The sequence below is a fragment of the Eretmochelys imbricata genome, chromosome 4 (assembly GCF_965152235.1).
Source record: "Eretmochelys imbricata isolate rEreImb1 chromosome 4, rEreImb1.hap1, whole genome shotgun sequence".
NCBI classification, from domain to species: Eukaryota; Metazoa; Chordata; order Testudines; family Cheloniidae; genus Eretmochelys; species Eretmochelys imbricata.
Genome location: NC_135575.1, coordinates 32,929,171 through 33,073,349, shown reverse-complemented (window position 1 = coordinate 33,073,349; position 144,179 = coordinate 32,929,171).

Sequence of the window (144,179 nt, the reverse complement as noted above, 5' to 3'; positions counted from 1 at the left end):
TTGTAAACTTTTAAAGTGCTGTGTGGCATCTTCCTTCCCTCTTCCAGCACCCCTCCTGGGCTACCTTGGTAGTCATCCCCCTATTTGTGTGATGAATGAATAAAGAATGCATGAATGTGAAGCAACAATGACTTTATTGCCTCTGCAAGCGGTGATCGAAGGGGGGAGGGGAGGGTGGTTAGCTTACAGGGAAGTAGAGTGAACCAGGGGGCGGGGGGTTTCATCAAGGAGAAACAAAGCAAACTTTCACACCGTAGCCTGGCCAGTCATGAAACTGGTTTTCAAAGCTTCTCTGATGCATACCGCGCCCTCCTGTGCTCTTCTAACTGCCCTGGTGTCTGGCTGCGTGTAGCCAGCAGCCAGGCGATTTGCCTCAACCTCCCACCCCACCATAAATGTCTCCCCCTTACTCTCACAGATATTGTGGAGCGCACAGCAAGCAGTAATAACCGTGGGAATACTGGTTTCACTGAGGTCTAAGCGAGTCAGTAAACTGCGCCAGCGCGCCTTTAAACGTCCAAATGCACATTCTACCACCATTCTGCACTTGCTCAGCCTGTAGTTGAACAGCTCCTGACTACTGTCCAGGCTGCCTGTGTACAGCTTCATGAGCCATGGCATTAAGGGGTAGGCTGGGTCCCCAAGGATAACTATAGGCATTTCAACATCCCCAACAGTTATTTTCTGTCTGGGAATAAAGTCCCTTTCTGCAGCTTTTGAAACAGACCAGAGTTCCTGAAGATACGAGCATCCTGTACCTTTCCCGGCCATCCCACGTTGATGTTGGTGAAACGTCCCTTGTGATCCACCAGAGCTTGCAGCACTATGGAAAAGTACCCCTTGAGGTTTATGTACTCGCCGGCTTGGTGCTCCAGCGCCGAGATAGGGATATGGGTTCCGTCTATGGCCCCACCACAGTTAGGGAATCCCATTGCAGCAAAGCCATCCACTATGACCTGCACATTTCCCAGGGTCACTACCCTTGATATCAGCAGATCTTTGATTGTGTGGGCTACTTGCATCACAGCAGCCCCCACAGTAGATTTGCCCACTCCAAATTGATTCCCAACTGACCGGTAGCTGTCTGGCATTGCAAGCTTCCACAGGGCTATCGCCACTTGCTTCTCAACTGTGAGGGCTGCTCTCATCTTGGTATTCATGTGCTTCAGGGCAGGGGAAAGCAAGTCACAAAGTTCCATGAAAGTGCCCTTACACATGCGAAAGTTTTGCAGCCACTGGGAATCGTCCCAGACCTGCAACACTATGCAGTCCCACCAGTCTGTGCTTGTTTCCCGAGCCCAGAATCGGCGTTCCACAGCATGAACCTGCCCCATTAGCACCATGATGCATGCATTGGCAGGGCCCATGCTTTCAGAGAAATCTGTGTCCATGTCCTGATCACTCACGTGACCGCGCTGACGTCGCCTCCTCGCCCGGTATCGCTCTGCCAGGTTCTGGTGCTGCATATACTGCTGGATAATGCATGTGGTGTTTAATGTACTCCTAATTGCCAAAGTGAGCTGAGCAGCCTCCATGCTTGCCTTGGTATGGCGTCCGCACAGAAAAAAGGCGCGGAATGATTGTCTGCCGTTGCTCTGACGGAGGGACGGGCGACTGACGACATGGCTTACAGGGTTGGCTTACAGGGAATTAAAATCAACAAAGGGGGTGGCTTTACATCAAGGAGTATTTCAGGCAGGACTTCACGGAGGGTTCCAATAAGAAATGGTGCACCTAAGTAATTGTTCTTATTGGAACAAGCAGGTTGGTCTGACCTCTGATTGATACATGGCTCGATTTACCTCGCTGCACCTTCTCTGTGAGTGACTGCAGTGTGACCTAGAGGAAGGAGTCCCCTAGATGGGGGAGGGGGGGAAAGCAAATGAGTACAAAACAAAGCTGGTCTATTTCTTGTTTTGATCCACTCCATCTATCTTTTACATCTTTGGCTGGCAGCAGACGGTGCAGAAGGACTGCATGCCATCCACGTCTCATGGCTGCTTGGCAGAAGATGGTACAATAGGACTGCTAGCAATCCGTATCACCTGCCTGCTCACCATAAGATGGTTCAATAGGACTGACTGCAGGACTAAAGAGAATGACCTGGTCAAGTCACTTCTAATGTAGTCCCTGCACCCATGTCTGCCCAGGCGCTCCTGGCCGACGTGGCCAGGAGCACCTCGGACATGACGATGATGGCTACCAGTCCTATTGTACAATCTCTGCCACAAGGCAATGGGTTGCTGCTGCTGTGTAGCAATGCAGTACCACGTCTGCCAGCACCCAGGAGACATACGGTGACGGTTATCCGAGCGAGCTCCATGCTTGCCATGGTATGGCGTCTGCACAGGTAACTCAAGAAAAAAGGCGTGAAATGATTGTCTGCCCTTGCTTTCACGGAGGGAGGGAGGGAACGGGGGCCTGACGATATGTACCCAGAACCACCCGCGACAATGTTTTAGCCCCATCAGGCATTGGGATCTCAACCCAGAATTCCAATGGGCAGCGGAGACTGCGAGAACTCTGGGATAGCTACCCACAGTGCAACACTCCGGAAGTCGACTCTAGCCTCGGTACTGTGGAAGCACTCCGTCGAGTTAATGCACTTAATGCACTTAGAGCATTTTCTGTGGGGACACACACTCGAATATATAAAACCGATTTCTAAAAAACCGACTTCTATAAATTCGACCTAATTTCGTAGTGTAGACATACCCTGTGTCTTTCCTGCCTGGGGATTGTGGTTGTAGCAAAACATTCCATAGAGGCTTCCTCATACCCTCCCCTTGCTCACCTGCACAGGGGCTGTCCCCTGTCTAGGCCTATCTGCATCAAATACCTCAAATGACCCTAAAGCCCATTCAAAAGGCCAGACTGTCCTAGGGGAAGTGAACAAGGAACCATTCGTCTTTCCACTCTGCACCTCCAGCACTGCAGGGACTGTTCCCTCCAGGGATGCCTGGAGGTGCTGGTCAGCCTAAAGGGAACAGGGTGGGAAAGTGACAGGGCCATGGCCTCACCCCCTGAACACTAGCCCACAGATAGGTTAAAGACTGGTGTATCCCCCTCCCTGCCAGAGAGCTGTGGGAAGCACAACACTTCTGGGCTCACCCTGGCATGGAGCAGCTCCACACCATCCCGTCTCTTAGCCTGGGGATCTGTGTGGGCCGTGTCTCAGAGGGACAATCTGCCATTAAAGGAGAATATGAAAACATAAGGCCATGTGTAGCCGACAGAAGAAAACTAATATTCAGGGAACATCCCATAGGCACTTTGAATGAAGCCATTGTAGTTTTTGAGTGCTCATACAGAGAACTGTTCAGACAATTTGATCACTAAGCAGGAACTATAACGTGGTCGATTTCCACATTTCTCTGGAGCGAGCTAATTATCTCTATAGCATATTTGTTCTCAGAAGTAAGTGTGTGTGTGTGTGTGTGAAATGTCTTGATTTCAAAGACAAGCACAAGCTTCAGAATTTAGATCTGAAGTTGGGCTTCCAAACAGCCCAGGTTTTGAGGGCATTCAGCTCTGATGTTTTCAGTCATCCCATTGGAGCGACAAGAGGCTGTTTGCAAAGTCAAGCTCTGGATGTGGATTTCACCCATCTCACAAAGTTCTTGGGCATTCAGATCCAGGATTTTGTCCCAGTCCTATCTCTAGCTGATTTTATTCCAGCTTTGCTACTGGCTCGCTTTGTGAGCTTGGCCAAATCACTTCACGCCTCCATTCCTCAGTTTGTGTAAGTGAAATGAAAATAATGATTCTTATCTTCCATTGCAAAGGGCTCTTTTTGTAAATGCTAGATTTGTAAATGTTAGACTAGAGACTAATATGCCCTTTTTTGTGACTGATCAGAGAAGAGATGTTGATTTCTGATCATGTTTCCTACCTGGGGCATTTCTTGTCTTAAATATTGCTATGGAAGAGGTTTGGTGAAACGTATCTAAGGATTATTAGCATTAGTATTTTATACGAAACTGTCAACAAAGGGTTAAACTTAGACGGGGCACCATTCAGGCTGGCTGCAGCAAATGCACCCAGATGGGTGCTGGGGGGATTGTGTCTGGATAGGGACAATGATTTTTAAAGCACTTCCTTCTCCCACTTAGGTGACTAAATAATTGACTTTCCCATGGTCACATAGGAAGTCTGTGCCATAGCTAGGAATGGAACCAGGTCTCCTAAGTCCCAATGCAGTGCCTTAACCATAACCCCACCCTTCCTCGTCTATCACTCACTTTGAGAAATCTTCAACCTTATTTGTTTAAATGGTAGTTCTTCTATTGTGAGGCTACATAAGAAGGCTCTTGGTGCCTTCTGGCTACCCCTGTATGTTGTCAGAAATGCAGTCTAATGAATGGTTTCAGAGTAGCAGCCGTGTTAGTCAGCATTCACAAAAAAAAGGAGTACTTGTGGCACCTTAGAGACTAAGAAAGTTGTAACTCTTCAAGATTTAGTCAATGACCCTCCACCCCCTTTCTCAGTGCATTTTCAGATAAAATTCCAGACTTTGTTTGATGAGGAAACCAGGCAATGGAATTCACCTTGCATATCCTGCCCTGAACTACGGTGCACCACAGTGAACAGTGATTCTACTTCTGTATTTGCTGGGTGTTCTGTGGTATTTCTGATAAATGTCTCTTCCTTCTGCTACCTTTGATCACCAAGACGTTGCACCCACCCCAATTTTCTTTTATGTTGTGGGATCCATATGCATTCTGAGAAAGGGGTGTTTGTGCACAGATAGGACATGTAAGGCAAGGAAAGGAATAAGGATAGGCAAAAACAAAATCTTGCAGAATGATTGGAGATGGGGGGGAGGGGATTCTTCTGTCATTAGCTGTAGGCGAGGAAGGAATAATGAAGGGGATGCCAGAAAGAAAAATGGGAATTGGGGTGAGATTGAAGAGGAAAGGAATTACAATTGAGAGGGGAGGAGTAATAAGTGGCAAGATGGCTGATAAGCACGGATTGCCGGGGTGGCAACATGGAGACAACTGGCATAGAAACAGGCAATAGAGAAAGGTGCTCATGTGCTGGGTAACAAGCCATCAAGGGCAGGTGTTTAGGAGATTTCAGAAGAGGAGGATATAAGGAGAAGGGAGAAAACACGGTCCCCAAGACAAGAAGTTTTGGTGTGAGCTAGTGGAAGGAGTGGGGTTGTCTGAAGTTAGGGAGAAAAAAAAACAATGGTTAGGAACAGATGTAGAGATTTCTAATGCTAACATCAGTCATTTTTCTTCCTTGCCCATTGATCTGTTCAGGCCACCACCCTTTTGGAATCCCCATACTTGCTCTGCTTCTTCCACTGCTTCAGGTGCAAGCTTCTTGTCTTTGCATCCCAGTTCTTGCTTAGTTCTGCCTCTCATTACTTAATTATCTGCCCTTGTCTCCTTTTGGATTTTCCCTCATCCCCTCCAGCCAGGCCCCTTCTCCTCTTGGCCATAGATTGCAGAGCAGAAGCCCCTGAGCTGCATGAGGCAGAGGAGCCTCCCGGGCCCCAATTTGGCCCACCCCAGGGGAGGGGCAGATCCGGGGCTGTGATTCCTGGAGCTTGGCAGCTCGAGCCCTGGCTGCCTAGATGTGGGTTGGTGGGCCCCACAGTGGCTGAAGCCAGGCTCGAGGGAGACCCTTTGCTCCACACCCCAGTGATTAGGCCACTCGCTAAGCTACACTGGGCTTGGACATGCCAAAGGGTCACTGCTTTCAGGGGTGGTGGAACTAGGGTTGGGGGGGCTACTGCCCCCACAATGGAAATATTGTGGGTTGCGAGCTTTGTTTCCACACCTGTTTGTCATTCCCTATGAACTGTACACATTCACAGGGGGCAGAAGCAAGAGTGGGACCCGGAGGGGCGGGGGAAGCCACTGTGTTGTCCAGCAGCCCATAGGAACATTCAGCCTTGGCCCACTCCTTAGCAAAATTCTGACTGAGCCCTACCCCCAGCAGAGTAGTGTGCATCGCCCCTATGGTGTGGGCTTTACAGGCTGCTAGTGCAGATGCAGGAGTGGAGCCCTGACCCTACCCTCTGTTCCCTTTTCCCTTTGACAGTAGTGATAGCCTGACAGTTCTTGCAACCCGTGGTGCAGCTCCTAGCTGAGCTTTCTACCCAAGGAAACATATCAAAGCAGGCCAGCTGCTCCTCTCCTGCTTCTCAGGAACTGCAGCCACACTACAGGGAAAACGACAACTTTTCTTTGAAGCCCTATTGCAATGGGACATCAAGGGAAATCTCTACTATGCCCAGTAGCCCAGTCCTGTGGCCAGCAGTACTAGAGAACCAGTTAACCTACTCTGAAGCTGAACTAGCATGGTAGGAGCACCACAAGGAATCTATTCCAGGTTCTTGATTTCAGCACCCAAGTTAAGGTAGGGCAGAGGAAGACTGGAAGTGAGACAAGATGGGGAGGCCAACAGAATGGGGGAAGAGAGATAGTGGGGGCTGGAATCTGACAGGTGTGGCACAGCTGCAGGCTTTGGCTATTCTGCATAGCTAACACTTCTGCCTAATTTTCCCCTCTCTGTAAAATAGAAATAACATCTTCATGCATCCAACGAAGTGGATATTCACCCACGAAAGCATACGCTCCAGTACGTCTGTTAGTCTATGAGGTGCCCCAGGACTCTTTGCCACTTTCACAGATCCAGACTAACACGATACTTGATCTTCATATAGTACCTTTATATTCACCGAGGAAATACATGAAGTACAAAGCAGAGCTGTGCAAAATTTTTCAACCAAAACTTTTTTTGTCAAAAATTGCAGATTTAGTGACACTGAAACATTTCATGAATTTGTGTCATTTTTATCAAATTGTTCTGGCGGAAAAAAACAAGGCAAAAAACTCACTTAAAAATCGGAAAAAAATTTAACTGTTTTGTTCTGACATTTTCAAAATGAAACATTTTGAGGTTTTCTTTTAAATGATTTTGTTTTAAATTTTCTTTTACTTATTAAGATACCAGTGAAAACATTTTCGATGCTCAAAACTGAAAGCCATTTTGTCTGATGCACAGTTTTTCTGACTTTTTGATTTGCCAATAATTTTTCTGAAAAAAATTCAGTTCAACCCAAAACAATTGTTTTTCAAAATTGTCAGCAAACCAAAAAATCTGCTGTTGCCCAGCTCTGGTATACAGGAGTGTATCAGGACAACATTTGGGTCATATCTACTATAATAGCAGAGTAAGTTGTTTCTTTGATTGTACAAGAGGCTGAGAGATTTTGTATTGCCAGGAGAGGGGGAGACTTGTTACATCTATACAGGTACAAAAGACTTTTGTATTTAGGAAATAGATACAGTGTCAGTAGATGATGCTCAAGAATATGTAGCACAGCTTCTGGCCCCAAGTCATTTTGTGTGCATTTAAAAAAATTTCTTGTTGCTAACAGCATATGGGCTTCCTCAGTCCAACTATTTCCATCAGCTCTTAACAATGCCAAAAAATGCAATGGGAAGGAAGCAAAATCAAAATGAAGGAAAAAATTAACAGAAGTAATTAATAGGCAACTCCGTGGTGTGGTAGTTTGTAAGACCAACATCATTTGTAATGGTGACATCAGGCACTGGTGAAACTAAATGCGAGAATGGGAGTGCAACATCGTAAATTTTTAATTTAACAACTGGGTTTTGCAATAGACTTTGAAAACCTTCAAGTAGAAAACACCGTATTGCTGACCTTCATCTCTAGAAATGTTAGGTCATGTCTTCAACAGCTGTCCATCTCTCTTGATATACACAAAAATATACTAATTGCAAAAGTAGTGAAATAGTTAAATACTTTCAGTGTTAAGAACAAAATCCCTTGTTCAGGGAATCATAAAAAGCCATAGGTTCCTGGTCTGCAAAGCTAAGTATTGGGTAGGAATGATCACTGCTGCAGAAATGCTAATGGAAGTACTAATGTTGGCTTCTGAATCCTATTATACTCGTTGCACAGACTATACTGGAAGTGCTATAAAAATCCAGGCATTTTGTCTGGGAGGCACTCATCAATATTTTATTTTTGTTCATGGCCCCCCTTATGAAGTAGCACTTTTGAAGTACATGCCAGAATAACATTTTTCAGAGTGGCCTGTGCAGAATAAGTGCTATTTCCATAAGGGGAAAAAAATTGGTCTGAACATTGTTGAATAAACACATTATTTTGAGTCTAGTAAATCAGACCCTTCCTTATTATTTAGGTCAGGAAGTTGTGAGATTGAGTCATATCCATGTCATATGGCAAGTCAGGTCAGATTTGGCCTCTTGTATTTTTCTATTTGCCAAGAACTGTATATAGTTTAAAAATGGCAAATTGTAGCTGACTGAACATTATGCATAATTATTGTGAATGTAATTTTGTGACACTCTACTGTAACTCTGACTGTTCTTCACTGCTGGAACCTAGCTAGAAATGAGGCACTTACATTCAGTGCATAGCTTATAATGATGTGACAGAACATATTTATTTTCATGAATAAACCCTTAAAGTAAGTTTGTTGTGTTTCTAATTATAGGGCTAGCCTATGCTTAAAAGTTAGCTTGACATAGCTACAGCACTCAGAAATGTGAAAAATTCAACATCCCTGAACTCCACTTAGCTACTCCAACCTAATCCCCAGTGTAGACATGGCTACGATGATAGAATAATGCTTCCATTGACCTAGCTACCACCACTCAGAGAGGTGGATTACTTACAACCATGGAAAAACCCCTTCTGTCACTGTAAGACGTGTCTGCACTGAGATACTACCGTGGCACAGAGATGCAGCACTGTAGCTGTGCTGCTGTAGTCCCTGTAGTGTGGACAGGGCCTGAGCCTGTAAGCCAGCAGAAGAAATGAGTGGGCCTTCGCTGAACTTGGAAATGTGTATCAGTGATCCATAGTTGGAAAAGTAGGTGAAGAGAGCGGGGGTAAAAAGAGACATTTGCTAATATAAAGCAGAGTAAACGAACTGTAAAATTTAAAAGGATTAAGCAAAAGGCCTCCACTTCTGCAGCAGGAGGTGGGGTGGGGGGTATAAGGATTAAGCAAAAGGCCTCCACTTCTGCAGCAGGAGGTGGGGTGGGGGGTATAATAATCTCCGTGGAACTTAGAGGCCGGAGGTTGCAGGAGGAAAGAGTTTGGAAGAAGCACAAGGAAGTCAGCATGCACATGGCTAGAATGCTATCTGCAGCTCTCAGCATCTCTGTAAATAGTTCTCTTAATAAAAACCCAGTTTAGTTTTACAAGCATGGAATCCGTTCAAGTTATTATCCCATGTGATACTAAGCAGCCCTGCACTCATGTCCTACACGCTATTGTAATAATCTTTGTACAAATATTCCTTGTGAAGTATCATTTGAAAACTAATAACTCACTGGTCATCAATATTCTTGTGTGATGTAGGTACAATGTGGGTATTAAGAGTTATGAATGTATGCTGAATGCATGCGATGAAGTGAGCTGTAGCTCATGAAAGCTTATGCTCAAATAAATTGGTTAGTCTCTAAGGTGCCACAAGTACTCCTTTTCTTTTTGCGAATACAGACTAACACGGCTGCTACTCTGAAACCTATGCTGGAATTGTGACTAAAGAGTGTGTAAACCAGTTATATCAGGAGAAATTGTTAAACTCGTCTATCCTAAACAAAGGAATATGTGTTTACCACAATTTACACGTAGCATAAACAGAATCATCTAGACAACAGGGGGAGGAGGTGGCAGGAAACAGAACAATTTGCATTTCAGCAAACACAAGTGGGGGAAGAAAAAGCTTCCTTCATCACCTGACTCCAAGTTTACTTCATCACAGCTTGAATAAACTTTATTTTGAGGGGTAACCCTCAGAAGTGTAACCCTTCTGCCAGGTGGAGTCAGCAGCAACCAGAGCCTCATTCAATATCTTGGGGTTCCTTTCCATCAATACAACACATAATCAGCTCGAGCCCCCACCCAGTAACCTGGGAAAATTACACACCGCCCCTGGGTGCCTCTGAGAGGCAACACTTTCCCACTTGCAAGCACAGAGTCTGAGTGTAGAAAAGAAGCTTTTAATGAAAGGAGAGACATCAACCAACATTAATTAGGGAAAGTGCCACAAGCAGGGTTCATAATCATAAAACTGTGAAGAGAACACCCACCCTAGAGTGTGTGGGGTGATGCCCTCTGCCTCATGTTCTTGAGTTCCACAACCAAAATTTCCTTTATTGTTGTCAAGGTTCCTTCCCCACTCCGAACTCTAGGGTACAGATGTGGGGACCTGCATGAAACCCCCCCTAAGCTTATTTTTACCAGCTTAGGTTAAAACTTCTCCAAGGTACAAACTATCTTACCTTTTGCCCTTGGACTTTATTGCTGCCACCACCAAGCATCTAACAAATATATAACAGGGAAGGAGCCCGCTTGGAAACGTCTTTCCCCCCAAAATCCTCCCAAACCTTACACCCCCTTTCCTGGGGAAGGCTTGATAAAAATCCACACCAATTTGCATAGGTGGACACAGACCCAAACCCTTGGATCTTAAGAACAATGAAAAAGCAATCAGGTTCTTAGAAGAAGAATTTTAATTGAAGAAAAAAGTAAAAGAATCACCTCTGTAAAATCAGGATGGTAAATACCTTACAGGGTAGTCAGATTCAAAACATAAAGAATCCCTCTAGGCAAAACCTTAAGTTACAAAAAGACACAAAAACAGGAATATCCATTCCATTCAGCACAGCTTATTTTATCAGCCATTTAAACAAAACAGAATCTAACACATATCTAGCTAGATTACTTACTAAGTTCTAAGACTCCATTCCTTTTCTGTTCCTGGCAAAAACAACACATAGACAGAGAGAACCTTTGTTTCTCCCCTCCTCCAGCTTTGAAAGTATCTTGTCTCCTCATTGGTCATTTTGGTCAGGTGCCAGCGAGGTTATCCTAGCTTTTTAACCATTTACAGGTGAAAGGGTTTTTCCTCTGGCCAGGACAGATTTTATATTTATATTTCCCTTTATATTTATGACAATTGTGCCCCCCTCTGCTCCCTCACCATACCCCACTCACAGTGGCTGTCCTTGTTCAGTGAGGGAACCTAAGGTTCAGAGGCACATCTGTGTGAGCTCACCTCCCACCCAGGGAAGATGGCACCTTGCTTGCTCCACCCTCTGAGCACTTGCTTTGGCTGGCTGGCCCACCAGTCGCTCATTCCACTGGCCGCCTCACCAGCTTCTCCAGCTAGCTGTCCATCAGTCATCTTCTGCTGATCAGTCTCTTAATGATATTTATCTCTTAGCAGGTTGGGCAGAAACACAGTCGCACCACAAGTAATTTCAGCTCTGATTGAGCATTTGAAATAACAAAGATGCTCCTAATGAAGCCTATTTAGCTCTTTCTTTGAACAGTGGGGAGAAACAGGTTAAACCAGTTCAGGGAGAGTCCACACCTCCTGGCTAGGACAACCGTCCCCACCCCTCTTACTTTCACAGGGCTCTGGCATTCAAGCTCCTGGCTTAACAAGGTCCTTTCAGCTGAGGGTGACCCGTCATTTAGGACAGGTTAAGCACAGTTCTGCTCCCCTTCATTCATACAATAATTACAACACATTGATAACAGCATTTCACTATCCCTGCATTCAGTACTAAAGTGATTTGTAACCCAATACCAGCCAAAGTTAATTACTTTGAGTAACACCACTCTATCTGCTGGATATCTGAGCAGAATAGGTGTGTTAATGTAAATACAGTTTGCTCCTGAAGTCTCTCCCCCTCCCAGCTAGCTCTCATAGGAGAATTCATTGTGTTAATTCAGACCCTGCTTACAGAAGAATCCATTTCAAGAGTTTACTGGTCTATAAAAACATGGGCCTGAAATTCAAGGGATAAGCAATTGAATCATTTGATTGTATACTGTATTATAAGAGTGCATAGAGTGAGGTCTTTTCTGAAAGCTAATGACACAGTGATGATTAATATAACTGTTAAATATATGTTTTAACACTATATAAGGAATTTTGGATACTTATGGATATTAGTACACTGTACACTCTGCCCAGACAGGAGGGAATGTCATGGCTATCTACCCGTCTCTTATGTAAATTAAGCATGGTGTGACCAGAAACAATGGAAGTTCCATTTACATACAAATCAGCAGGGGGACGGGAAGCACAGGAAGGGAAAAGCACCTTGAGGTCATCCAGCCTCTTGAAACAAGTTAATTGAACTTTGGAAGATATAAACAAGGAGAAAACACCTTCGGCATCCATCACTAGGCAAACATAAGGAAGCAAAGCTCTTGAAAGCTGAGAAGGATGGGTCCTTCAACTAAAGGGCTGGGGTGGTGTGGTTTGAAGTCTCTGGTGCTGAATATAGATGAGAAACCTGCTCAGGCAAAGATCTCTCACCTCATACAACAAGGGAAGCCAACATCTTGTACTTTTGTGGGAGATCCTGACAGGGAAAGTCAGCTATGACTGGAAGAAGAGTGACTGGTGAGAGTAATTATCTTGAGCATTATCTTTTAGCATAAACCAACTCAGTGCAGTGTTTAAAGGGAAGGGTGCATTTACCGCTACTTAAGTAAATAAGCTGTGTTGTAGTTTTAGCTCTTCACAGAAGCAACATTTTTAAAAAAAATTTTTTGGAGCTGTCAAGGAGAGGGCCAGGCACTTCAGAGCACTGCTTTGGGAAAACTTTGGGACTGGGAGTGTGTTGGGGTCTTATTGCTGGTTGTAACCAAGGCTAGTGGAAGCCAGAGTTCAATTGGTGTGTAGCTGGCAGTCTGCTGAGGTCAGACCTGCTGGCCTAGGGTTGCAGCTACATGTAGACACTCCATGTGTGATCTCCATGCTAGTAGCCTGGTTGTGAGCAGCTCAGGTTGGGATCTACAACAGGGAAGCATTGTGAACAGCCTAGATTTGCAGGGCAAGTGGTGACATAACCCTTCATTGGTCTGCATTGCACCACCAAACCCTGACTAAACTGTGACACGCAGCTAGTGGTACATTGAACAGGGGGAACCTAAAAATACACACCCCTGCACCCTGCCCTACACACATGCACACACTACACTTCTAACATAAAATGAGTCAGCTAAATTTGGAGAACATGCCAAAGAAGCATCCCACTAATGCTCCCCAAAACGGTTTCAGCCATGCCTGTGCCTAATGGTGTGAGAACAGTGCACAGAAATTGGTTATGGGTATATCTACACTGAACCTGGAAGGAGTAAATTCCAGCTTGAGTAGACATACCTGTGCTAGCTCTGAGCAAGCTAATGTGCTAAAAAAAGAAAAGTGTAGCTGCAGCAACGAGTGATGGGAGATGCTGGCCATCCCAAATATATACCTATGGTCTTGGACAGGATCGTGTTTGAGGCAGCTAGCCCCTGGCACAGCACATGTAGCCATTGCTACACTTCCAATTTTAGCATACTCGCTTGAACAGAACTAGCACTGGTATGTCTTTGCAAGATGGAATTTACACCTTGCAGCTCTAGTGTAGATATACACTTCATTTACAGAGGAAAGGTGGCAAAAATTGTTCATGGGTCGGCCCCAAACTACCAAAGGTTGATTCTGTATTTGGGAATAATTAAGCACTAATGTGGCTGCAATCACTGTCTTGTGTTTGCCCTATCTCTTTCTGTCAAAGGTCATGTCAGAAGGCAAAACAAGATTTGGAGGCTTGGAGGAAGGTGCTAATGCTAGCTCAGAGGAGTCTAGCCATGTAAAGAGGATAAAGACACATTATCTAAGGCTGTTTTAGATCAATTGAATCTTTGTTTCTGGCTGCCCTCTAGGGGCTTTGGAACTGTGTATGCAAATAGGAGCTAGCAATGAATTTACCAAAAACTTTTTAAATGGATTGTGGACCTGATAAAAATGAACTTGTGTTCATAAGAGGCTTCTCAGGTGGCTTTTTAGCTCTTGGTTTGTGACGAATTTTGAAAACATCATATTGATTACTTACGCTACAGAAAATAATACAAATTAATGTACGTGCCATACACTTTATATATAAAATATCATAATTAAGATAAACTATTTTTTCAACAGTGACTAATTAAAACTGATTGAATTAGTAGAAAAAACTAACCTATTTCTGACTAAAACAGTTATTGCACTGTAATTTATGGAATTGTTATTTGCTCTTTGTGAACATCTTGATGATTACACAAATGTTTATTCATCCAAAAACTCACACTAGAGATTAATATATTATAATTCTGGTTTAAAAGTTTATCCAGATATTGAGCAGAAACAATACCATGTGATATAGGTGACCAAATGACATGAATAAGGAAAACCAATGAGTCAAAGTCATGAACAACACCTAAAGAACAGAAATATTAACTGGTAAATAGCAGTAACACAATTGGGCAGAAATTGGGATTGCGTTGTGAACAATTTACTAACCACAAAAGGAACTAACTTCTAAATATTATTCTAAACTAATAGGTTGGCAAGATCTACTAGTATAACAATTCTAATTATTGAAGCTGAAATTTAAAATGCGATTTTCACATTTCATAATCTTTGTTTACATTAACTTTACTCAGCTCAGACAGTGAAACTAGATTGGTCTTTTTGTAGTCAGTTTTATAGAAATCACTGAACTGAGCACTGATTGGAAAAGACTTATGGGGACAATTCATCTTAGTCACTGTCAGTTTTCCTTGATAGTCAGCTTAGATTTTTAATATATTTTAACCTCCTTAACTTTATTCCTTGTTATAACTTCACACCTTTTTGATTTTCAGAAGGCCTGAGAACATGGATCCATAAATCCAGCTGATATCAGAATTTGTCAGCATCTCTGAAAATCAGTTCCTAAAAATGCTTGTTCAGGCAGATTTCTATATTTCATCTCCCTTCCCCCCATGCGTGTAACTAGATATCTCTTCTTTTCTTGTCCCTTTTGCCACCACAAAGAGTATGTGGTGATGATTGAAGGGCAAATGAGTAGCAACAACCACTTCGTTGTTGTTGTTGTTTTTTAATGTTGGTGTCTTTGCACTTATGAAACAATTTAGGGTGATGGCTATTAAAAATGAATTAGTATGCAAGAAGGTTCATCTTTTTTATTAATTAAATCTAAATTATTAGCTCATATCCAAAGTTATTTAGCAGATACTTAAAATTCCAGCACTGAATATTTCCTGTAGCTAATTTAATAGTTTGAAATGTATTACTAATTATGAAGTAATGGACAATAAACAGAGAGAAAGGCACTTAAAAATCCCCATAGAAACATAAGCTAGAGATTTTTTCTTCTGAAGTAGTTCAGATCAGTTGTTACTGATACAAAACTGTACCAAATATTTTCATCCAATGTCTATAATACTTATAAATGCATTAAAAACCTTCCTTTGGAAAGCAAAGCTTTATAATGAAAGAATGGGAAGATGATTGAAAGGTGGAGTTTTTACAGAGAATATAAACAATTATAATTTGTGTTTAATATTTTCAAGAAACAGCTAACTGAAGCATAGTTGTGGCACCTTAGAGACTAACCAATTTATTTGAGCATGAGCTTTCGTGAGCTACAGCTCACTTCATCAGATGCATACCGTGGAAACTGCAGCAGACTTTATATATACACAGAGAATATGAAACAATACCTCCTCCCACCCCACTGTCCTGCTGGTAATAGCTTATCTAAAGTAATCGTCAGGTTAGGCCATTTCCAGCACAAATCCAGGTTTTCTCACCCTCCACCCCCCCACACAAATTCACTCTCCTGCTGGTGATAGCCCATCCAAAGTGACAACTCTTTACACAATGTGCATGATAATGAAGTTAGGCCATTTCCTGCACAAATCCAGGTTCTCTCACTCCCTCACCCCCCTCCAAAAACCCACCCCCATACACACACAGACTCACTCTCCTGCTGGTAATAGCTCATCCAAACTGACCACTCTCCAAGTTTAAATCCAAGTTAAACCAGAACATCTGGGGGGGGGGGGGGGGGGGGGGGGGGGAGGAAAAAACAAGAGGAAATAGGCTACCTTGCATAATGACTTAGCCACTCCCAGTCTCTATTTAAGCCTAAATTAATAGTATCCAATTTGCAAATTGTCAGACAGAGACAAACACCTACAAGATCTCTGTCAAGCTTTCTTACAACTACAATACCCACCTGCGGAAGTAAAGAAACAGATTGATAGAGCCAGAAGAGTTCCCAGAAGTTACCTACTACAGGACAGGCCTAACAAAGAAAATAACAGAACGCCACTAGCTGTCACCTTCAGCCCCCAACTAAAACCCCTCCAACGCATTATTAAGGATCTACAACCTATCCTAAAGGATGACCCAACACTCTCACAAATCTTGGGAGACAGGCCAGTCCTTGCCTACAGACAGCCCCGCAACCTGAAGCAAATACTCACCAACAACCACATACCACACAACAGAACCACAAACCCAGGAACTTATCCTTGCAACAAAGCCCGTTGCTAATTGTGCCCACATATCTATTCAGGGGACACCATCACAGGGCCTAATAACATCAGCCACACTATCAGAGGCTCGTTCACCTGCACATCCACCAATGTGATTTATGCCATCATGTGCCAGCAATGCCCCTCTGCCATGTACATTGGTCAAACTGGACAGTCTCTACGTAAAAGAATAAATGGACACAAATCAGATGTCAAGAATTATAACATTCATAAACCAGTCGGAGAACACTTCAATCTCTCTGATCACGCAATCACAGACATGAAGGTCGCTATCTTAAAACAAAAAAACTTCAAATCCAGACTCCAGCGAGAAACTGCTGAATTGGAATTCATTTGCAAATTGGATACTATTAATTTAGGCTTAAATAGAGACTGGGAGTGGCTAAGTCATTATGCAAGGTAGCCTATTTCCTCTTGTTTTTTCCTACCCCCCCCCCCAGATGTTCTGGTTTAACTTGGATTTAAACTTGGAGAGTGGTCAGTTTGGATGAGCTATTACCAGCAGGAGAGTGAGTCTGTGTGTGTATGGGGGTGGGTTTTTGGAGGGGGGTGAGGGAGTGAGAGAACCTGGATTTGTGCAGGAAATGGCCTAACTTCATTATCATGCACATTGTGTAAAGAGTTGTCACTTTGGATGGGCTATCACCAGCAGGAGAGTGAATTTGTGTGCGGGGGGTGGAGGGTGAGAAAACCTGGATTTGTGCTGGAAATGGCCTAACCTGACGATTACTTTAGATAAGCTATTACCAGCAGGACAGTGGGGTGGGAGGAGGTATTGTTTCATATTCTCTGTGTATATATAAAGTCTGCTGCAGTTTCCACGGTATGCATCTGATGAAGTGAGCTGTAGCTCACGAAAGCTCATGCTCAAATAAATTGGTTAGTCTCTAAGGTGCCACAAGTACTCCTTTTCTTTTTGCGAATACAGACTAACACGGCTGTTACTCTGAAACCTGAAGCATAGTTTTAGCCCTAAATTAGCTGGGATAAGGCAATGTGTAGGCTGTGGAAATAGTATATAAATAGTGGAACTTTTGAGTTTCACAAGTATTTATTAAAGCTGCAGTAAACTGTGAATCAAAATCTTACTAAATCCAAGTAGCAATGGTGTGGAAATAATTAAATTACTTGTATCTTTATCAACTGTTTCAATACATTGTACTGTTAGAATATTTAGACTAATAGACAAAACTCAAAAGATTTTTTTCAATAAGTCCTGAAAAATAGAGGCTGATCTGAACTCATCTGTCCCCACAATTCAATCATATCCATTTATAGATGAGGAAACTGAGACACCGCTTGAAGTGACTCTCCACATAGGAAGATAACTGGCGTAAGGCCCTATGTTGCAGATCTGACATTAGAAGCCAGGTATTTTGACCTCCAGTTCCTTTGCCTTAAGTAGAGCAGATTACATTTCCTAAACATCAAGAAAAAAGAACAACAACAAAAATTGAAAAAGGCCTGTTTTTCCAAAATGAAAAAAAAAAGTAAAAAAGTGGCTTTCTTGACATTTTTGTGTGAAATTTTTTAATCAAAACCATACATCACGGAATGAACTTTTATGGTCATAAAGGAGTGTGGTATGCTGACCAAGCTTCTTGAAAGCAGGATTCTCATGGTAAAAACACTTTTGCTGCATATGGGGTACAAAAGCTCTTCCAAAACAGGGCACTGCCTCCGTAGTACTGCGCCTGATTTATTGTTACCTTTCAATGGTACAGCTTGCCATTTGTCTGTTTTATTAAAGAGAAATATTAACAAGATGATTCATCAGCTATTCCAGTAGGAGAAACATTACTCATTGTGATAACACTGACAATAGTTAAGGAGTAAGCTTTGAATAGTAGGTGCTGGTCAAAAGAAACCATACTACATATCACACAGGTCAACATATCACTAGAGCTGGTCAAGACATTTTCGTCATAATTTTCTGTGGTTTTTGGCTTTTCCATTGGGAAAATGGAGACAGAGAGAGTTGGGGTGCTCCATCTGTGGGACTCTAGAGCTGGAGTGGGGGAGGCAGGGTGCTCAGCCTGGGTAGCCAAACAGGTGGGCAGGTGGGGGGCATCATTTCAATTTTCCCAATGGAAAAGCCAAACACCACAGAAAATTTCAGTTTTGCAAAAAGGATGGGTTTTTTGGTCAGAAAATCATTATTTCTGCCAGTGAAATTGAAAAAAGCTTTCCTGGTTGGCTGCCTAGGCTGAGCATCCCAACTGTCTCTGTCTCCAGCAGCGGGGCTGGAAGGCTCTTGCCAATTTCACAAGTGAAGACTCAGTGGGTGGTTAGCGACAGACAGTGCACACGAAAAAAGAGAGAGCTGCTCTCTGGAAATATTTCAGGGCAATAAAAAAAAGAAAGAAAAGAAAAGCTGAAATGCACTAAGCATCCCGAGCTGTGGGTGTGGAAATTGGCTTTCCACAAAACACTTACATGTTAATTCATTTTTAATATGAAGAATGCTTTCCCTATTTAGAGTTGATCGCTAATCTTCCAGAGGGGATAGAGAGCATGCACAAGGAGCTTTTATTTGGGCATCATGTCAGGCAGCACAGTAGTAAAATAATGAGGTTTTTCTGTTTGATTGTTTTTGTTATTTTTATTTTTTTTAAATAGTGAAAAATTTCCCCTTCCTACCAGTCTAGGCATCCTGCCACCATATTTCTTGCTGCATTAGGAACATAAAGAATGTGCCAATTAATAATTATTAATCACTGTGGGTGTATAAACGCTTCACTGCTTTTCCTCCTGCTACAGTTATATGACTTTGCTGAAATACTACTGAGTTTGGTAGCTCCCAAGGTGTAGTAACACCGTACAAACACACAACTTCTATCCTGAAGAGTTTACAACCCTAAAAAAAAGGCTAAACAGACTGACAAGGAGGTGCACCACATAAAAAGTGGTCACAAGGTGATTGGCTACATAAATATTATACTTTAATTTAATGTAAAGATAAATAAATTACCCCCAAGCACCTTTACTACAAGTAGCCAGTTGGTTTTCTTGCAGGCATCATTGTAAAACATTAAGTAGGTACTTGAATGCGAGGAAATGAGCGGTCTTGCAATAGAGCTGCTTGAAAAGTGGTAATTGTTTTTCACAGAGAATTTTTAAAAAATCAGGTTTGTTTGGAAGAAACGAAAGCTTTTGTTTTCGAGTTTTCAATTTTTCTCCCCTTCTCGTATTTCCTTTTTCGTCTCTTTTCCAGTGTTGAAAAGGGGGACAAAATAAAATAAAAAAAAAACCAGAATATTTTCAATATTCCCAAAGCAGAACATTTCAAAGGAAATAAACTCTCCGTGAACATCTTTGTTTAAGCGAAGGCCCTACATCATCCATCAATGTTTCTGAATGAAAATGTTGACCAGTTCTATTTGCCAGCCAGCTCAGGAGGGGCGTGCCATGTGTACGGGTGATGATTGGAAAAGTACCACAGAAATGCTTGTGGGAGATGCAGCGGGCAAACTGCAAGTCAGAGTTGGCATCGCTCGTCAAGGATAGCAGGAGGCTGCACTCCCTCGGAGTTGTGGGAGATGCTGTGCCTGTCAGCGACACGCAGTCTCCAGGAATTGCTGCTGACATAACTGCCAACAGTCTGCAGTTTGACCAGGATAGTCCAAAGGTTTCTAAACCCATCCCAGGTGAGAGGAGTCCTGATCACTATTCCAAGGCCATGTAGCAGCAGGAGGTGGCTTTTCTAACAAGAGCTGCTCATCTCCCAGTGGCCCCTTTCTTTCCCTGGACCTCCGGGCTGCCACTTCTATCTCTCAGCAGCAACATTCCCAGTCCCTTCCACCTGCAGCTACTTTTCAGCTGTCAAGGCTGGAAGACAGAACTGGAGACAGTTATTGCTAAGATGGAGGGGCAGCTACCAGAAAGTGTGACAGAAGATGGCTGAGATGCTGGAAAAAGGAGTCTGCAGGGGACACAGACACCAGTTCCTGAAAAGCAGAAGGGCCAGGGTGAGGAGGGAAGGGCAGAGAGGAAAGTCCAGGTGGACAACAAAAGTCTTTGAGGACAGGTCAGATCAGAAAGGAACTATAGTGGGAGGAATGGAAAGGCACAGGGAACATAGTGAAAGCCATATGAGCATTAGGGTCCATGGAACATAAGCAGAGCAAGGGGACAAAGCCAAGCAAAACTTTTTCTGAAGAGACCATCTTTCAAATGGTCCAAAGGCCTGGGGGCTGCATTCTGTGAATCTTAGGTTATTTTACTCTTCTTTATTCTTTCACCCTGCTAAAAAACTAATAAATTAAGGTTCTCTGGATTATGAAAAATGACCCTCCAGTGGGATGCAGGACTACAGCTTATTTGGAGAACTGTCCATGAAAAATTTCTTCATGTACAGACAACAATGCACTGGGAAGTGCAACAGAGCTCATGGCAAGCCTTGGAGGCTCACACTGGAAAACTTTGTTCTCATGAAATTCTAGTCCCAGTTTTGAACAGTTGTGAGGTTTGGAGTTTCAGAAAAACAATAAATACACAGCTGTAATTGTCAGGCATTGCTCCTTAGGAAAGAAGCATGTCAGGAAAAGATAGGAGATTTAACAGGACTGTTTGCCTGTCATCACCTGGGAGAGCTGCTGTCTAGACAGATACTCAGGAAGAGGAAGAGGAGGATGAAGAATGAAAGAGTTCACCTGACAACCTGATAGCTATTCTAATTGGTTCTGTTTTATTTATTGCTTCCTTTTCTTTTCTCTTTTAAATTGGCCTGTCTTTACAGGAAGCAATTTTCCTCCTATTCAGAGCTGGTCAAACTAGTCATTTTGAATAGTATTCATGACTCATATAGCCCTCTTTCGATTAGCAAATCATTCACAGACTGATTTGGATTTCTGCACGTGTGTTTGTTATTCAGAAGTGTTTGCTGACATAGTTCCAAACAATAAGTGCTAATATACTTCTTCCTTTCACCTTTGCTACTGACACCACCACCATCTTCCCCATCTCTGATGCTTGTAACCTGGCTGCAACCTTTGCCTTTTCCCTCCTCTCCTGACAAATCCAGGTGGTTATCATATCTTGTGCCCTTTTCTGGTCCTTTCATTCTATCCCAGCAGCCAAAACACTTGCCATCTATGTCCTTTCACAACCTAATTTTTTCAGGCCTTTTTGATTCCTGTATCACTCCATGCACTCTGTCAAACTGCAGCTGCTGAAACAAACATCTTCCTCACTTGTTGATTAGACCATCTGATCTCACATGTGGTTTTATGGTCAGTGCTCAATGGTTAATGAGCTAAGAAGTAATATTCAATGGACAAAACTGTAAAGCAGCACTGGCAGTAAAGTTTATTAAGAATATTAAGGATGTTGGCTTGTATTTTTTAATATTTATTCAGGTTCCTGGATAGGGATTTAAAATATTTGTGACGTTCCCCTCTGGTGTTATCCAGACTGGTGATCTGTTAGGTCCTCCAATCCAATCCAATCCTGCTCTGCTGTGAGAACCCCCCACTCCTGGGCTGTTCATGCATGTAAGCTGATCCTTGAATTGTGCAACCAAATGACACTAGCCAATATCTCCAGTCCCAGACACAACCCTAGGAACCTCTGTCTTGCAGTATCCAGTTATGCCTGCTGGATGCTGCAAGCTTATATGAGTTCGTCAATTTAACAAAGAAATTGATATGTACCAGGCTTGTTACTCCAAGGGGAGTTTCTGACATGCTTCAAACCAAACTCACTGCTTCAGGTAGAATAAACAAACAGGTTTATTAACTATAAAGATAGATTGTAGGTGATTATAAGCAAAACATAACAAGTCAGATTTGGTCAAATGAAATAAAAGCAAAATGCATTCTAAGCTGATCTTAACACGTTCAGTGGCCTTACAAACTTAGATGCTTCTCACCACAGGCCGGCTGGTTGCTCTTCAGCCAGGCTCTCCCCTTTGATCAGCACTTCAGTCGCTCGGTGTGGTGTCTGTAGATGTAGGTGGAAGAGAGAGGAAGAGCATGGCAAACGTCTCTCCCTTTTATCATGTTCTTTCTTCCCTCTTGGCTTCGCACTCCCCACCCCCACCCTTCAGAGTCAGGGGAGCATCACCTCATCGCAGTTCCAAACTGACTAAAGGAAGCGGGGGCTGACTTACTCAAGAGTTCAACAGATCCTTTTGTTGCTGCCTAGGCCAGTGTCCTTTGTTCCTGTGAGGCGGGGCTGGGTTTGTTCCATACATGCCCTGATGAGGTGTGAACTGTCTCTCTGCTCTTAGAGAGTTTTTGCCTGGGCCTATTTTAAGCCATGAAGACACATTTTTCAGTCTCATAACTATACACATGAAATTATAACCTATAACATTGCTATAACATTGTTGTAACAACAATTCCTATAACATCACTACAACAACAATGTTCGGTGCATCATGAGCCTTCCAAAGACACCCAACATGACAAACTTTGCATTGGATACCACACAATCATTTTATAAAGATGAACATAGGGATGTTCCCATGAGGTACAGAACGTCACAGTATTACATATAAAATACATAAATATCTCTTTCTAAGGACATGATGGCAATTATTTGTAATGAAATCTACCTTCCTATTCTCATGGAGGAAGGTCTAAAGAGCTGAGAGGTTGTGATTTATAGTAGGTGGGATTGTCAAAGTTACTTTGGTGCCTTAATCCCATCTGCAGGTGCCCCTGTGGTTCACAAAATTCCTGCTGAGCTGCTGCCTAGCCCCGTAGATGCCTAAATTCATACAGTTCCTAAGTTTTTGTAGTAAAAATTCCCCTCAGCACCTATATTTCTGCGTCTGAGCATGCGCACTGCTTTCCTTCTAGGCCTCTGGTGCCCATCTCCCACCTAATCCCCAGAGTGATCGTGAACCAGGGAATGTAGGAGTGTGGCTACCTAAATCACCTGCAAGGCTTGATCTGCTAGGCATGCTCAGAGACTGTCTACCAGATTGGGCCTGTTAGGCAAGTTCACATGAAATAGCCCAGTGGGAGAGGGAGCAGAAAAGTCTTTATTTCATAACCTTTAGCCTAGTGGTTAGAGTACTGACCTGGGATGTGGGAGACCAGCACCTGGTGAGGGGGGATTGGAACAGGGCTCTTATACCTCACAGGTGAGTGCTCTAACCAGTAGGCTATACAGTCACTCTGACTTTACCTCTGGCTCAATTAATATTTAATGATTGAAAGTGGACCAATTGCAGCCGAACAGACTGAGGGAGACTCACATCATATATTCCCTAGCCCAGTGGTTAGGGTACTCACCTGCGTGGTGGTAGATCCCTGTTGCTAGCTAATATCATATATTTCTAAAAGGCTTTTGTGCTTATGCTAACAATGAGGCAGGCTCCCAGCATTGTTCTCACATATGCCAAGCATATATCCAATCCAAGGGGAACATACAGCGAGGTAGCTGGTGGAGTCAGGTGAGGCGGCAAGACAGGATTAGATGAGGGAGTAAGGCAAGGTCCAATTAGCGATGGCCTGTTTCTCAGACAAGGACAGAAAGATGCAGCAAGTTTTTACATGGTCCACAACAAATCAAGGTCAAAATCATGTGACCAGTCAGGAACCAGGCCTGCCCAAATCTGTAAATTCCCTGGTAAATAGATGAGCTGGCATGGTACGACAGTCAAGGCTACTTCCCAAGCATCCAGTAGATAGGGTTGCCAATTTTGGTTGGATGTATTCCTGGAGGTTTCATCACATGACATAATCTTTAATTAAAGATTAATCTTTAATTCCCTGAGACTTCAGGAGAATCCTGGAGGGTTGGCAACCCTACCAATGGGCCTGGGTCCAAGACCAGGTCTTGACAATAGGCGCCTGTGTGCCTAAATCCAGTTTTCTGGATTATAGTGTTGTTCTTGTGATTTTTCTAGCTGTCAAGTTCCTTCTGTGGATCTGGACCATTATGAGTAACACATAGAACATGTCTTTGGGGGGTGACGGGGATTAATTGGCTAAAATTGACTATTCTATATTATTCTGTAATGAAAGGCAACATCAGTTGATTCATTTATATGACGTGAAACAGTGAGTTGAACTTTAGCAGAATGAATTTAACTCATCTTCTATTCCAAACACTTTCCTTTTGTTAAAAAAGAATTCTCTGGGAAATGGATCATCTCACTGTTCATTCCTGCACATAAGGTACAGGAGTAACTAGTGGTGTGTGTGTGCTTGTGGGGTAGAAGTGGAGATCATGCTGTTATTCGCTGTCAGGCCCAGCCCATAGAGGTAAATCTGGAAAGTTTAAATTAGCTGCACAAACTATGTGGTGTAAGGGAGAAAGGAGAGGAGGAGAGTGTCCTCTCCATTCTCTTTGATTGCCTGACATCTTTATGTGTTGCATTTTATAAAATTAGAGGATAATCTCTTTTTAATCTGTATTTGTGCACCACACAGCACAATGTGACCCCGATCCTGCTTGGGGACTTTGGGAAAAAATGTTGTATATGTTTATTGATAATATTTACTAATGTGTGTTATACGAAGTATGCAGAACAATGACCAGAGAAAGGGAAACCAGCGATTGGTGAAAAATATAAAAACCATAAAGAAAAGTAAGTGTTTTAAGCAGCAAATCTGCAGAACCAAAATAGCCCCCCCGACCAAACAACAACAACACCACCACAGGGGTTATAGAACCAAGGTTTTGATCTGGCCAATTATAAATATACCATTAGGCCTAGGTAGGCAGTTTGTATCGAGGTCAAAATTCCTTCCACAGGTATTTAGCTTCTAGTGCAGTGGTTCCCAAACTTGTTCCCTTGGCCCACATTGCTTCCAGCAGCTCCCATTGGCCTGGAGTAGCGAACTGCGGCCACTGGGACCCGCAATCGGCCGAACCTGCGGACGCAGCAGGTAAGCAAACCAGCCTGGCCCGCCAGGGGCTTTCTCTGCACAAGTGGAGGAACAAGTTTGGGAACCACTGATCTAGTGGGTTGGGATGGAACATGTCTAGAAGAACCCAAACTTCTTTAAATAGGAAGGAAAGGAAAACAAAACATTTTATACCAACTAACAGCAACAGGCCAGAAAAAGAGATACTGGACACACATTTTTCACTTCTAATACCTGGAGCAGTCACTTTAGACAGTTCATCACTTAGCCATTACTGAGATTTGTAATGATTTTCCCTTCTTAGACTACGTGAATTCCATAGCCTAATGATTTCCATATCCTATCTAAAATCTTTACCGCTTTGAGTCATTGAGGAATACACCATTAAGATCCCCAACTTCTCAAAATGGTTTTTCAGCTTGTTTGAATTATTTTTAGGGCCTAATAAGAATGACCTGGCTCCGACTGGTGTCGTCAGAATATGTATCACAGGTGGCTGTCATCAAGGGAGTGAGAACAAGACAGATATGTATCATTAGCGATCAGCTGTGGAAATAATGTTTAATTTACGGGGAATTTCTAGAAGAGTAATACCCTGTGTGTTCCTTACTCAAGTTTTGGGGGGCATTCTATTCATCTTATACATTTTCCACAGGTTTTAGGTTTATTTGAATGTATAATATATATTTTTGCATTTGTACTTTGATTTCTTAAAAAACTTTAAGATCTGGAGTTGCAGTTGCTTATTGCAGTGGTGAACATAGCTCTTTACATTTAAATGATTAGAAGTAGAGATAAGTCCAAAATGGAATGGTAGAGGTATAGTTCAGAATTTCCGTCTCTTTCTTCAGGCACCATAGGATTAGGGTATAGTGTTCAGAGATGTATCCTGATACACCCGAGGAATGCTCTGTCACCCAAACATTACTGAAAAAAAAATCAAACTTAGCAGTGATCCGTGAAAATCTGAGCCATCAATGCTGGATGTAAAGAAAATGATAGTGGCAGTTACTTGATTACTCACCCACAAGCTATCTCCTGTCAGACAACTACTCATTTAATAACTCTTTAGCATTTGATACCTCAACTCTCCATGCACATGGCAACTGTTAGGGTATTTGGCTAACACATAAATAGCTAGCATCACAAATCATGTGGTACGTGATACAATGAAAATATTTCTCATTGCAATACTTAAGTTCATCTTCAAAAGGATGCAATTAGGGTGTGTGTGCAATCAATACAGTCTATTAAATTTGCAGACCTGCCACTAACATAAATGCTGCCTCCACTGATTATAAATCCTGATCTCTCAATAGAAATTTTCTAAACCTATCAGTGTGATGCATCATTGCCACCAGAAAATCCTCATGAAACCAGGAGACAGAGGATGGAGACATGTTAGTCAGGGCTCCTGTAGCATATCAGATCATACAGTCCCTTGTACTTCCAGGGTTACTAACACATAGTACAGAACTAGCAATGTGTGTCATTGTTATTGCCCTGTCAACCCTCCTTCAGCAGAATAAACAGGTCCATCAAACGGCTCTATCAAAATGGTAAATGGTTATGCATTCTGGATCTGTCCTAACATGGTCATGCTTCATACGTGGGGCTACTTTCCTGCTCTGCAGCAACCAAAATAATTAATTTATACAAACTATTTTTCCGAAATCGTTACTCCATTTTTGTTACATATGTATATGAACAAGTAGAAAAGCTCTTATCACTTAAATACACAACCAAAAGTATCAGATCAGGTAAAGAGAACTGTAAATAGTTAGCTCTTAGATTGTAAGCTCTCTGGAGCAGATGCAGGCTTTTCATTATGTGCATGTAAAGTACCTTGCATAACAAGGCCCTAATCAAGGACCTGACTACAAATAAAGTTTAATACTTGCCTGATAAAGCTCTCTTCATTTAAATAGAAACCTGGTAGGATTTTCTCTTAAAAAAGCACCTCTGAACCTGGCAATCTGAACCTCTTCTAACTGAGTAATACTCAAGAAAAAATGAAGTTTTAGAGTGGTAGCCATGTTAGTCTGTATCAGCAAAAACAACGAGGAGTCCTTGTGGCACTTTAGAGACTAACAAATGTATTTGGGCATAAGCTTTCATGGGCTAACACTCACTTCATCAGATGCATAGAGTTGAACATACGGTAGGGAGGTAAAAATACACAGCATATGAAAAGATGGGAGTTGCCTTACCAAGGGCGGAGGGAGCGGGGGGTTGTCAGTGCCAACGAGCCAATTCAATTTAAGTTGGAAGTCGGCAATTCTCGACAGTTGACAAGAAGGAGTGGAAATCACTTTTGTAGTGTTAATGAAGCCAATGTAAACAAGGTGGCCCATTTCAAACAGTTGACAAGAAGGTGTGAGTATTTAGCAAGGGGAAATTAGTTTTTGTAAAAACAACGAGGAGTACTTGTGGCACCTTAGACACTAGCAAATTGATTTAGTTTCTGTAGTGACCCATCCACTCCCAGTCTCTATTCAGGCCTAATTTGATGGTGTCCAGTTTGCAAATTAATTCCAGTTCTGCAGTTTCTCGTTGGAGTCTGTTTTTGAAGTCTTTTTGTTGTAATATTGCGACCTTTAGGTCTGTAATCAAGTGACCAGAGAGATTGAAGTGTTCTCCGACTGGTTTATAAAGACATGTTGCATATTCATTAAGCAGACTGCATACTCAGGAAGCTAGAGGGGCCACCTAACCCAACCCCAACAGCTTGGAGCCAATGAAAGGGTGACAACAACTAAGTTTGAAACTAAACAAGCTTGAAAGAGTGTGTTTTCCTACAATTTCATGGACATAGGAAGAAGAGTCTGAAACTGAAGTGAGTACTCCTCACACACTCACAACCTCTGTGCTATCCCACTTACAACAGCAAACACTCATCAATTTATTCTGTCCACCTCTACAAGCAAGCTGCCACAGACAGCTAAGAAAAACAGAGAAGACTTAAAAAGAAATGGACCCAAGGAAACCTCCCCAAAACATCAACATGGATTGGTGAGAGAAAGTTAACTAAGATGCTGCCAAGGGATTACATTTAAACTTGTGTAATAATGATTTTAGTGGGATATTGAAATGCTGTTGTAACTTAAAATATGACAGTTTCTTCTGTTAATCACCAGATGGTTAAACCATGTTTTCCTGGAGAGGAGACAGGGGTGAAACTTTGGTAAACAGAAACAGTGGGATTTAATTTGATTTAAGATTCTCAATATGTGTAATTAGCCTGTTGTAAGACAATTCATTAAATGGTTTCTTGTAAGTGACTGATTTAAATATACTCTTCAGTTTCAGAGGATTAAAAGTTTCTTACTTTGCCCAGTTATAAATTATCAGATTATTTATTAATAATCAACTGGATCCACAATAAATATTTTAAAGTATTCAATAAGATATTAACCCTGGATTCAGAATAAATTTGAGAAACAATATAATTTGGTTTTAATTCACCAAATGAAGAACATCCCGAAAGTGGTTTGCTCCGAGTGATATAACCTCTGCTGAAAGTTCTCCACAGAAAAATATACAGAAGAGATTGTAATGGAAGTAAACCGTTTATCACTTGTATTCTGTCATTTGTGTTGTTTTGTCTAATGTTTTCTTTTTCTGTTTTAAACGTGGAAATAGCCATAGTTAATAATTGTGATTATTTTACCTGGTCTTGATGATGGTGTCCCCTAAGGTATGTAAAAGAACCCCTGTGACAGAAGAAGTGGAAGTCACAATTCCTGAGGTGGTCTCATGCATCGCCAATATCAATAACCACTTACTCCACCAGAATTTGAGAGTGTAATCACAATAGAATGCTATCTCCTCTTTTATATCACTGTAGAATGGTCTTCACGCTGAGTGCCAAACTTTCTGAATGGCCTTAGAGCCAGTAACTGACAGTTCAAACCTAGTGACAGGTTTCAGAGTAGCAGCCGTGTTAGTCTGTATCCGCAAAAAACCAGGAGTACTTGTGGCACCTTAGAGACTAACAAATTTATTAGAGCATAAGCTTTCGTGGGCTACAGCCCACTTCATTGGATGCATTGAATGGAACAGAGTAAGAATAGATAGATAGATAGAAGGTGGAATTTGCCATACAAACTGTAAGAGGCTAATTAATTAAGATGAGGTATTATCAGCAGGAGAAAAAAAACTTTTGTAACGATAATTAAGATGGCCCATTTAGACAGTTGACAAGAAGGTGTGAGGATACTTAACATGTGGAAATAGATTCAATATATGTAATGACCCAGCCACTCCCAGTCTCTATTCAAACCCAAGTTAATGGTATCTAGTTTGCATATTAATTCAAGCTCAGCAGTTTCTCGTTGGAGTTTGTTTTTGAAGCTTTTCTGTTGCAGAATTGCCACCCTTAAGTCTTTTACTGAGTGGCCAGAGAGGTTGAAGTGTTCTCCTACTGGTTTTTGAATGTTATGATTCCTGATGTCAGATTTGTGTCCATTTATTCTTTTGCATAGAGACTGTCCGGTTTGGCCAATGTACATGGCAGAGGGGCACTGCTGGCACATGATGGCATATATCACATTGGTAGATGTGCAGGTGAACAAACCCCTGATGGTGTGGCTAATGTGATTAAGTCCTATGATGGTGTCACTTGAATAAATATGTGGAGAGAGTTGGCATCGGGCTTTGTTGCAAGGATAGGTTCCTGGGTTAGTGTTTTTGTTGTGTGGTGTGTGGTTGCTGAAGAATATTTGCTTCAGGTTGGGGGGCTGTCTGTAAGCGAGGACTGGCCTGTCTCCCAAGATCTGTGAGAGTGGGATCATTTTTCAGGATAGGTTGTAGATCTTTGATGATGCGCTGGAGAGGTTTTAATTGGGGGCTGTAGGTGACAGCTAGTGGCCTTCTGTTATTTTCTTTGTTGGGCCTGTCTTGTAGTAGGTGACTTCTGGGTACTCTCCTGGCTCTGTCAATCTGTTTTTTCCACTTCAGCAGGTGGGTATTGTAGTTGTAAGAAAACCTGACAGAGATCTTGTAGGTGTTTGTCTCTGTCAGAGGGATTGGAGCAAATGCAGTTGTATCTTAGAGCTTGGCTGTAGACAATGGATTGTGTGGTGTGTCCTGGATGGAAGCTGGAGGCATGTAGGTAAGTATAGAGGTCAGTAGGTTTCCGGTATAGGGTGGTGTTTATGTTAAGTATCCTCACACCTTCTTGTCAACTGTCTAAATGGGCCATCTTGATTATCACTACAAAAGTTTTTTATTCTCCTGCTGATAATAGTTCATCTTAATTAATTAGCCTCTTACAGTTTGTATGGCAAATTCCACCTTCTCTGTATGTATATATATATCTTCTTACTATATGTTCCATTCAATGCATCCGATGAAGTGGGCTGTAAATTTGTTAGTCTCTAAGGTGCCACAAGTACTCCTGTTCTTTTTTCAAACCTCGTGAAACCTGCATTGTCAAGGAAAGTTAATCAACTATTGTCTTCTTAGACTGTAAGCTGTTTGGGGCAGGGATGTGCCTTTATATGTTTATACAGCACCGAGCACAATGGAACCCTTTTTCTAATAGGACCTCTGAGTTCTACAGCAGTACTATTGTTATTAAATTATAATAACTGAATTATGAGTATTGTTGATGCAAGTTCATGCATTGTCCTTATAGACTTCAGAGTATGTGGGTGGATTGGTGGAGAAGGTCTTGAGAGCACCTGGGAACCACTTATTAAAATACCATCACCAAACGGAAGTGAGGATTGGCGAGACTTCCATGCAGTTAATCCCCTTGAGTAGCATGCTCTGCAAGTGAGAGATGTATACAATGAGTGCTGCAGTAGCTCCCACAAAGTCTTGGCATCACGCTGAACACCTGTGCAAACTCCTTCACATCTCCCAAACAGTGCTGAACCAAGCTCCTAGTGTATGTCATCTGACTGGGGATACAAGCACCGAGCTAAACCAGTTGTAATACTTGAAAGGTTCATGTTCTCTCTAAGAGGGAGGCTAAAATAGAAATACAAATATTTATTTGTTATTACTCAGGGAAGGCTTTGGTACAAAGCAGCACTATAGCTAATGGAACTGAGCTCGCACCTCAGAGAAAAAATCTGCAAATATTTGCTCAATTACTAAATGAAATTCACTTTGACTGTGTTCACCGCCCCCGCCCCTCCCCCCAAATGGTAGAATCTGAATATACTAGCAAGTGACTTTACTGGCAGGAATATTTATGGGAAATGGAGAGTTACCATGCCTCTCTCATTGGAGGGAATCAGAGTATCTAGAGTGCCATAGTGACTCAGCACTTTATATAGCAGTCTGCATAAAGAGCATCTGAAGAGACTATTAAAATGCTTCTTCTTTGGTTCTCTGATCTCTGGTCTTATTTGCATTTTGAAAGGGTAAAGATTTGACCGAGACTCTTACAATGATGTGGTCCTAACGTGTAGACATCACCACAGACTGCTCCTCTGATAATTGCCTCCACCCTACCAAATACAAAATAGAAGCCTTCCATTTCTGAAAGAAAATTGCTGTATAAATGTATACTTTTATAATTCAAGAGGGCTGTTTGTTTAAGAGTACACTGTTGTGATATTGTTGGTGAACATATTCATCTCAGATTCAGGCCTTTAATGTGTCTTTGCATTTTGGTGCCCTGGAAGTGTATTCTTTAAGAAATTGACCAGAGTTAAGCATAGGGTTCAAGGTGAGGGTGTACTATTGATTTTTACACAGGCACTGTCCTGTTTTCAGTATTATTTTTTATCTCAGTACAGCCTAACATCTTAGGTTGTTTTTTACTACCACTGTGCATTGAGCAGTTGTTTTCATTGATCTGTTAACAGTAATGCCTAGATATTTATTCTCTGTGGTTACAGGTAATTCAGAACCCACCATTGTGTCAGTAGTTCAAATTGTCCTTTCCTTTCCATTTATTTACAATGAAGCTTATCTACTATACTGTTGCCAGTTGCCTACCTATGCCTTCCTGTAGTTCCCTTCAGTCTTCTCTAACCTGAAAAATATCTGGTACTTAGTGAAAGGCAAAAGCAGTCTAGTGGATAGGACAATGGATTGAGAGAGTGTCAGGAAGCCTGGGGTCCATGTCTGGTTTTGTCACCGACCTGCTATGTATGTTGAGTAAGTCACATTACCTCTGTGTTTCGGTTTCCTCTCCCACCTTTTGGGTCTGTGCTGCCTATTGTAATTATCATCTCATCAGGGAATGGACTCTGCCTATGCATTTGTAGCAATATCTACTCCTTTAGATGTGTACATGTCTCCAGTCATCAGCAAGCCCCCTCCCCACAAACACACTTCATCTCTCTCCCCTTTTTGGCTTCTCTTCCTCAGATCCATGGTAATGTCTTGTTGCACATATGTGCTAACAGTGATCTAGCATATTTTCCACTTCAGTACCATGGCTCCACCAGTTTAGTGCACGCAATGGAGGTATATCTTAAGACGACCAAAATGTTCTTTTGCCTATGCACCTGGGTGCATGTTTGTGTGCCTCATTACATAACACTTCTCGAGGTCCTTGTGAGTTTTGAGAAGGTATTAGAAGGGACAGGAGGAATGAGCAGCAGCTGTCACCTATTTAAAGACAAACAGGTTTGCATATTATGAGGTATTTATTCACAGTGCCCAAAGTGTACAAATTAGTTCTTTAAAAAACCCCTGCTTACTGCTTGTTCTGTGCTGCCCCAGACAAAGGAAAAACCTGTATGGTAGATGTAAACGAACAGGCCAATATTTTGTGTCACAGAGTGTTCAACAGTTACTGCAACAGAAGAATATCTAAGTACACATTTGGTATGAATTTCTAACCATGCAGCCCCCTGTTCCATGCTGTGCCACAGGCCATCTCCAATGTATTCTGTTTACAGTGGAAAACACAAAAAATTGAGGCTCAGATCATCATGATTCCACAAGACCGTCTGTCTTTTAGATTGCAAGCTCTTTGGACTGTCATTTACTTTGTACAGCACCGAACATAAAGAGCTGTAGTAGCTAAATCAGAATGATGTTCACTTGAGCCACAAAAGAGGGGAACTGTTCTGAAGGGTGGTGAGATTAACAGCCAGGATCAGTGGTGCTGCCATACCCACTGGCTTGAAGTAGTAATAACAAACCCCAAATACATGGTTTCCATCATCAGCATCCCCACTATAAAGATCGTTCCAGTACCCCGGCCAGGATTTAAGAGCGCCGCTGTAGGTGTGGAGTTAAAGTGGCATACAACTGGAATAAGAGAGTGGCGAATCAGATCCTTAATTTACAATTAGCATGCTGTCAGTGAACTCAAAATACATGCTGCAGGCACAATATGCAGACCAACACCAACAATCCTATGCCTATATCGCCAAAATCTTTCAAGTTGCCTATTTGATACCAATCTGCAAGCAAACATCTATAACAGGTCTATGGAGGTGCCAGCCATGCACTATTCTCACTGGAGTCAGTGGGAATTCATGAAACTGATCACCTCTTGGAATCAGACTGCAGGAGTACATGGGCAGGGTCTAGACCCTATAATGGGTAACACCTTCCCTGGGTAGCAATTGGTAGTTTCTCTTATTTCTACCCTGTTCTCATCAGTGACTGGCTGGCAGTTAGATGTTACAGTCTTGTCATGTTCTCTGTCTGCTTCTGTGCTGTCTTACTGATTATGAACGCTGCACTCCATCAAACAAATGTACTTCTGGATGAAAACATATTTGGGGAAGGTAAATCTCCAAAGGTAGATCTCCATAGTTGTGCCTGCCCTCCAGCTGTTGCTGTTTGCTGTCTGTGGCAGCGAGGAAAACAAGTACGGTCTGCTATTGGGGTGCCAGTGACACTGGAGAAGTGTTTTCTTAAGTGAATCAGTGGCTCTGCATGGTGCAAGCCACTTACAATTACAGAACACCATAGCCTGGCTGGATGCTGACAGTTGAGTCAGAGCTGAGAAGGCCTGCTAAGATAGTATACTGATGGTGCTTGTGCTGCTGTTGGGGGAAACTATTATAAACTGCTCAAGTCACCTGGGAAGTGCTATCGGCTATGCTCAGTTTATGTAGACGTGCGTAATTACAGTTTCCAGAGCACACTCCTGGCCATATCCACACCCTGATTTATGCACACTTCACCTCATTTGCATTCCTATTGATCTCATTCTACTCTAAATGCACAAGGGAGCTTAATACATGCCTCGCCATATAGTTAGTTAACTTAGGGAGCATTTTTTGTATTCGTGAACTATTGCTTGCACAAACAATACACAACAGAGCACTTCATGTGTGCAGGAGGAGGAGGAATGATCTTATGGTTAAGGCATAGATCTGACAGTCCCAGATCCTACTCCCAGTGCTGTCGCAGTTTTCTTTTGTGCCCTCGGGAAGTCACTTAGACTAAGTATGTCTACGCTGTGTTTTAAAGCCCATGGTAATGAATCTCTGAGCATAGGTCTACAGACTCAGGTGCTAAAAACAGCAGTGTAGACATTTGGGCTCGGGCTCTAGGGAGTGGGCACAATAGCAACACCCAATCTGTAAACTTGTTGCTGCAGATTTTAAAATGCAGTGTGGATGTGCCATTAACCTCTGGATGCTTCATTATCCTTAATATACTGATAGGGACAATACTTGTTTTGAGGCTTGATATATTAATTGTTATGAAACAGGTTGAGATCCTTAGATGGAAGGCTTTATGTAAATACAAAATATTATTATTTGCATTTGCAGTAGCTTGTCCCGTGCACTCAGTCTCCATACAGAAAACACAGGAATTTTCTTAAAAAGGAATCATTTCCAAAACCCAGGCCATAATAATTCAGAAGTACAGTGAAAACCTGACATAAATAATATTCAGGGACTAGCAAAGAGGGGTGGTCAAGTACTAATGATCTTTTAAAGGTCAAACCAAACTACTGGAAACCCCCAAAGAGAGAGCTTACTGAAGGTTAAGTGTATAAAGGAACATTTACTTGATTCTGCTACATTTTATTATTAAAAACCTCAGGATATCCAATATACACATGGGTTTTTTTTAAAACCCATTTTTTTTTACTTGGATTTAAATTTAAATCCATTTGCTACATTTTTCTCCCATGTAAATGTATGTGGTATCTAGCAAATGGTGCGGTGTTACACATAAGACTAATAATATAACATTTTTTTCAAATAATAAAGCTACTAGACCTTAACCTTTTCTTCCATGTCACACTTGGCACTGCTCTGAGCCCTGTTGTGATAATTGGGCCTACAAATTTATCCCAATTTTGAGTTTTACTGTAAAAAGTGAGTGTAGATTCATAAGAAGAGGTGCAATCTAAACCAAAATGGCCATATTGATATAATCCAAGGACTACTGGATTTATGCTTGTTAAAAACAGATGATGTGGAGCCAGAAGTTAATGAATCAAAACTGATTTGTTGGTATTAGACCTAATCAGTGGACAAAATAATGAGGGGATGGGCTAGTCCATCCACCACTCATAATTCATCCTCAACTGAACATGTGAATGGGCCTATGTTCCTGATCAGCGATGAACATGAATGTGCTCTATGTCCATTAGCAAACAGTGGTATTACATAAAAACATAACAATGGCCACACTGGGTCAGACCAAAGGTCCATCCAGCCCAGTATCCTGTCTACCGACAGTGGCCAATGAACCTAACAGGTAATGATCAAGTGATCTCTCTCCTGCCATCCATCTCCACCCTCTGACAAACAGAGGCTAGGAACACCATTCCTTACCCATCCTGGCTAATAGCCATTAATGGACTTAACCTCCATGAATTTATCCAGTTCTCTTTTAAACCCTGTTGTAGTCCTAGCCTTCACAATCTCCACAGGTTGACTGTGCGCTGTGTGAAGAAGAACTTCCTTTTATTTGTTTTAAACCTGCTGCCCATTAATTTCATTTGGTGGCCCCTAGTTCTTATATTATGGGAACAAGTAAATAACTTTTCCTTATTCACTTTCTCCACACCACTCATGATTTTATGTACCTCTATCATATCCCCCCTTAGTCTCCTCTTTTCCAAGTTGAAAAGTTCTAGCCTCTTTAATCTCTCCTCATATGGGATCCGTTCCAAACCCCTAATCATTTTAGTTGCCCTTTTCTGAACCTTTTCTAATGCCAGTATATCTTTTTTGAGATGAGGGGACCACATCTGTATGCAGTATTCAAGATGTGGGCGTACCATGGATTTATATAAAGGCAATAAGATATTCTCCATCTTATTCTCTATCCCTTTTTTAATGATTCCTAATATCCCGTTTGCTTTTTGGACTACTGTTGCACACTGCGTGGACGTCTTCAGAGAACTATCCACAATGACTCCAAGATCTTTCTCCTGATTAGTTGTAGCTAAATTAGCCTCCATCATATTGTTGATGCCAAAAGAGAGCTTGGATGTTAGAGAATGTTACTGTACACTGAAAACTGAAAAACCATACAGAGGAAGGAAGGGAAATTTCTCAGCAATGGAATGAGTGCATCTCAGATGTTGCTGGAGAGGCCCATTGCTATGCTAGGATCTGTGCACTCATCTCCTGCATTTGGACAGCCTGTGGGACTCATGTTCAGCTTCTTTCTCAGTCCGCAGTGCTCTTTCAATGCACCTCAAAAGGAGAGGAGGAAAGTCCCATTCAAGCTTTAAGGGCTTTAAAGTCTTAAACACTCTGATTTCAGTTTTGCTCCACTGTCCAAGGGGTGTGTATGTGTGTGTGGGGTGAACGGGAGACGAGAAGAACTTGGGTAGCTGATACGAAACAGCAGTTGGCTAACAGCCACATAAAAGCAGTGGGTGAGGAGGAACTTTTTACTTTTCAGGCCTTCCAGCAGCACCAGTTTCAGTTGTGGTATCAAATTTTCCCTTTGCAGTGTATGTAACTTGTATCTATGATGACATTTTTTCTACATACTGCCCCTTTAAATAGAATAATGAATTTCTTCCTGCTGCAGAGATAGCTGCTATTAATATGTTCAGTTGCAGCGTATGTCATGTGAGCAGGTTACAGTCTCTCCAGGACTTACCCTTGTTCTTTGGTTTGGTTAATCTCTTAAAATGCAAGCCATTTGGGCAAAGATTATAGGGTGCTGCTTCTCTATGGGATAAATGTAAAATCACTTCAAACACTCTCTGCCATCTTCTGTTTTAACATCCCTGGAGCGTCAAAAGATCACCAAAAAGATTACAAAAGATCACTAGCACAGGTTCTGCTTTCCTAAATTACACATGGTTCTATGATAGGAGTGTTTGACAGATAGATTGGAATTTTAACTGCAGTGGGTTTAAAACAATAGGAAAGAGAGATGTATTTTAAAATATGCTGCTATCTGTTTAGTATACTATGGCAGGAGAAGAGTCCAGTGTGTATGTTCTTAGCATTCCTAGTTATACACTCGGAAATCCAGGGAGTGTTTCACTGCTTTAAATATAGTGCACACGACCAGATTTCTAGATGCTAACTCCTGATCCTCAGTGCTTTGTACCCTGAGGCCAGAACTGAGAAAGTTTTTGTTCTATTTAGGGGTTTTCTTTTTTCCTGTTTTTTTTTCCTTTTTAATTCAAGGTCATATAATCACACCTCGGTACCTATGTGCCTTGGTCGGAAAAAGTACATAGAAACTAAAGTTTGGTAGGGGAGAGTGAGTTGGATTGAGAGTTCTTCAGATCAGGAATGTTGTTTTTCACTGAATATAGTTTAAAGTGTTATAAATCTCTGTATAGTTTTGTAGTTTTGCCCTACAAAAATGACAGGACAATAATTTCTCAGGCATGCTAACCCTAAAGTATTGAACATTGCACCAAAATAAGCTAAAGTTCCAAATGGCAACAAGGCCCCAACCCCAAATGAAGTCCACCAAACCCCACCAAAGATTTTGTCTGTGGTGTCAAGTTCTGAGCTAACATCTGTTATGAACTTGAAACCACAGACAAACTTCTTGGTGAGGTCTGAAGGACTGCCAGAGCCTTTGCTGGAATTGGGGGATGATCTCTGGTAAGTTGATTAGCATATGTGAAGGTTCTTTTATTGTTTTTAATATACAGTAACACCTCACTTAACGTTGTAGTTATGTTCCTGAAAAATGCGACTTTAAGCGAAACGATGTTAAGCAAATCCAATTTCCCATTAAGAATTAATGGAAATAGGTGGGGTTAGGTTCCAGGGATTTTTTTTTTTTTTTTTGCCAGACAAAAGACTCTCTATACACACACACACACAGGGCCAGCTCTAGGATTTTTGCCGCCCCAAGCAAAAAAAATTTTGGCTGCCCCCGCTTTTTTTCATGCCCCCCCCCCCCGGCTCCACCGCAACTCCGCCCCTTCCCAACCCCTTCCTCAAATCCCCGGCCCTGCCTCCTCCCCTGAGTATGCCGCATTTCTCCCCCCCACCATTGCTTCCTGCGGCTCCCCCCCCGGCAACCTCCCGCCCTAGCTCACCTCGGCTCCACCTGCTCCCCTGAGTGCGCCACCACTCGGCTTCTCCTCCCTCCCTCCCAGGCTTGCCGAGCCAAACAGCTGTTTCATGCGCGGCAAGCCGAGGTGGGGAAGAGAAGTGGAGTGACAGTGGCGCACTCAGAGCAGCAGGCGGTGGGTGGAGTGGAGGCGAGCTGGGGTGCCGGGGGCACATTTCTCAGGGCGGTATGGCTGGCGCCGGAATGCTGCCCCTAGAAATGTGATGCCCCAAGCACCTGCTTGTTTTGCTGGTGCCTAGAGTTGGCCTTGCGCACACACACACAGACACAGACACACAGAGTACAAGTTTTAAACAAACAATTTAATACTGTACACAGCGATGATGATTGTGAAGCTTGGTTGAGGTGGTGAAGTCAGAGAGTGGGGTATTTCCCAAGGAGTGCCTTACTGCTAGCTGATGAACTAGCAACTGGCTGAGCCCTCAAGGGTTAACTCATTGTTGTTAATGTGGCCTCACACTCTACAAGGCAGCACGAATGGAGGGAGGGGAGACAGCATGGCAGAGAGAAACAGAGACACACCCCCTGTGTGTGTGAGAGAGAGAGATGCACATTTCCCCTTTAAGGACGCTGACCCCACTCTTAAGTACACCGCCTTGTTAAGTTAATCAGAAAGCTGAGACTGCAGCAGCTGCTGCCAGGAAGCTCCCTCCGTCCTGAGCCCTGTCGTATGTCCCCCCTGCTCTATGGAGATGGGGTAAGCAGGGTGCAGGAGCGGGGGGAGGGGGACACCCTGACATTAGCCCCCCTCTCTTCCCCCCCACCCCAGCAAGCAGGAGGCTCGGGGAGCAGTTCCAAGGCAGAGGGCAGGAGCAGCACACGGCAGTGGGGGGAGGGACAGCTGAAGTGCCGGCAATTGATAGCCTGCTGGGCAGCTGCTGCACAGGGAACGTAGGGGAGCAGGGAGCTAATAGGGGGGCTGCTGGTCCACTCTGGTTCCAAGCCCCCACCAGCTAGCTCCAACGGGCTGCTCTTCCTGCAAGTAGTGGACAAAGCAGGCGGCTGCCAAACAACGTTATGAGGGAGCATTGCGCAACTTTAAAAGAGCATGTTCCCTAATTGGTCAGCAATGTAACCACGAAACAACGTTAACCGGGACGACTTTAAGTGAGGAGTTACTGTATTTTCATTGTAATGCTTTCACCTTAAGAATAATTGTGCTTGCTTGGAAAGAGCTATGTGGTAACTTTTACCTGTGGGCAATTATACTGTTTATAGCCTCTAAGGAGAAAGCCAAGATGGCCTGTTTAGCCAGTCTGATTTGCTGGAGAAGACCCCAAATCAGATTCACAGTTGGGAGAGTCAGATCGGGGCGGGGGGGTGGGGTGGGGTGGGGAGGGGAGTGTCAGACTGTCTTTGACAGCAGTAGAGCAACTGCAAGCTCTCTATTGGCTGGCTTCGGGGTCCTCATCGAAGCATCCAGGATGACCTTTGGCCACAAGGAGAGGCATCTTAATAGCATGACAGGCAGCATTGTCTTATGGACTGAACACGAGCAAGAGATTAATCCTGACTCCAGCACTGATTCTCTCAGTGGCCTTTGTCAAGGCACACAGAACAAAATGTTCATACTCATGTGCCTAAAGTTAGGAACTTAAAACCAAAGGTGCAGGTTTAGAAGGTGTTTAACTTTTGGAGCCCCCATTTTTAAATGTTTGGCTTTATTTTTCTATACCACAAGTCTTGACTTCTGTGAAATGTGAATTACCCTTATCTACCATACAGAGAGGTTGTGACTATAAGGAGGTGGTGGCTTATAAAGAGGTGGTGGCTTTTACAAGCAATAAATTCTAAAACTCATCAGAATCTCCCCAAAACCCTCCAAGAGTCTGGTATTTTAGGGGTCGCCGAACCCCCAGTTTATTTGGACAGTTCTTCCTTTGCAAAAAAGCAACCCATGTCTCCCAGAAACAACCCACCCCACCAGTTTCAGTGTTGGAAAAGATGCATAAAACCTAACAACAAGCCCCAACAATCAGTGAGGCACCACTTCTCCCACAGCAGGAAGCTGGGGGGGGGGGTGTGTGTGGTGATGGGACCTAACGGTCACCAAACTCATTTTACATACATTATTATTTGTTCAATAGTCGTATCCTAGACGGTATGCTAGACACTGTCCAGACACAGGATAGTCCTAAAGACAACTCACAGTCTAAGACAACAAGCAACAACTAGATAAAGGTTGGCAAGAAGGGTTAAAACCTGCAGGCAACATTCTCCCACACCTCTAAATCAATTTATCTACCATCTATTGCTAACTTGACTTATTTCTTGTAGGTATTACAGTAGAAATGGGTCTTGGGGGAAGATATGAAGAGGAGAGCAGCTTTACAGACCTGTTCAGAGAGGTTGTTCCATGTGGACCTCATGACATGAAAAAAGCAGAAAGACATGTGGGATACAGGTATAAAGGCAGCATTGGTTGAATAGAGGAAAGAGGACTGGGGAACCAATAAGAGACCAGAGAGGAAAAGTGCAGAGAGGCAGAGTTCTGAAGGGCCAGTTAAGTTCAAGAAGGATTTCAGTGTGCTTCCCCCACCACACCGCATAGCACCTCTACTTTTAGAACTGAGCATGCCCACATATTATGAGAACAATTATTCTATGTTAGACTCTGAAAAGGCCAAAATGGGTTGAAATCAAGGGGCCTTATTCTCCCCTTCCTTCCATAGGATACCAGTTATTTCCAGTGAGTTAAACAAGACGGGCTGAGGGGGAAATAGTGTCCTAGGAGACTCTGAGCTTCAATTTCTTTGCTTATCTAGGAAAGGAGAGGGAAAGTTTCTCTGTGGGCAGCTTTTCCCTCATGTTAATTTGCTATTTGGATACTTTGGTGGCAACAGCAACTTGATCGTTACTCTTGTTGTGATTATACTATCAAATTCTGACATTCTGAGTCCCTTTTCTGGACCTGAAGAAGAGCTCTGTGTAGCTCAAAGACTTATTTCTTTCACCTGCAGAAGTTGGTCCAGTAAAAGCAACTTCCATATGAGGAGTGATTGAAAGGATTGGGACTTAATTCTGAAATTAAGATATTACTATTGTGGTTATAGATAGATAGATTGAGTGGGGTAGTGAGCTCAGGCAACTTGCTTCTCTTGTTGCATGTGGTTTTCAATGGTTATAGAGTAGGTGTATTAACACCAGGACACCAGCATTGCTGTGGCTTTAAAGTAGTTCAGTAAAATGAAACCCTCAATGATATTTATACTCCTACTGTGTTAATGTCCTCTGCACACCATTCCTTCTGTTCCTTGGACCTACAGACTTTAATGAGATCATTTACAACAACAAAGTGTGGTTTGAAATTCTCCCTTAACAGGCAAGTGAGATATGGAGTAGGAGGTTACAGAAACTCATTTTCATGACACTAATTCCCTAAAAGTATTAATGGAGTCAAGGCTCTCAGCAACCCTCCTCCCAACTATTTGCACTCTGTTAGTGGTAACTTATGGAAATATGGGGGAAACAGACAAATTTTGACAACACACAAAAGTCAAGTTTGCAGGCACAGAGCAGGGGTCCAGCTGATGACAGTCATGTCTGAGATCTTTCACACAGGTCATGGAGAGATGGTAGGTTGAGTATATGGTGTGATCTCATCTAAGGCTGGAAAGTTCACAGAGGTCTGCTAGGTTTTCAGCCCTCCATTGTATTCTAATTCTGCTCTGATTTCAATGAGTTGGCATAAAGGTGCAAATCAAGGTAGAATTAGGGCCAGATTGCCACAAAGACTATGCCTAGGACAGTTGCATACATAGCCAACCTCCAAGTGCTGCTGTAACACCACCCTCATGCAACCAGTTTTTCACCCCACACTCCATCTAGTCACAGATCAATCCACCAATAAGGAAGGCTGCTGGCAGGCTACATGTCCAGAAACTGTCAGCTACTTCATCACTGTTGCCTGAAGGTTGACCATGATTTATGTCTTTGTAGAGACCAGCGTACACTGATGGTTTCTGCATAATTATCCTACCATTGCATATTCGGCTGGAGGTTTAGTGTACTACTTGAGGGATGATGCAGGGTTAGTGGATTTATGGAGAACAATCATAACAGGCTCTGTAGACCACAGTTCAAAAACTCTCTGTTGTAAAGAATATTACAATCTCTTCCTTTAAAGGGAAGCTGTAGCAAAAAGAAAAACGAAATAGCAATTTATATTTCCCTTTAACAGAAGTTTTATGAATCTGTATCTTAAACATGGTTGGCCGATACCTTTACTGATATTATTTTGTATTATCACAACTATATAAAGTTTTGTGTAACAGAACTCAGTCCCGTCTAGGTCAGGAGAGCGTGCTGGAATAGAAAAGGAAACTTTGTCCTCTGGATATACGACAGCTCATTTTTCAGGTGCATCTACTACATTTTTCATTTTACTTAGAAATTGTCACTTTTTTCCTCACAGGATCTGTTTAAGTACTATCAAGAATTCAATTACACATCATTTTTTTAATCACTGCCTAGCCATGATATAGACCAATGATAAATCCATTAATTTAAGAAAGGAGTTTTGAAGTGCCTTCGGAGTCTGAATTTGGTCCATAAGAACCTATTTTGATCAATGCCTTTCTTGTCACATTTCCCATATTTTACTAAAATCAGTCTCCTTGAATGTCTGTCGCCACTTTTACTTGGAAAATGATGTATCCATAAATGCTGCCCACGGTTGGAAATATAATGTCCTTGATATTAGCTCATGTTTTGGGAGTACCCCTGAATCAAGAATTTCTGGTATGAGGTGAGTCAATGGTCCAATTTGATATTAGATGCTAAAGTTGGATCCCTCTCCCTTAAGTTTTATTCTTGGATATATTCCTGATACCTAGAGCTTACCTGGTAATAAGGAAGCGTGGTTTCAATGCACAGCTTTGGTAGCTAAAAAATTAATCCTGTAAAAATGGAAAAGTCAATCTCCGCCAAATGTTGCTGCCTGGCTTAGTGATACGGCTGACCTCACAGCTAACAACCTACCGGCATTTTGCAGCAGGAGAACGCTGGTACAATTCAAGGCAATTTGTTCTGACTTTTTAGAGGTCTATGATTAATGTAGATCCTAAAAATCAATCTGTCATTTCCCCTTCCCACATCCTAACCCTCTTTACTTACTTAGCGTATTGTGATGAATCTGGTATTTTGGTATATTTGTTGTGTTTGGAAAAAATGTTTAAAAATGTTAATGATGCTGGGGGGGGGGAACAGTTAATCTCAGTGTCTTCAAGTTCAAAGCTGCCAAATCATTTCCTCTGAATCTTTTCCTTATTAAAATGGCTATTCCTCCTGGATTTATAGTATAAAATGTTATTGGTATACAATAGTAAAGCAGCAACTCTTCAAAAGTACAGTCAGCAGGAAATGCATCCTAGGAGGAGATTGTTCTATTTTTCTGCCAATGACAATCTATACAGTTCCCATTTTTGTTTTGGAACAAGGCAGGGAACAAATATTTGCTTCTGTATTAATAAATGTTGTGTACAATATAAACTGTAATATATGTTCCATCTATGTCCTTGTCTCATTTCTTAGGTTTAATAGCTGTGGTAGAGCCCATCCAATTTATTTTAAGAAAGTCACAACAAAAGTCATGATACAGTATTTTTATTCTTTACAGCAACTCTACGGATTCCTTATAAAACCCATTTCTTGAATTCAATAAAAAAGTCTTTCCCATTATAAATCAATTGTCAATTCTGTTCAAAGTTACACGTAGTTAATCCTAAAAAATGCTGACTAGCTGAACTATGCAAGCAACATCACTGATGCAAAATATGGTATGTCTCAGTACAGTCCCTTCTGTCTCAGGTATCTAGGCAAAGACAACCCCATTTTTTCAGTAAATTTCAGAAGTATCAAAAGAGTTTCAATTATATTTTCATCCTCATTTTATTTTGATCCAGGTCATACTCCTCTTTGCAGACTGTCATGGAGAAAGCATAGAGTCCCCCCCACAGATTACAGACTAGACACACCTATACTGATGATGGTGTGATGATTTGGGAATCTGTTCCTGCCTGTGCTGTGGCTGGAGGCAGCTGGGTTACGTTGGTGGCCAGCAGCAGCAGCCTGAAGGTGTTAGGAGCCGTTCAACACTGTGCAGGCAGGAAGGGACAAGCTGCTTCCAGCCACACGGCAGGTGGGCAGGCAGGGGAAGAAGAGATGAGCTCTGCAAAGAAGTGGGCCAGGTCATCTCTTCCCCTCTCCTCCTCCCCTGCAGCTGGAAGCAGCTCCCATCCCTTCCCTCCCGCACAGTGCCGAAAGGCGGCTGCTGCTGGCCAGATTCTGGTGTGAACCCTGGCAGAAATCTGGGGAGGGGGAGGGAAAGGGAATATGACCCTGCGTGCTCCCCACACGTATTGCCTCAAGAAGACGTGGCACCAGGTACCAGGAGAGGCGGGTCAGTCCTGGGTGCCCAGCCAATCATGGAGGGTGGAGAGCACTGGGCAGAGAGAGTCAGGTAGGTCGGTCACCTCCCCCACCACCCCCAGAGAGGTGTACTGGAGAGAGAGAGAGTGTGTGTGTGTGTGTGTGTGTGTGTGTGTGTGTGTGTGTGTGTGTATAGAGGGGGTAGGGGCGTGTGTGTCATCCCTCCCTCTGTGAACCCTAAAGCCTTAAAGATAAGAAGGTAAATGAAAAGTATCCAACTACATAGTATTTCTTTTTAATAGAGGCTCAGCCAACTTGATGTTAATTTGAATGTATTGGTTGATCATAGGATGACTATGAGCTGCCAATGTGATATGGCCATGAAAAAAGCTAATGTGGTCTTGGGATGCATCAGGAGAGGTATTTCCAGTAGGGATAAGGAGGTTTTAGTACCGTTATACAAGGCACTGGTGAGACCTCACCTGGAATACTGTGTGCAGTTCTGGTCTCCCATGTTTAAGAAGGATGAATTCAGACTGGAACAGGTACTGAGAAGGGCTATTAGGATGATCCGAGGAATGGAAAACGTGTCTTATGAAAGGAGACTCAAGGAGCCTGGCTTGTTTAGCCTAACTAAAAGAAGGTTGAGGGGAGATATGATTGCTCTCTATAAATATATCAGAGGGATACATACTGGAGAGGGAGAGGAATTATTTAAGCTCAGTACCAATGCGGACACAAGAACACATGGATATAAACTGGCCACCAGGAAATTTAGACTAGAAATTAGACAAAGGTTTCTAACCATCAGAGGAGTGAAGTTTTGGAATAGCCTTCCAAGGGAAGCAGTGGGTGCAAAAGATCTATCTGGCTTTAAGATTAAACTCGATAAGTTTATGAAGGAGATGGTATGATGGGATAACATGGTTTTGGTAATTAAATATTCATGGTAAATAGGCCCAATGGCCTGTGATGGGATATTAGATGGGGTGGAATCCGAGTTACCCAGGAAAGAATTTCTGTAGTATCTGGCTGATGAATCTTGCCCATATGCTCAGGGTTTAGCTGATCGCCATATTTGGGGTCGGGAAGGAATTTTCCTCCAGGGCAGATTAGAAGAGGCCCTGGAGGTTTTTCACCTTCCTCTGTAGCATGGGGCACGGGTCACTTGCTCGAGGATTCTCTGCTCCTTGAAGTCTTCAAACTACGATTTGAGGGACTTCAATAGCACAGATATAGGTGTGAGGTTTTTTGCAGGAGTGGTGGGTGAAATTCTGTGGCCTGCTTGTGCAGGAGGTCAGACTAGAGGATCATAATGGTCCCTTCTGACCTAAATATCTATGAATCTATGAATGTTTGCACTGCATAGTTCTGATGGATTGCCATTGAACTCACTTGAATACGAGTAATTTTACCAGATGTCCTGTATTCAGCATAGGGAAATATGGTCACCCTATGTATACACCATGAACTAGCAAGGTTGTGTAACATCCTCCAAGAACTTATATAATGATAAGGATCTTAACTTTAACAACTGTGCTGTGATCAACAATACTTATGCTAAAGAGTAGCTGCATACTTGGAAAACTAGTTTTAGCTTACCCTTTGGGGAAGGAGGGAATGTAGCAGGAGAGGAAATGTACCAGGAGAGGAACAAAAGATACCAAGTGACCAGGCAGGCGTTTAACTAGTCACACAGAGGAAGGGGTCGGGGGAAGAGCCAGACAGGAAGAGGGTGCTTTGGGCAGCGCAGAGCAAGGTCACAGATGAGCACAGTTGGTATAAGAATCTAGACAAGGGAGAGTAAAAGTGATTGATGTTCTCCACCCTCCACTCTGAAGGATGATTGCAGATGTACACTGGTTGTCATGAAAATCTTTATAGTTTTGACTGTTTGCCCTTGATTTACTGACACACAGTGAGTTGGAGAAGTATGTGGGAAAAACAGCCTGCTTCACAAACATTTTAAGTAGCACTCCACACTTGCTTTTTCTCCACATTCTCCCCTTCATAGCCAGGAACAGTATTTGGCATCCCCTATATGTGTCAAAATTGCAGGTAGGAACTAGAGCCGGCCTGACAAAATAATCCACCCTGAGAGCTGGGGGTGTTAAAAACATTGTAAAAGGAGAGAAATGGTTAATGCAGGTATTTACAATAAAGTCTGTGGCTTAAGGTTTCAGTGAATACAGAAATAAACTAAAGCTTTGTCTACACTAGCACTTTTGTCAGCAAAAGTTTGTGGATCAGGGGTGTGGAGAAAAAAAACAACACACCCTGACCAACAAAGGTTTCACTGATGAAAGCGCCAGTGTGGACAGCGCTATGTCGGTAGGAGATGGTCTCCCGCCAATGTAGCTACCACCGCTCGTTGCGGGTTGTTTAATTATGCTGGCAGGAGAGATCCCTCCTGCTGGTGTAGAGCGACTACAGGAGACCTTACAGTGGCACAACTGCAGCAGTACAGATGTGCCATTGTAAGGCGCATAGTCTACACATAGCCTACATCAATATTTGAAAATCGGAGGAGTTCATGCTCTCAAGTTCATTATAGATACGTTTCTGGCTGGGGCGGCCTGATGAGATGCACAACATTTTAGCCAGGGCCCTGTGGGAGAGTCACCCATACTGCCTTACTGGACATTCTTGTACAATGTAAATAATAGTGAAGAAAACAAAGAGAAGGAATCTCAAATCATTTTCTTTAAACGCTCAGAGCAGTGATACCCAACAATACTATTTTATATCCAGGAGAAGGTTAAGAACAATTCGGCTTTTCTGCCTGTTTGAGCTGAGAACAAAACAACAACAAATCCTGAAATTTTTGAAACAAAAGAAAGAAATTGAAGTCCCCAAAACAAAACCCTTCAGTTTTCTGAGAGGCAGCACAGAATGAGCTGTTAGAGCACACAATATCTCATAACCACCACATACTGGATATATCATTTCTTGACTGAGGGTGAACAGTCCCAAAAGAAAACTTTGTATTTTTAATTATTGTCTCCATTAATTTTAATCGGACTTGCTTTACGCTGATGAGAAAATGGTTTTAAAAAACAAACCGCAAATTATATACTTGACAACATGACTGCCTGCTCCAGTTTCTCTAATTCTCAATGTATTTTCAGTACAAACTACTGTGCACTGTTTTGGAGGGCCCAATCCAACTCGCCCTGAAATCAGTGGAAGCAGGAGCATAGGAGAATGGTCATTCACAGAAACACTGTTGTACAGATAAACCACAAAATGTCTTAGGCCAATTTGTAAGCATTTCTGACTCTTTGAAGCTATTCCTGTTAACACTACAGAACAAATGAAATTAAAGAGACTCTACCACTTTTGTGAGACAATGGTAAATGTAGGGCTAATATAGCAGATAATGAAAGGTATGAAAGTATTAGCTGGAGATCAGGATTGAGGTCAGTTAGCAGAGTGACATGAAGAAAACTTACATAACATTTTCCTACATTTTGCCTTACTCAAATGCAGAAGAATCTGCCTTTTAAAAGAAAGACACAGGTTTTGGAATTTTTACATGGGATAAGTTTGGTTTTTGTTGGCAGTGAAATTAAAAAGGGATGAGTGAGATTCACACCCACTCCTGGACCGTTTCCAGCTTCTGAATCTATTTGAAATGTAACTCCAACAGATCACATTGCAATAACCTAATCCTGAAGTGACAAGTTCATGAAGACCACCCCAGCTGCCATCCATCAAAGCTAAAGCCACCCTTGTCTGGCCAGGCATAGACATTATACGTTTGGTGACACACTGCCCTTGCCCTTAATCTCTGCCATCTCTTCCTGTTGTATCTCCCAATATCATCTCTGTCTTCTCCAGAATGAGCCTCAGCCAGTTTACTCTCATCCATGGCCCAACCTCCCTCTCTCAGCTACTAAGTCACCAGAAGTGGAAACACGAAGCTGAGGGTTATCTGCATACTGAAAACAATGCAGCCCAAACCTCTTCACTAGCTTCCTTAATCGTCCCCTATACACATGGGAAATAAGAATGCTCTTTGACTTGACAAGCAATTGTCCTGTGCAAGTTTTGGGATCTCACAATGAAAAGTGTTTCTATGGGGAGGAGGGGATTTAGTTGAGCAACAACTTCAACTGACGTAATACTCTCCGACTTGTACATCTGATTGCAGAGCAAGACTGGAAATTTAACCTGGAAAAGACATGGCAAAATTCAGAATCCCAGATTCCTCAAATTTGTGTACATTAGCATACATTAGATTTAAAATGTCTTGTGTGCCGCTCTCTCATTAGCCTAGCACCAGGCTATGTCTAATCACTAGCACAGTCACTAACTACGGATGCCATTGTCTTATAATTTCCCAGGTGATGGAACTGAACTGATGGATAACTCAGAAAGATTAACTTGTAGTCTTAGTAGACAATTGAGAAAAACACTTGACTCACAATACATAGGAAATCAGACGTTGTTTAATTTAAAGCTAAGCTCGAGAAGCGGCAGTGATTCATATGAGTTTTGATTGTATCTCCTGAATTTCCATCAAAGCTATCCGTGTACTCCCTTGCTGTGTCTGGATATCTGCAACTGTTAGGAAGCTACTATGCTCTGTGCATTTTGTGTGTTTGAACCACATTCTGCAAGATAGATCCCCTCTATAGCTGGTCAGAAAGGTTTTTTTTTTTTTTTTTTTTTTTTAATTCAAATAAATCTAAAATCCGGTTTTTAAGCCAGTCTATTAGCTGGTTGGGGGAAAAAAAGTCATTTTTTAAAAATGTTCAGCCATATCTGATCACATGGTAAAAATCAGTACTTGCTCTAATACCAGGTCCAGCAAACCTGTTGAACCCAAACCTGTTCTACAAGTTCCCAGTAAGGATGAACCATGAGAAAATAAGATTAATTTGAGCCTGCACCTTTTTGGATGTCAGAGGCTATGAAATGGTTTGATTAAAAAAAAAAAATTGCAGACCCATTTCATTTAGAAGGGTTTGCTTATTTATCAGAGGTCCAGAGCTGTACAATCGGTTATGCTTGTATTAACTGCACAAAGGGAAGAAATAGGTGAAAGCATACGCTGTTTCAGAGGCATTGTATTTGAAACATTCATTATGTGGGTACTCCCTCGGCATCTAACAAGACTTGGAAAATGCTTCTTCAATGATTTCCCTAAGTAGTGCTGTTTACTGGTTGGTGCTTGATTCAGAGATTCTTGCAGGAAAGCAATATTTTTCTAATAAAACTGCAGTCATCTAATTTCACTGCTGCTTATACAAACCCCAGACAAAGTATCTCTTTCAGGTTTCTCTACTTTCTTTCTCTTTCACCACACTGGCTACATCAAAGTTCCTTGTACTACTCCGGCTATGCTTAGCACATGTCTGTTAAAACTGTGAGTGCCTCTCCCCTCCTCCGCCTGGTTGACATGCACTCTTGAATACCATACTGGTAGCTCACAAAAGGACCAGTGAAGGATTTCCAGCCTACCTCCCTAGCTGGGAAGGACTTCATACTTTGGCAGTACGTACTGATGCACAGCACCTTATTAGACACAGTTTTGTCTCCTTGCTACATAAAAAGTGAAAAGTCCGCCTAAAGGAATGACTGTGATGCTCACTTTGGGGGCGGAGGGAAGGGGAATGAGAGACAACTGCTCCACCTTGTCCTTTGATTCCTGCTTTCTTCAAATTTTTAAACTGTAACCAATTAGCCAACTTCCTCACAATTTTTTTATCTACATATTTCCTTGAATTATCTGCTGAGCACATTTAGTAGCTAGACTAAACATTTAGATTCAATACAGCAAGAATAGAACCTAGTGTCATTCACTGTCCCCTCTGTCCTTTTCTTTTTGTGAATACAGACTAACACGGCTGTTACTCTGAAAACTGTCCCCTCTGTCACTCTTTTCTCAGACTTCTCTTTAGGATGCCCCTCTCTTTCTTCAGAGAGACTTTTCTTCTTCCTAAATATTGGTGAGCTTTAACCTCAGCCCTGAGAATAGTCCCTAGTTACAAATTCCTACTTTTAAAACACTCTCTTATATTACTCTATACAGAATAAATGAATAAAATCACACTGTTTTGAACATGTTAGTTTAAAACCTCCAAATATTGTTTTCTTTTTTCCTCCCACCTTTGCCTTTTCCTCCTCCCATCCAGCTCCATTCCTCCACTCAGCCCAAGCTAACCTTTTCCCAGCAGTGTGGTGCAATTTACCTTTTTAAAGGGAGAACAATTTTTTTCATCAGTTTCACATGGGAAAATCCCTACACACATGATCAGGTTTTACTAGTAATTAAGCAAATTGACAGCAGGTTTAACACATCTTTCAGTCCTGACTGAAGAAAACATTTGGTTATTGCAGACAAACCCTAAATCCTTTTGAATCAAAGCTCCTCTGAATAAAATCTTCTTTAAAAGTAGATGAAGTTAAAATGCTGTAAAGAGAATGTGAAAAAAATCCAGTGAGAGGAGGTAACTCAGGCACATTTGCTGTAATTTCTTACCCTGCTGTTAATGCAGCCATCAAAAGATTAACCAAGCTGAAATCATTTGAATTGTAAAAAGAAAAGGAGTACTTGTGGCACCTTAGAGAGTAACCAATTTAAGCATAAGCTTTCGTGAGCTACAGCTGAAGTGAGCTGTAGCTCACGAAAGCTTATGCTCAAATAAATTGGTTAGTCTCTAAGGTGCTACAAGTACTCCTTTTCTTTTTGCGAATACAGACTAACACGGCTGCTACTCTGAAACCTGTCATTTGAATTGTGAGTATTTAGCTATTACGTTTCTTTAAAGCTGCAAAAAGGCTCAAAATGTGCCAAATTCCAACTTAACAGCTCAAAGTTTTGAGGACAGATCTGAGTATTTGACCAATACTGTAAGTGTTTGCAGGATCAAGTCCTAAATTATCCTAATCTGAAATAGACCCAGTTTGTGGATGGTTGTGTAAAATGATGTCAGATAGTGACTGTGTGAGCCAGGGAAACCTATTGTTGGAGTGGACACAAATAGTGAATCTCAAATTATTTTTACAGGTCAAACTAAAATAGGACATCTTTTGTGGAGGGATAGTTTCCTCTTGTTTTCTGGTATTTGACTTCCTCTGCAGCTTTAAAAATAGAATATTTCCTTTTGATGAATGAGTTTGTGTTGTAACATGTTTTTAAATTTGAACTCCGATATGGCTCTGCTGACTGACTTCTTAATAGCAGGTATCCCTACAACCAGAGAAGTAATGTAGCCAGGGTGTTTCACACATAATACATGTAAAAACACAAGCAAAAAGTCCCTCAGCTCTTGCCACTCAGACTCCAGTTTCCCTTATATTTCATACTGAAAACCACTAACTGTTATGGGTAGATCTGCAAAGAAGTCTGAATACACACACCCACATATATATATGGATGCTGAAAGATACACACATAAAGAAGGATATTACCGACAATCACCTCAGGTTTGGAGGTCCAGATCCACTAAGGGCCCTAGGTGTTGCAATGCTGAGCATAGCGGCGCCTAACTTTTAAGCACCTTGAAAATCAGAGGAACAACACTGCAATCCATAAAGCCTGAGTTAATTGTGCCTACACAATGAAGGGGGGGAGGGGCTCAGAATGTGATAAAATAAAGCCAGCACACTAGGAGATAAGGGCTACCAAGGCTAGCCAATAGGAGATGTTAACGAAAGGGGTTTGTGCTAAACTCTGTCCTTGTGGTGTTAAGCGCCTAAATTGAGGCTACAAGGAAGTGTCTATCTCTGCTGAGTGATCCATGGGAGGGAACCCCTCTTTTGGAGGTCAGGCAGCTTAGATGCCGGATGAGTTTCTTTCAGGAATGCTTTAGGCACCTGCTTGGGGCAGCTCTACCAATTTTGCCGCTCCAAGCAGTTACCGCCGAATTGCTGCCGCGCCCGGAAGAGCGGCGGAGCTGCCGCCCAAAGCTCCCGTGGCGGGAAGAGCAGTGGAGCTGTTGCTGAATTGCTGCCATGGGACACAGACTGCTGCCCCATTCTGAATGCCGCCCCAAGCACCTGCTTGCAAAGCTGGTGCCTGGAGCTGGCCCTGGGCACCTGCCTCACTCCACAAAAAAACAGCTGGCAAAGGAGGAGAAGCCCACTGATTAAAGCAATGACCTGGGATGTGGGAGACCCAGGTTCAAGTCCCTCCTCCACCTGATGGGGAGAGAGGATTTGAACAGGGATCTCCCACTGTCCCATTGCAGATAAAGAGGCATTTGGCCAAAGAGAGGTTTCAGAGTAACAGCCGTGTTAGTCTGTATTCGCAAAAAGAAAAGGAGTACTTGTGGCACCTTAGAGACTAACCAATTTATTTGAGCATGAGCTTTCGTGAGCTACAGCTCACTTCATCGGATGCATCCGATGAAGTGAGCTGTAGCTCACGAAAGCTCATGCTCAAATAAATTGGTTAGTCTCTAAGGTGCCACAAGTACTCCTTTTCTTTTTGGCCAAAGAGAGAGTGGGAATAAAGATATAACCTGGGGGTTAAGGCATCCATGTGGAAGACCTAGGGTCCAGTCTCCCTGTTCCAATAACTTTAATTATTTAGCCACAGTTGAACAGCATCAACAGGAGAGACTGAGATACGACCCACCACATAAGATTATCCCATAGCTCAGTGGTTTGAGCTCTTGCCTGAGTGGTAGGAGATGTCTATTCTAATCCTTTCTCTCCTCAGGCAGAGGAAGTATTTGAACCTGGGTCTTCCTTATCCCAGGTGAGTGTTCTAACCACTGGGCTAAAAGTTATAAGGTGGGCACCATAACTACCACCTATCATCAGATTTTGGATAGGACCCTATCCAATAGGCAGCATCTGAGCATGCCTACTGGATCTAGAGAAAACCTGGATTTGTGCTGGAAATGGCCCAACTTGATTATCATACACATTGTAAGGAGAGTGGTCACTTTAGATAAGCTATTACCAGCAGGAGAGTGGGGGGGGGGGGAGGTATTTTTTCATGCTTTGTTTGTATAAAAAGATCTTCTACACTTTCCACAGTATGCATCCGATGAAGTGAGATGTAGCTCACGAAAGCTTATGCTCAAATAAATTGGTTAATCTCTAAGGTGCCACAAATACTCCTTTTCTTTTTGCGAATACAGACTAACATGGCTGTTATTCTGAAACCTATCATGTGAGATAGGCATTTGTCCTCTTATTTTCCCCTAGCTTGTGAATTGCTCTGGGGATTAGAGGGGAGATAGGCATCCAGACGCCTGGAGGGAGGCAGCAGTGTGCATGCCCAGAGGCAGGAACATAGATGCCTAGGGAACTTTTACCCTTAAAACTTAGGTGGCAAGTGAATTTAGGTGCCTACAGGGTTCGGCAAGAGTTTTGTGGATCACAGTGGTGCCTAAAACTGGGATTTAGGTGCCTAAACCCAAGATTTAGCTGCCTAAATGTGGAGATTAGGCACCTAAATATCTTTACGGATCAAGGCCGGGAAGACCAATGGGAACATGATCTCAATGGCAGAAGAAATGCAATTGCAATGGCTGGAGCAGAAGCTTGAGTGTCAACAACAGAAGTTGGTGGCTGTAGGGATTGAGGAATTCCATTGAGTGTTCCCTATAGTTTGAGTATAAACAACCCATTGTTTTCTTGTTATAACCTCTTTCTCAATTTGCTCCTGTACAACATTTGTGAAGCTGTACTCTTCCATGTGTGCTTTATATTTGTTCTGAATAAGATAAACACAGGAAATCATTAAGCTTGGTACTTGTAGGGATGTGTAAAACCAGATGCTGAGCCTTCTGTGGATTTTTATGGTATACTAACTGAATTTTACTAGTGCTAATGATGTAAACTTCTTCAGTCCTCCAGCAGATAGAACAATGATCAGATCAGTTGGTTGCAGTAGCATGATTCTCAACCATGTAAACAGGAACAAACATAAGAACTGTACAAGCTCCTAAAGCATATGTGTATATATATTTTAAACATGCATATTAAAGTCACTTCACCAGCAAGAGTATGAAAAACAGCCTAATATATACCCCCTCATAAACAATCAGTTAATTTAGTAACACAGGCATAAGTGTGCATGATGGATAAACATGATTTTTTTCAACAATTGATCTGCAGAGGAAAAGACATAACAGCACCCACTATATAACAGATGTTGCCTCTTAGCTACGGTATATGCTTGGCACAGCACAATATTTATGTTTTATTTCTGCATGTATACAGTTTAGCTGTAGATCTAAGTTAAAGCACCAATATAGTGTGGGATTTTGTTTCTACTTATAAGTGATCTTACGTTAGCAATCCAATTTCTCCAGTATTGTAGCACTTGAATACTAGTTTCTTATAAACAGGAATATTGACATGGACAACAAAATCCTTACATTCAGGAAGAGCTCTTAAGTTATAATACCTCAAGAAGATAAATTAACCAGTTTTGTCACCATTGAAAAGGAACCACCTGAAGGGATGCCTAATACTTGCTGAACTCATTTGACAAATTCAACAGAATATGGTGTGAGAGAGAGAGAGTGAGTGAAGGCCAAAGATCACTGCTCTTTGTGACCACTCTTTTAAAAAAAAAAAGGGGGGGGGGGAAGGTAGCCCTTTTGCAAAGCAATAAACTGAAACAGAAAAGATTTTTGATGCAACCTTCATATATAGCCTCCTTTTGTATTAGATGCTTCTACTGTCATTGCAACATTGCTGCATTGAGAAGTCAACCTCAAACAACAGTTATGCCAAAAAGGCTGATTATAGTTATTTATGAGACAAAGCTGATAACTGCTTGAGTAAAATGCATTATAATTATATTTCCCTTTTATTGGGAAAGTTTCTCTTCAAATCATCTCTGTAAAAGCTTCAGATTTTGTTAAATTTTTTACTTTATTTTTTTTTTTGTCTGTTGAGGAACTTAGGTAACTTTTTGCATTGACATTTTGATGGGAAGAGATGCAGTCAAATGTCAGGTTAAGTAATGAGCTGTACTGTATCGAGACTGGTATGCTTCCACCTAGTCTAAAAATATTTATACCTCTGGGAAAAGTGCCACATTATTTTTACTACTGGGTATCACAGTCACTTTAAATCCCGGTGTCAAGTGAGGGATCTAAGATCCTTCTGCCAAAACCACATCCCCTCCTGTCCAATACCCTTTCCCTATTTCTGTATTTCTTTCCATTTGCCTATCTCATATCCCCAAATCACCTAGTTTTTGCGTGTTGCTTACTCCATACCTCCAAACATACTCCCCGCCCTGCTACTCATTCAGCCTATCCACACATTCAATCTCTCCTCCAGTTGCTCTTGTGTCCCAAATTCCCTAATTTTTCTCACAAGCCTCAGTTGCTCCTGGTTTCCCTCCCCTCCCCAATGTCTAATTTCTTTCCTGTCTCAGATTCTCCTGGTTTCTCCCCTTCACCTTTCAACTGTTGCCTCATCCCTTGGCTCTTGGTTTCTTCTGCTCCTTGTTTCCACTAGTTGTTTCTCATTTCTGTTCCCAAATAACCATCTTTCCAGCCCCATTTGCTCCAGGTTTGTCTCTCCCCTTCCCAGATATCCCATTTGAATCTCTAAATTTCTTCTGGTTCATTCTCCAACCTTTCCCTACCTATGCTCCCCTGTGCTCACAGTCTAAAAGGGGACTGGCACAAGGAATTTAGAAGTCAAGGTTGTTCAGATAAATGATTCTGATTTTGGTATAGCTCTCATATTTGACATCAAATTGTGTCATCTTTCTGGTATTTGTACAGCGGATTCTCTAGCTGTTTATATTTTGCTTGTATCTATGATGCTAATTGCTAAGGTCACTTAACTAGTCATTTTTGGGCTATCCCATTTGTAATGTTTGGATGATATGAAACTAGTACCAATGAGATAATTTTTAAGCAAGCAAAGAGCTAATGGCAGAGATAAGAGGAGACAGAATCAAAAGACTTTAATGTTGCTGCAGGAACAGCTGATTATAATAATTACTGCTATGCCCCACAGGTGGCAGTTCACGTGCAGGTGGACAAGCGGCAAAGTGAAAGAACAATTCATTTGGAACCTGATCCTGCTTCTACTGAAGTGAAGGGAAGGCTTCTGTTGATTTCAGTGGGAGGTGGATCTTTCTCTTAACTATGAAAACTATGAAAACTGAGAAGTAGCAAAGTTTCATCCTTCTTCCTTCACAAATTCAGGCTATGTAACTTGGAGCATATATATCATGGGAACATACATTACACACACACACACATATATATATGTATAAACTTTGCATATATATACACACATGCACACATACGCCAAATTATATAGCCTGTTTTTGTACATTAATGTGTATATATAAAACACCAAATTATTTTCAGATTTCTCCCCAATAATACTGACATCATGTTGATATACAAATGATTAATGACGAGAGAATTTGAGAGTGTACCAAACACCAGCATGATGGTTTGTATGATATCAGTTATTATATGATAGCCTCAAACAAGGTCAAAACTGACACAGATACAGAGATGATACAGTTTACCCACATAGTTACCATTAGCACAGTTATTTCATGATAACTGAACAATAGCACAATGAAAAACAATGGTAATTATAAGATTGGTTTGAAACAGAATATTGGCAATCTGCAAAATGTTTATTGAGGAAACAGAGTTTTGCAGCCTGTGAAATCCAATCCAATGCAAAATTAATTCTCATAAATGCTATAAAATTCAAATTGATTTTGCAGATGATATTAAATACAAATTTATTAGAGTCATTAAGCTTAGAAAAATAAATGTTTTACTCTGGCAGTAATGTAAGTGGACAGTCAACATAATAGACTAGAAACAGGCTCAGATAGAATGTAAAAATTCTAAGTGAACTGGGCAAACATTTTCACCCAGAAATGCTGGTTCTGCAAACTAATAGAATATTTTATACACCTTGAGTAATTACATGAGAACTCATATCTCTGTTATCTTTTGGTCCCCTTTGTGCATAGAGAGACATGATTTAGTGGTCTGAGCACAGGAATGAGATCCAAGACCTATGTAATAATCTTGGCTTTACATTGACTCTCTCATCCCCTCTTCATTGATTGTATCTGTAATGCAACTTCAACTACCTTGCATTTAGCGGTGACATTCTGAGTACCTTTCTCGGACCTGAAGAAGAGTTCTGTGTATGCTCAAAAGTTTGTTTCTCTCACCAACAGAAGTGGGTCCAATAAAAGATATTACCTCACCCACATTCTCTCTCGAAGAATGTCAGTTTGTCAGCAGCTGCCGGACTGGTGAGCTAGCTGACTCCCACAGTTTGCCCATTATGGAGTCAAGCTATCCTGGGACCCAGCTGGCCTGGGACCCTGGAAGTCCTGGAGTCCCTGCCCACGGGCTGCCTGGACCCATGGACCTTGGAAGCTCAGGCTCCCCAGAAGCCTGCTGGCAGGTTTCTGTTAGAACACCAGTGATGAATTGACAAAAGTGTCTCAAACCCTAACTGTTTTTGCAAGACAATTTGGGTTTGATGAACCAGCATTTTCTGACAAATCTGTTTTGGCAGAAAATTTCCAATTGGTCCTAATGATGGGTGCTGATATATGTGCCAATTTTCTCCCTTCGGTGAGATTAATTTTCTGTATCATTAATTGATCTCCACCTCAGTAGTATTTAATGATTCAGGAGTTTTAACTTAACATGCACTTTCTGACAGAGATTTCACTTCTGTATATAGTCTATCAGCAGAACACTGATTATCTTTGTTAAAGTGGCATGACTCATTTTTCAAGTAATTTCTCTGTGGTGTTCTTCTTTGCTCTTTCTTTGATGATAAAGTACACTCTCTGCCTGAGAAAGTCTGATATGACTGGGATCTTTGGACACAAATTTTCACAGTATCACTGATGCACTTGAGTGTACCAGGCCAATTTGGCACTGCTGAACGGAATGCAAGATAAGCACTCTATCTTCAGTCCAGCTTCAGGCGAAAAAGAAGAATGAGCAAAACTTCAGATAAACTCGGCCTTAGATATATGAAGAATTACTTTTCAGCATGTCACACAGAGGAAATGATATTCTATAGAAACAAAAAATCCTAATCTCAATTGTTTGAATCAGCCTGTTAAATAGTATTAATTGTCACTTGTTGTTTATTTTTAAAAAATTAACTAGAAAAGTATTGAAAACTTCCCTGCTCTGATTATCTTACCTATCTCTGAGTCAAATCCCATCCAATTATGAAAGGCAGTTAGAAATCAACAAAAGAAATTGAGATGGTCAAATGATATTTGCAAATTGTTTATTTTAAATGTTTTGCTTTTGCATATGGATTATTCGTAAAACATGCTTTTCATTATTTCCTCTGCTTTAGCAAGGAAGACAGAGTAACTCCAGAGAGTGATGGTATACAGCTCTGTAAGGACTTGTGTACACTACAGATTTTCTCAGTTTCTCCCACTGTTATTCTTACATTAGCTCGACAAACAATGAGACAAGTATATAACAAAGGAGCTCACATGCATATGTTTAAATCCAGGGATTGTGTACTCCTTTTATCTCCCCTGTTCAAATTCAGTTAAATGAAGTGGCCATATGAAATAATACAGCAGGTGGGACCAGTGAACTGGAATGTTAGGCAATTGGATAAGCAGAATTGGATGCAAGTGTGCCATCTAAACTTCTTGAAACCTAGGAAGGCCCAGGAGGGATTTTTTCATAGATTCTTATCTGCCTGAGCCAGATTTAGGACCTCAGGTTCCCTCCACAGAGGCAGCGGAACCCAGACATGTAGGGGAGAACCTTAAGCCAGCACAAAAAGTTCAAGTGCAGAAACTTCATAGTATTTTTACCTCTAGTGGGGCTAACCCACTTACCCTACCACCATATCCAAACCATGCTACAGCAGCAGATCAGCTTGGCCCCTTTCCAGGAAGATGTGCAAAGTTGTGAAATGTGAACTCCAAGCCACACTGGAACTGGGCATTATCAAGAAGTCCCACAGCGCCTGGAGAAGTCCTTTCATGTTGGTACCCAAACTAGATGGCACTGGTTGGTCTGTACTGATTTCTGAAATGTTAACACAATTTTGAAATTTGATGTGTACCCATGCCCAGAGTGGATGAGCTGCTATATCATTTAGGTAAGCCAAAATACATCATCAAAATACAATCTTACAAAAAGGTACTGGCAGATCCATCTTATGCCTGAATCCCACAAGGAGAATGCTTTCTCCACTCCGTAGGGGCTCTATCAGTTCCAAGCTATGCCTTTATTTTTTTCCTGGACCTCCCCTCCTTTCCCCCCGCCCCCGACCCAATCTTTCAGTGGTTGATGGACTGCATACTCCCACCACCTGTCCAAATTGCCACAACTTACTTGGATGACATGGTCATTTGATAGCTGCGACTGGGAGACCCACCTAAATCTAGTGGTGGTGGTCTTCCAGACCAGTGGCTCTCAGCCTTTCCAGACTACTGTACCCCTTTCAGGAGTCTGATTTGTCTTGCATACCCTCAAGTTTCATTCAATTAAAAACTACTTGCTTACAAAATCGAACATAAAAATACAAGTGTCCCAGCACACTATTACTGAAACATTGCTCACTTTCTCATTTTACCATATAATTATAAAATAAATCAATTGGAATATAAATATTGTACTTACATTTCAGTGTATAGTAAATAGAGCAGCATAAACAAATCATTGTCTGCATGAAATTTTAGTTTATACTGACTTCGCTAGTGCTTTTTATGTAGCCTGTTGTAAAACTAGGCAGATATCTAGATGAGTTGATGTACCCCCGGAAGACCTCTGTGTACCCCCAGGGCTATGTGTACCCCTGAGAGCCACTATTGCAGACCATAGAATATGCTGGGTTGATGGCAAACTCAGGCAACAGCAAAATAGGGAAGGATGAAGCCACATACCTGGAGTACACCCTGAGGAACGGCCAGATCCATCTTTTGGTCGATATGTCCAGGCTTTGAAACCATAGTAGCTCAGAACTAATAAAATATATATATTTCCCCTCCAGAACATACAGTACACAGAATGTTTGTTTCTGTCTCTTACCTCTCAGAATCACAACAATAGCCTAGGCTGAAGTGGTTTCATTCAGTAAATTACTAAACTGACAGGGAATGAACTACCCCAGCATTTCAATTATTGTACAAACTAAAGAATGTCTCCTACTCCCATTACATAACTTCCATTCATTTCAACAGAAGCAGGATCTGACCTATTTACATCAAGATAACTAAGCAGAAGATATATTAGAAGCATAGCTGTTCGGGAATCCTTTGACAAGGGTTTTCTGTCAGAAAATATGAATTCATTGAAACTAAAGCTTTTCATGGAAACGTGTATATTTTGACAAAATTTTCATTGGGGAGGTTTCTCAGATCCAGGCTGGAATTGACAGGCAGACAGAGAAAGAAACACAGAGAGAGAGAGAGAGAGAGAGACACACACACACACACACACAAACAAACAAACACCAATCCAGCCCCACCGCAGCCCACTGCTGAAGGCACTCCCCTGGGATGGAGGACAACAACCTTCAAGTCCCTGCTAGAGCAAGGAATTGAACCTGGGTTTCCCACATCCAAGGTGAATGCCCTAACAACATGGACATAGCCTCTCTGTTTTTTCATTAAAAATGTGAAAGAACTCTGTTTCTTCCCAATGTGGAATGAAACCTCACTGTTTTTTGCAAAACAGAAATCTTATTTTCTGCCAGCCCTACTTAGAAGGCACCTATACATTCTAAAGTCAGTCATTAAAGAAACAGACCTACATGCATAACAGCAAACCACTCATACTTTTTCAGAGTAGCAGCCGTGTTAGTCTGTATTCGCAAAAAGAAAAGGAGGACTTGTGGCACCTTAGAGACTAACCAATTTATTTGAGCATAAGCTTTCGTGAGCTACAGCTCACTTCATCGGATGCATTCAGTAAGAAAATACAGTGAGGAGATTTATATACACACAGAACATGAAAAAATGGGTGTTATCATACACACTGTAAGGAGAGTGATCACTTAAGATGAGCTAATACCAGCAGGAGAGCGGGGAGTGGGGGGGAGAAAACCTTTTGTAGTGATAATCAAGGTGGGCCATTTGACTGTCTGACACCATCTGAATAGCAACACAGCTCCCTCTTCAGTAATGTAGGCACAGAAAGTCTCAGCCCTGAAAGTGGCTCTTCTGGGAGTGGCCACAATTATTGGCTCCTAGGAGTAAGTAAGTAGAGTGTGTGCAAGGTTTGTTTAGCTGGCCTTTGCGGTTTTCTACAAGCTGGAAACTCTGTCCTGTTTCTTTGTTAAGGTTCAGCAAGAGTTTTGGGGCAAATCTTTCAAGAAGGGTACTTCCTTTAAGGTCACCAGAGAGGATACTGGACTTGGTAATTGAATTAACTGATAATAAATTGAGTGGGTGATTATGGGCTCTAAGTCTAGCTTGCCATAACAGGTGGTACTCTGCTACTCATCCAGTTCTAGAAAACAACCCTCATAAACCACGCTGCAAATATGTCCTGTTAATTATCTATATTTAGTCCATCGAATGTTTAGTAAACAAGCATATTGCATGAAAAAGGATCTTTGTGTCTTTTGCCCAAAAGTTAATCTATTTCTTTTGCTTATTCCCCATGTGAAGTAAATTAATCCTGCAAACTGTGACATGACATTTGGTTACCATGGAAACTATTGATACTACAAATACATTGAAGAGAGTAGGACTAATTTTCTGCTGTCACCCCAGTGCAACCCATTTAAATGAATCTGGTTTGCCATCAAGAATGTAGCCTCATGATAGTTAGAGACTAAGCTGCAGAAGCAGATGAAATCTGAAGAAACAAAACTGTCTTCACCCAAATATCTTGAGCAATACAAACAAGAAAAGGAGGACTTGTGGCACCTTAGAGACTAACCAATTATAAATAAATTGGTTAGTCTCTAAGGTGCCACAAGTACTCCTTTTCTTTTTGCGAATACAGACTAACACGGCTGTTACTCTGAAACAATGAAAACAAGGGAGAACTGCAAAAAATTTTGGATATTGAAATAAAATATTTGTCTAAGTAGAATGTCTTTCAAAGTTTTCCAAGTGTATCAGCTGCTGATCAATGTTTTTATGCTAGGAAAGATAATGAAAGTACAATAAAGGTGCATCGCAACTGCATCTAAAGTAGATTTTTAATTAAATTTCAGCCCTGTTGTATGAAACAAGCTGTAAATTTTGACCAGTTTGGGGAAACAAATAAACAAACAAACAAGCTCTCCCTCCCTCACCAAAAAATGCAGAGGTTTCCATGTGCAATAACCAAAAATTCTTCCTAAATATAAGAAAGTGCATGTTCTCCATAGTTCCAGTTCACAGTACTGGTAATTAAAATACCTGGGACCAGATTCACTTCTTAGACATGGTGATAAAAATCTGGAGTAACCCCATTCCCTTAAGGGACTACCATTATTAATTTCAGTCGATTGACACCAAAGTAACTAGGAGCAGACTCTGTTGCATTGTTCATGAAATTACAAAAAAGAGACTTGGACTCGTTTGGCAAAGGCCGAATGAAAGTGTTGTATGATCCTGTACCTCCCCCACTGATCCATACACAGAGCATGGGACTCATGCAAAGCCAAGGAACGAGTAGGCAAGAAGAATACTCCTTTCAGAGATGCCTCCAGATTAGGGTAGAAGCACTTTGGCATAGCAGGAGGGTAACCCTGCTAAATTCTGTTGACAGATTTTTATTTAAACAAAATAGTTTATAAACAACTCACTTCAGTCACAAAAATGATTGTCAACCTGACACCTCTCACCTGCACTAAATTTACATACACGATGCTGGGCTGGGTATGGGGGCAATAGTTCACTATCTTGTGAGAATTCCTTTAAAGAATTACTTCTGAAATGAAATCACTGAGGGTTTTTGGAGAGTTTTCTTCATTGGTATATGCACTGCTTATCTCAACAACAGATAGCAATCAGAAGGATTTTAAATGTAGCTTTCCCCCTGCTGTGCTGGTATCTAGTAGGCAGTCGATACTCAAGTGATGTTTGTTTCAGAATGTCACATTCAAACCAGATAAGGGAAAATAGATCTTTTCAGTGTTTGGGATGTGTGGAAGCAGAATCTGCAATACAGATCTCTCTCTCTCTCTCTCTCTCTCACACACACACACACACACACACACACACACACGTTGAAATAGCATCACAAACTTGCTGTGTCCTATTTCTTATCTTCTTGCAGATGTCATTCCTAAAAATCAATTTTTCTTTCTTTGTTTTGCCTGATTACGAGATATCATGACACATTCTTCTTACTATATTTTATTCTTTTTCCAGCTAGAAATTTTTTTAGATAGTAAGTTTTTAGTCAGAAGATAATGTAATTAACCCCTTAACTGCTGTGTTCCATTGCAGTAGAACATAATTACATTCCAATGTTACTGTTTCATAGGTAGATTGGCATTCACCTAAGCTTGTACTGAGTGCATGGTGCAGAGACAAGATTTATCCCCTGTACATACTATGTTGGATAGCACTTACCTGGTTATAGACTGGCTCTAAGGATTAATTCTAACATCTACTAGTTCTTGATTATACCTCTGATGCCCACGCTAGACTCTGGAAGGAAATGAGAGTGTCACTATCAATTATAATTCTGAAATCATCTTTGGAAGTTTTACAAAGAGCAGTGGCTATTTAAGTTACTGAAATGTATTGTTTTATTCAGCTGCAGTAATGTCAATTGGAAATGACACAATATCAAGAGTGCAATAATGATCAAAGTGTTGCACATCAAATGTGGACAAAAACTTTGCCCAGCAAAAGTGCTAAGAGACACTTCTAAGTCAAAGCACTGCCATCAATGAGGATAAAACAAAGAGTACAATACTACACATGAAATGTTGAGAATACAACACACCGTCCACAGTTCTGTTATCATTAACTCCAATTTACCCAATAATAGGGATACGGATTTTATATTCCTTTACTTTCTCTCTTCTTGTCAGGATACCATGGATATCTGTTCAACTCTAAATCTCACTCACTTGCTGTCATGCAATGAAAATACCATGCTCGTATAATGGGCTTCACTAATTTGATAGCAGGTTTTGAATCTGGCACATTCAGCTCTAAAAGCTTTTAGCACTTGAGCTAATGGAGTGTCTCTGTTTAGTAGAGCAGTAAGAGCAGACTCCTGAACCTCTTATGTGGACCAGCAAAGACAAAGACACATTCTCCTAGTATGGGTGACATATGTCACTTGCCTGGTGAAGCTTGTCTGAAGTGTCTGAGGTTTGTCTGCTATGATGTTACATTTTCATGTGGGAGACTTGGGAGTTAACTCTTGGACACAACACAGGGTTCTGTGGTTTGGCTTTGAGCTGGTAATGACATCAGCATAGTCATTAAGCTCTAACGGCAACTACCTTGAGCAACGTTAATGACAGGTTCTTTGAAATCAAGTCTCTCTCTTATTTTCCTGGAGATGAGCCGCAACAATGGTGAACATACATCAGGTACATTGTAGGTGGCAAATACTAGCTTTTGCATAAATACTAAGAATGACATTTGGACTGATAATTCAATCTTATCCCATATCTAGTATTTATACAGCACCTACTATCACAGACAATGTTCCAAAAGTGCAATTTCAATATAAAATTTCAGTTTAAAATATCATATTTTAAGACATTTCCCCACTAATCAGTAAATATCTCCTTCCTTTTGTCATCATTTTCATCATGCTTGATACAGTAGTAGTAACAACTCCATATACCTTTACCACTCATGTATTTTTGACAGGTTTCCATGCATTTCTGATGCATTTATCCCACACTCTTCCACCCTTTCCTGGCATTTTTTGGTACTGCTGGCCATTTTGAAAAGATTTGTTTAATTATTTAGTTTATCCTTACTGGAAGCATTAAAAATAAATGAGTAAATATAGATTCCATGGCTCTTCTTCATTTTAAGAGGGATTTATGCTGTTAGTACAATTCTAAATAGAGACTATAAAACAATTGTACAAAATCTTAATGAAAGAGGAATAAAGAAGTGTAACATTTATCTATTCATGCATTTTCCTCATTTTTGGAAGAAAAGATGCTTTTATGCAGCAAGTACATTTCTAAATAAAAACCATTAAATAACTGAACAAAGTCTTCATGACAGAAATAAAGGGAAAGTGTTAATACACACAATATATATATGTATATTTCTTCATTGGTATATGCACTGCTTATCTCAACAACAGATAGCAATCAGAAGGATTTTAAATGTAGCTTTCCCCCTGCTGGTGCTGGTATCTAGTAGGCAGTCGATACTCAAGTGATACTTGTTTCAGAATGTCACATTCAAACCAGATAAGGGAAAACATATATATTTATATATATACACAAGATGCTTCCCCCTGCCCCCCTGCATATATGCATATATATAAACATGCATTTTCTTCATTTTTAGAGAAAATATTTGTATGCATTTTATACAATAGATTGTATTTAGAAATGCACTAAGACCACAAATTATTCGTAATCTATACAGAAAAAAAAATATAACCTTAGAGTTAGTTACATTGTACAGGGTTCAGTTGTACACAGACATCTTTCAGAGATGTCCAAGAAAATTTTAAAACAGCACAGAAAGGGGAAAAAAAGATCAGGTGGGGGGGGGGAAGGGAGGGGAAAGCATCTTGTCCCAAAGAAAGAACAGAAATTCTGTAAAATTCTGTAAAGAACAGAATTATCAGAGACATAGATGAACACAATTTGTTGGGGAAGAGTCAACATGGTTTTTGTAAAAGGAAATCATGCCTCACAAATTTATCAGAATTCTTTGAGGGGTCAACAAGCATGTGGACAAGAGTGATCCAGTGAATATAGTATACATGGACTTTCAGAAAGCCTTTGACAAGATCCCTCACCAAAGGTTCTTAAACAAAGTAAGCAGTCATGTGATAAGAGGAAAGGACTTCTCATGGATCAGTAACTGGTTAAAAGACAGGAAACAAAGGGTGAGAATAAATGGCAGTTTTCAGAATGGAGACAGGGAGATAGTGGTGTCCCCCAGGCATCTGTACTGGGACCAGTAATGTTTAATATATTCACAAATGATCTGGGAAAGGGGGTAAACTATGAGATGGCAAAATTTGCAGATAATACAAAATTACTTAAGATAGTTAAGTCCAAAGCTGACTGCGACGAGTTGTAAGGGGATCTCACAAAACTGCGTGACTAGGGAACAAAATGGCAGATGAAATTCAATGTTGATAAGTGCAAAGTAATGCACATTGGAAAATATAATCCCAACTATACATACAAAATGATGGCCTGTAAATTAGCTGTTACCACTCAAGAAAGAGATTGTGGAGTCATTGCGGCTACTTCTCTGAAAATATCTGCTCAATGTGCAGTGACAATCAAGAAAGCTAACAGAATGTTAGGAACCATTAGGAAAGGGATAGATAATAAGACAGAAAATATCATAGTACCACAATAGAAATCCATGGTATGCGCACACCTTGAATCCTGTGCACAGTTCTGAATTGGAAAAGGTACAGAAAAGGGCAGCAAAAATGATTCAGGGTATGGAACAGCTTCCATATGAGGAGAGATTAAAAAGACTGGGACTTTTCAGCTTGGAAAAGAGATGACTAAGTGGGAATATGACAGAGGTCTATAAAATCATAAATGATGTAGAGAAAGTAAATAAGGAAGTGTTATTTACTCTTTTACAAAACACACGAACCAGGGGTCATGCAATTAATGGGCAGCAGGTTTCAAACAAAGAAAAGGAAGTACTTCTTCATATAATGCACAGTCAACCTGTTGAACTCATTGCCAGGGAATACTGTGAAGGCCAAAACTATAATGGGATTCAAAAAAGAATTAAAAGAGTTCATGGAGGACAGGTTAATCAATGGTTATTAGCCAAGATGGTCAGGGATGCAACCCCATGTTTTGAGTGTCCCTAGCCTCTGGCTGCCAGAAGATGGGAGTGGAGGACAGGGGACGGATCACTCAAAAACTGCCTGTGCTGTTCATTCCCTTGGAAGCACCTGACAGACCAGCTAAAGAGTTAGATGGACTATTGATCTGACCTAGTAATGCCAGTCTTATGTTATGTACAGACTGTTGCCAGCCAAATGATAGTTCTGGAAGCTTGGGACAAACCGTGCCTCATTGACTTGGCAGAGCAAATCAGAAGCAATTTTTTAGCTACATATCCTTTTGCAGAATCATATATAATAGATTATTAAATTGCGTCACGTGTTTCTGAGCCAATCTGAAGCTTTTAGTAATCCCCATGGCCTTTTATGGAATTATTAATTGTAACACATTAAAATGTAAAGTAAAGCTAAAATAGCAAATCTAAAAGAGCATATATGTAGATTTCTTTAACAAACTCTTTACAGAATTGATGTAAATTTAGCAATTAGGGTTATTTATTTATTCTAGACCAGGAACACAACTCATTTAACATTTGTCTTTAAAAACTGGTAAAGACCCTAATGGAATTACTTGCCTAAACTTCAATCCAATTTCCCATGTTCCATTTACTCAGGGTAATATATTTCTTTATGTTTTATATTTATTCAAAATAAGCACTTACTGGCTGACGCATAGTAGAGGACTCTTAATTCTTATAAATTTTTGAAGAACTGTAGCCAGACAGCCAGCCCGCCCCCCTTCCCCCAGACCAGCATTGCTGGAAACACAGGAGGAAGCCGGGCACTTAACATATATTCCAGCACAGCCTTTGAAGCTGTGAAAAGCACAGGTGTGCTGCTACAATGTGCCTCTGGGAACAGATACAACGATTAAGCTCACAGCAGGCAGAGGCCCTATGACAGACATGGCTCTTAGCCCCTACTAAATAGCGTGATGCACACACACCAACATCCTAGGTGGGAAAATATTTACTCTGATAAAAGAAATGTCCAGTAGTCGACACTTATTGTTTCTCTCCCTTGCAAGTGTAAACTACTCTTGCGAAAGCTGGTGTCACCCAGACAGACCAGCCTCAATTTGGCATAAGAAAGGAGAAAGAGAATAAAGGAGTACAGAGGTATAAGTAGGGGACCTACAGCACCATGATTTTTGAGTGCTTTTCACTATCTATCTGCTGGTCAGATAAGTGACAGCCTCCCAAGGCTTCTGCAGCTAAGAGGGTCCCTAAGCCTTGTCCCTTATTCGTCTTTCCGCGGAATTGAGTGACCGATCCTGGCTTGGCACCGCTGGAATCGAGAGATGCAAGGAGGGTAAGAAGCACCCACACCTGATCTCCTATCTTTAGTGTACACATATTTCGAAATAGAGCTCTATATTTTGTTTTCTTTCTTTGGTATTGTGGCTTCAGTTTTGTAACTTGTTTGTGTGTGTAACATCTCTACATTTAAATAAGTAGGCACTAGCAATTTTGTAACCACATGATTAGAATCTAGCTTAATAAATTTTGGTAACCATTTGTGCATAAGCCTGACTTGTTTTCTCTGGTTTACTGTAAAGCAGCCAACACAATTAAAGAACCTCAGCCGTTTTGGCTCTAAAGCCTGGCCATTAGGTGAGAGTACTAAGAGCCTAGCGTTGAGTTGTGCCGCCTCCACGGGGCAAACTCTTGGGGCACCTGTCAGTCAATCCTGGCTGCCCGCTGCGAAGGAGCTCTGAGCTCTAGCAGTTAAAGTCACGGGTGTGGAGAGGCTCTTAGTGTTGCCATTGGGGCACCTGTCAGTCAGTATTGACTGCCCGCTGCGAAGGAGCTCTGAGCTCTAGCAGTTAAAGTCACGGGTGGTTAGGACCTTGGGGCATCCGTCAGCCTAGCCCGGGCTGCCCGCCGCGAAGGGACAGTGCGTCCTAGCGGTTAAAGTCACGGATGGTATAAACGGGCATAGCTGGCACCTCACCAAACATCCTTGGCCGTCGGCTAACAAGAACGTATAAATTAAATATTTTAGCAAAATGTACAACACACCAATACCCAACCCCTCCTTCCCAAAAGAACTAAGCACTCATTCAAGCCAACTTGTATGCTAAGACACCTTAAGCATACATTCAAACTAGTTATATATTTTGTAGAGTGCATGTCCATTCAGCTTGGCCTCTAGGGAGATGGGGATAAAAATCCCTGACCAGAAGGAATTAGGGTTTTTTTTATGTGGGTTGGACACTAAGGGGAAAAGATTCCTAAACATAAGCAAGAGATCCCCAGGCTTAACCTGGGTTAGACAAAAGGGATTTATAGAGCTGGCATATTTCAGTGGCTCTATCACCATCTGAAACCGAAGACTGCAACTCATGTGTGGGTATATGTTTACCTGTTTTAACCTTATAAATAACTCTTATTTCTTTTTCTCATTTAACAAACCCTTAGTTAGTTTCCTATAGGGCTGACTGCAAGTGTGGTCTTTGGTGTGAGATTTAAAGTGCAAACTGACATGGATTTAGTGACTGGTTCTTTGGTACTGGAAGTAACCTGAATATTTTGTGATCTTTGATATAACGTGACCATCTATCACAGAGTCAAGCTTGCCGATGGCAAGCTAGATCAGAAAGCCCCAGGGGACTGTCTGTGATGCCATGTTAAGGCTGTATAGTTTACACATGTTACTTCATTGGGGAAATCTAAGTATAACACTCACAAACAGTTTGGGATTTCTGCCCTGCTCCTTAACAATGTGTTTTGAGGTTGGTATTGTCACTCATGAGCCACTCCAGACAGCCTGACATCACTATTGGATGAATTCTTTTTTTTTATTTGCACTTTATTAAATATTAACTATTTATAAAATTACCAATCATGCAACCCATCATACAGCCAAATATTTCCATAAACCAATTGATATGTCTCAGCTATTTAACAAAACAAATTGTAACAATATGATCAAATTACCAAACAAATATCTCGATCACCCTCTAGTTTTTCCAGCAAAAGCACCTCCTGCTTAAGAAGCATCCATTACAGCATATAAATTATGCAGGAGAATAAAAATAAGTGGGAACTATAGAGCCTTCTGAAAGGTGACAGCTCTTAGCACTATCATTATAGAAATCTTTCCATTAACTTCATTAATCTTCAATTAGGTGGCCATTGTTTAAAACACAGAGCGTATTTACTAGAGAAAAACAGCACCTAAATATGTAACTTGTCATTGACCGGGGAAGCACATTCCTGCTCTCAAAAGGAACTCAGTGACCACTGTGGCTGGAAAACTCCGTGCTGAGTTTGCACATTTGAGCCTTTGAAGAAAAGTCATTCCAATAGTTTACTATATGTAAAGGAATAATTAAAATGCTACTTAGCAACAAGAACAATGAATCTCCTCGAACAAAACCACTACCCAAATGCAAAAAAAATTAAAGCATCCTCATTCAGCCATCCACTTTGACACAGGCCTGAACATACAAGAGATCTGAGTCCTGCAGCATGTCCTGAGGACCAATTAACTCAGGTTGTTGGACTCAGGGAAGAAGTGAATTCCAGAGAGGGATCCTCCACTGAGTGACAAATATCAGGGATCATTAACATGAGTAACCAGTTAATCGCAGCTGTGAAGAGAAAACATGGAAAGAGAGGTGGTGTTTTTACATACCTGGAACTCAAACCATAAGGAACTTAATATGGCCACGCACCAGGAGCTATCTCAGACCACTGGTGACGAGGATATCTCCATTGCTTCTTAGAAGGCCAAACCTCTACAGGAGTTGGCTCTATGCTGCTATGTAAAATCTAGTGATTGGTTCTCAGAACTTGGGTTTTTCTGGTCTAGTTTTACAGTTACAGCTGGTTAGAAGTTTTCTAACAAAACAGAGTTTTGTCAGAAAATGCCAATTCATCAAATCCAGATTGTTTCATGAAAACATGTCAGGTTTGATGTATTTTCACTGAATCCTAGGCAGGGTGCACAGCTCCAAAGTAGCCCCACTTCCTGGACTGCCCTGGGGCCGGGGACCCAGGCTACATAAAGTAAAGTCCTGAGAGTCTTGGCTATAACCAGGCCTCAGCTCCCAGCTCCACATTGGGCAGCCTGGAAACCCTGAGAATTCCAGCTCCCCCTGGGCTCATAGAGCTTCCAGGCTCCAGAGCTGCAGTAGGGAGCCTGGAAGCCCTGAAAGCTCTGACTTTAATCAGGACTCCCAGGACTTCCAGGCTCCCTGCCTGAGCTGAACTCCCAGGCTGGTGGGCTCCTCAGGCTGACTGACTCTCAGAGTAGCTGGCTCCTCAGGCGGCAGGAATCAGGCAGCCTGGGGAGCAAGCTGGCCCAGAAGTTTGGAAGCCCTGGGGTGTTTGGCCCTGGGGCAGTCCACATTGCTGAGCTCCTGGGACCTTGTATACCCTGGAATCTCCAGCAGCTGCTGACATGATTCATGTAAGGTTCACTGGTGCCCACCACCTAATAGCAATGGTGAAACTGACCAGTGTATCTTCACTGAGCAGCTGCCAGAGATCATGGGAACCTAATGCATTTTGGAAACACTGTGTTTCATTGTTCCCAAAACATTTTTTTTTTCAAATCTCATGTTGAAATTTCCCACAAACCCAGAAATTCCACATATTGGCCAGCTCTAGTTAAAATTTCATTATGTTTAAACCATGATTCAAACATTAATGCTTCATGTTACAGACTGGGTTTGGGTGCAATTCATTTTGTGGCTCTATCCAAAAACAGAACAAGTTCATCTACATCATTTCATCATCATTTGAAACAAGGTTATCTACTAAACAGAGCAGAAACAAATTAATATGAGCATTGCAGGAATAAAATACATCAAACAAAAATACTTCCATGCCAAACTGCAGTGGCTGTTTCCACTAACACCAGAGGTGTTAGTCAAATACAGTCACCAATGATAAAGAGAACATCGTCCAACAAAAATAATAGTGGGGTATTAGAAACAGAAGGTAAGAAGATAGCTCATTTGCCAAGCAGTTATTATGCTTCTTTCTTTATATAGAATGCAGAGAATAGAGGGCTGATAGGGATCATATTCCCTAGTGTAGTTGGAAAGAAGCTAAATAGTTTGCAGATAAACTGAAATGATTCTGAAAGATAAATACACTCCTGGAGTCAAGATAACAGAGTTATGAGATTAGAACCCCGCTGGCTAATATTTTTAGAAGATTTTGAATACAAATATTTTTTTAAAAGACTCCTGAATGGCAGACCAGTTTACTGAGGATTGAAAGTAGCAAATACCATTATTTAAAATAGGGACACAATAGCAGAAGCAGTTACAAACCACTGCGCCTTAAATCGGTGGTGTGAAAAATATCAGCAATAATGCTGAGAACTTTAGTAAAGAAATAAATACTAGAATTTGACTAGAAATATATTAATTAGAGAGTGGTATTGTATAATAAACTTCATGACATTTCTGGAGCTATTACTGCTATCACAGAAAAGGGAAATGTACAGAATGTGAATCCCTTGTTGCCAAGAAGGCCAATGGCATTTTGGGATGTATAAGTAGGGGCACAGCGAGCAGATCGATGGACGTGATCGTCCCCCTCTATTTGACATTGGTGAGGCCTCATCCGGAGTACTGTGTCGTTTTGGGCCCCACACTACAAGACGGATGTGGATAAATTGGAAAGAGTCCAGCGAAGGGCAACAAAAATGATTAGGGGTCTGGAACACATGATTTATGAGGAGAGGCTGAGGGAACTGGGATTGTTTAGTCTGCGGAAGAGAAGAATGAGGGGGGATTTGATAGCTGCTTTCAATTACCTGAGAGGTGGTTCCAGAGAGGATGGTTCTAGACTATTCTCAGTGTTGGAAGAGGACAAGACAAGGAGTAATGGTCTCAAGTTGCAGTGGGGGAGGTTTAGGTTGGATATTAGGAAAAAAATTTTCACTAGGAGGGTGGTGAAACACTGGAATGCGTTGCCTAGGGAGGTGGTAGAATCTCCTTCCTTAGAAGTTTTTATGGTCAGGCTTGACAAAGCCCTGGCTGGGATGATTTAATTGGGGATGGGTCCTGCTTTTGAGCAGGGGGTTGGACTAGATGACCTCCTGAGGTCCCTTCCAACCCTGATATTCTATGATTCTATGATTCTATGATCCTTACATTTTCAATAGGCATTTGATGAAGTCCTACACAGAATAAAATTGGTTAAGGTAAGTCACTACAGAGAAAGTAAAATAGTTAGTTAGAAAAGAGGATTTAAGAACAAGAAAAAGTGAATGGGTATCACTGGTAATTGTTCTAGGAAGAAAGAGGTTAGAGGAAGGAGGTTAACAACAGGATATCCAAAGTTTTGAAAATTAATAATTTAATACTGTAATTATTACTAATACTATTACTTTTCAACTCCATAGTTTCTGTGGACATTAAGCTGTGCAGGAGGTGATTATAATTCCCATTTTATACCATAGATAAACTGAAGCATGGGAAGATTGGATGTATGATGCAGCTCCCATTCAAGTCAATGTAAAGGCTTTAGTTGATTTCCATTGAAGTTAGAGCGAGCCTGGAATTATCTGCCCATTGTCACACAAGTCTGCAGCAAAACCAGGAATAAATCCCAGCACTTTCTCTCTTTCGGACTATATATTAATTATTCAGACAGCTATGGGACAAAATCTGCTCCCTTTGAAGTCAATTGGAAACTCTCGTTGATTTCAGTGAGAGCCAAATGTGGTCCAACAGCTGTTCTGTAAGATATTAAAAAAATATGACTTTTCCTGAAGGGTTCATGTAGCATTCATGCACCTGGAAACAGTCAGGGCACACCCTGACTGTTGTGTAGGAGCAATGCACACATTGCTCTGTCCAAGGACATGGACCATGGGAACATGGACCATTGGAAAGTCAATTAAAGGACATCAACCATGGGAAGCTTCCTTGGCCTGGGCTCAAGGTCTGAGAATAAGGATTGTAGTAGATAGAGGCTGGTAAATAAGAATATTAATCAAAGTCATATTATTTCCTTTGTTGATGCCTTTTGCGATCGGAGTATGTAATGCGCAGGGGGGAGAGAAATAAAAGAGAGGTGGAAAAGCTGACAGAAAAAAATCCAGTCAGCAAACCAGCCTGCTTGCTTGCCTAAAGCCGTGTCCTGTCTTGTACTGAACCGCCACAACTGGCGCCCAAATGTGGGGCCCTCAGCACTCACCTCGCCCGGCAAGGGTTTCAGACGCGTCACTCATCCGCTTCGCGGATCCCGGTGAGTATTTTTCATTGTGGTAAGTATGGGAAGCTCCCTCTCTGCTTTGCAAGTGCAACACCACTGTGAGCTACAGTATTTGCTGCGTAAGGCTCAGCATGACTGCCCCACTCGAGAACTCACTCTCCTGCTACAGGAGGTGAGTGCCCAATGCCCGTGGTACCCTGAAGCTGGAACCCTTAAGCTAGCAGACTGGGCCAGACATTGCACAAGGAGCATCGGGCGCCCGTGCAGGCTTTAGATGCCTGGCACCTCTGCCGCGACGCGATACAGCGTGTCGCTTCGGACAGGCCCTCCCTCGCGGGGCTGATGCTCTCGCCACTCCCGTCCGCTCCTGCAGCCATCCCCCCTCTTAGCGATGCGACACAGTGTGTCGCCTCGGAAAGGCCCTCTCCCGCACCAACAGAGGGGCTGCCGATCTCGCCACCCCCGTCCGCTCCTGCAACCATCCCTCCCCCTGCTTCGCCCCCAGTGCCTCTATTACCACCGCCTCCCTTGCCTTCCCCACTGGAGCCAGTGTGTGATTACCGTCCTCTCGTGGGGACCCCCGGAGGGTTGTCCGTGTCTGCTCAGGGGCTCTCGCCGGTGCAACAAATGGTTCACGCAGTGAAGACTCGCTCAGATCTTACAGCAGAGGAGCTGGCTGAGCTGATCTCAGTCTGTCCGGTGACCTGGCAGGATGATGGCCAGGGCAACCAGGTTGCAAACTGGGTCAGTTTGCCGTACTCGGTGATCAGAGAGGTAAAGAAAGCGATTCGCGAGTTCGGTCTGACTAGCACGTATGTGCGTGGTCTCATTGAAGGGCTAGGTTCTGGGTACTCCCTGGTCCCTGAAGACTGGAAGGCGCTGTTGCGCATGATGCTGACGCCCAGTCAGTATGTTATTTGGCTTAGTGAATTTCGGCAGATGGCGGAACGCCAAGCCCAGGTGTATAGAGAGCAAGGTATCATTTATGAGCACTTGGCAGGGGAGGGCCAGTTTGCTACTGTCCAGCTGCAGTCTCAACTCCCTCCGGCCATCTTCCCTATTATTTCCACCTGCGCCCAGCATGCTTTCCGGAAGGTCCTGGATTCGGGCAAGCCTACCAAAAGCTTTGCCAGTATCTGTCAGGGTGCGTCAGAGTCCTTTATGGATTTTACCACCAGATTGCAGGAGGCTATCCTCCGACAGATGGATAGCCCTGCAGCAGCTCAGGAGATCCTGTTAAAAATGGCAGTTGAAAATGCGAACGAGGATTGCCGCCGTGCTCTCCAGGCGGCACAAGCCTCTGGGAATCTAGAGCTGTCAGACATGCTGCGGGTGTGCCAAAACATCGGCACCCAAGCCCATAAGGCTGGAGTTCTGGCTGCCGCCCTGCGGAAAAGCGGGAAAGAGGGGAAGCGTTGTTACCGCTGTGGTAAGGAGGGTCACTTTCAGCGGGAGTGCCGCTCATCGAAGGCGCCCGCTCGCCCCTCAAAGAAGTGCCCCAAGTGTCGGAAGGGCTATCACTGGGCTAATCAGTGCCGTAGCGGGTCGGAAAACCGCATGGCAGGTCCCCCCCGAACCCAGGGCAAAACGGGGGTGTTTCCCACTCAGACAACTGTTCCTCTGCTTTAAAACCCATAGACTCCATGAAGGCGGCGACTGCCGGAAGTGCAGGGCTTGATTTGATTATGCAGGAGGACGCTGACTTTCGGTTGCCGGGGGAGGTTTGCGCCATACCTACCCAGGTGACGGAACCTCTCCCTGCCGGATTTGTGGGTCTGGTTCTCCCTCGCTCACACGCTGGGAAACAGGGTTTTTTTTGTCATCCCAGGGGTCATTGACGCCGACTACACCGGCGTTATTAAGGTTCAGGTATGGACCCATCTTCCACAGTCGCTCCCGCGTGGACGGTCAATTGCGCAATTGATTTTAGTCCCCTATCAGGTGCCAGCTGCAGAGGCTCGAGCCCGGGGCAGAGGCGGCTCAGTCGCCATCTCACAACACGTCCTCTCCACTTGTTGCTCTAACAATGTCGGTCCGCCCCTTGAAGCCTCAGTTAACACTTCTCTTAAATAATGTTCCTTTTACAGGGCTGGTGGACACTGGAGCTGACGTTACGGTGATTCGTGATCCGGAGTGGCCGGTCAGTTGGCCAACAGTTCCTTCTAAAGAGTTGTGGGGGATCGGGGGTAGTAAACGCGGGCGCCAAAGTTTGTCTTGGGTCACGGTCTCTAAACCAGGAGGCCGTGCCCTTGCTACAATCCACCCTTTTGTGCTCCCTGTTCACCTCAATATTTGGGGTCGTGACTTACTTACAAAGCTGGACACCACCCTCGATATTAATATATAATGGCCCAAAGCCCTCCCTCACCCACCTTGCCCTCCGCATTACCATTGGTACGGCAATCCTTAGAGGCAGTATGGATTGACCAGTGGCCCCTCCCTTCAGAGAGGCTGAAAGCGCTTCATTCGCTTGTGCAACAACATTTGCATGCACAGCGCTTGGAACGCTCCACTAGTCCCTGGAACACCCCGGTGTTCGTTATTAAGAAAAAATCTGGTGCATGGCGGCTGTTACATGATTTAAGGGAAATAAATAAATGCATACAACCCATGGGCCCCTTACAATTTGGCTTGCCGAACCCAAATTTAATCCCTCAAACCGATCAGCTTTGTGTGTTAGATTTAAAAGATTGTTTCTTCACCATCCCCCTTTGCCCACAAGATTGTGAAAAATTCGCGTTTACAGTGCCACAATATAATAATCAGCAACCCTCTCATAGGTATCAGTGGAAGGTCTTGCCCCAGGGAATGCAAAATAGTCCGACCTTGTGTCAGCGCTTTGTGGATCGGGCCCTCGCCCCTTTTCGTGCCCGATACCCCACACTAAAGGTCTACCATTATATGGATGACATTTTGCTTAGTGGTCCCCAGGTCACGGCAGAACAGCTTCAATCTTTGTCCCAGATTCTCGGCCAAAATGGCCTATTAGTGGCACCAGAAAAAATCCAACGCTCTTATCCCTACCACTACCTCGGGCATAAGGTTTTACAAACCTATGCCGCCCCTGTTCGCCCAGAATTGGTTCTACCTCAACCTCTAACCCTTGTTAAATTACAACAGATTTTGGGTCATTTAAATTGGATTCGACCCTACTTCCGTCTCCCCACATCAATGCTGCATCCGCTGTTCGAGCTCCTACGTGGAGCTCGGGCACCAGGTGCAGTTATTGCCATCACTGAGGAGCACATTGCCTGCATTCGACAGATCAATGCAGTGTTGAGTCAGCAGTTTGTGGATAGACTCACTGAGGTCCGTCCCCTGCGGTTGATTCTCCTTGCCACCCCTCATACGCCCACTGCGGCTCTGTTTGTACCTCGCACGGACACAGCCATCTCTATTATAGAGTGGATATATTTGTCATCCACTCCTCCTCGGAACATTTATCCTTATTTAGATGCCCTGTCCAATCTTGTTTGTAAAGCCTGCCACCGTGCAGTGCAACTCACGGGTACCGATTTAGTTGCCATTGTGTTCCCCTTGTCTCGTAGTGAATTTGATTCCTTGTGCCATGCTTCCTTGGCCTGGCAGGTTGCTCTTTGTGATTATGTGGGAGAGATCTCTTATAATCCCCCAAAAGATCCCCGATTGGTAATTACCCAACAGGTGCCCCTAATCGTACATCGTCTTAGCCGCTCTCAACCCATTGTTTCAGCTGTCACTCTTTTTACTGATGGCTCTCCATGTCGAGGTGTGGTCACCTATCAATTAGGTGACTCTCCTCGTTGGCATTCTCGTTTTACGCTGCCTCAGGTTCCGCGCAGCGCTCAGAACTGGCTGCTGTTATTTTGGCCTTTCAACTTTTTGCTGATTGTCCCTTTAATTTGATTGTGGACACCCATTATGTTTATCAGGTAATTGATCATTTACCCCTAGCCCTCATTACCCCTCAGGTCGATGCAGACCTCCTTCGCCTGTTTTTGTCTTTACAGTATCTCATCACCACTGGTAATTTCCCTTATTTTGTTGCTCATATTCGCAGTCATACCCCTCTGCCTGGGCTACTCACTGAGGGCAATGCGCGCACCGATCGCGCGTTACGTGGTGAAGTAAATTCCCTTTTTTCTGACCCCATTGAAAGCCACGCCTTTTTTCATCAGTCTGCCTCTGTTTTGGCCCGGCAGTTTCACATTCCTGCTGATCATGCCCGTTTTATTGTTCGTTCCTGCCCCCACTGTGCCGCTGCTGCCCCTACCTTTTTTTATGCCGTTAACCCCAGAGGTACTGCGGCGAATCAGCTGTGGCAAATGGATGTCACTCACGTGCCACAAGTCCGCCCCTATTCGTTTTTACATGTTTCCATTGATACCTATTCGGGATTCCTCTGGGCGACCCCACAGCGTGGGGAAGCCACTCCCAAAGTTATTCACCATTTGCTAGCCTGTTTTGCTGTTATGGGCCGCCCGAGCCAGATAAAAACGGATAATGCCCCAGCCTATTGCTCCACAGCCCTCTCCACTTTTTGTGCCCACTGGGGACGTCTGTCTAAGACACGGGATCCCTTATAATTCCACGGGCCAAGCCATTGTTGAACGTGCAAATCGCACGCTGAAAACCTTGCTCGACAAACAATTAAAACAAGGGGAGCTGCGTCTCCGAACCTGAGGAGACATTCAGCAACAATTGCATATCCTTTTGTTCACTTTAAATAATTTAACGCTGAATGCAGATCAGCAGATCCCCGCGGATCGGCATTTTCATAAATCCGAGGTACTGGAAAGACCGCGTGTCTACTACCGTCAGCTGCCCGACCCGCAATGGCTGGGCCCAGTACCTCTAATCACTTGGGGTCAGGGATATGCTGCTGTGTTTCTCCCTGCAGGACCGTTGTGGGTTCCGGCCTGGTGTGTGCGACCGGCACTGAAGCAGCATGGCGTGGCTCCAGGGACTATCGAACCCCATACCGGAGTTTCAGCTGATCCTGGAGGAGAGCGCAGTGCCTCCCGGGTCGACAACGACGGGACGGAAACGGAGGAGGCGTAGCGTCCCAAGCCAGCCCGTGACATGGGGAGCAGTAAAAGCATAGGTCGCCGCGGCTCAACGACAACTGGCAGCAAACCAACAGCCAGAGACTCCTGAGACCTTGTTTGCGGCAATTCTCGCCCAAATTACTGCTAATTCTGTATTGATTGTATGCCTTTTGTGCCTGCTATTTCCTGTAGGGGTTGGCTCGGGCGCGCTTTCTCCGTTATGGGCCCGAATGACATATAACCTATGGGAAAGATTGGCTTCAATAGCAAATGTTACCCACTTTTGTTTATCTAATTCTGTAGCAGCCGGAGAATTGTTAGGTACATGCCTTATTCCAGTATGTCATCACCCTGAGGAAATAGGGAATGAGACGATGCTCACTGCTTACACGAATCTCTCTTCCCAGTACTCTGGCATGGCTAATTGGGGCCCGGCCAACTATACTTTGCCTCACATGGCCATATCCCTCCACACACCGTACCCGGCCGGGGCCAACAATGTCACCTGTGCGCATGTGGTTAACTGCACTAGTACAAAGGTGCCCTTGGGCTGTCGGCAAATTTCTCAGCCCCTTTTAAATTGTTCCCACGCTGTGAATGTTTCGTACAATTATGGCCATATCATCCTACCATCAGGGTGGTTTTTTACCTGTGGCTCACGCACCTTTAGTTATATTCCTGCAAATTTAAGTGATGGCACCCTTTGCTGCCTCAGTAGAATGACACTCATTCTGCCTTTTGCTGGCCAAAAGCGCAGTAAAAGAGGTGTACCCCTTACAGAAGACTGTGTTGCAGATGTCGATCTTTTCAGCCGCGCTGAGTATATCGCCTTAGCGGCCTCTATTGTTGGAGTCCCCGGGCTTGCCACTTATACAGCCAGAACTTTGAATACCCTGGCGTGTTTTGCGGCAAAGGCAATTAATACAACATCCCAGGCGATTGCCCTACTTAACACAGAGCAACACAAATTGAGGGATGCAATTTTGGATAACAGAGCAGCCATTGATTTTCTGCTCTTGAAACACCATCTAGGCTGTTCCACGTTTCGGCATATGTGTTGTTTTAATTTAACTGATAATAGTCACTCCATAGAAACTAGACTGGCCGAATTGGCCAATCTTACGGCACACATACGCCAAGATTTGGGGTTGAGGGCTTTTGGAATTGGCTTACAGGTTGGCTGCCTTCTCTAGGATGGCTGTGACAACTTTTCGGTTATGCTGTGTTTGTGATTGTTGGGCTTATATTTTGCTGCTGCTGTATACAATGTATTCCCTCTTTGCTAAGGCTTTGTAGAGACCTGCCCTGGCAGGCTCCCCGAGTTATGTCCTTGTCTGTCCGGGAGTTAAATCGCTTGCAAAAGCAAATTGATGGCTACCATGAGATGGCCGAGCACAAATAACAAAAAAAAGGGGGATGAAGGGTTCATGTAGCGTTCATGCACCTGGAAACAGTCAGGGCACACCCTGACTGTTGTGTAGGAGCGATGCACACATTGCTCTGTCCAAGGACATGGACCATGGGAACATGGACCATTGGGAAGTCAATTAAAGGACATCAACCATGGGAAGCTTCCTTGGCCTGGGCTCAAGGTCTGAGAATAAGGATTGTAGTAGATAGAGGCTAGTAAATAAGAATATTAATCAAAGTCATATTATTTCCTTTGTTGATGCGTTTTGCGGTCGGAGTATGTAATGCGCAGGGGGGAGAGAAATAAAAGAGAGGTGGAAAAGCTGACAGAAAAAAATCCAGTCAGCAAACCAGCCGGCTTGCTTGCCTAAAGCCGTGTCCTGTCTTGTATTGAACCGCCACACTTTTCCAATCAAACAGTTTTAGGAACTGATTATGATGATCACTAATTGGCAACATTTCACATTTAACATTTATCACATTATAGTGTACAATGTCCTAATTCAGGCAGCTGTCGTCTGATATTTGTTCTGCAATGTCCTTAAAACAGGCCTAGTGACTCTGTCATGTGATTTAGGCTTGACTAGCCACTGACTTAATTAATTCTTCACTGACCAGAGGGAGCTGATTGACTGAAGTTTATTGCTTCCCCTAATCCCCCAGATTTTCAATTGGGAACTATGAGTAGTGTATGTGAATCTTTGTTATACTATTAATACAAATTATTCCGAAAAATGAGAGAGAGAAACAAACATTCTCCATGTTTTGGATTTCAGGATACATTGAAAAGCACTGAGTGGGATTGGGCTTCCAGTGTGGCATTCTGCCCTCTGGCACACTGCCAAGTTATCCCTTGATTAGGAAAAATGTGGGTGCCTCTGGTTTAGAATTTAGTGGGAGCTGTACCTGAGATGTTCCCTACCCTAAAGGAAGGAAAACAATCATACCTACATCCTGTAAACATTTACTAACCTGCTTAATTTTGCTCACATAAACTGAAGTCAGTGAGGCTCCTGGTGTGAATAAAGTTAAACATCCTAGGCCTTAATGAGCCAGACATATTTTCCATTGCATTTTTCATATTTTCTATAGGCATCTTTCTCAGACACTGCCCATTAACACATTTTAAATTAGTTATGAAATCCACATCCTTGCCAATAAAATGTATGCTCGCAAATTTTATTTTTCTTCTGGGACTAGACAGGAATATTTTATGTATTAGTCTTATTTAAAATGAATAAATATTTCAACAGCTAGAGTATCCTGTGAGCATATTTTCATTTTATTCTTTAAAAATTATAAATATCATTTACATTTTGAGTAAACGTATGTAATGGGCAACACTTTGCCACTTTACCCAGATGAGGTAGTACCTTACTCTGTGAGTTAAAATCTAAGAAATTACTATTAAATGTGACCAGGTGCAGTAGAATTTGGCCCTTAATAAGTAGATCATACTATAGGCCTAATTTTGTTGTTTCAGTGTTGCAATAGCTCAAATAATAGTACAGGTAACTGAAAAACAAGACATTGAATATTTAGGGACATAGTAATTGGATGAAATTGTTTTTCATTTCTGCTAAAAGAAGTAGTGGAGTAGCTTTTCATAAATTGCAGTGTTGACAGTTTCTGGTTGTTCCAGCTGAGATTACTTTTACACAGTCAGTTAATTGCATCTTTAAAATCTAAAATTAGCCTGTCATTGCACAGAGATATAATCTTGTAAATTTGTTGTCATGTCAAGTTGACAACTTCCACAGCACTCAAAAATCTCATTCAAAATGTCTTTTGTGATTCATCAAGGAAAGTCATGTTTCTGTATCAGTGAAGAACATCTACAAAACTTCAATTCTGTGAACCTTCCCTTCTGCACAAAGACTGTTTTAACTTATATTTTTTTTTTCAACAAATAAAATAAATATATTTTATTAGCCACAGGGTCAAATAAATAGGAGTCCTATGAACTTTCCTAAAGTTCATTAGATTGCAACCCTAGTCTGATCAATCTGACAAGGTTGAGAAGATCAAGGGTTTCCACGGTCCCTTGTATGTCTGTGGAATCACTTTTTTCTTTCAGTAAACTAATTAGGTGGGACGTATGCTATGAGTTCGGGACTGAGAGTCACAATTTTATGCTTAGTATATTAGAGACCACTAAAATTTATAACAGTTAAAGGACTATTGCACAACATCATTTAACTGAAATGATTCAGGGATACAAAACATATTCAGAAACCAACAGGAGTTACTTGTGTCACATGGTGGAAGAACAGGCCCAGTTTCTTCTCTAGTTCATGCTCATTTTAGTTCAATCTATTTCTAAACACTATCTTCCAGAATTCAAGCAGAGAAGCCAGAGACTGTAGTGGATACTGTAGAAACACATAGAAAAAGGAGCACCCCTTCATTTCTAAACAATAAGCTCACAGGCATTCATAGCACAGCGATAAGCTAAGAATCTGAGTAGAAGAGAGCAGAATAATGCAATGGAAATAGACAAAATGTCTGCACATAAAGGACAATTGCTTAGTAATTTCATTATTATTCATTTATATTACAGTATTGCTTAGATGCCAGTGTCCAGGAAGACTATTATTGAAATGTATTGTATACACGAATGTTAAACTAAAGTTTGTTTTTTTTTCAAGTTTGTCAACAATTTCTTCTGTTAAACTCAAGACAGTCAGACACATACTCCTGGATACAGGAAATAAAAAGCTAATTTAAGCAAAAGTGAGGTGCAAAAGAGTATGATTTTCTAAAATGGCTAAGAGCATTAGGCACCCAGCACCCACTGATTTCCTATGGGGGGTGAGCCCTGTAAGCATGTTTGAAAACTCTCACTGTAAGAGATTTACCTTAGCAAGTATGTGATCCTCTGGAGGAATGGACTGAAAAATAGGATTCAAATCCTGATATTGACACTGAGTTCCTGAATGACCTTGAGCACATCTCTTAAGTTCTCTGAGATTCAGTTTCCTAAATTGAAAACCAGCACCTCCCGGAAAATGTCTCTTTTGCTGCATCTAGGGTTCTTCTTTATCTGCCAAAGACGTTTGGCAGGGGTGCATGGTGTGTTCCTCAAGGTCTGGGCTGCACAGAAGGGGGATTGTTACATTCCAGCAAATGATTGAAACATTTGAGTAACAAGGGCCTTTTGCTAGTAGCAATAACTTTCTCACTGAGACTGTAGGCAGGCACACAGCTCCGCGAGCATCACAATCACAGTAAGTGTCAGGAGTGGGGGGAAGGCAGTTGTGCGTACGGACAAAACAATCACAGCTTGCAGGACAGCTTTGCACGGAACTCGTTCTAAAATTATCACACTCTTTTTCACAGTCAGCCAACCTGCTTTCTGACATCTTGCTGCTGCAGGTAACCAGGGAAACCAGGGCCCAACTACACTGTGCTTGCGGCTTTCACCCCAGTCTATATGCTCAGCTATGTGCCGCTTTGGTCCCAGCTCCAGTGATTGCTAAATGGCGTGGTACAGTTTCCTACAATGGGGGAACTAACAAGGCTGCAATCCCTTGGAATCTGTGGCAGAGGATTAACAGGTATCTCCTGGAAACTTTCCAGAGCCTCTTTCTGGAGGATTCCCTGCAAGTCTCGATGTCCATTGCTATCTTGCTTGGCCGTGCAGATTAGCTACACAGGGCAATATCCAGCTCACAGAAAGCACTACCTGTCTCCCATTTTTTGATTCCCTACACAAGCCACAGCAACCTACCCAGAGTCTCATCTACTTCCTGCTCCCTATTGAGCACTTCCGGAGTGGAGAAAAGTTCCTGGCTGCCTGCCCCACCGGGTGACCCCACTGGGAGCACCATATCCTCTTCTAGCTCGACTTCTTCATCCAGAATTTCAGCCTCCGAGTTACCCCCTCTTTCTGCTGCTGCCAAAGTATCCACAGGGCTATCAGCAATGGAGGTGTGGTCACCACTGAGGATAGCATTCAGCTCCTTATAGAAGCAGCAAGTCTTAGGTGCACGACCGGAGGAACGGTTTGCCTCCTGCGCCTTATGGTACGCCTGCCACAACTGCTTTATCTTCGCTCTGCACTGCTGCATGTCCCGATCAGAGCCCTTTTCACACAAGCCTTGAGAAATTTGCCCATATGTGTCCCGATTTCTATGGGTCAATCGCAGCTGCGACTGAACAGACTCCTCTCCCCATATGCTGATCAGATCCAACAACTCAGCAGTGCTCAAAGCGGGAGCGTGTTTGGTGTGATAGCCAGCCATGCTCACCTGGGAAGCCACCTGGGAAGCTCATCTGGGAAGCCAGCAAGCAGGAAATGAGATTTAAAATTCCTGGGGCTTGCAAGGAGGAGGGGCGGGGCGGCTGCAGGGCAGTGGAGTTCAAACTGTTGACCAGAGCGGCAGCATGGGAATTGTGGGACACTTTCTGGAGGCCAATAAAACTGAAAAAAAAGCCATGGTGTCTACACTGGCTGTTTGCCTCTCTGCAGGGGAATATTGCCTCTAGTAAGCACATTTCAGAGTAGGAAAATAGCACGGTATGAATGTAAATTTATAATTCTAAAAACACAGGGCCAAACGGTGGAGCACTTACAGAAAGAGTCTCACTGACTTCATTGGCGCTACTCCTGTTTGTAACTACTTACTAACATGAACAAGGGCTTCCCCATAATACACAATGCAAGGCATGTGTTGCAAGACAGTCAGTACTGTCACTGCATCTGAGAAGTGTCATCTCAAAAGGAAATGTACCAGAGAAATTGTGGAAAATATTTTCTTCCTTTTCCTGTACTTTGCAAAACTGAGTGGAAATCAGTCAAGCACTATACTTCATCAAGAATGTCATAAAGATATGAGGAGAAAGACTGCACTAAAAAACAACCTTTATTGTCCTATTTGGATCACAGAGGCCAAATTTTCTGAAGAAAAAAAAGGAAGAATGTGAAAATCATGTCTTCTGTTGAGGGCAGCTTCTTGTTGACTCTTTTGATTTGTAATATACCTAGATTAACAAACACACATCAAAATTAAACAAAAGAAACCCTGGAGAAAGCGATACAGAATATTAATCCTCCTCTCTTACAACAGAGGCTACAAATAAATGCAGGAAATGTGCTGAACTGAATGGTTCTCTCAGACCTATATTAGTGGATTGCCTTGTCATTCGAAGTTGCTGGGAACAAGCTGGTTTCTAATTCACCTTATTATCCTTTCTATTTACCCCTAGATATGATATGTCTGCTGCTCTGATTTAAATTAGGTTAGATCACTCCCTCTCTTACTGTGATTAGAGGGGACATAGATCTGTTAGAAATGACATGGAGGGCACAGAACTGATTGCTTCCCTTTGTCCCAGTGGAAACCCTTCTGCTAGTGTGTTACTAGACTGTGAGGGAGTGAACTGTGCACCTCATGTGTTGCATTGTATTTCAACCCCGTCATGCAATTTTACTGGGTGGCTTGTTTCTGCGAGCCTAGATGCTCCCAGTGACCTTCTGTACCTTCCAAACAGTGTACATAATAGGTTTTTTAAACACTACATTACTAACTCTTAAGAACATCTGCGTTTACCTTTCTGCCCTAATCACATCTGTTTACTTTTTGTGATTTCCTGCTATATGTAGACATTGACCTTTGAGATCAGACGATGTTGTTATTTTTAAATATAAGCAGGTCAACTTCAACCAGAGCAGTTCTTAGTCTGACCCCTTGTACATTCAGCTCTTTCTTCTGCTCCATTCTTTTGTGAATCAATGTGCAAGCATTGCCGAGTGAGTCCATACAGCTCACACAACATATTCCATATTGCAGCATCCACTCTCTCAAGCATGATCATAAGGACCTAGAATTTCAAGAGCAATAGTTCAAAAGGGGCTCCCCCAACAATGGTACATGAAAGGGTCTAGAAAGTAATGGAACTGGTCTCTTCCCACTGGAGAACTTCTATAGACTTGGCTGACTATTCTTGAGTTAGTTTACATCCAAAGCCTATGCTGATATTGTGCAATTTTGAGTTCCTACCAGAACCCCATTCACAGCTTTACATAAAAAGACCACAGAGTATATGCCTGGAACTTTTTCCTCAAAAATCCACTCTCATTTTTCATCCAGTTTCTTCATTCCAGGTTTTCAGTTATGATTATATACATGGTCTAGGCAACTGAAGAACATTCTACAAAAATAGATCATCATCTCATTATAGTGGGTACGGCAATACCCATTGTTTCATGTTCTCTGTGTGTATATATATCTATATCTATATCTATATATCTTAGAATCATAGAATCATAGAATATCAGGGTTGGAAGGGACCTCAGGAGGTCATCTAGTCCAACCCCCTGCTCAAAGCAGGACCAATCCCCAATTAAATCATCCCAGCCAGGGCTTTGTCAAGCCTGACCTTAAAAACTTCTAAGGAAGGAGATTCTACCACCTCCCTAGGTAACGCATTCCAGTGTTTCACCACCCTCCTAGTGAAAAATTTTTTCCTAATATCCAACCTAAACCTCCCCCACTGCAACTTGAGACCATTACTCCTTGTCCTGTCCTCTTCTACCACTGAGAATAGTCTAGAACCATCCTCTCTGGAACCACCTCTCAGGTAGTTGAAAGCAGCTATCAAATCCCCCCTCATTCTTCTCTTCTGCAGACTAAACAATCCCAGCTCCCTCAGCCTCTCCTCATAAGTCATGTGTTCCAGACCACTAATCATTTTTGCTGCCCTTCGCTGGACTCTCTCCAATTTATCCACATCCTTCTCGTAGTGTGGGGCCCAAAACTGGACACAGTACTCCAGATGAGGCCTCACCAATGTCGAATAAAGGGGGACAATCACGTCCCTCGATCTGCTCGCTATGCCCCTACTTATACATCCCAAAATGCCATTGGCCTTCTTGGCAACAAGGGCACACTGCTGACTCATATCCAGCTTTTCATCCACTGTCACCCCTAGGTCCTTTTCCACAGAACTGCTGCCTAGCCATTCGGTCCCTAGTCTGTAGCTGTGCATTGGGTTCTTCCGTCCTAAGCGCAGGACCCTGCACTTATCCTTATTGAACCTCATCAGATTTCTTTTGGCCCAACCCTCCAATTTGTCTAGGTCCCTCTGTATCCTATCCCTGCCCTCCAGCGTATCTACCACTCCTCCCACTTTAGTATCATCCGCAAATTTGCTGAGAGTGCAATCCACACCATCCTCCAGATCATTTATGAAGATATTGAACAAAACCGGCCCCAGGACCGACCCTTGGGGCACTCCACTTGACACCGGCTGCCAGCTAGACATGGAGCCATTGATCACTACCCGTTGAGCCCGACAATCTAGCCAACTTTCTACCCACCTTATAGTGCATTCATCCAGCCCATTCTTCTTTAACTTGCTGACAAGAATACTGTGGGAGACCGTGTCAAAAGCTTTGCTAAAGTCAAGAAACAATACATCCACTGCTTTCCCTTCATCCACAGAACCAGTAATCTCATCATAGAAGGCAATTAGATTAGTCAGGCATGACCTTCCCTTGGTGAATCCATGCTGACTGTTCCTGATCACTTTCCTCTCATGTAAGTGCTTCAGGATTGATTCTTTGAGGACCTGCTCCATGATTTTTCCGGGGACTGAGGTGAGGCTGACTGGCCTGTAGTTCCCAGGATCCTCCTTCTTCCCTTTTTTCAAAGATTGGCACTACATTAGCCTTTTTCCAGTCATCCAGGACTTCCCCCGTTCGCCACGAGTTTTCAAAGATAATGGCCAATGGCTCTGCAATCACAGCTGCCAATTCCTTTAGCACTCTCGGATGCAACTCGTCCGGCCCCATGGACTTGTGCACGTCCAGCTTTTCTAAATAGTCCCTAACCACCTCTTTCTCCACAGAGGGCTGGCCATCTATTCCCCATGTTGTGATGCCCAGCGCAGCAGTCTGGGAGCTGACCTTGTTCGTGAACACAGAGGCAAAAAAAGCATTGAGTACATTAGCTTTTTCCACATCCTCTGTCACTAGGTTGCCTCCCTCATTCATTAAGGGGCCCACACTTTCTTTGGCGTTCTTCTTGTTGCCAGCATACCTGAAGAAACCCTTCTTGTTACTCTTGACATCTCTCGCTAGCTGCAGCTCCAGGTGCGATTTGGCCCTCCTGATTTCATTCCTACATGCCCAAGCAATATTTTTATACTCTTCCCTGGTCATATGTCCAACCTTCCACTTCTTGTAAGCTTCTTTTTTATGTTTAAGATCCGCTAGGATTTCACTGTTAAGCCAAGCTGGTCGCCTGCCATATTTACTATTCTTTCGACACATCGGGACGGTTTGTCCCTGTAACCTCAACAGGGATTCCTTGAAATACAGCCAGCTCTCCTGGACTCTTTTCCCCGCCATGTTAGTCCCCCAGGGGATCCTACCCATCTGTTCCCTGAGGGAGTCGAAGTCTGCTTTCCTGAAGTCCAGGGTCCGTATCCTGCTGCTTTCCTTTCTTCCCTGTGTCAGGATCCTGAACTCAACCAACTCATGGTCACTGCCTCCCAGATTCCCATCCACTTTTGCTTCCCCCACTAATTCTTCCCAGTTTGTGAGCAGCAGGTCAAGAAAAGCTCCCCCCCTAGTTGGCTCCTCTAGCACTTGCACCAGGAAATTGTCCCCTACGCTTTCCAAAAACTTCCTGGATTGTCTATGCACCGCTGTATTGCTCTCCCAGCAGATATCAGGATATCTTCCTACTGTATTTTCCACTGCATACATCCGATGAAGTGGGTTTTAGCCCACAAAAGCTTATGCTGAGATAATACAGCTTACATTTTAAACCAAAGTTATATTGGGACAGTCAATGTACGTTCAGTCATACATTTACATTCAGAAAATTCACAGTGTGAACTCTCACCAGTGCAAATGCAGCAGACCACATTCAGACCTGCTGGACCTCCCATTGAGTACAACATTCACTTCAGTACTCAGTAGAGAAGATAAGAGGTTGCACAAGTGTAACAGAGAGTAGATGTTAGCCCAATAGGCAGTACATCTGAAAATGGAATCTACCGTACAAGCAAGTGGAAATGTTCCAAATCACTGAGAAAAATCATCTCCGATTACCACCGATTGATTGCCCTGCTCCAGTTGATCCCATGTTCTCAATGATAAAACAATATATAACATGTAGAAGTGGAGATTTTCCAGTGGCAATATCATGCCAAGATTCACAACTTCAAACACCATAACATTCTTATGAAATGTAACAGGATAAACCAGCTTGGTTTACACTATTGTCATCTCTTGATTATTCAAAGGCTCTCTCATTAACAGACATACTGGACTTTTTCAAGTAAATAGAGCACAAACTGGGCTACCTGTTTCCATCTCAATAACTGACAGAGTGACCATGTTTTATCATGCAGGATATCTCATCCTCATCTGTTAATTTAACTCCTTTACCTGATACAGGTGTGATGCTGGCAGATCAGGTGGCAGCTCATACCAAAGTCCCCATGGCTCAGATGAGTGCTGACAAATACATAGCTGGAATCAGTCTGGCTTACCTGTGCATTAGTATTGTTAAAACAGGCATTAAAATTCTAAGAATGTGCTTAGTGTTTAGACTTTATTGAATGCTTGTGCATCACTGGGCACTAATTAATGTGTGCATTAATTTCACTTGTAACATCCATATCCCATATAGTAAGGCAATATTTGACTGGTTGCATTGTAAGCCTCTGACTGAGTAACTCACTGGACAGGAGAGAGACATTAATTAGTGTGAAGGTGATCAGCAACAGAAGGTATGATGTCCTTCCCAACAGGAAAGCTCCATCGACAAACAGACGACTGTGGGATGTTAAGGAGGACAAAAGATGTTTGTTGTTCTGCTCTCCTTCCCCCATTCCCGTGAAGATTAGTCATGCAAGTGGATTCTGAGCATATGGCAGTAGGGGGATAAAAACCCCTACCAAGAAGGAACTGATTATCTCTATGCTTCTTGGACTCTGTGGAGGCAAGGGGTTTCTAGGCATAAACATGAGGCCCTAGCTACTTAGCCTGGGTTAGCCCCAAGGGACATATAGAGCTTGCTGATTATAGAAGCTTCAATTACCTTTTGAAATTTAAGATTGTAACTCATTTGTGTATATATGATTGCCTGCATTAAACTTGTAAATAACTCTCATTTCCTTTTCCTATTTAATAAATCTTTATATAGTTTATTATAGGTCTGGCTACAAGCATGGTCTTTGGGGTGAGATCTAAAGTGCAACTGGCCTGGCGTAAGTATCTGGTCCTTTGGGACTGGGAGTAACCTGAATATTGCTGTGATTCATGGTGTAAGGGACCATCTATCACAAAGGTATGCTCACATGGGTGATGACATAGATTGGAGTACCCAAGGGAATTGTCTGAGACTCCACGTGAAGGCTGTTATAGTGTCTGAGTTTACCCTTGATAATTGGTTGGTGAAATCTAAGTATAGAACTCTCAACCAATTTGCCTGGGTTCTTAAAAGTTTGCCCTGAGGTTGGTACTCATATTCTTGAGTCACTGCAGGCAGTGTTACAACAGGTGATGTCACAGAAGGGTCAGGTATTGGATAGTTATTTGCATCATGATCTCACACTGAGTTTACCAGCAGTCTCAATATTTATATTAGCAGTCATGATTGTTAACTCTCCCTCAGATGACATTTCTGCTGCAGGGCCTGATTCACCAGCATTCATTTCAAGTTTGCAGCTACAGCCATAATCTCCAGTACTAATACTAGTCACTCTTTCACAGCACGTGGCATCTGTCTATGACCCTCTTTTTACTGATTTCAAAACTCCATCCAACCTCTTCAGATTTAGGCCCCGCACCTGCACCGTCCCCTCTTTCTTGGGTTTACTTCTGAAATCTACATACTTCAAATGAAGTTTCCCAAGTTTTAAACAGCTAAAAAGGTTATAAATTTCCACTTCATTTGGAACAGAAAGTTACTCAGAAGTGATACAATCTGACCAGGCAAGTTGTTGTCGCATTTAAAAACACACCAAAATAATCTTTAAAGAATTTACAATATTTAATTTAACCAATGCAGATAGATACATCAAGAACAAAATGACCAACCAACTCCTAAATCACATTCCCAGAATCATAGAGAGGGCTGGAAGGGACTTCAACGGGTCCTCTAGTCCATACCATAGGCCTGAACTCAGGGTTGACAATTCAGTCCTTGGTGCGGGAGAGGGGAACACCCTTCTATATCACACTAATAAATACATGCATGCACTAATAAAGCAGAGAGACCTGTTGCCTGAAATTGCTATACCAATAAAAGTTTCCTGAAATTGCAGTTAGAAGCCTAAGGTGTTAAAAAGTTAAAACGACATTTTTTCTGAAATGACCAGGAGACGTGATACCATAAACTCACTAATCTCAGGGCACTGTAGCAGCACTGATAGGGCTGATGAAAAACAGGCCTATGAAGTTCAATAGATCAAAGAATGTGAAATACTTCTGACAGAGATTAAACCACAATTATGTTCAGCTGTAGCACCTAAAAGAATTTCATTTTACCAGGAATTTGACCATTACAGATACCTCTGATGTGGACTCAGGACTCTACTCATTCGAAGAACGTCCCATTTTATAGATAAATTCAGATGTATGTTGTTTTCTTCAGTACAAAAGCGTGATACTATTCAGAAGGTCTGGTTATCTGGGCACTGGACACCATACTTTTTCATCTGTGAAATCAATTCCAATTCATAGATACGTGGAAAGTTATAAGAGTTCAAGACCACAATAATGAGAACAGGAAAATGGAGGATGCATACCAGGATGAGAGGACAGTAAATTCTTCCCTGAGCACTCAGCTGACTAACATTTCACCAAACACAGTGCACAGGTCACTTGGTGGTTTAGATAGGGGATTGTCTGTAACCTGAAGTCTTTAAATCATGATTCGAGGACTTCAGTAACTCAGACACAGGTTATGCGCCTATTATAGGAGTGGGTCGGTGATGTTCTGTGCCCTGCAACATGCAAGAGGTCAGATTAGATGATCACGATGGTCTCTTCTGGCTCTAAAGTCTATGAATCTATATTGAATTAAAATTCTCTCTAAATAGTGGCTCATGCAGTATCGCTCCCTCAGTTAACAGAAATACATTTCTCTTCTGACGGTTTGATCACTGGAAAAAAATGCTGTCATTTATCGTTTATACTGTTATAGATCATGTTGTCTCTGTGCATGTTTATGATACTAATTAACACCTCTTACTAGTCTCTAGGGACTAAGGAGTTATGAGAGATGATTAGCAACAGATTTGAAAAATTATGGAGGTAACCAGGGTTTCAGCTATGGAAACAGCAAGTTGAGGTTTAAAAAGATGCAGTAAAGAATCTCAGTTTAGGTGGTTCTGGATGACAGAAGCTAGAAAGCACTGTCTTGCCAGCTTTTTTTAAAAACTAGGTTTTCAAAATTCCTTAACCTCAAATTTCCTTTTTTGTATGCTCCATCAATCATTGTACAGTTTACTTTAGCTTCTTTGAACCTCGGTTATCCAATTATCATAGATTATCTGAAATAAGATTATATTCCCCAATATATATAAATTACTTTGAAAATTTCCCTCAATTATGCAAAACCTTAATTATCTTAACCTATTCAATATCCCCATTACATCTGGATAATTGAAATTGAAGGGTAATCAGTTGTTGTCCTAATAATAAAATTACTTACAGCAATTAGAGCAATTCACTTAATTTCTGCTATTTACCTCTGTTAAAGCACCCCTCTAATGAATACTATTAACTTTTGTGAATTTGTCTCGCAAAATGGAGGCACTGAGGTCCCTTCTGGGTCCGTGTTTAATGCAACTTGTTAAAACCTGTTTGGAAATTTTTGTTTCTTTAATCACAATTCACAAGACTTTTTTGCGCATATGACCCAAGGAATTGTTTTACTTTTGTATTTAAGATCTGCTTGTGTGATTGCTGTGCATAAGCAACTGAGTTTACATTTCTTAGTTAAGATAATAATTGGCAAAATTCTGCACTCAATTCTCATGAAAAACTCCCATTGACACAACTACTGCTCCCTCCTTAATAAACAAAATGAATAAATAAATGCAAAAAATAAAGTAGGCCCAAGCTGAGCTCCTTATACCCGGAGAAGGGTGAAGAATGGAAGGCTCCAAAAAGTCCACTAGAGACTTTACTATACATTCTAACTGACACAGGAGAATGGGGGAGATACCTGTATTGTTTTACAGATATCATATGTCCCTCCATTGCCATTGTGTTGTTTGCTATAGGATTACTAGGGTTAATCAGTATTTCTACTGTGTTGTTTGGTAGGTCTACAGAAAACCAGACAAAGGCTTTAGATAACTAAGATTCAGAGGACAATACATATTTGAACACCTTTAAACTTCTACCCTGTCCATCAGCAACCTGGCTTTGGTGGGGAGGAAAGTCCAGGCAGGAAACTGGAACAAAGAGCATTGAAACAGATAAAGACTCCCTGGAGAACAGGAGAGGGACTGGAGTTGTTACATGTGCTTGAGGGCAGCAGAGTGACACACAGACAGGCCCTGTGTGGGGTGTCTGCCTAAGCTATTGGGGAGATGCTAAAATTTAAGCATGACAAAAGCATTTAGACTGTCACGTAAAAAACTTTTCTTGTTGTTCTTTGTTCTTACTTAATGACAGGTTTCAGAGTGAACCTGTCATTATGCAAAGCACTGAAATTAGCTGTATGGAGTGGAAATCTATCAACTTCATGAAAAAACTCGTACAAATACAGACAGACATCATCTTCCTTTCCAAATGCAAACAGATGGACATCATACCAAAAGGACTGCAGGTAAAAAATCCATTACAATCTACATACCACACAGACTATGCTGACAGCTTGTGCCACACGCTCTCAAAGAAACTGCGGAACCACCTGATCAACATCCTCTACAGCAAACAGGGAAAGATTAAGAATGAGCTCTCAAAACTGGATACTCTCATAAAAAACCAACCTTCCACACAAACTTCCTCGTGGCTGGACTTTACAAAAACTAGACAAGCCATTTACAACACACACTTTGCTTCTCTACAAAAGAAAAAGGACACTTAACTATCTAAACTTCTACATGCCACAAGGGGCCACAACAGTGGTTCCCTTAACCCACCCAGCAATATTGTTAATCTATCCAACTATACTCTTAGCCCAGCAGAAGAATCTGTCCCATCTTGGGGCCTCTCCTTCTGCCCCTCCACCCCCACGAACATGATACAGTTCTGTGGTGACCTAGAATCCTATTTTCGACATTTCCGACTCAAGGAATATTTCCAACACACCTCTGAACAACAAACTAACCCACAGAGACCTTCCTACCAAGACTACAAAAAGAAGGATTCTGGGTGGACTCCTCCTGAAGGTCGAAACAACAGACTGGACTTCTACACAGAGTGATTCCGCCGACGTGCACGGGCTGAAATTGTGGAAAAGCAGCATCACTTGCCCCATAACCTCAGGCGTGCAGAACACAATGCCATCCACAGCCTCAGAAACAACTCTGACATCATAATCAAAAAGGCTGACAAAGGAGGTGCTGTCGTCATCATGAATAGGTCGGAATATGAACAAGAGGCTGCTAGGCAGCTCTCCAACACCACTTTCTACAAGCCATTACCCTCTGATCCCACTGAGGGTTACCAAAAGAAACTACACCATCTGCTCAAGAAACTCCCTGAAAAAGCACAAGAACAAATCCGCACAGACACACCCCTGGAACCCCAAACTGGGGTATTCTATCTGCTACCCAAGATCCATAAACCTGGAAATCCTGGACGCCCCATCATCTCGGGCATTAGCACCCTGACAACAGGATTGTCTATGTCTGGCTATGTAGACTCCCTCCTCAGGCCCTACGCTACCAGCACTCCCAGCTATCTTCGAGACACCACTGACTTTCTGAGGAAACTACAATCCATCGGTGATCTTCCTGAAAACACCATCCTGGCCACGATGAATGTAGAAGCCCTCTACACCAACATTCCACACAAAGATGGACTACAAGCTGTCAGGAACAGTATCCCCAATAATGTCACGGCAAACCTGGTGGCTGAACTTTGTGACTTTGTCCTCACTCATAACTATTTCACATTTGGGGACAATGTATACCTTCAAATCAGTGGCACTGCTATGGATACCCGCATGGCTCCACAGTATGCTAACATTTTTATGGCTGACTTAGAACAACGCTTCCTCAGCTCTCGTCCCCAAATGCCCCTACTCTACTTGCACTACATTGATGACGTCTTCATCATCTGGACCCATGGAAAAGAAGCCCATGAGGAATTCCACCATGATTTCAACAATTTCCATCCCACCATTAACCTCAGCCTGGACCAGTCCACACAAGAGTTTCACTTCCTGGACACTACGGTGCTAATAAGTGATGGTCACATAAACATCACCCTATACCAGAAATCTACTGACCGCTATTCCTACCTACATGCCTCCAGCTTTCATCCAGACCACACCACACGATCCATTGTCTACAGCCAAGCTCTACGATACAAACGCATTTGCTCCAACCCCTCAGACAGAGACAAACACCTACAAGATCTCTATCAAGCATTCTTACAACTATAATACCCACCTGCTGAAGTGAAGAAACAGATTGACAGAGCCAGGAGAGTACCCAGTAGTCACCTACTACAGGACAGGCCCAACAAAGAAAATAACAGAATGCCACTAGCCATCACCGTCAGTCCCCAATTAAAACCTCTCCAACGCATCATCAAGGATCTAGAACCTATCCTGAAGGACGACCCATCACTCTCAAAGATCTTGGGAGACAGGCCAGTCCTTGCTTACAGACAGCCCCCCAACCTGAAGCAAATACTCACCAGCAACCACACGCCACACAACAGAACCACTAACCCAGGAACCTATCCTTTCAACAAAGCCCGTTGCCAACTGTGTCCACACATCTGTTCAGGGGACACCATCATAGGGCCTAATCACATCAGCTTGTTCACCTGCACATCTACCAATGTGATATATGCCATCATGTGCCAGCAATGCCCCTCTGCTATGTACATTGGTCAAACTGGACACTCTCTACGTAAAAGAATAAATGGACACAAATCAGATGTCAGGAATTATAACATTCAAAAACCAGTCGGAGAACACTTCAATCTCTCTGGTCACTCGATTACAGACCTAAAAGTGGCAATTCTTCAATAAAAAAACTTCAAAACCAGACTCCAGTGAGAGACTGCTGAATTGGAATTAATTTGCAAACTGGATACAATTAACTTAGGCTTGAATAGAGACTGGGAGTGGATGGGTCATTACACAAAGTAAAACTATTTCCCCAGGTTAATTCCCGCCCCCCACCCTGTTCCTCAGACGGTCTTGTCAACTGCTGGAAATGGCCCACCTTGATTATCACTACAAAAGGTTCCCCTTCCCCACGCCCCACTCTCCTGCTGGTAATAGCTCACCTTAAGTCATTACTCTGGTTATAGTGTGTATGGTAACACCCATTTTTTCATGTTCTCTGTGTATATAAATCTCCTCACTGCATTTTCCACTGAATGCATCCGATGAAGTGAGCTGTAGCTCACGAAAGCTCATGCTCAAATAAATTTGTTAGTCTCTAAGGGGCCACAAGTCCTCCTTTTCTTATCACAGCAGGTGTCTTTCAAAATTCCTGACTTCTCAGATTACTCTCCCACCTTGAGTACGTATGTAGTTTGTGTAGTGAACAGTGTTTACTTTTTTGAATTAGTTTTTTCCAGCTTCATTAGCTTACATTTTTTCCACTGCATCTCCTTTTGTTATTTTCTAGTCATGTTTCTAATCTCTATAACTGCCTTTGTATTTCTTTTTTCTGACTGGTGTGTATGCGCACATCCTCTTCATTTAGTATGATCTGCAAATTTCATTAAGGCATTGTTTATTTCCTCTCCCTCTTCAGTAAGGCATTTAATATGACTGTTTCTAACAAACAGACAGAATGCTATTTATTATTACCCTTCACGTACAGTATTCTAGTCAGTTTTCAACCTACATGACTGTGTTCCTGTTCAAACCAATTTGAACTCATTTTCAATTAGATTTCATAAGGTGCTATATAAAATACTTCATTAAATTCCAAGTATTTTATATCCATCCCAATCCCTTATTCTACTTCTGGTATTTCTACTAAAAAAAAAAAAAATTGGCAAGACATGTTCCTTATTACACTTTATTCAACTTTATGGTTAACGCATTGGATTGCACCCAAGAGACCTGGGTCCTGCTCCTGGATCTGTGTGACCTTAGACAAGACACCTGAATCTTGCTGTTCCTCAGTTCCCCATCTGTAAAATCGAGGTACTGGTTATTCCCGATCTCACCATGGTATTATGAGATAAATCCATTAACGTTTGTCAGAGGTTCAGGTACTGTGATGATCAGTACCATTGAAAGTCATAAGTAGCAATGCTGACATTACCTTCTAGAGAGAATAAGATCTTGTCTGCCCACAGAAACTGCACCGGTTTAACTAAAAATGGTTTAAAAACTGATTTAGTTAAGCCAATGTAAACTCCTGTGTTGACACTGTGATAGTTGGTGCTTGCTGGAATCATCACCTAGTGGCTAAAGGGGGTTGTTCCTTTCTTAATGCAGAGGGGGACTGGTAGGGGAACCTTACCCCCACTCCACCAGGCTCCAGTCCAGAGCCCCATAAGGGTTACCAAATGTCTGGCACCCAAGAGCACCTTATTTTTGCCCTCCCTGGGCCACTTCCTATGCCCCATTCTATCATCCAAGTTTTACAGTTTCTAGCAAGGAGGTAAGGACAAAAAAGGGTACTAATTGCACCTTCAGTCTGCCTGGGCTCAGCAGGTAGGCTCCTCTTTTCCCAGAGAGGCTTTTGCCACATCCCTTCTCAGCAGCTCCCAGGACAGTTCTTTCTCCCTGCCTTGTCAGCCCCTTTCTGAGCTGTTTGGCTTCCTTTTAAGCTCCACCTCCATCTAGCACATGCTCTGCAGGTGCAGCTGGGTGGGGTGTCCAGGCTCTGAGTTGCTCTTTAACACCTTCAGTCCTACCATGGAGTTTATACACCCCATCACAGATACCCTTATATCAAATATCAGTTTAAAACTTGTTACATCCATTTAGCTTATACCTGCAATTTTACCAATGTAAATCAAATTTAAAACAAAACAAGAGTGCTCATACATGGATTTGCACCTGTTTAACTAAATCAGTTTATAAAACACACTGGGTGGGTGACGTAATATCTTTTATTGGACCAACTTCTGTTGGTGAGAGACACAAGCTTTCGAGCTACACAGAGCTCTTTTTCAGGTCTGCAAAAAAAACCTCAAAATCATTCTGTTATGGTTATAGGGCTAGCTGGACTCCCCTCGTCTACTTTCTGAGACACCCAGCTCAGGTCTTGGGCCTCTTGCTGTTACCTGTCTGAAGGTTGAATCTTGTGATTCTTCCACTCTTAGACCAAGACCGTGGTACCCTATCCCAGGTACCAACCACTTGTCACCCTGCAGGACTGACTGAATTTTGGTCATCCATGTAGCCATGCTTGTCTGTCTCCCTCTGACTGCTTCAAAGAAATCCCCGATCTTCTATGTGAGTTCTGAGCCCAGTTACCATAGTTTCTTTGTTGTTCCTTGATGTGAAGTCTCTTGGTGCTTCAGACTAGGTTTTTCTGATCAGAAGGAGCATCCATTAGGGCCTATCTAGGAAAATGTCCCCATCGTGGCTGCTCCTTTATTTAGACTCATGAAGTTTTAATGAGTTTTCATAACTTGCCTGATGGCTGTCTCCCCACTCTGAGTGAGGCTATTGAATGCGCTGAGTATATAGGGAGTTTACAGGACCCCTTTTGGTCTAACCTACAAACGTAAAAGTCAAGCATATAGATCACATTTTGGATACAAATCAAAATATGCAATTACTAGACACTTGTGCTCATTTTTTGCTACTTGAATCTTTAATTAAACCAATGCAACACTGGGTGTAGAGCAGGCCTAAATATCAAATATCATCCTCAGTTTTTCTCTCTTTGAAAAGTAACTAAAAGGAAGATCTTTCTTTAATACTAGAGTGATGAAAACTAGCCTAATGCAACACATTATTATGGGCTGTTAGGTTCTGGATAAAGATCCATCGTTATGTCTATTTTCTTTATGTAACATCAGTGCATCAGTGTTGTGAGTGGGTGGGTTTCAATGAAACAAGAACTAGGCCAAAAATTAAACCAAGCCTTTCACATTATCTTTCATGTCCATGGGCTTCTGAACAACCTAGTTCCTAGAGTAGAGTTCCCCTGTCCATCTGCAGTCAGGCTAGAGGAGGATGTGGCTTAGTTATGTGCCTGTCTTGTAGTGCTAGATACACACTAAGGTAATATTAGATAAGTTGGCAGATGCCAGAGGAATTTACTCAGCACACCAGTGACCATTCCTGGTTGATGTGGCTGCTTCACATACCAGGATTAGTAGATGCTGACTTTTAGGCATCTGAAGGAACAACAAACAACTTTTAATGGCAGGTAATGTTGGGTAGTCAAGGCTCTTCCCATGCCAACAGGTCAGCAATGGGGGGTGAATGGCTGCTGGCAGAGTCAACTGCTTCTTCAGAGGATCATACTGGATGTAATTATGTCCAAAGTGGTCTATTTCCTTCTGGAAATAACACAAGATTTTATATACTAAACAGATAAGACTGGCTGTGGGCTCAATCCACCTCCCACTGAAGTCAGTGGAAAGATTTCCATTAAATTGCAAAGGGAATGAGATTGGGCCCCAAGAATTTAATTGCTATTGAGAGTAGCAAGCAAAGATCTCCAATTCCCTCCATTTTATTAATATACAGCATGTGATTACATTTCTCTTTGTATTCACTATTGATGGAAACCTGGCATGACTGGCTCAATCCTGCTTTGCTAATTAGACTACAGCAAAAACATGATGTCTGGGAATTAGCTGCACATTACAACCTGACATATGCAACTTGCAATAGGGGGTAATGTAGGTGGATGTGGATGAAGGGATCCATATGGCACACATGCTTTTTAAAAAAAACAAACAAAACAAAACATGCTATTGCTTATGCTAGGATAAGCAGCCAAATATGTATTTTTTTCCAATTGTATGTTGATATGCACATTTTTCACATCACTAGAAAGATATCCCCCCCTCCACCACCATTTGAATTGCACAGTGTATTTTCAAAATGTGGCAGCGTTTATCTTCAAGCAGTAAGCTACGAGAGTGACTTTATGTAGCTCTTGTTATAAGGAAATCTGCCTACTGGTCAGGTTATAGAGAAATATTACTTGAAATATAGAGATATTAACAGTCTTTTTTTGTTAAAGTAACACAATAGCTTCTTCGGTACATTTTAAAAAAATTGTTGGGATATTACTAATATTATTTATTAAGAGTTGATAATAGCCACGGTGCTGTACAAGATTCAAAATAATAATATTCCCACTCTAAAGAAGTTTTTGGAAAACCAGAGCTAGATTCTCATCTATTGTAAACTGGCATAGTTCCATTGACGTCAGTGGAGATACATTCATTTACATGAGCTGATGATCTGGCCCAATATCTGTAACAACTGCCATCTGAGGGTTTTTTTTATGATTTGTTTTAAGTGTAAACATTTCTAGGGAAGATAATTCAACCAGTTCTCCCATTTCAATCTTGCCAACAAGTTGGGGAAGGATAATCTCTTTCCTTCAAAGCAATACAGGACATATAAAAAAGTAGAAATAATCAAGAATTACATTTATTTGAACCTATTAGTTCTTATCATATGATTTTTATCCAGCAACTCTAGGATTTTCTCACATTGGCTGTAAAGGAGAAGGTGTCGTATTTATCTAAGGTACTTATATTCCCCTCAATCTTTTAATACAATTTATCCGCACAACACCCTTGTGAGGTAAGAAAGGAATTTTACAGATGAGAAACTGAGGCACAGAGTAGCTAAATGACTTGCCCAAGTTGACACAGGAAGTCTGTGGAGGAGCAGACATTTAAACACAGGTTTCTGAAGTCCTAGGCTACTCCCTTAACCATTAAACCAACCTTGCATCCTTCCAAATGTAGACTTGCTGATATTTTATAAACACTGTTATAATGTCCATATAGAATTTCAAGACAAAGGGCAAGGAACACACTAACAGATAAAGGAATATTGTTTAAAACAAGCATGCATTACAGATTTATCAGTCTATTTCCTGACTGAATTATCATAATCAATGCTAGAAAGGCCATATATTAAAGGGAATGTCACTGTATACATCACTTGTCTCCCTTTTTGAAACAGATAATTGTGTACATGGGTCTCTATGTTCCCAGATATTTATGCATGTAAAAATAGGAACTTCAGGTTGTAGAGAAAGCTTATAAATGCAGACATTGACCCAGGAAACAAATTAATCTTAGATTCTTCTCTCTAGCAGGAAAGATGATTCTGGCTTTAGTCATTTAGTCTATGTGGTTAAATTAAGATTAATTTGCCAGAGAAAACAGTCAAGTTATATCATAACATTAATATTAAGGCTGGTTGAAAACTTTCCACTGGGGAAAAAAAACATACCTGTTCATCGGAAAATTGAGTTTGCTATTCAATTAAATGTTTCATGAATATAGACTGCTTCCCATGGAAAATTTCAACTTCTCATCAAAACACAAAACCCCAAAAATATTTTGGTTTGGTGGTTTTCAACAAAAAAAACCTTGAGAACCCCACACACAGACACCCCATTTCCTCCACAGACTCTAGTTAACATCAATATATATTCTAATATCCAGATAAGTAATTTTCTTCAACTAATCTCGTAATTATCTATGTACTCCTGTGTGTCCAGCAGAGAAGATTTATCTCAGTATATCTCGCCACACAGCTGAAATTACATGTAAGTGCCCAGCTATTCCATGGCAAGGTATGATCTTGTTCGATTTCCCAATCACAAGTGGGCTTGGTCAGACTTAACTGCCAGGAAAGTAACAAAGGATCTGCAGAAAGTGGTTTTGGTGCCTCAGGCAGTAGCAGATTGGGCTATTGAGCAATCATTCTTTGCTCTCCATAGCCATTCATTCTCCCACATGGAGCTAGAGGGACGAGACTTGGAGACTGGAGCTGGTGGGATTCTCTTTAGGACTCAAGCATAGCACTCTCAGAGTTTCTTCTCCCCCAGTCTCTGTCACAGGGTTTTTCTACTTCTGCCCAAGAGCTAATAGGAGCTGGAGATTCTTACACCATTGTGATGGTTCTCAGGGTACCCAGGACTGAGAGTCCCCTTGTTACCCCCAGAATATTAGGGTTGGAAGAGACCTCAGGAGGTCATCTAGTCCAATCCCCTGCTCAAAGCAGGACCAACACCCACTAAATTATCATTGCTGGTGCTTAACTGGGTGTCAGTTTCCTGACATTACCAGCCTCTTAGCTACCCAAACAATCTCCTCTGGGCTATGCCAGCCTTATTTTGACTAATAATAGGTATATCCCAGTCCCTGAGCCCCTTCGAAAGAGTTCCCCTGTAGCATCCAACCCCTTTTCCATGACACTCACAGAAATACCAAGTCTACTGTCCCCAAGGGAACAGTGTACACACCAGCTTGCATAATTCAACTCAGGATCATCACCTTGTATAATACCACAACACTGAGATATATGTATAGTGACAACAGTAAGCTTGTTATTAAAGGTTCAAGAGTCAAGAGACAGTGAGAAAGGATAATGGAAACAAAAGGGTTACATATAAAACAAAATCATAACCCTATTTGTAGAAACTAAATTTAACTCAACAGGATAACCATCTGTCTGAAGAAGTTAGTCTCACCCAAATGTCCTTTTCAGAGTTTCCAACCAGGGCAGGTTGTGATCCTGTTTTTGTGAATGTAATCGCACTGCCTGAATACCTCCTGGGTGCAGGATAAAGGGATGTCTTCCCGGACTTCTCCTTATATTCCCCAAAGTTCATTGTCTGTACCTCAGCATCAGACAGGATGACCCTGTAGCTTATTCTCTGGTGTGCTGCCTCCCTGTTGATTTCACATCTCCCCATTGACATCCTAGGTCAATGACTCTCCATTGTATTAACTTACAATGGTTAGTTTATATGCCAAACAGATGAATAAACATCTTTTGTCTGACAGAAAACTGGCTTATCAACTCTGCCTTGATACAGACTTTAGGACCATATTTTCAGTATAGTCACATAATGCCTTACATAGTATCTGTATGCACATTTTACAATGATATTAATAACCAGTGTGACCCCAGCTTTCATTTAAGACCTCACATGATATTCTTTGATGAATCAGAATCAGGATCTGGATATTCTTGTAACCTCCTTGCCAGTTAGCATTGAGGGATTCTTAGGGTCACAACCATTCTTTCCGAAAAGATACTAAGAGGAGAAGCCATAGTTCTTTATACCCTGCTACCCCCAAATTGGAGGTCAAGCTGGAGAGAGCATTGCCAAAGATGTTTCCAATCTTTCCCTCCCCTCCGCCATGTTGGAAGCATAGGCAGGATTTCTGCCTGGCAGCTGAAATGCCACCACCAGCTGTTTAGCAGAGCAAATAGGCTGCGGTTTATTAGAGCCACAGGTTTCTCACAAAGAAGCCTAATTTTGGTACATTTGTCAACACAAACATCTTGCAATCACTAAACTATCCTTTTGTCTAGCCTATCAGGCAACTTCTCCTGCTGCCCTTTAAGTATCTGCTTTTCCAAGTGCTATACTCTAAATATGCCGATGACCTAGAAAGGATTATCTAGTGGACAGAGTACTAGGCTGGGATTTAGGAGACGTGGGTATAATTCCCAGATCAGCCACAGGCTTTTTGTGTGACTGTGGGTAAGTTGCTTAGGAAACTGAGGTACAGTGAAGACTCTGTTTAAATTAGCAGTAGAACCTCATAGGGGTGTTATGAGAATAAAAGTCCATTTGTGATTGTGAGGTTGTAGACAATATTAGGGTCATGTAAGTACCGTATCTAGGTAGGGGGACATGAAGATTCCTGAAGAGAAAAAGAATCTTAGAAACTAGTTTGAAAAATGATTTCTCTCAGTCAAGATCTGAACAGTAAAATAGTATTTTTCTAACCAAATAAAAATGTGCCATGCCATAGACTTTGTGGAGAACTGTTGCAATAAGACTGAACAAGTGAACTCAGGAGTCTGTACCACCATTAATACAAGCAGGTGACTGTATTTTCTGCGTAGTGCAAGACTCTTATCTTCCTCGTGCAACAAAGCCACAACTTTATTTTATATTACACTTCCAAGGCATTGTAAAGAATGGTAACAACCTACTCCAAAATTGCAAGGAATTTAGTAAAATAGTATGTGTATTTTTATCACTGATCTTTTGAAGGAGTGTCTGAGCAGGATGCAACCACTGGAGAGTTCCAGGTTCATACAAATTGACCTAGAGCATTCATTCAAACATTCTGTTAAAAGCTACTAGTTAGAAAAACAGAAGCAGAGAAAAAACTTATCTGTACTGTTGTGGGAAAATAAGAGGAAAGCAGATACAGACGAATATATATCCCTCTTATAGATCTTTACTTTCTGGAAACATTAACATCTTAGAATATTGGGCCAGAAAACACAGTTAGTGTAAATCAGTGGAACTCCATGGACTTCAGTGTAGCTTTGCTGATTCACAGCCACTGATTTAGCTGGCTCAAAAGATAAAGAGAAAAAAAAAGCATATGTTTCTTCAGTTCTCCCTTCAATATCTCACAAAGCAGTTTGTCTCTGAAGAAGTTACTATCAGTTAGTTAGTGAGGGATGGAAGGATTTTTTTTCAAAAAAGATCTTACAGGGGCTATGATGATGAGTACAGGGTCTTTCAGAACTCTGCTGGGAACTCCAAAAATTAATTACACCACATCCCAGTGGCCCATAGGATGAGATTTCAAGAAGCTGAACAGCCTGAGGTTTGGGGAGTGATACCCAGCCAGGATTTAGAAGCAGATTAGAGGGGCAGTCCCACTTGGAAACTAATTAAAATGCAATTTAGGCAGCATAGAGGAGCCTCCAACAAAACTACTAACTATGCGGCTGAACTGTGGCCAGTACAATCTATAGACGAGCTCTCCAATAGAGGAATGGACAAGGGGTACTCCATACAGTAGGCCTGAGAGGCCCTATGGGGCATGATTACCATTCCATTGGACTGCTCCCAGGGTCAGAGTTAAAATAAGATGCATAATTTTTCTTAATTGTCCAAGTCACTGTATTTTCACCTGTTACTTTCTGCCAGACCTAGCACCAACTCCTCTTTTACTTACTAGAAGCACTTGAGTGTTTAAGGGGAACCCACCAAGGGCTGGAGTCTGTATAGCCAAGTGATTATAGCATTTACAGCATTTGCCTTTGAGCTTGTGATATGCAGAGCCCGCATCTGAAGGGATGTGATTACCACAGCACTCATAGTAACGCTCTGCAGAGAGAGGTGGACACAGTGTTCGTAATTTTCTCCATGTTTGACCAGCTTTGTGTCTTACAGTTGAGGATGAAAATGCTTTGTGGATACCCAAATGCATGTTAAGTTCTCATGCAATTCTTATTTTATTCCCAGCAGGAAAATATAATTGGAATGAAAGCCAATAAAGTCAAAAGAGTGATGCACTGTTTCATTCTTCTGCAGATGTGGCCAATAGTGTTTGTGGGCCTAACTCTCCACTAGCTTTCCCTTTGTGGAGTCATTTGTTCCTGTGTAAAGTGTCATTTGTTCCTGTGCTGTGCTGGTGCTCCCTTATGCCCACTACCTAGAGCCTAGGACATGGGAGACCTAGGCTTAAATCCCCAGTCACCTTGATTCAGAGCAGGGGCTTGAACCCACACTTCAGGTGAGTGCTCTAACCCCTGAGCAATTGGGTATAAATGGGCACCTCCTTCATTTTTTGTGAGAAAGGTGCCTCAGCCCTAACTGCAAGCGAGGGTTCACAGCTGTGACTGCTGAGTGGCTGGAGTCTTTTCCCAGAGCTAGGCACCTTTAAGGAGTAGGGCTTAGTCCACACCCCTCTCCTCAGCATTTTCTACTGGCTGGCACAGGTAGCTCCATGCTCACTGGGCTGGGTTTTCTGAATCCCATTCTCATGCACCTAACTCTCCCCATGCAGCATTTAGGGAGCCTGGGTACTTAACTCAGGACTCTGGATTGCACTAGGCAGCTGGGCACCTAAGTGTTAGATGTTACAATGCTGAGACTAAATCCCCTTTGTGGATTTAGCTAAAAGTCACTTGCCCAAGGTCACACAGAAGTTGGTGGCAGATCAGAGGCCCGAACCCAAGTCTCATTAGTTGTACTAGACCAGAGCCCTATCCATTGTATCATTCTTCATCTAGGTACAGAACTGCTGCTGCTCACTTTTTTGCCTCAAATTGTGAGAGCGTGCATGTTCCTCCTCACTTGCAGCAAATCAATCTTCTTGAATTATCACCTGATTTGCTGAGGTAGTGACTTCTCATCTTAGAAAGACTTGCCTCCACCTCCCTGAACCATACCTGATGATAGAAACTCCCACTCATACCTGGTCCAAAGCTGCCACTTGCTAATTATCACATTAACTTTCACATAAGTCAACTCATTAAATACACACTGCATTTTAAAAAGCAAATATAACAATACAAAAGGGTCTGTCCTGGGTTTAGAAATAAACAGCATTGTGTCAAGATTAGAAGTGGAGCAGGGACAAAACCAAGACCACAATTCTTCCTCTAAATTTCAGGCTCTAGCTCAGGGGCGGGCAAACGTTTTGGCCCGAGGGCCACATCGGGTTTCCAAAATAGTATGGAGGGCCGGTTAGGGGAGACTGTATCTCCCCAAACAGCCAGGCATGGCCCGGCCCCCGCCTCCTATCCGACCCCCCTGCTTCTTGCCCTCTGACAGCTCCCCCGGGACTCCTGCCCCATCCACCACCCCTGCTCTCTGTCCCCTGACCACCCCCAGACCCCCCACCTCTGACTGCCCCCTGCCATCCCATCCAACCCCCCCACTCATTCCTGACTGCCCCCCCAGGACCCCTGCCCCATCCAACCCCCCTGTTCCCCGCCCTCTGACCACCCCAACCCCTATCCACACTCCTGACCCCTGACCACTACCCCGAACTCCCCTGCCCTCTATCCAACCCCCCCCCCGTCCCCTTACCGTGCTGCTTGGAGCACCGGTGGCTGGTGGCGCTGCAGCCGTGCCGTCCAGAGCACCGGGTCAGGCTGGGGATCTGCAACTGCGCTGCCCAGCAGCCCAGAGCATTGTGCCAGCAGCGGGGCGCACTGAGGCTGCAGGGGACGGTGAACAGCCTCCCAGGCCAGGAGCTCAGGGGCCAAGCAGGAGGGTCCCGCGGGCCAGATGTGGCCCATGGGCCGTAGTTTGCTCACCTCTGCTCCAGCTCAGCTCCCTGCTGCTGCTACAGGCTCAAAAACCTAAGGTTTCAAGTTGCTGCTGTTCAATGAAGGGAATTGTTTCTACCTACTCCTTGGTGCCTGCAGTGGTGTCCATGACAGACCACTGGGGAAAATCATAAGGGACTTCAGACTTGAACATACGTACACACACCCCACCCCCCCAAAGAGAGATTACAGATCTCCATTTGCCTCTGATCAGGACCCAACAATGGCATCAGGAAGGTAACACTATATCTGTAAGAGTTCCTGTATGAAAAGAAGCTGGCTTATAGTCATTCCCAGTAAAATGGAGATACCTTAAGCAGAGAAGGATAAGTGAAATTCATCATGGACCTAGGATGGTATGTCACCAGGAGCTCAGGCGTGCAAACTGGGGACAGATTACTACTGGACACAGGCCTCTCAGCATGTACAAGGAGAGATTGTTCCTCAGGGTGCCATATGATGCTCAGGGAAGGTGTGAAAGCAGCAGGCCAGTGGTTTGGGGAGACAACTCCTTATAGTGATATGGACAGATGGAGAGGGCAATAAATACGCCTCTAAGTGCTGAGACTGGGGCTGTATCTGGGTATGCAATGTGGGGAAGGCTCCTTTGCTCTCTCACTCTGTGCAAGGGCCAGGAACAGCCTGGACCTTAATGTAATATACAAAGCCATTTAAAGAGATAATAAAACCCCTTCTGGAAAATGGGGCTCTGATGGCTAGGCTGTTTTATCAAGAACATTGATAATTGCATGCTATGGGCTCATTTTACTTAACTTGTTAAACTGACAATGAAAACGTCTGATTTATTATTCGTCACCAGCTTGTGGATGTTGGTACAGGATTTTAACATTCTTGGCTATTATTCAGCATCATCCAGGCTCATTTCTTATTCCAGTCGCAAGTCATATATACATTTGTCCTAGAGAAATTTCCATAGACCCCGGCATTACATTTTAGCAGCATGGGAAACACAGGAGAATGTGATGCAGAGAAAGCACATGAAAGAGAGCCTTTCCTCACTTTGAATCCAAATTAAAATAATTATTTTCTCCAATACAAATTTTGTAACAAAGTACCTTACTAAAGGAAGTCCCCCATATTTAAATATCTGTACTGTGCTTTGGAAATGCAACAATGGCTTCTATTCAGGCTGGTGCATGCCTTTCAGAGCTGGAGATCTGTGGGTTTAATTTCCATGGAGGATCTGTGGTGTCTTCATGTAACATTGCCCTGGTTTCTTATAAAAAAATTCATACCATTAGGTACAAAAGCACCAGAAGCACTCAGTTCCATCCTCTTATAGCATGTCTGTTGTCTTGGTGTCTGAGTAATAAACCGATCCTAAATAAACCAATGGAATGCCCTGGGGGAGGAGACAGAGGTCAAAACCTGCTTCATCTGCTTAGGGGACTTGGGTGAAGGAATCAACTGAATTTTACAAGCTTATCTTATAAAAAATGTTGTATATCTTTGGACCATGACATTTCACGTAAACAAAAATTCTGACTCCTCAAATTATGCAAAAACAATGGTGACTGTTTTAGGATGAGATTACTGGATGATTTAGCACCATAGAAAGAGATTTATAGTTATGGAACTGAGTTAATATTGCATTTGCTCACGCAAAAGAAAGAGAGTTAAAATACCTACCTCTTATATATCAATTTCCAGCAGTAGATTTCAATGCACTTTGCAAAGGATATCAGCCTCATTATGCCCATTTTAAAGATGGGGAAACTGAAGTACAGAGGCAAAGTGACTTACCCAAGGTCACCAACAAGCCACTGGCAGAGCTGGGAATGGAGTCCAGATCTCCTAAATCTCATTCCTGTTCTCTATCGTCTAAGCCAGTGGTTCTCAAAGCCGGTCCGCCGCTTGTTCAGGGAAAGCCCAGTTTGATTACCTGCCGCATCCGCAGGTTCGGCCAATCGCGGCTCCCACTGGCCGCGGTTCGCCGCTCCAAGCCAATGAGGGCTGCGGGAAGCAGCGCAGGCCAAGGGACGTGCTGGCTGCCCTTCCTGCAGCCCTCCTTGGCCTGGCTAGTCCCCAGCCCCTCTCTTGCTGTTCCCCCTCCGCCACAGCCTCAGCGCGCCACGCCATCGGCGCAATGCTGGGGGTGGCGGGGCCGCGCAGTTGCGGATCCCCGGTCTGACCCAGTGCTCTGGGTGGCGCGGCTGCAGCACCACGAGCCACCAGTGCTCCAGGCAGCGCGGTAAGGGGGCAGGGGCTGGATAGAGGACATGGGAGTTCGGGGTAGTGGTCGGGGGTGTGGATAGGGGTCAGGGTAGGGGGGTTGGATGGGGCAGGGGTCCTGGGGGGGGGCAGTCAGGCATGAGAGGGGGGGTTGGATAGGGCGGCAGGGGGCAGTCGGGGTGAGGGGTCTGGGGGTGGTCAGGGTACAGGGGGTGGTGGATGGGGCAGGAGTCCCGGGGACCATCAGAGGACAGGGCGGTTGAATGGGGCAGGAGTCCCAGGGGAGCCGTCAGAGGGCAAGAAGTCGGGGGGGGGCGGATAGGAGGCGGGGGCTGTCAGGGGGTGAGAAATGGGGGGGTCAGATAGGAGGCGGGGGCCGGGCCATGCCTGGCTGTTTGGGGATATACAGCCTCCCCTAACGGGCCCTCCATACAATTTTGGAAACCCGATGTGGCCCTCAGGCCAAAAAGTTTGCCCGCCCCTGCTCCAGAGTATAGTAGGATATGCTGGACTTGGAAGATGGAATAATTATTTTTTCCTTTTATCTTTAGTAGCAACCTTGCTGACAGCTTTTTTTCCTCCTCAGAGCCCTTCACCACCCATAGTGTGCAATGCGCTGATTGGTGTTATGGGCAGAGGAAGAGACTAGAAGCAGCTCTAAAAGGTCATTCCTGAATCATCTCAGTGATGTACTTTGCTAAATTCTCAGTGGTGACGACTGGCTGGCTCTAAACAGTGCTTTTGGTTCTCTGTTTCAAGTCATTCTGCATTTACAGAGCTTATTTCAAACAACTGAATTATTCAGAAAAAGCTGATGGCAAGAAATCTCTCCGGGGGAGCAACAAGTCACTATATTATTTGTTTCAGATCTGCCAATAATGAATAGGATGGGGGAACAGGATTACTTTTCACTAATGATGAAAGAATCAAGTCATTGGCTCTTGCCATACTTCTCATTCACATTTATGATGGCCTAAAGTCAGTGGACAGTCTCTACGTAAAAGAATAAATGGACACAAATCAGATGTCAAGAATTATAACATTCAAAAACCAGTCGGAGAACACTTCAGTCTCTCTGGTCACTAGATTACAGACCCAAAAGTTGCAATATTACAACAAAAAAACTTCAAAAGCAGACTCTAACGAGAGACTGCTGAATTGGAATTAATTTGCAAACTGGAGACCATTAAATTAGGCTTGAATAAAGACTGGGCGTTGATGTGTCATTACACAAAGTAAAACTATTTCCCCATGTTTATTTTTCCCCCTACTGTTCCTCACATGTTCTTGTCAACTACTGGAAATGGCCCATCTTGATCATCACTACAAAAGGTTTTTTTTTTCTTTCCTGCTAGTAATAGCTCACCTTAACTGATCACTCTCGTTATAGTGTGTATGGTAACACCCATTGTTTCATGTTCTCTGTGTATTTAAAATCGTCCTACTGTATTTTCCACTGCATGCATCCGATAAAGTGGGCTGTAGCCCACAAAAGCTTATGCTCAAATAAATTTGTTAGTCTCTAAGGTGTCATAAGTACTCCTGTTTTGTTTAAAATCAGTGGAGTTATTCTGCATTTTCACTGAAGTACCATATGGCTAGGATATCCACAGAACAAGTTCTTAACATTTCTTATATATGATTACAGTATTCTAATTCCCTCATTGTTCTGCAACATGCATGTTTCATACCATTCTGAGCAGGAGCAATTTGTCAAACCTTCTACCAGCCAACACTTGTATGTCACAGAGCCACTGCTCCCCACTTCTTTAGTATAGCTGGGTCAGGAGGCAATCTGTTCTCCTCTGATCACATTAGTGGAGACAACCAGCAAGTACATAGTTTCTGCTTGATCTCCATATCACCCCTTATATGGCTCATACAGGATCACAACTTCAATACAGAAGTAGTGTTCTTGGGGAAGAAAGGCCTTCTGAAAACAAGTGTAGCTTTGAAACAATTGTGCATTAAATATGAAAAAACCTCACAGACAAGCCTTGATTTGACTCTGATCTTCCTTTCAAAGCACTCAGATACAAAGAGCAAAGGTGATTTGGACTCATTTTAATGAAACTGATGCAAAAGGTAGCCAAAAAATAAAAAGACTAGGAGAAACATTCAGATAACATTATAATACCTGGGAATGAGATAGGCTGAGAAAGCGATGCAAGATGCTGCAGGAAGTTTTTGAAAGGCGCTAGGTTGTAATGAAGCTGCAAAAATTTTCATGACAATTTTTGTCATCTGTTATAATGTGTGTTTTATTTCATATTATAAATACTCCAACTCATTACAAGATGTCATTTTTATTTGTAACTTTAAAAATTCACAGTGTAAATTACTATGGATGAAATACATTCAGAAATATGTACCCTAAAATTAATATATCTTTTTATGTATCAGAAAGTTTTTAAAAGTTTATTTTAATTATGGTTTATTTCCAATATAAAGGAAATAAATTTGAATTTTAATCACTTAGAAATGAGAGTTCGAAGTAGTTTTAGGTACTACACCTACCCCTGAATATACCTGACAATTTGTGGTTTTACAATTGTGATTTTCTACAATGAATTTGCCCTTTTGATACACGGAAGAGTCCCACACAAATTAAAAGGCAAAAACTGACTATTCAGGGAAGCAATTAAACAAATTATATGGAGGTGCTGTCAAATGCTCAAATTTAACTCAAATATATATTTTTCCTCTACTCTTTCAGTTATACTCTTAAGTCTTCCTTGCAGGAACACTAGATACAACATTTTCAGAAGAGTTTAATGTGACGGGGGGCTGGTACACGGATTTCCCAGTCCACAAAATAAGTCCAGCATCCACCAGTCATTTGCTGTCCCTTTTCCCCAGGGCCAATATTATGAAAACTTATACAGAGTCCAAACAGAACAAAACCAGCAGCAGCAAAACAAAGAGAGCAACAACCAACAGACTCCACATACAGACCTATGGTCAGGTCTCCAACTCACACCCAGTGAGCTAAGCATCTTAGATTCTTCAGGCGTATTAGAGGGTGAAACAATAAAGAAGTTGCATTGCCTTGCTCTGCAGCAATCCAGGGAAATGGGGTCTGGGTGTAGAGGCAAAGAAAACACAGCTTGTTTGAAGTGAATTCCTAGGCAGGACAGCTACAGTTCTACTCAGTAGAGAGGCCGCGCTAGCTGACTGTGCAATCCACAGCATACAACTCAACATGCAGTCCCTGGGGGGACCAAACAAATCAGTGATGACACAGCAGCCAGCAAAGTTCATGAATGGAATGGATTCCTGTCTAGTCTCTGTAGTCCTTTATTCTTGGATTAGGAATAGATTCTGCAGCATCTGAGTAATACACATTTATGGACCCCACCATTATCAAAACAGGAAAAATCATGGGATATGTTATCATTATAGCCATCATTGTACAGAATGAAAAGGTTCTTGAGCAAGTCTTGGAGTTAATCATTTTGGACCAAATCCTGAAGCCTAAGTATTCAAGCTGTGTACAAAGTATTTCCTGCTGGGTTTGTAAAGCACGAGAAGGAACTCCTCCCACCAAGGCTACAGAGTCAGAGCAGAGTCATGCTGCACATCCTGTTATCTGCTGGGAGAGCAATACAGTGGCGCACAGACAATCCAGGAAACTTTTGGAAACTGTAGGGGACAATTTCCTGGTGCAAGTGCTGGAGGAACCAACTAGGGGCGGAGCTCTTCTTGACCTGCTGCTCACAAACCGGGAAGAATTAGTAGGGGAAGCAAAAGTGGATGGGAACCTGGGAGGCAGTGACCATGAGATGGTCAAGCTCAGGATCCTGACACAAGGAAGAAAGGAAAGCAGCAGAATACGGACCCCGGACTTCAGAAAAGCAGACTTTGACTCCCTCAGGGAACTGATGGGCAGGATCCCCTGGGAGAATAACATGAGGGGGAAAGGAGTCCAGGAGAGCTGGCTGTATTTTAAAGAATCCTTATTGAGGTTACAGGGACAAACCATCCCGATTTGCAGAAAGAATAGTAAATATGGCAGGCGACCAGCTTGGCTTAACAGTGAAATCCTTGCTGATCTTAAACACAAAAAAGAGGCTTACAAGAAGTGGAAGATTGGACAAATGACCAGGGATAAGTATATAAATATTGCTCGGGCATGTAGGAATGGAATCACGAAGGCTAAATCACACCTGGAGTTGCAGCTAGCGAAGGATGTTAAGAGTAACAAGAAGGGTTTCTTCAGGTATGTTGGCAATAAGAAGAAAGCCAAGGAAAGTGTGGGCCCCTTACTAAATGAGGGAGGCCACCTAGTGACAGAGGATGTGGAAAAAGCTAATGTACTCAATGCTTTTTTTGCCTCTGTCTTCACAAACAAGGTCAGCTCCCAGACTACTGCACTGGGCAGCACAGCATGGGGAGGAGGTGGCCAGCCCTCTGTGAAGGAAGAAGTGGTTCGGGACTATTTAGAAAAACTGGATGTACACAAGTCCATGGGGCTTGCAACGCATCCGAGAGTGCTAAAGGAATTGGCAGATGTGATTGCAGAGCCATTGGCCATTATCTTTGAAAACTCATGGCGATCGGGGGAAGTCCCAGAAGATTGGAAAAAGGCTAATGTAAAAAAGGGAAGAAGGATGATCCTGGGAACTACAGGCCGGTCAGCCTCACCTCAGTCCCTGGAAAAATCATGGAGCATGTCCTCAAGGAATCAATTCTGAAGCACTTAGACGAGAGGAAAGTGATCAGGAACAGTCAGCATGGATTCACCAAGGGAAAGTCATGCCTGACTAATCTAATTGCCTTCTATGATGAGATAACTGGTTCTGTGGATGAAGGGAAAGCAGTGGACGTATTATTCCTCGACTTTAGCAAAGCTTTTGACATGGTCTCCCACAGTATTCTTGTCAACAAGTTAAAGAAGAATGGGCTGGATGGATGCACTACAAGGTGGGTAGAAAGTTGGCTAGATTGTCGGGCTCAATGGGTAGTGATCAATGGCTCCATGTCTAGTTGGCAGCCGGTGTCAAGTGGAGTGCCCCAGGGGTCGGTCCTGGGGCCGGTTTTGTTCAATATCTTCATAAATGATCTGGAGGATGGTGTGGATTGCACCCTCAGTAAGTTTGCGGATGACACTAAACTGGGAGGAGTGGTAGATATGCTGGAGGGTAGGGATAGGATACAGAGGGACCTAGACAAATTGGAGGATTGGGCCAAAAGAAATCTGATGAGGTTCAACAAGGACAAGTGCAGAGTCCTGCACTTAGGACGGAAGAATCCAATTCACCGCTACAGACTAGGGACCGAATGGCTAGGCAGCAGTTCTGCAGAGAAGGACCTAGGGGTGACAGTGGACGAGAAGCTGGATATGAGTCGACAGTGTGCCCTTGTTGCCAAGAAGGCCAATGGCATTTTGGGGTGTATAAGTAGGGGCATTGCCAGCAGATCGAGGGATGTGATCGTTCCTCTCTATTCAACATTGGTGAGGCCTCATCTGGAGTACTGTGTCCAGTACTACAAGAAGGATGTGGAAAAATTGGAGAGAGTCCAGCGAAGGGCAACAAAAATGATTAGGGGACTGGAACACATGAGTTATGAGGAGAGGCTGAGGGAACTGGGATTGTTTAGTCTACGGAAGAGAAGAATGAGGTGGGATTTGATAGCTGCTTTTAACTACCTGAAAGGTGGATCCAAAGAGGATGGATCTAGACTATTCTCAGTGATAGCAGATGACAGGACAAGGAGTAATGGTCTCAAGTTGCAGTGGGGGAGGTTTAGGTTGGATATTAGGAAAAAATTTTTCACTAGGAGGGTGGTGAAACACTGGAATGCGTTACCTAGGGAGGTGGTGGAATCCCCTTCCTTAGAAGTTTTTAAGGTTAGGCTTGACAAAGCCCTGGCTGGGATGATTTAGTTGGGATTGGTGGTTGGACTAGATGGCCTCCAGAGGTCCCTTCCAACTCTGTTATTCTATGATTCTATGATATCCACAGTTGCTCTTCACCCCACAAAGAGATGAGTGTGACCAATGGAGTCTCACAGTTGTCAGTCCATCAGCCACAGCCTTGTCCTCCTCAAACACAGCACACTGGACAACAGGAATACCTGCAGAGCATGGCTGTGTTACATACAGTAAGCACACCCTCTGTGTAAGCTTCCCACATTGTCTCAGTGCCAGAGCTCATATTGGGGGGCTAACAAAGACTAAAACTGCTTCCCTACCCCCACCCAACATCCTGATTCTTGGGACGTTATAAATATCAAGCCTAACCCCAGTTATCATTTCAAGCAAAATAAAAGCTTCTGCCTGTAGTGGTCAGAATCTTGACTGACCAATCAAGCTGTATTTGTGTTCTGAACTTTAATGAGCTTATTATATCTAAAAGCATCTCACATATGCTGGGAATAGGTGAATTAGGGGAGAATGTTCATTCAGATGTACCGAAGGAGGGGGAGGGTTGGAGGACCTTTGAAAATTTCCAAAGTGTCAAAGGTAACTGTCATGGATTCCTTAATTGGTTTGAGTGCAAGAATTGGGAATTCAATTTCAAAGACCCCTACACAATTCAAAGACTTCTTTGAAATGGACACACCATATAGGAAATGGACCATTGAAGTTTAAAGAGGAAGCTACAAAGGGTTAGAGAATTTAAGAATAGTTTAATTTGGAAATGCTATGTAGTTGTGTGCTGCAGGTTGTACTAAAATCTGGAGGTAATCTATATTGTCATAATGAACACCTTTGGCTCAGCAGTCTCAGAGAACAGCTATCAGAATCTCCAACTGTGCAGGCAATAAGACATACCTGGGACATGTCTTTCAGTATCCCACAGAGAGGATGAGACCTTGAATCATAAAATGCATCGTGCTGTTAAAAGAGAAAGTTACGGGGGTGGAAGACTTCGTTTAACTAATAAGCTGTAATTAAGAGCTCTGACCTAGCTCACTATGCTTTCCACAGTGTTAATCTAGCTAAGTCTCATTCTGCTATATCATTTTGTGATTTTCCCTTCATTGTCACTCCCATGCTAACGTAAGTAAATCGATGCTTACTTATCTGGAAGTATTGATAGGAACCATTTGAGGACAAGATTTCTAGGATGCTCCTGAAGAGGAAAAAAAAAAAAACAACCCATCATCTGACCTCCATGGAGGTTAAGTCAGCATAGGATTTTGAGCATTCACACAGGCAAAGGTGAGGTACCCGTAGGGCACTTTCCTAAAAGATACTAGTGGGAAGCTGGCAAACTAGCACAAGCAGGGGGAGAACAAATGACTAACAAATGCAGGCCACAGCTTGAAAATATGAACTAACTGGTAGGGTCGAGAGGTTTGGCATGGTAATTTCAGGATGAACAGGGTATCACTTTACTTTTTGCATTTTCTCCTAAAGACTTTAGTACTGATGTTTGGAACCAATGAAACCCATGTGCACGTAGGGGAAGTAGATTGCTCTCTGAGCTGTAACCAGTAGTCCTGGGACCACCCGTCACCTCCTCCCAGCTGATGGCAATCTGTCGATAGTTGTGTTGGTTTCTCTGCTGAGTAGTAGTCTCTGACCACAAAAAGAGAAGTATCTCAGTGTATGAAAGGCAGTGTTGTCTAGTAGAATAATTATGGCACAAATATCTCCTGCATTCTAATCCCAGCTCTGACAACAACTCCCTCTGTGACCATGGCCAACTCACTTAAGATTTTCCCCCAGCTAGAATATGGAGTTAATTATCCTATAGGCGTAATGTGATGAATAATTTGTAAAGCATTATATTGGGTAGTATAAATATATTAATGTTTGTGGGGCAGACATGCTAGTGATGGAGGCCAAGATCAGTAACCAAAGAGACAGGAATGCCTTGGAGGAAGCATTACATATTATTCTAGAGAGAGAAGGTGTGACCGGAGTCCCAGTGGGGCCAGCTGTGGTCACTCAATTAGGCTGAACTGCAAAGAATGGGGCAGACAAACCCCAAAAAGCTGGTGGATATTCCAATACAAGACAGCATAAAACAGCTTCTTTATTACCTTACAGGTTACTCAAAAGTCCAAACAACACAGTTCCCTTAAAGTGAACAGCCTCAGGCCTCCATCCAGGTACTTCAGTCAAATATGATGATTTCTGAAAAATCTTACTTCATCATATAAAAGAAAAGCTTCTACCAATCCCAAAGGATCAGACACATTACCTCCCAGGTTAATGAATGTTTCAGATCTTACCCAAAATACATGCTACAATTCGTATTAACTAAACTAAAATGTATTAAAAAACAAAAGGGAGAGTATGGTTAAAGGATAAATATACGTACAGACATGAGTTCAATTCTTAAGATTCAGATTCATAGCGGAGATGGTGAGCTTTGTAGTTGCAAAGAGTTCTTTCAGAAATGATGATCCAGTTAGAACTGGGATCTCAATCCTGTGGCCTAAGCTTTCCCTGTATGAAGCCTCAAGCAGATGTGAGATGAACAGGATCAGGACCCTTTTATACAATTTCATGTCCTCTTTGACAAGCTGGAGTTCCTCAGGGAACAAAAGGTAATTAGGATGACTTTGAAGGAGGTCCATCACCGGTACTTAGCTATACGAATTAACATAAGGCAATTGGCTTGTCCTCCACCATTCACAGATGATTTGCTATACATTTCAAAGAGATATGAATACAGAGATATCCCATGTTTACAATTCATTTAAAAGCTAGGATGTTCTTTTGATCTCTGAATTATCAGAATACAGCATAGACAGGAACTGTTGATTACATTGTTGACCATTATCCATATATAAAAACATGCAAAACCACAAACATTATCTCCCCACTTGTCTTCAAGGGTTGAATTTGAGCCATTTATTTTGCAGGATGTTTAACCCTTTCTAGCCATGCATCACAAAAAAGTAGGTGGACTTTGCTCCCATTTGAATTTCCTTGTCTGTCCCAGGGGGGCAAGATATGAATTCAGAGAGCAAGGCAGCAGAGAACAAAAAAAGTTGTACAAATGGGAAGATAGGGAACAGCAAGGATGACAGAGGATGGAGTAATATGGACCCAATCCTATCATATGCTGATCACCTCCAATTTGCAATAAAGTCAACAGCAGTTGAGGGTGCATCACACAATACAGAATCAGGCCCTATGAAAGAGAAAGAATAGAGAAAATGAATTTATTTTTTCTTTGAAAAGCAGTGAGAAAGAAGGTAGTAAAGTCACAGAACAATTCACAAAAAGGTAAAAAGGAAATGGAATTTGGGATTTAGGAAGCAAGAGACACAGAACTATCAGGTTCATGAATTTGACTTGTGCTCTTTTATTTTAATTGTACTTCAAAGAGATGCCCCGCCTGTCTAACTATGGGGAGAAAGAGTGGAATGGTGATTTGGAAAACTTCTGTTATTTGAATATTCCTAGTTATTCTGGATTCCATAGCATAATTGGAGGAAAAGTCAGAAAATGAAATTTAGAAGCAAAGACAATTTATAAATCACCCTCAAAAATCAAAGCAAGACTCCTGGTTTTATATCTGTTACCACTGGCTATTTATGTTAGAGTAATATTGCTGACTAATCTGGATTTTATAGTTAAATATTGGAGAAGACATTAACCTAAAATTCACCAGAATGTAGGCAAAAACCTCTCGTATTTAATGGCTATTCGATAGGCAATCTGAAATTAATCAGCAGTCAATTCACTTCCAAAGACTGAATCCATCGCCATAGCTGGGAACAGCACCATGGATAGTAGCCGAAGTAGAGAGGTCAAGGCAATAAGAATAGCAAACAAATTTCCCTCTTATCACTAGAAGTGATTTTTGCAGGGTTGAACAATGGTGGTGGCACAGGATGGGGAGGTTTATGTGGTTACTCCCCATGCTGCACATATCCTGTGACTAGAAAGAAAACTTACATTCTTACTTTCAAGCTGTAACCTTTCAAAGGAATTAACATTTTTAGATGTGTAGAAAATAGGACATTTTAAAAAATTTATTAATGGAAAGAATTTTCCCTAGGTTGTACAGGGAAGCCAAATCATAGCCCGACTCACAATCCAAAAGGAATTTATCATGTACATATAGGCTAGTCCAACTCTTGTTGAAGACAATGGGAGCCTTTAATGAGAGCTGGATTAGCCCCATAGCTGGGATGGCTGCTACTTGGTCCATAATGTTCCTAATAGAAGGATTTATGGGTAGTAATAGTAGTACTGAGCATTTATACAGTTCTTATTTATATTTTCAAAGAGCTGTACAAACATTAGCTAATTAATCATCACAACAGCCGTGCTAGGTAGGAAAGTTATTATCAAGTAATTGCCTATAGCATACAACCTAGAGATTTTTCCTTTAACCTTATCTCATGCTTTCAGTTTCCACAGATTTCTAAATTGCCTCTCTCCTGGAAAACCATTTTGTTCATGACTGAATTATAGATTTATTTTACTTATATTTACTTTTATTTAAAGGTGTATTGAAATAGTGAATTAAATTATTAATTAATAGAAATTTAAAATAGTCTGTCCCTTTATTCTTGTGTGTATAGGTACTTTGAGTGCCATCATAAATCAAGGACATTGCATTCTCAATGCATTTGAGCTAACAAGCACTCTGATGACCTTGTAGAAGTTAGTCACTCTTTTCACTTCTCGGTGCTGTTGCTGTCCTAGCTATGAAACTGGGATACATAGTTCTCTCAGTACAGACAATGGAGCGAGAGTAGATTAGCTGCTGCCTGAGTTGTTATATTTCTGTTTGACATCTAGTAGATAAGAGTATCTGTCATCATATTTTGTGCAGCTTCTCACCGAGAAGGAAACAAATAAGCAGGAATAGAAGGATTTAAAAAAAAAATTAACTCGCTTGGGAAGATATTCAGTTACCTCCACAGACATAACTTGTTTCTAATCCAGAGGGAGAATTTCCAGTAAATAATTAATGATCTCAAGCTTTCTCTGAGTAGGGGCCTCATGCCTACTATGTTTTAGGTGCTTAGAAACAATGGTGATGAGCCAGATACTCTGCTGATATAAATTGTTGCAGCTCCAATTAACTTTGGTAGGTTAGGATGCAATGGATTGGCTTCAATGGAGCTGTGTCAGTTTGCACCTGCAGAGAATTTGGCCCTGACATAGAATAGAATTCATCGATTCATAGATATTAAGGTCAGAAGGGACCATTATGATCATCTAGTCTGACCTCCTGCACAATGCAGGACACAGAATCTCAACCACCCACTCTCACCTGTGTCTGAGCTATTGAAGTCCTCAAATCATGGTTTAAAGACTTCAAGGCGCAGAGAATCCTCCAGCAAGTGACCCATGCCCCATGCTGCAGAGGAAGGTGAAAAACCCCCAGGACCTCTTTCAATCTGCCCCTGAGGAAAATTCCTTCCCGACCCCAAATATGGCGATCAGCTGAACCCTGAGCATGTGGGCAAGATTCACCAGCCAGATACCCAGGAAAGAATTCTCTGTAGTAACTCAATAACACCATTTACTAGCTTGTAAAATTATTTATATTATTTTAGTGTGTAGGAACCCCACTCATGGACAAAGACCCTCTTTGTGCTAGGTGCTGTACAAACTGAACAACAACATCCCAACTTCAACAAGAGCACAGGAACTTGACTTGAATGTCAGGTCAGTACCGGGAGTGATAGCAGGGCATTCCTCCTCATTTCTCTTTAGATTTCAAATCAAATTAGCACACACCACTAAGATTATACTTAATTTAGCACACAGAGCTTCAGTGAGGAAACCTCCTACAGTTTTGTACATGTAGGGACTAATCCTAAAAGGTACCGAGCATTTGTATCTTCCACTGTAACTCATGTGGGCTGAAGATTCTGAAATTTTCTCATATGAAATTTTCATTTTACCTGCACATTTCTTCACTTTTCTCACATAAATGCAAATTTAATACAAAAGGCTCCCTCTGCCCTGCAGAGGTACCCTTCAGAGGTAGGGACCTGGATCAGCAGGGGGGAAGTAAACCTGTGACCCCCTTTGAAAAATGACCACACCCTGTTTTCTCCCCTCTATGTGGGCACTGAGTTGCCTCATAGGCTTGAAGAGAAAGACTGATGGGCTGGAAAAAAGGGTGTAGTGGAAGCCTATCAGCTCCGATAGGCAGGATTTGGGGGTTTTCCACTTTCCTCTCAGAAGTCCCAGGGACCTGCTTGGTAGGTTAGGTTGCAACAACACAAGTTTTACAGACATCCAGTGCCGATAACTGTTCAATAGAGGAGAATTTGAATTGGAAGCTGATTATGAGAATGTATCTCTAAAGAAGGTGAGGATGGCTGTTCGGGGTCCTAATGTTTGGTACAGTGAGAAGACAACCCTTTCTTCCCTCTATCTCAACCCTCATACAGTGAGCAGTGACTGGGGCCCAAGCAGTGGTGCTGGGACTGGTTAAAGGGGTGTGTGTATGTCAAAGAAGGGACAAGAGAAGTCCTCCAAGTGGTATGGATGAGAGAAGGATGACCAGCACTGGACACTGCTGGAGAGTTCCCAGATGTGTTACTTAATAAAGCTGTCATCCAGTTAAATCGCATTTATGGTCTCTTGTCTTCCTTCCTGCTGTGTCCAGGAAAATGAAACTGCTTCAAATAAGTGCATTAAAAGCAATATTAACTAATATGAAGTTATTACTCAAAAGTTTTTGCTAAATAGCTGTTCACTGAGGGTCAAATCCTACAACTCTTACTGAGCTCTAATTCAGGTCAGACTCCTGTGGAAGTTTATATCAGGTTTGCCTGAGACACTACAGGATTAAGTCCTTAAGATTAAGTCCACGTTCCCTGCACGGAGCTCCAGTACAGAAGCTTTGCATGGGAAAAATTAAACTGAGGTTTAGGGGAATCTTCTCTCCCATTGCATGGGCTGCAGGGTGAGCACTTGAGTAGCTGCATCACAGCATTAGCCCACTCGTCCAACCCCTTACATGAGAGTTAATCAATCAGTTAGTTCTAGCAGGGTATGGAGCCACTGACCACGACCCTATCATTCCCCAGTACATTCCTGTGATCCCATGGAAAGAGCTGCCCTATAGCTGTTTCCTTTACAGCCTCTCCACTTCACTCTCATATTGAGGTGTTGCTGTGCTTTGACTCTGCAGCAGGAGGCAGGACCAGAGGATTGTCTTCTAGGAAGGCAGGTAATATAAACAGGAGAATGAACTGGATCACTTGTTTCCTTCTGATCACCATGAACATAGATTTGTGTCAAATCCCTCATGGAGAAGTCCCAAAAGGAGTTAGTTGGGAATAACAATCTTTCTATTATCAGAGGGGTAGCTGTGTTAGTCTGGATCTGTAAAAGCGGCAAAGAGTCCTGTGGCACCTTATAGACTAACAGACGTATTGGAGCATAAGCTTTCATGGGTGAATTCCCACTTTGTCTGATGCATCAATCTTTCTATTGAATGTTTAGACTCTTTAAATGACCCAGAAATTTCTACAATAGGGACATAGTATTCCCTTAAAGGCTTAAAAATTCTGTAGAAAGGCTAACATTCTCCACTGATTTTTAGAGTAATTTCCATCAAATCCTATTCAAATTCTGCAGGATCTTCTTGGCCTCATAGCTGTTAAATTCCAGAGGACTTTTTTCACAAAGGTATATCTAATTAAAGAAATAACATTGCCTAAAGCACCCAGTGTGCCACATGCCATAACTGGCATTGTATTGCTGCACTACTAAAAGGCTTTATTTCAAGAATTTAAAGAAAAGAAATAACATGCAGTAAATCAGCCTTCATTATTATTTTCTTACCTATTTAGTTGCACTATCTGTGCTATGCCAGACTGTGATACCCTTACCCACACATTAAATAGAACCTTACATTACAAGAAGTCCTTCTGAAGTCAATGGAAAAGGCAACTTACTCATAGAGTAAAGTTGAAGAAGGGTATCTCAATCTCATCCTATGCTTTAAGTTACACCAAGTAACACAGAATAACTGCTTGGCGTGATCACAGCACCAACAACAGTTTAATGAACTATAAGTACTAATGAGACTGATTGCTGAGAAAGTGGGGAAGGGATAATTAATTGGGTTTTATTTTCATTTCACAGGTAGTACAATTACCTGGTATTTGTAAGTGCCCATTCTACTTCTTCACTTACCTTATTGTTTCCTTTTTGTACAGCAAATAGCTTGGTAATCAGAAATGAAAAGGAAGAGATATTGTTTCCCACTGAGCTATTCAATTTGAGGCTGTTACTGAACAAAATCATAACAACTATAATGGTTTTGATTAAAATGATAAAGAGACACCTTCTGTTCTGTTTATACTAGTGTAAGAGAGCAGAGTTGCTTCAAAATCCTGTTGTACACATGTGGCTGAAGTGGAGGTCACACCCTCAATGCAGAGGTCCAAGAACTGAAGGGATGGCCCCTTATTTCCTAATGTCTGGGGTTTTGCATGGTTTGGGGGTCCTGTCACAGCTCTTTCCTAAAGACAGTAGCTTTCCCCAGATACCCGCCCACAGCCCCCTAACCCACATAGTTCCAGACATCCATGACTTGAAAGCTACAGGTTTTAGTTTAATTTTTCCTGACTCACTGGTTTTTCCATGGGAGAATATCCTGGGGCCTGCTCTGTTTACCTTGAGCAATGAAGTTCCCATTAGAAAGACCAGTTATTAGCTAAAAAAAACAACAAAGAGTTCAGTGGCACCTTAAAAACTAACAGATTTATTTGGTCATAAGCTTTCATGGGTAAAAAACCACTTCTTCAGATGCATGGAGTAAAAATTTGATCAGGATGGATGTAGTCCACTCCCAATAATTGATGAGGTGTCAATTCCAGGAGAGGCAAAGCTGCTTTTGTAGTAAGCCAGCCACTCCCATTCCCTATTCAAGCCCAAATTAATGGTGTTAAATTTGCAAATGAATTTTAATTCTGCAGTTTCTCTTTGAAGTCTGTTTCTGAAGTTTTTTTTTTGTTCAAGTATAGCTACTTTTAAATCTGCTATAGAATGTCCAGGAAGATTGAAGTGTTCTCCTACTGGCTTTTGTATGTTACCATTCCTGATGTCCGATTTGTGTCCATTTATTCTTTTATGTAGGGACTGTCCGGTTTGGCCAATGTTATTAGCTAGAGACTATACAGCTTCATCATGGAAGTTACAGTACTTCATAGCAAAGCTGCACATTCCTAAGGCACTGTACGTTTTCAATGAGTAAGAAATACTTTTCCTGACAATTTGTCAAATGAGGACAGTTATGTTCCTCCTTCTCTGCTTAATGGGGCTGAAAACAAACAGCACCATGTTTGTTGTGTCTGATTTCATACCATCCCTCTACAGAGTTGAAGGCTCAACTTTCAGCCCTGACTTGTGTGTTAGGAAGTGGAGAACTATACCTCAGAAATAATCTGAAGTGAATACAACCCTGAGAATAGGGTTTGTTAGTGCTGCCAAGCCATCAAAGAGAGCATATGTATTATTTTTGAGTGTAAACATATTGTCAGAGCCCTGGTTGAGCTCCCCGGTTGAACATGTGTTTGGACCCACATGCTTGCTTAGCCTATCTGCTTTTTAGGCTCCTCTTGGTCACTGGGTAGATTTTAGCCAGCAACAGTCTCTGGCTTCAGCCTCACTAGCCCACTTATTTTGCACAGACTCTCTGATAACCGTCCCCAAAACTGTGGCCCTGCAGCCAAGCTTCCCTAGGCCCCCAGGACCAATTCTAGCCCAACGATGAGACACTTAAGCACTCCCTTTACCAGAACTTCACCTTGTGGACAGTCTGATTTAAAGTTTAATGCTTGACGGACCCTTGGACAAAAGCTTTGCAGGAGAATTTCTAAATATCATTCTTTAGACAGCACAAGAAAGAGACAGATCCAGATAAAACAACACACACCTACATGTCATTTCCTGCCTCAGTTACCTCACCACTCAAGCAGGCTTTGGAATTTAGGTCAGTGTCCTTTCAGGGGTTCATGACCCCTCTGCTGGACCCACTTCTCTAGCTTAAGGCTTTTCCTCCAAAATATATAGTCACTCTGACTTGTAAAGTCGCCTTCCATCAGCTTTGGGTGGTCCTGAAATCACCAGTCCCTTCTCCCTCCTAAAACCTTCCCTTCTGTACTTCTCTTGTCCTCTGTGAGCCCTGGTCTGCACTACAAACTTATGTCATTATGACTATGTTGCTCACCCTTGAGCAACACATTTATGCTGACCAAACTCCTGGTGTAGACAGTTCTATGTCAATAGAAGGACTTCTTCCATTGCCACAGCTACCGCCTCTCTGGAAGGTGGAGTACCTATGCCAACAGGAGAGGCCTTCTTCAGTAAGTGCTTCAGTAAGTGCTTCACTGGTGCAACACTATAAGGGTAGACAAGCCCTGAGTCTCTCCTCAGCTTCTCACCGTGTGTGTTTTAGGCACCTCCTTTGACAGCTGTCTTTATTCCCTTCTGGGATTTTCCACTCCTTATAGTCCTAGCTCTCTGTAGATAAGTTGAAGAAAACTGGTTTCACTTAGGATGCAGCCATCCCACTGTCATGTTTGGGCAAGATCTATTCAGGTGCTGGTCTTAGGTGCCCCTCTCTATCTCCTTAACACAAGAACTAAAAGATAATAGGGGTTTAAACATACAGAGATCAATCTCAAACAGAATTCATTATCTGAATCTAAAGAGATTTCACCAAATCATCATACAGACATGACATTTTAAAAAAACAACAACAACCGAGCTTAGGGGGTTTTTTTAGCTTGGGTTTGTTTTAATCAGACTTCCCAGACTAAGCATTACATTGCAGTTCTCCCTGTCCAGGAAGGAGAACCATTTTTCCATTCTGTTTCACCATAAGACCCTCAAAACAGATTTTATTCAATGGAGTTTGAAAACATTTTTCTTCTCCAAAGATGTATCTATTTAAAGAGTTCTAATATGCTGTCCAGTATCTTAACAGAACTTGAATGGGAGACCCCTAAAATTAGTTTTGCTAAAGAAAAGATAAAGGAAGGCTTTGCTAAACCTATTTTTAAAAAACAAAATATGAAAACATTATTTGTTCTCTTTTAAGCACTCAAGCAGTACTTTTGACAAATCTTGTGCTGTGTTCAAGAATCTCAGCATAAATTAGAGCATAAACAAAATGAAATTTGTCAGTTCATTCTTTGGCCAAGCTGAGCAAAATGCACAAGGGAAACAGTGAAAAGAAATTTTAAACATTTCTTTTAGTTTGAAATATAAAAGTGTTATTAGTAACATGGGTGAGAATTTTTTAAAGATGATATTTTAAAATATCATCCAAGTGTCTCTTTAAGGGACTGATCCTGCCAGCTTCTCAGCCCTGGACTCCCATTAAAATTAAAGGAAGCAGCATAAACTGGGATTGAATTAAATTTACCAAGTTTTCCCTCAGCTCTTGTTGCAATACACTGTACATAGTCCACTGGACTCCTTTTAACTGTCTCCATACATTAGCCATATATCTTGCCATTCATTTATTCTGTAGGTTGTTTATGACTGCAAACATCCAATCGCTGATTTAGACACTGTACCCTGGAGCATGCCACAACATTTGCATTCCCAAATGCTCAGCTCAGACTATGAATTTGATCAGATGGGAGGTATGGTATGAAAACTCACAAACGATATCCTTATTCAGAGAATGCACAACCATGTTTCAGGTATTGTCTTCTTGTCTTTCAGGTGATAATGTTAAAAACTTATGTCAGAAGACAAGGAATATAAAGTCACAGGAAGAAACTGTATAATTCAGAGAGCTGTTGGAATTCTAAAACTATATTAGATACCTTGACAAATTTGGTGGCATGTTATATGTTAATGAAAAGGAAAATGGAATAGATATAAGGCTAATAGAAACAGGTGCTGGTTGCAGCCTACTTTTACTAGTGATAATCTTTAAAGAAGACACAGAAACCAAGCTTTTCCCTTCTCAGACACTAGCCAAACGAGCAACATTTACAGGGCTAGATCCTCAGTTAGCGCAAATTAGCATAACTCCACTGACTTCAAAAGAGCTATATCAATTTACGCTAGCTGAGGATTTGGTCCAGAGCTTTTCCATAGCCCTTAAGTGCTCGCCAAAGATTTCAGAATATTTACCAAGCTTGGAGTGCCTGTCTACAGACTTGATATCTTTCTGAAAAATCTAACTATTGAGGATAATAAATGTTCCCAATTCACATGTTCAACTTTTGTTGACAGTGGGAAATCTGTGTGCAGAAGACTGTATCCTGCTGCATATCAATTACACACTGTAAATTTTAAACATTTTTTCCTTTCTTCTCCCATAAGGAACTAGAAATCCTCATTCAGAATGTCTCACCATATGTGAGACATTCCCCCAAGTCTTTTCCTAGCTCAGGTCCCTGCACTCAGTTATGTTGGATCAGGGTCTGGATGGCCATTCTTAGAAGTGTGCTTTAATCCTGACAGTCTTCACCAGCCCACCCTTTTAATAATCCAAGACCAAGAAAGTCTTCCTGATGGTTTCCCATGATTGAGCTAAAAGCACCCCTTTAGAATCTTCAACAGATAGTCACTTGACTCAAGCACCTGGTGCCCATTGGTCTGCTCAACCTTTGCAGAATTACCTTTCTTAAAGGGATCATGCCTTAGTACAGGGTTAGCTGTCGTCAGGCCTCACTGCCCCTAAACAGGACAGACTACCTTGTTACATTGACGACATGCTCAGCTTCCATGAAGAACTGCCCCCATTAACAAAATAGCATTTCATCCAAGAGAAGAGTTAAACAGAATTCATAAGACTTTTAGAAAGCAAATGAGTAAAAACATAAAAATGGTCCGAATGGGCCATAAGGAGCTGGAACTAGAACTAAACCTGGTGTACTGCTGCTCATGAAACAGAAAATGTCCTCAGACCTCAGTCAGGCCAGAAGCCTGTAAAAGAGTTGCAGATCACTAAGCAGGCAATGGCTGTGGTGCCAATATCTCATTAAGAATACAATTAAAATTACCGCTCTCCCCCCCAAAATTAGAATATCACGTGTCAAACAATTTGTCAAAAGAGCACCCAAGCTCTAAAACTCCCACACACGCTGTCTTTCGCCACAGTAGGAACATAGACATTCATCAAAAAAGATATTGTGCAAAAGTAGCTCAAACCATCAATAAATGGCCTGGAACGGCTTCCTGCGCAACCATTGAATCAAGCTTCACCCTGTATGCAAAGATGGCTACCCCTGTGCTTCTAATGGAACCATGATTCACATAAACTTCCCCTCGCCAGTCAGCAAGCCAGTGAGCTTGGTTGCCTGAATCTGTGTGCGTCTCTTACAAAAATGTGGACACTTCCTTTTTCTGGGACAGGTACTCAAAAAGAGCCATACGTTTTTTAATGTCCCTGCACCCATTCACATTCATTCAGAGAACCACATACAAAATTATCCATCAGACCAGTACTCTATTACTAAGGGGGAAAAAAACCAAGCCTCAAAAACACCAAATTCTCCTATATCCATTAATCCCCAACTTTGGTCAGTTTTTTCTCCCAATCTGTGCTATTTCTGTTTGATAAACTTGTAGACGTCTCATAGTATACTGAACACACTATAACAGGTTAAGATCAGGAAACCCATCTGCCGTCTCCTCTCCATGTTTCCCCTTAGTCTTATCCAGAAACCTACTAAGGGTGTCCAGAGTATATCCCCTTCAGGGAGTTCAGAATCCAAAGAATGTGTGAGTTTGTCACCCCCACACCCAGACTCAGTCACAACTGACCTCAATGGGAAGGGAGGAGGGCAGGGAAAGAGGGAACCTCAGAGAAACTGGAGGGAGGGGGCTGCTGGGACCAAGGGAGGCAGAACTACCACCAGAGAATTGTCCATGTCCCTGACAAAAAAAACCCCTCCTAATCACCCCCAATAGTGTGCTTCCCAACTGTGCTGACCAAACTAGCCCTCTTCGCAGCGTCTTTGGAGACTGGAGCCTCTTCCTCTAATGGCCAGTTGCTGCTTCGGGGCTTTGCCAGCAACCCAGAATCCACAGCTAATGCTGCAGATATCATAGCAACAGGCTCAGGCTCCATTTCGCAGTCAGGCTCAGGCCAAGAGGCCACTGAGTCAGGAGCCACAGAACCAGTAATACCACCTCACTCAGGTTGTAAAGAGGGTTGCCCATAACCAACAAAACCAGAGACAGCTGGATCCTGTTGGGACACAGTCTCTGCCAGAGCCACCCCACCTTAGGCTTTACGTTCAGAGACCCCCACGTTCCCAAGTACAGGATCATCTTAGGGCACTGATTAACCAAGCGTGTCAGCCTCCCGCACTGAAAACAGCTGCCCTCATGTCCTCATCTGCCAACAACTTAGTCACACTCCCCAATTCTATACTTCATGGAAACTTTTAGAACTTTGGCAGCATTGTTTAATATATAATCCTGCCTACGAAGGGACAAGATATGCAGGACCTCTGGTACGCTACAGGGACAAAAAAAACACCCACACAACAATCCCCTCCACAGTCATCTGCTCAACAAGGCTAAGTGGGGAAACACAACAGCCTTGCTCATGGGGCGAGGCATAACTCACAGTTTTAAACCCAGTCATCTTTCCCACAGTTAGAACACATTCCTCCACAGAGGCAGAGTCTGCAGGCAAAATCTGCAACCCATGGCCGTGGGTTAAACACTCAAAATCCACAACAAACTGAGGTGTTTTCCCCCTTGGCTGGCCATGCCAGCCAAGAGGGCAGACAAAATCCTGCTAAAGTAAGAGAAATCCTGAAATTAATTCCACAATCACAAAGCAGAGCCCCATTTCCCCAACAGAAAGAAACACAACCAAAGCACACCCACTCTCAGTCTCTCCCCCACTCCCAACATTCCCACAGTCCTCTGACAGAGAGTTATGAATAGAGAAATGCTCACTAGATTTTCACCAATGTTTTGCCAGTATATTTTCCTTGCTTGATGCTGTCTGCCAAGTGTCAATTTCCACTCAATGTATTGCTGTAGTTGAAGGAAAACACTGACACATTGAGTGTGAGGAAACATATACTTCAATGTCTTGGGCAGAGGTGGGCAAACTACAGCTCGCGGGCCACATCCGGCCCATGGGACCATCCGGCCCGGCCCCCAAGCTCCTGGCCAGGGAGGCTAGCCACCGGCCCCTCCCCCGCAGCCACGCCACCGCACCGCCAGCACTCTGGGCAGCGGGGTTGCGTGCTCCTGAAGGGCAGCATGTCTAGCTCCAGCCAGGCGGCGTGGCTGCCATACATGCTGCTCTGAGCAGCATGATAAGGGGGATGAGTCCAGGGGGTTGGATAAGGGGCAGGGGGTTCTGGGGGGCAGTCAGGGAACAGGGAGCAGAGGGCGGTTGGATGGGCCAGAGGTTCGGCGGGGGGGCGGTCAGGGAATGGGGGGGTTGGATAAGCGTGGGAGTCCTGGGGGGCCTGTCAGGGGGCGGGGGTATGGCTAGGGGTTGGAGCAGTCAGGGGACAGGGAGCAAGGGGGGTTGGATGGGGGTGGGGTCCTGAGGGGGTGGTCAGGGGGTGGAAGTGTGGATAGGATTCAAGGGGGTTGGATGGGGGTGGGGTCCCACGGGGGGCAGTTAGGGGTGGGGGTCCCAGGAGGGGGCAGTCAGGGAACAAGGAGCAGGGAGGGTTGGATGGGTCGGGATTCTGACGGGGGCAGTCAGGGGGCTGGAAGTGGGAGGGGGCTGTTTGAGGGGCACAGCCTTCCCTACCCAGCCCTCCATACAGTTTTGTGACCTCGATGTGGCCCTCGGGCCAAAAAGTTTGCCCAGCCCTGGTCTTGGGGGGTCAATGAAATGATTTTCCAATCTAGAATTTTCAAGAAGAGAAACTTGCCTGGGAATGAAACAGATTAACACAAGAAGAAGTATCAGACTCTTGCATCCCAGAGGCAAATATACCTTCTTTCCTGCCAGTCACATTTTCTTTTTCTTTAATTACAGTACAATACTTTGATGAACCTTCTTGTTGTTTTGTTTGATCCTCAGAGAAATGGTATTCAATTATGCAGTCAAAGTGTTTTTGGCATAGAGTTTGTTTGTCAGACACAAGGCAACGTAGACGATCAAATTAATCAACAAGCTCCGCTTGATTGTGATAATGATGAATTAAACATGTGCTGTCAGAAGCTAATTTTGTCAGATACATTTATAATTTTACTAATTCATCATGCTACCTATTTCTTGTTCGTTTTATTCTAACCCTCTGAAAAGTGTGTTGATTATACTAGCTGTAGCTTCTAATATTTGTTTCCGTGTTGCTGATCATTCCATCATAACTAACATCCTTTTGAAAAAGCCTATAAAATTTAACACAGGCTAAAAAGAAAAGGAGTACTTGAGGCACCTTAGAGACTAACCAATTTATTTGAGCATAAGTCTCTAAGGTGCCACAAGTACTCCTTTTCTTTTTGCAAATACAGACTAACACGGCTGTTACTCTGAAACACAGGCTAAGAGTCTACCTATGTAAATCTTTAAACCTACAAGATTTATTCTAAAGCAGGGGTGCAATTCTCTATTAAATTCTGTAGGATTATAATTTCCATAGAACCCTATTGCATTTCTGGATAACACTAGTTTCAATCTACTACATTCTATAGGCATTTTCTACAATAAATATATCATGAACTAAATTCCATAAGACTTTTCCAGAAGGAAAAAGGGATGAACCCCTAGATTTCTAAAAACCCATAGAATTTAATAGAGAATGCTATTTTTCTATAGTTTTTCTAAAACTGTTCTATTAGAATTATACAGCAGAGTATTTTCTACTATTGTTCTATATTAAATTTATAAAATTGGCAAGATCACTTTCTGTTATACTCTATACGACTAAGCTGGTAGAGGCCCTGGCTGCATCATATAAAAGCTACCCACTCATTATATAGAGTCAGAAGGACCCAGATCCTCCAGAAGCATTTAGACAACTAACTCCCATTGAAATCAATTGGAGTTGGTGCCCAAATATCAATGAATAGTAACTGCTCCTAGAGTCTGGTTCATTGACAAGAAGATAACTCCAAAACAACACATGAACCAATGCTAATCAGCCATTTCCCCATATCAGGTAGCTCCTAGGGCTCCTTTACTCCAGGCTAAGCCGTCTCTGAGGGATTGGCTGCTGAGGGGCTGTCTGTTCCAGACGCTAGCTCTCTACTGTAGAAGGCTCCCTGCCCCCTCCCCCCAGATGTTCAAAACTCACAAGCCAGATCTCAGAAAAAATAATGAGACTTTAAAAAGATCATTATTTTAAGTCAACAAGCTCACCCCCATTTCTTATTTTTTTTAATTTGCTTTTTGGTTTCCGGGTCCATATGTTGTACTCAGATCATATTTTCCAGCTTTTCTCTAGAAGTGTGACGGTTAGAAATTTTTTTTTTTTATAATGCAAGCTGAGATTCTCACATAATCACTTGGTTTCAGGAACTGGGATTTGAGTGTCACGTACACTGAAACTTGGGATAAAATCCTGATAGTTGGCAACACTGCATTCTAAATCTACCCCAAAGAGTCAGTAGTAATTAACCTGCATTCCAGATCCTGCTGTCTGGATAGGGAAACAGGAGAATCTTGCTACCCTGTTACAAGGACTTTCCCATACAGGAAAGTTACAAATATGGGTGAGAGACTGCAGGGTTTCTTTGACATTGTAGGCCTTGCTTGACATGAGTAAGTGGATATGGAAGGCGCCTAGTTTCTTGGTGATAGGATTAGGGAGGTAACTGGATCATCTGTTTGGAGACATGATTACTCTGCTGTGCTGAATTAGCCAAGATGAGGGTAGACACCCTGGTACTACTGACAATGGAGGAGATAAACCTGGAATGTAGTGGGGAGAGGGTCGATAGGTATGTATAGTGTGGGAACAGAGCATGCAGTACAAGGATTGGTTAAATAAGCCAGCCAGCCCTAAAGAATTGAATGTCTAATAATGCTATGTGTAAATAAAGGAAACGGTTGAGGTGCAGCTTTGGATCTGTTTGCATATGAACAACTCTGTATGCCTAATAAAGATACCGGAGACACAAACTTAGGAGTCTAACTGAGTTCTTGGGAAAGCTGAGTGGAAGAGGTCTTGGAAGGAATCCGAACAATTACAACAGGTAAAAAGTGAGACAACCATTCCAGATTATGCCATTTGATCAGTGGAAACAAAACAACAACAAACAAACAGAAAAACACACCCCTGTGGAACCATTAGCCTGATGACCTAGGCACATCAAGAGAACTGCAAAAGATTTTCCCAAACAATCTGAGCACAGTCAGTGGAGCTGAAAAAAAGAAGCTAAGGGCTTGGCTACACTTGCAAGTTAGAGCGCATTAAAGCAGCCCCAGCACCCTAACTCATGACCCGGCCACACTGACAAGGCACTCAGAGCGCCTGGACTCTGCAGCTGGAGCGCTCCTGGTAATCCACCTCCACGAGAAGCATAACACTTGCTCCGCCTCAGCTGAAACGCCCCAGCGTCAGTGTGAATGAGGTGTTGCATTACTGTGCTCTGATCGGCCTCCGGAAAGGTCCCATAATCCCCTTAAGTCAAGTGAAAAGAAAAGGAGTACTTGTGGCACCTTAGAGACTAACCAATTTATTTAAGCATCCGATGAAGTGAGCTGTAGCTCACGAAAGCTCATGCTCAAATAAATTGGTTAGTCTCTAAGGTGCCACAAGTACTCCTTTTCTTTTTGCGAATACAGACTAACACGGCTGTTACTCTGAATTAAGTCAAGTGGCCACTCTTGTCATTGTTTTGAAATTGGCTGTAGGAATGCGGATATGCCCTTTCAAAGCTCCCTTTCTTGCAGCCGGCATGCTTATCTGCTCTGGGACAAAGCAAGCCATTATTGTGGAATGTTGCTGTTGTGAGTGTGTGAGAGAGAGGGTTGGGAGGAGGGAGGTCTGCTGTTGTCTGAACTTACAAGATAGCATGCTGACATGCTCTCAGCCCCCAAAAAACCCACTCTCTCTCCCCCCACCTACACACTCCCTGTCACACTCCACCCCCGCCCCCCCCCCCATTTGAAAAGCAAGTTGCAGCCACTTGCATGCTGGGATAGCTAACACAACGCACTGCTCTCTGAGGCATTGCAAGAGCTGCTAATGTGGCCATGCCAGTGCGCTTGAATCTGACAGTGTAGACACACTGCAGCGCTTTCCCTACTGCACTCTTTGAGGGCTGGGTTAACTCACAGCGCTCTACATCTGCAAGTGTAGCCATGCCCTAACACAGTGACTCTCCGCGAGCTTTCTACAATTCTTACGTCCACAGTATCCAGACAGGAAAGGCTAGTGGCCCCACAGATGATCTTGGAAAAAGAATAGACAATACAGATCAACAACATGTAGTATGTATGTCCCCAATCAGATTTTTGCTGCACAGGTGATTTTCTTTTCAGCTGCTGATCATCCAACTGGTGGTTAATGCTGCAGGCAGCATTAACTTTTCCAGATTTTTTCCTTGCCCTTTTGTTTTTTTTGTGGAAAATCGTACATGCTATTCTTGAAATGGGCTCCACTATATTTTTTGCATAATCACCACATTTTTCATGGATCTGTAGGATCCATTAGCAATTTGCCTTCTGCAACACATGACATCACGACATATACTCTTATAAAGAGCATTAAATGGCTGGCCCTGATTTTTGGAATAACCTCTCTTTGGCCATTCTTAGTGCCACCTGTGACAGATGTGAGACCCTGGAAGAGTGGAAGTTTCAAAAAGACTAGTTGAGATGGGCCAGATGCTGCTCAAAACTTTGGTTTGCTAATTTACAGTTAAGTTAGATTAGCTAAAAAGATATTGGACATGCACAAGTAGTTATCTGGACATGTTTACTGTCCCGGCCTTTAAATATGCACTCAAGTCTGATGCATAATGAAGCACAAAGGATTTTGCACAATGGATAGAATATTCTTGTTTCATTTAGTCTTTGGTGCTCTGGGTGTTGGAATTCAGGAATGTGAGCCAGCAAGCCTATTCTTTCCACTCAAATAGCTTCTTCCACGTCATTCAAGAAGCTTCTAAAAACCTACCTATTCCATGGAACATTCTGGATATAAAGACCATGCCCCATTCCATCTATTCCAGGGGTGGGCAAACTTTTTGGCCTTAGAGCCACATCAGGGTTGCAAAACTGTATGGAGGGCCGGGCAGAGAAGGCTGTGCATCCCCAAACAGCCCGGCCCCTGCCCCCTATCTGACCCCTCCCACTTCCCACCTCCTGACTGCCCCTGTCAGAATCCCAGACCCATCTAACCCACCCTGCTCCTTGTTCCCTGACCACCCCCTCCTGGGACCCCCCGCCCCTAACGACCCCCCAGGACCCCATCCCCTATCCAACCCCCCTATCCCCTGGCTGCCCCAACCCCTATCCACACCCCCACCCCCTGACAGACCCCCTGGGACTCCCACGCTTATCCAACACGCCCTGCTCCCTGACCGCCCCCCTCACTCCGAACCTCTGCCCCAACCAAACATCCCCTGCTCCCTGTCCCCTGACTGCCCCCCAGGACTCCCTGCCCCTTATCCAACTGGCCAGGAGCTCGGGGGCCAGGCTCGACGGTCCTGCAGGCCCACCTCTGATCTATTCGTAGGATCACTCTTGTGGTCTTGCAGTGGAATTCCTGCATCATGGAAAGCTATTATTACTGGTTTAGTATTGGCCTCAGATTGTACAGTGCCAGGCTTGTTTGTGGAACTATATATGTGTTTAATAATGACCAAAAACAACTCCTACAAAGTATTTTAACTCTGCTAAGCAACAAGGTTTAGTTCTCCTCTAAGAACCACAAGCACACTTCTTAAAAGTCTGCGAAGTGTAAAAAAAATTATTCATTCCTTTCTTTTGAAAAACAAATATACTTTAAAGACTTTTTGAATCAATAGACTTTTTGAATCTTTTCAGTCTGAAACTTCCACATAAGTGTGTCACTTGACTTCTAGATAATTGTAATTCTAAATTTAATTTAAAAGTAAGAAAGCCATTATTCATTCAAACAATGTTTCCTGGCTGAGAGAAACATAATTTTGTTGGAAGATTATAAGTAGGTGAAATTGTACTTGATGTGTAGGAAATTTGTAAATCAAGAGATGTTTCAAATAATTCAACTGTAGCTTCAGTTTTTATTGTTAGGTGCCTTCCTTAATATCAAAATCAATTATAAATTTTCAAAGTGAGAAAAATCTAGGTGGGATGAAATAGTATTGGATTCCTTTTTGCCTTATTGGTTGTCTCCCAGCAACTTAATAAAACATCTGTGATAGAAAAAATGTTTTCCTCTTTCTGTTCACCAAATCTTTCCATAAGTGATTGAAAAAAATTCCAGAAGCTCTCTCTAATTCTTCTGTGTCCCCTACCTTTCATAAACTCTCTCTTGCATTACTAGGAATAACTATCTGCATATTGTAAAGTTGAATCAATTTACAATAAGAAGCTGTCTAAGTTCCTGTTCAAAGCACAGCAGAATGCAAATACATAAATATAGATGTTTTTATAAGAGAAAACATCATCTGTTCTCACTCAGTTTGCAACAGGGACTGCAGGGAGTACTAGCCTTATTTTGCAGGATCAGAAACTGAGCTACAAAGTAGACTGAGGGACTTACCCAATGTTACATACTGTGACTGAGCCAGGAATTGCACCCAAGCCTCTTGATACCCAGTCCAGTGGCCTATCCACCAGACCATCTTTCCACTAAAAAACATGTCCCTTGGAGATGAAAGACCTACTGGGTCTCTTGTCCCTAGCCCTGCTAACATGTTTATCCCATTGGACCTACATAGATGCAATACTGACATTGAAATTATGAGATAATTTCCCCACGATCTTCTCAAGAAGGGAAATATTATGCACAGATTCCCACTTTCTAGTTCTAGGGCATGGTGGGCTATTGCCTCCACTGAGCCATCCCCTTCTACCCCAAGCTGAAAAGGACCCTACAGGAGTCTGTATTTGAGGATAAAGAGGGGGTAAGAAGGATCCATATCATCCCTTCTCCCACCCCTCTTCAATGATAAGTCAGCTAAAAATACCACACAGCCTAAATGCTTTAGAAACTTCTCTATGCCCTCACTGGTGAAAGGGTTCCAGGAGCAGGTGGAGGTGGTAGGTAGAGAAGGATGGGTAGTCTTGTGATCCAAAGCAGAAGGTCTGGCAGTCAGTGGGGAGGCATCTCTGTTGGTGTTCTTGGCATTCAGAATATCCCTGAAGAACCTTTCCACTGGGATCAAGCCTGGCCCTTACTCCAAATGGAATAAAGTTCTGGCTCTTTTCTTCCTCCCCTTCCCTGGTAGCTACCCACCACTGACATTCTATTGGTCTCCTATTAAATACACATAACTTAGAACTCCAAATAATGAAGTCAGAAAATATTAACATTTAAACAAAAGCCATGGTGGCGTGCCAAATCACTTGAGAAATAAAATCTTCTAAAAGTGGCTAAATATGAGCCTCACCGAGATGACAAGGTAGGGCAATAAAAATGGAGAGCACTTATAAGCCCCTGGATCAAAAGGACCTGATTCATACAACACTGGGGAATGAAATGCTACAATCCAATCCAATACAATATAATCTATTGGTACCTTCCAAGCTGTTATGGGATCACTGACAATGCGTCACAAGTAAGATCATAATGTGTTAGACTCTAAGTAAGCCAAGAAGCCGTTAGTGACAAAAGAGTAGTTTACAATATTTTAAAAAGAAATCCAGCTATGCTATTGTCAATGCATTGAATAAATAAGGTGTTTTTCAAAGTAGTTATAAGAGCCTGGGAGCTCATATGGAACATTCATTAACTGCTTTATTTTTTAAATACCAAAAGACATAATTAGAGACTGCTTTTGAGGTGTATGATGGATTATCAAAATATATGTAATTGGAAGTCCTTAAAAACCTCTTGAAAGTAGGGAAATCAAAAACAAAAATAAGTATTTTTAAAATATTCAGAGATTTCAAGTGGACCATTATGATAATCTATTATGAGCTCCTGTACAGCGCAGGCCATATAACTATGATATTACAGTTTTAACACTCAGCAAGTGAAATAGGTGATGCACATCTCTTGAATGACCCCAGATAAAATCTTCGAAGAACTCCACATTGCTCAGTGGAATAACCAGTTTTGCAAACGGAGGCCTTCTATATGGAGATGGGATATACCCCTGTTGCATTAAGGATTCAGGGTGAGATGCATGGCACAGAATTAGAAGTCCAAGGGGAGTGAGGGATATGGTGGCTTTAAGCTACCTCTGCAACCCCCACAATTCTGGGCTGCTTAAGGGATCCGAGCCATCCCAGTATAATTAATGCAGCACCAAAGGACTAAGTTACAACAGCCTGTTCCTGTATTCCTATGGCAACTGGAAAACCCAGAACTCCACAATGCTATAAGCCACCCCCAACAGGCAACTTCTGCCCCACCCACACTCCTTGTGTGCTCCCTAGGCAAGGGCTTGCATGTGGATCCTCTGAAGACAGCCTACTGCTGTCTGACTTAGTTCCTGCGCTGGGAAATTTGCTCTGCCTGACCCAGGACTTTTAAGGTGTCTGCACTGCAGCTGGGAACATGCATCCCAGCACAGCTGGACAGATTTGCACTAGCTCCAATAGCTGTCTGGACCTTGTGGCAGTTCTAACTAGCCACCTGAGGCCACGCCCACCAGCCCATTGGGTTGGAGCTTGGGTGGCTAGCCCGAGGCATTGCTGTGCTGCAATATTCAGACCACTAACTAGCAGCACAGGCTAGTCACCCAAGCTCCAACCTGGGGGATTGGGCAAGCTCAGAATTGGGCAGCTAGTCTGAACCACCACCTGGGCCACACCATCCACCACTAATGTTAGCATGCTAATTTGAGTGGAGCTAGCATGAGTTTTTGTACCTGGGCTGGGTGGCATGCCCTAAGCTGCCATGTAGACATACTCTTAGGTCCCTCTTATACCATTCCAGCTCTTCCCCCTCCCCCTAGTGTAAAGGAGTTGAAGTGGGGGTGATAATCTCCCCTGCAGAGTCCAGTCCAGTCCTGATCCTATTGTAGTCAATGGGAGTTTTGCCATTGACTCTCCAGTTCCTAGTGTAGTGTCCCTGCAGTGAGAAATATGTACTTCCCACAATTTAGCATCACAGGAGAGATTATGTCATACAGAGCAGGGGCTCTCACCATGATGGGTCTAGTACTACAGTACTAGAATGAGAGACTGATTTGTTCTCTAATCACCACCTGTTTTCAGATATTTATCACAGAGAAGATACTGTTTTCACGTTATTCTTTGTTATAAAGAAAAATGCTCTTCAAAAATAAAGACTGAAAGGAACTAAAAACAGCATTAAAAGTCATTTAAAGAGGGTGAAAATCCAATTGGACAGGATAAACAAAAGTAGGGGAACACTGAACATTAGTATTGTAATATAGGCATTGAAAATGAAGCTTAAAAACAATCTACTGCTGCTAAAGACTGAAAATCTATCTGCATTCTTACCTGAAACGATTATGGTTTCATTCTTGTGACCAAATGTAGCATTGTCTTTGCATGAAACAACATATGCTTAAATAGAAAATATTTCACTGCAACAACAACAAAAAAACATGATTGAGGCATTAGTAAAGTTTGTGGGAGGGGAGAATATTTATTCCACATAACTTCACAGCATACATTCTTCTGCAACTTTGAAGAATGTCGTCACTAGCTTTTGTATTATACTTGTGCTACGCAGAAAATATCCTATGCATACTTCTGAGTTAACACTTTTTGAACTATGGGTTTAAAGGTTGTTGTTACCATAGTGGATTTTTTTTTTTTTGAGCATTTCCATTGGCTTGATTTCTCAGTAAAGTCAGTGATAGATTAAGCGGAGATTTTCAAAGGCACAAAGGGCAGTTTAATTGATTTTCAGTGGGAGTTGGACTGTTAAGTTTAGGGGAGAAAACCCTCCATAGACAAGATATAGATCAGAGAAAGCAAGCCACAGACAAAACTTTAAAATAGACCATTTCTATTTTATTGGGGAGAGGGGCAGAGAATATTCCAGCATTAAATGATTCACTGCACATTTTTATACAAACTAGAAAAAAACTGCAGGAAGAGGAACTTTTTGGTGAATTCCATTTTAGCTTTTATAATGACAATATTAACAAAATGAATCAACAAAGCCAAAATGAAACATCTTACCTTATTAAAACAACACGGTTTTATCAAAATGGAATGATTTAAAGTTATCTAAACAATGTGTTTTGATAATCCCAATTCAGATTTTTTTGGAATTTTCACTTCATGGGAAATTTAAAGTTTCAGCTTTTTGTTCCAATTCAGAACAAACTTTTTTCCAGAATGTTGGACTTTCCCACGGAATGAAATTCTTGTTCCCAATCCGCTCTAACACATACATTTAAGATTGTGAGATGCTCAAATACTATGGTACTGGGGACTAAATAAGTAACTTGGGGCTTGTCTACACTTGAAATGCGACAATGGCACAGCTGCACTGCTGTAGAGCTTCACTGTAGATACTACTTGTGCCAATGGGAGGCCTTGTCCCATCTGTCTAGGTAATCCACCTCCCCAAGAGTCTGTAGCTAGGTCAAAAGAAGAATTCTTCTCAATCTAGCAGCTGTTTACCCTGGAAGTTATGTTAGTTTAACTATGCTGCTCAGAGGTGTGGATTTTTCACACCCCTAAGCAACACAGTTGACAATTTTCTAGTGTAGACCAGGCCTTAGATACTTGAAGCACATGAGTAGTCCCATTGACTTTAAGGCCTATATAACTATCTGAAAAGGCCAATAAAGGCTGGTGGATCTTTGAAGAGAAAAGGAATATTTGTCAGAATTTGAAAGATAATGTATAAATAGGCAGAGTTGGAAAGAAAAATAGGAATGTCAGGTTAACATCTTTGAAATGCCTTAGAGTCAGATTATTTTTAGAGAATGGTGTAATTGATCTATTTGCTTAAAAACAGGGATTGTCCTCAGGGACAGTTGAAATACATTTAGAGGGGAAATGGATGATAAACCATCTGGAAATTTAAGAGATATCTATATGGACATTTTAAGTGTCTAAAAAGGGTGCACCAACAAAGCCATTTTGTATACTTTTGCATCATTGTAACTTTTCCTCGTTCTTTAAAATGGAATTCAGAATATAGACAGATCCCTTTTATATTTTTAAATAGTGGGACAATAGCTTTTTCCTCTGCAGAATTCAAGGTGCCGCTCTGCATTCGCAGTAACTCCTGTCCATAGGACTTTTAACTATTCAGTCACAGTTATCAGCTGAGAATTATTAAGTGGAACAAACATCTAATTGTCCATATGTTCCAAGGGGAGTTTTTCTAAGAGAAGACTGCCTAAGACCGATGGGGCCACGATTTCACCTTTGAAGTCAGGGGAGTTCTATCATTGACTTCGGTGGGGCCAGAATTTCCCCCTAAGGCTACATCTACGCTACAAGCTAAGCGTGTTATTCCCAGCTTGTGTATGCACACTCATGCTACTACTAGTATAAACAGCAGTGTAGGCACAGTAACACAGGTCACACCAGCGGAGGCATGGCTAAGCCAGAGAAAGTACAAACCCACCTGAAACGGAGGGATCCGTATTTGGCACAGCTCAGCCATGCCTCTGCTGCCACTGCCTGGGCTACTGTGACTAATACCGCTCTGCACGCTCATGCTAGCTTCAGGAGTATGTGTACGCAAGCTGGGAATCACACTCAGTGTAGATGTATCCTGGGATGTTCTGTCCTTTTAAAGTTTGTTATGTCCCCTCTTTTGCCAAGACAGGGTTTGGGGGGTGGGGGGAGACAAGCCTACATCCTGCATTTGCAGTGGGATGCAGTCAATGGTATAGTAGATTTTCTTATCTCATCTCCAACATTTATGATCCTAAGCCCCTGTACTGCCGTAATTCCCCCTTTACCCAAGAAGAGTGAACACTCATACAGCAGCTTCCTGTGGAGGCTGGTGCTGTATTACAAACTGTCCAGGAGAAGTCCTCTATGTAACTATTCAGAACATGTGTGTGACAGTGCCTGGTAGTTTTAGGTTTAATAGGCTTTTATACAGACAGTGGAATTTTCTGGTATGGCTTCTGGGTAAATTCACAACCTGTAAAGAG